This window comes from Aptenodytes patagonicus, chromosome Z, assembly GCF_965638725.1.
Source record: "Aptenodytes patagonicus chromosome Z, bAptPat1.pri.cur, whole genome shotgun sequence".
Taxonomy (NCBI): Eukaryota; Metazoa; Chordata; class Aves; order Sphenisciformes; family Spheniscidae; genus Aptenodytes; species Aptenodytes patagonicus.
In genome coordinates, this window is record NC_134982.1 from 17,546,108 (window position 1) to 17,690,286 (window position 144,179).

A 144,179-nucleotide genomic window follows, 5' to 3' on the forward strand; every position below is an offset into this window, starting at 1 on the left:
TTAACTATTTACATCTTTGTGGTTTGACAGACTGTCCATTGTAATTAAAGTAAGATAAAACCACAGCATTACAGTATCATTCCTACAAAGGAGGATACCATTCTTCCAGATGTCATAAGTGAATGCCAGACTGGCTAATATCAGTTCATATGGTAAGGATCAATTTTTGCATCCTGCTTTTCCAGTAGTGTGAAATTATGCTAACTGGTTATATTGCAATGGTTCTCCTAAATGGCTGAAGAAAAGTATATATGTGGTCTCAAATTGTAATTAATTTTTAGCAGAGTATAAAAAAAATAAAGAAACGATTTTAATGTGCCATAATCTACTAAACTGATGTCTGGAAAACGAGGATTCATCTTCTGGGCTGCCAGCCTAAATGCAAATTCTTTGTAAAATACCTGGCTCAGCATGTACTATTTACTTTATGAGGGCAGGGAATGCCCAGTGGCATAATTTTTTTTTTTTTCTTTTATTATGAAGGAGACTAAGAATGTAAGAGGGTGAGTTTTCCTCAACCCATATTCTTCTGGGAGTGCAGGTGCACACCAGGAGGTTCCTAGCAGGCTGAGACAGGGCAGAATTCCTTTCTTTTCCTCCAAGTTTTTAGTGCAAGGTTATCACAAAGAAACTTTCATTACTTCTTCTGGATGAAGGATCTAAATCTTTTAAAAGGTGTTTGGTTTATATAACTTTAAATCTATGCTGTCTTCATTTTCTGTGATTGCATTTTGACCTTTGAAAGCACCTCTTGTGTGCAAAAACAACAGCCATTTTTCTTTGAGTGAGGCTAGAAGACAAAACACATACCAGTTTCTCATATGGCGGTGTCTTTTTCATTACACTCATTTTGCAGCTTTCATTGTGCAGGAGAGCTCAGCATAGATTCAGATTCTGCCTTGGAGTTAACGCAGACATGCTGAAACAGATCCTAAGCAGGTATAAATTATCATAGATGCCACTAAAGTGAGTGGCACAGTATCTCATGTCAGAGAAGGGTCTGGTCAAAGGTTTCTCTGTTGTTTCTTTTAGAACTGAAACCAAATGTAAATTTACTAAAAAGCATCCAAAGCCAAAACAAAACCTAACACTTTTTATTCTGCTAGTCAAGGTGGATTCAGCAGGAGGGGCTTAACAGAACTGTAGACCCATGAACATGGCCTTGTGTCATGCACACTCCATATCTCCAGATGGCAGGAGAAGATGTTCTTCTGAATTGCCAACAGCAATTTTGTGGCTACGTGCAGTCCTGGTAGTAATAAGAAAATTAACAAGAGAATGGCAGGAATGGCTGTTTTTCTGAAGTTTTTGCAATAAGGCAAATGTCAGTATTTTTGAATCAAGCTGGCAAAACTAAAATGTTGTCAATAAAGTCAAACTATAGGGCTGGTAAGAAAAAATGTCGACCTCTTCCTCCACGTGTGACTCAAAAGTTAGCAGTATTGAGTCTAATAATAGCTCAATGGCACACTTCTCCCAGAGTAACAACAAAAATAGTTGTTTATCAAACACAATGTTTGACCTGTAATGCTCTCTGTAGAACTCAGTGAAAGTAAAGGCAGTATTTGTTAACAAGATACCTTCATACTATTGAAAGTACAGCATTATCAAGTTTTGCAGAATCCATGTGGGATTACCATATTACGGATTTACTTTCCTAATAAAATTCAAGCATAAAACTAAGAAAATTTTCAGCCTACAATCTACAAAAAAGTAAGTCAATTCCTCTACATGATTTTTTGTAGGCGGCGAACATTTTTAATGAATGAGAATAAGGTATTTTACAGCTATCCCTTTTTACCATTTTTACCTTTAGCTGAAAATTTCTGATCAAATATTTTGCAGAATTTCTTTTAGTACCTCCAGAGACCTTTAAATCAGACCCTGGACTAGTCTTTTTCAGACAGTGAGGGAGTACACTGTACACTGGCATGCTACAGTGTAGGTAGTAACAATTTTTAGAAGGTGTTTACTGTCCCAAATATTTTTCTTTATGTTGATATATAAAATTATTCTTGCACAAGCTACTAAAGCAGCAGATTACTGTCAGCTGGTGAGATTTTCTCTCATTGCATTTAGTTAGAGATATGACTGTGCTCAGCTAGTTTCATTTCTTGTTGGACCATTTTATCAGGACGTGAAATAAATGGGATATGGTTTCTGCACATGTTTGGTCAATATTAGCTAGATGGGCATGAATCACTGGAATATGAGTGCACCACTAAGTAGGAAATAGGAAGGTTTGACTGTCAGATCATATCTTAATTTCTTTTTCTGAAGAACTTTCAGCCCAGCATTTCCAGCAGTTTCATGTTAGGATGTAGTCTCAATGGGCCACAAACTTAAATGTCCTCCTGTTGGTTTCTCTACAGCCTGCCTTTCATTTTATAGGGTTCTTTCCATCACTGATCCTGTTTCCAGATCTAAGTATTGTAAGGATAGAAAGGAGCAGAAAATCCTCTACCTTTGGTGTTGTTTGAAACTTACAGACCCAGAGCCAACATGGTGAAAAAATTAGAATTAGATCTGTCTGGAGTTATTTCTCAGATGTCTCAAATGAAATCACTTTTGATATAATTATTAATTGGAAATTATTTAAAAGTAAACAAAGTATGCAAACAAGAAAGAATAATTGTATTAGCAAAATTAGAACATCTTGAAATTTTATTCTAAGATGCAAAGCCTGTACCTCTGAAAAGCCGTTCCTAAAAATAACTACAGTAAATAAGTGCTTTGTGCCTTTGTGTTCTTTGTGATATGTTGTAAGAATCCAGGGGTACCATAATTAAGTGCCACTTGTCAATATATTCCAGCACTATGTAAAGTTAACTGCACATATAAAACATATTGTCTCCTGCTGCTGACTTTTTATTGTCCTGTGTCTGTATTAAATGCTGGACTGGTATGCTTAAGGATATAATTTTGTGCAGGAAACCACAATAATGTCTGGGAATAATTGCAACACAAGATCAAGATTAAAAGATAGAATTTTGCAAAAGTCATTTGACATTTTTATCAAAAAGGTTTCTTTAAATACAGTAATTCTAATGATCAGTTCATGTATAAAGATAAATGTTAGTAAGAGTAGCTGACATTTAATGTTGCCACACACCAAACCAGTTATATAAGGCTTGATCAAGCCAAGACATTACCTTGTCATCTGGTTCAACACTCAGCTTGAAAACCATTTTGTTATAATATTTTACAATCCTTCTAGCCATGAACATTTTGGCTTTAAAGACTATGCGTTAGATATGGAGTTTGGCTCAGTCTTCCACTGATGCTGGTAAAGATGTTCTTGAGGAAAATTGACAGCCCTGGAGATCTGTACAAGACATGGTTGTATAGATGCATGCAGTCTGCCTGCCAGTATAGTTTGTTCCAATGAAGATTTTCTTTCTGATGTATGAGGTCAGGAGAAAAAGGTTGTTTATTCAGCTGGCTTCCTCTTCTTTGTTTTATTCAGAAGGCCTCCTCTCCTTGGTACAAAGTGGAAGGTTACCCTAGCCTCCCTGACCCCTGCCATTTTGCACAAAATTCCCTTTGAAATATTTTTTCTTTTCTTTGAGAGGGAGAAGAAGTGATTTATGGTTCCAATGTTTCGCAGACAATTCAAACCAAGTCCACAGCAACAGAACAAGCAACACTGTAATCCATACAGCATGTGCCATCTGTAGAGGATGTAATTGCAATAGTGTTATAATCTCTTCTCTGTGGGCCAAACATGTGGAACATTCTCTAGATGTTATGTTCGGCTGAAAAAGTTTAATGTCGTGGTATTTTGAATTGGGACAAACATCCAATAACAATGTACTGTTCCTAAGCATTGAACAACTGTATCAAATACAGCATTTGAAGAAGGGCTTGTAAAACACAAGAGTGTATAAACCCCATACAGACCTCCTTGGGGTCAGAATGGAGGAGCTGCACTTTAGAGCTTTGGTATGAGATTCATGAATTATGCTTAACTGTGTTTAGTTAAACTAATCTCATCTTGATCTGAGGACTTAATTCATACCAGTGGGTCCAGTTGGACCGCAGAAATAAAAGATGAGCAGCTACTTTCTTTCTGTAGTAGGTAAAGAGTAGAAAATGTCCGTTAGTGCTTTTTGTTATTAAAATGCATTGCTTAAAATAATGGATGAACTTAGAGAGGTCATAATTTTTAATAACAACACCTTAATTGCTATTTGTTGCCACAGAAGCTCCTATCAAGATTATGGACATTTTGTGGAAGGAAGTGGCACATAATAAAGACAGTACTTTTCCTGAAAAGATTCGTCTTAAGACGGTCCAGTCCACCTTTAGCCTTATGAAAGTTAGTATCTAGTCCAAGCTGGATACCTAGTCTTCTCTTGTAGCTAATGGGGAGACAGCTGACTTCTCAGGACACACAGGCTGCGAGAATTTTCTGCAGAGCTTAGTGTTAACCTGTATAGAGGTAACCTCCTGGCATTTTATTCTTGGGAGCTCTGAAAACACGCCTGCTGCACATGATTCTGTCTGTGGCAGGAAGAAGAGGCTGCAATATGGGAAGAACAAGTTAATGGGAAAGACTTAAACTTCTTAGGCAGAGCTGTGCCCAAGTCTGCAGTTTCAAGAGAAATCTTCACAATTCAGCATTTGATTCTATAAGAAATGTAAAATTTTTTGATGTGCAGGACACTAAAACAGAACAGACTTGAACATAGATTTTTCTACTGCCTTGGCAGATGATCTAACCTGTAGTTTGGTCAAAGCAGTAAGTTAATCACCAAATGGGCCATAGGTCGGTCAAGGGCATTATAGAATTTTTGTACTAGCCAGGGGCAACTAACTACTATGAAGTACCAGAAGCAAAAATTCATAACCAGTTGTTACTCTTTAGTTAAAAGTATTTAGTTGTTGCCTTAGTAATTGCAACTGTGATGTGATGGACAGAAAGAGGGTGTTTCTCCCACAAGGGTGGATGAATCCCTGAAAAGGTCATACTTACCAAAGTTCTGAGAACACCATTCTGAAGGATAGATAAGGAAAACAGCTCTGCCAGTCACTGTGTTGTGGAAGACAGCAGCCATATTTTTTTGCTGATTTTGTTTTGCTGATGTAAGATCAGCTGCCCAAATCCCCAGCTCCCATGAGTACCTCACGCAGAAGAAAAACATGCTTAGAAGGGAGCTTGAAACTGGGATGGTGGATCACAATAACAGGTACAACACATACAGTGTAAGGAATCTTGACCAAAAAGAGAAAAGTACCTATGGAATTTAAGCAGCAACCAAATGAAGGCTGTCAGATTACAAATTTTGATGCAGGCACCTATCATCTGCCACAGACGTACTTTTGAATCTTTATTTTAGGCATTTTTATTTATATCTGGCTCTGCATGGCTTGCCAAGGTCGTATATAGCCACTCTGGCAGCTGAGATTTGAGGTCAGAATTCCAGTCCAGTGCCTCACCCACAAGATTATCTTTATGCTTAGACACTAGAGACATCTTTTGAAAAGTTTGGTCTGTGGTTAAGATTGCAAACAGATTTCCTGTCTTCTACAGTAAACATTTCAAAGAGGGATAGCTTTTGGTTTGAGGTGACATGAGGATCTAACACTCAACAGTTGCTCTTCAGAAGTGCAGCATAAGGCTGTAATAATACATTTAATATGGGTTTTCTCATGTTCTCCCCAGCTTAGGCTGGAAAGAGAATTTCACTCTGTCAAAGCCAAATAAAATAGAAGTTTCATATTATTTAACCTGCTTTCCTCATCTGAAGTTCCTTAATGCTTCAGTGCTCATATGACTCTAAGAACACACTGAAAACCAGTTGAAAAACATGCTTGTTTGATGCCCTAAGTTCAGCATTAAATAATTGCAAAACTAACTAGTCATTTCGTAATTAAAGACACACATTTAAATCACATCAGGGCACCAGCCTCAGCATCTTGGTTTCAATATCAAGCAGGTTTCAGTAAGGCACTTTTTATATTCAGCAACCTGCTCTTAGCATGCACCATAATATCAGAGCCTCTGTAGATTTCTAGTCTCAAAGATAAACTAATCTTCATACTGCTTGTTTATCACCCAAACACAATCCAATGTGTTTTAAAGATCTGCCTCACTTCCAGTCCCTCCTGACCCCCTGTATCATGAGTATCTTAACCTTTTGTTTACTGGAACAGTGGAATAGAAAACATCCCAGATGGTGCGTAGTGGAAATGTTAGCAGATACATTTACAATATTTTCTAAAACATGTCTTGCAAAATTGGAGGCTGCCTTCTTTTTATCTATAAATTTTATAAAAAGTTAAAAAGCTTGCAGCTGATGGCTTGCTGCTTTTATGCGATAGGTTAACTGAATCTCCCAAGTATCTTTTTAGAGTAAAAAAGAATAGTCTATCACTAAACAACAGAAAATGAAGAAAAAAATCATTTTGTCAGAAATAGTAGCCGCTATAAATTGGCTAAAATTGGACATAACATCACAGGGAGAATGACAGAATAAGATTCAAACTTCTTGCCAACCTTCAAATCCCTTCTTCAAAGCACAGCGGTGCTCGAGTTGCTCAGGGTAAGCTGCTGTAATGTCTTTTAAAGACAGCATGTTTTTGATGAGGAAAGTTGTCTGAACAATGTTCTTTTTAATTTCTAATATTTGGCTTCTTGTTTACTAAGTCTAACGAAAGGTAAGTTGCATTTTGATTAAAAAAAATAGCAAAAAAAGATGTTCTCAAACAAAACTTGGGTGGCATGCAATGATGAAAACTCCTTGCATTTGTCTCAGTTGAGTTCAAGATAAATATCCCGAAATGTGACACTAATTTTCTATAAAAAGCTTCCAGAATCATAGAAACATAGAATCATTTAAGTTGGAAAAGTCCTTTAAGATTGAGTCCAACCATTAACCTAACACTGCCAAGTCCACCACTAAACCATGTCCCTAAGCACTCCGTCTACACATCTTTTAAATACCTCCAGAGATGGTGACTCAACCACTTCCCTGGGCAGCCTGTGCCAATGTTTCACCACTCTTTCTGTAAAGAAATTTTTCCTCATGTCCAATCTAAACCTCCCCTGCCGCAACTTGAGGCCATTTCCTCTCGTCCTATCGCTTGTTACTTGGGAGAAGAGACCGACACCCACCTCGCTACAACCTCCTTTCAGGTAGTTGTAGAGAGCGATGAGGTCTCCCCTCAGCCTCCTTTTCTCCAGGCTAAACAACCCCAGTTCCCTCAGCCGCTCCTCATAAGACTTGTTCTCCAGACCCCTCACCAGCCTCGTTGCCCTTCTCTGGACACGCTCCAGCACCTCAACGTCCTTCTTGTAGTGAGGGGCCCAAAACTGAACACAGTAGTCGAGGTGTGGCCTCACCAGTGCCCAGGACAGGGGGACAATCACTTCCCTGCTCCTGCTGGCCACACTATTTCTGATACAGGCCAGGATGCCATTGGCCTTCTTGGCCGCCTGGGCACACTGCCAGCTCATGTTCAGCTGGCTGTCGACCAGCACCCCCAGGTCCTTTCCGCCAGGCAGCTTTCCAGCCACTCTGCCCCAAGCTGGCAGCGTTGCATTGAGTTGTTGTGGCCGAAGTGCAGGACCCGGCACTTGGCCTTGTTGAACCTCATACAGTTGGTGTGGGCCCATCGATCCAGCCTGTCCAGGTCCCTCTGCAGAGCCTTCCTACCCTCAAGCAGATCAACACTCCCACCCAACTTGGTGTCGCCTGCAAACTTACTGAGGGTGCACTCAATCCCCTCATCCAGATCATTGATAAAGATATTGAACAGAACTGGCCCGAAAACTGAGCCCTGGGGAACACCGCTCGTGACCGGCCGCCAACTGGATTTGACTCTGTTCACCACCACTCTTTGGGCCCGGCCATCCAGCCAGTTTTTTACCCAGTGAAGAGTATGCCCATCCAAGCCATGAGCAGCTAGTTTCTCCACGGTGTCAAAGGCTTTACTAAAGTTCAGATAAACAATATCCACAGCTTTTCCCTCATCCACCAAGTGAGTCACCTTGTCATAGAAGGAGATCAGGTTTAGTCAAGTAGGACCTGCCTTTCATAAACCCATGCTGACCAGGCCTGATCACCTGGTTGTCCTGTATGTGACGTGTGAAAGAAGAACCATGCAAGGCAAATTGATACAACTATACTGGCAGGTAGGACTAGTAGCTACAAAGAAAATACAGTGAGAGTGGAGGAGAACAACATGGATACTGTAGAGGGAAAGTTGTGCCTTTATGAAAAACCCATGAATAATGTGATTTAACTGATGCGCAGTACCTGTGTGGTACAATGTACCTGTGTTTCCAAAAAGAAGGACTTTTTTGATCTGACCATGTACAGCAATTTCTTTGCTCTTGTGTTATTTTATTTCATCTTGAAATTTCTGTTTCTTTCATGAGATCAATATGGAATTATTGCTGGAGTTTTGAGTCCTGTGATTTGTATTTTCTTATTAAACATAAGAACAACCATGGGCACACTCACGAGCTGTATAAGTAGCATTTCATGGATGTACTGCATCCTGATCACTCCTGTCCTAAGGCAGAGAAGCAAAAACCTAAAAGGCTTTCTAGTGCTGACCTCAATTAATTAGCTGCTCATAACCATGACAGATGTTCCTGTTTTTTCTGTATTAAATAATACTGGGGGTAATGTTCAGAAAATGGCCTGTTACTACAGACAGGCTAACTAGTTATTTCCAGATATTTAAAACACAATACCTGGGATGTGTGGGATTGCTTTAGATAATTATAGATGCAGTTAGCTGTCTGTTAGACACTCAGGCTTGGCGAGTGTTAGAGTAAAGTAAACATGTTACACGTGTTACATGTTAGAGTAAACTAACTAAAGTAAACACTTGCCTATATGAGGTTTATATGAAAACTCAGCCAATTTAGCTTGACTCTCACTTTCTGGATCTCAAGAAGCAAACCTGTTAACTGAATTGTTAGAGCAGGAGTAGATAGGAGGTAGATAGGATTCTGTAGAGAGTAAGATTGGAGGGCAGAGAGAGGAGATTCTTAGTTTATATGAATTTTGGCTCTGGATGGGAATTATCAGAGTCTGCGTTAATATTTATCTGCACTGGTTGGATGCTTTCCATGTAGTCCTCTGTTCCATGATCAAGCAAGCTAGGGACATATGGTCTCAGTGAAACTAATATAAAGTGAGGTCACAGATGGTTGAAAACCATCTTACCTATTGTTCACTGACTACGTGAATAGGAAATGGGCAAGGTCTGGCATGGCAAATGCAGGAAGCAAGTTGGGGACACAGGTGCAAGTGAACATTCATTTATAAAAGAGGCAAACGTCATTCCAGAAAGTTATTAAAAGCATGTCACTTCTTAGATATAGGATGTGTTTATTTGATGCTACCTGGTACTGGTGAGCAGTTTTGGGCGAGGGGACAATTCTTCTGAAAGACACAGAAATTGGAGATAACTTATCATAAATAGTACAGATGATAAGCAGTTTAGAAAACATGACCTCCAAAGCAAGTATGAAAGAATTTCATTTGTTTAGTCTGGAAAAGAGAAGAATGAAGAAGCGATATGATAACAGGCTTCAAATGTATAAAAGGTTATTGTAAAGAAGATGGTGATCAAGTGTTTTCATCCTCGCAAAAGACAGAACATGAATTAGTTAGATTAATTTGTAGCAAGGACCACTTATATTAGATATTAAGAAAAACTTTCACATCAAAAGGCCAGTTCAACACCCAAGCAGGCTACTTGAAGAAGCAGCAGAATTTCCATAAATAGGTATGTTGAAACTGTGGGATGAACTTCTGTCAGGGATGATCTAGGTAATGAATTATATCTTAGACAAAAGGTCTGGAATAGAAAACTATCAGTTTTATATCTCCAGCTCACTGATAAAAATAATAAGTACTAGGCAAATAGAAAATTAACTGTAAATGTTCAGAGACATTCAGTAATTCATTGCTTGGTTGTTTTACTGGATAAGCTGCCAAATTTTGTATGTGACTCATTATTAATGATCCATAAGCATAGATTTTCTTATTTGTTATGTTCCTACAGCAAGCCATTGTCTTAATGATTAGACGAATAACTTTCAGCACATTTGCAGATTCAATGGAAATGGAGATGTGAACCTATGTTCAGAAAATTAGGCATATTGATGATAGGTTTGTTTTTCTTAATCCTTTGGATTCTTTGGGAACTACCTACACAGAGTACATTTAGAATTATTGAATTAAATCAGATTCCTTATACATAGCATACAAAATTGTAATTATCATCAGAAAGGTATGTGGGATAACTCAGGGGTATATAAGCCAGCCAGCATTATACAATTCCTGCTACAGGATTTCTGAAGCAGAGAATGAAAGCATAGTAATAGCTAATAGGCCTCAAAGGAAAGTTAGACCTTATGAAGTAAATTAGTTTTTCTTTAATAAGATAACAAGTTTGATAGATAAAAGTGACTGTGTAGATATACTACATTTTACAAACTTTCCATTTAGCATCATATCATATTGCAGTTATGAAAAGCAACATTGTGAAATAGCAGTAAAACACATGTTAAATGATATACCAACTGGCAAAAAGTAACAATCAGAGAAAAATAAATGAATAGCAGGTTTAGACATGAGTTCCAGAAGTGAGCATATTAGGCCTGATGCTATTCAGGATTTTAATCAATAACCTGGACATAAACATAAACTTCTTACATATCTGTACAAACTAAGTTCATAAAAAAACATGCTGTGGCAAAAGGTGAACTAATCTCATCCTCAGAGTTATAAGTAAGGATGATAAAGTAGAAAGTTTTGTTTTGCTTCTGCATGGTAGGATACTGTAGACACTATAGACACTGCCACACAAAAAAGAGACTTAAACATTATCAGAGAAGGAGCAACGTGCTTTATGCTGAGCAACTGAAAGAGTTCTGTCTATTCAGAAACATTGAGAGTGACTTGTTTCTGGTCCTTCACAGAGAGTAAAACACTGGCTATCACCGACTATTAGCTCCAGCGGAAAAGGTAGAATTGAAACCAAGATCCACATTAAAGCCAGACAAACACAAATTTAAAAAAATACATAACTGGGACAAAACTGGACTCACTGTCTTCAGATAATCCTGTCAAAATAAGACCATTTTCAAGAGGATACACTTTAGTCAAACACAAATTAGGCTGTAGTCAGTTACAAACTGATTGAGCTAAATATAGCTATGATAGATAAATTTGTGAAGATGAAGTGATATTCCCTTCTAGTTTCATGCTTTTGGGGTACATGAGAGAAAGATGAACAGGATAATTGTCTTGTTTGCAAGAGCAATTACTGAAAAATTCTATATCCCAATATGTGTATAAAACAATTGATCAAATAATTACCCATGATCGAAGGCACCACAGTTATAGGAGTGTGGAAGCAGTGGTTCATTAAACAATGTCAAGTGTTTGCAGTGACTGATTAGATAATTTCTTGTACTGATGAAGTTCTCTTGGTCACTGCAGACAGTATGTTAAAGTACAGATAATTGCACCAACCCAGGTCCGTCAGCCCACTGTGCAGCCAGCTTCCCGCATTTTCTACATCAGCCTTTTTCCTCTTGTGTCTTGACTTCATTTATTTTTTCTGATCTTTTCTCTCCTCTTGCTTATATTGGTCTTTGTAGGAAGCAATATTTAAAGCAGAGTGGAGTCCTTACCTGAATATATTATATAAACCACTGTCTACATCAGCTCTATTTGCCCTTTTTCCACGATGTAAACTACTTCCATTCTTGCTTTACGTTGCCATTCTTCCAAAGAGTGAAGTCTGATGTTGTGTGGCAACTGAGAACAGCTGCCAAAGAGAAGAACTTCTTCCCTCATGGATTTTCTAAAGCACGTTCAGTGATAGAGATCTGTTTTACCATGCATGCTAAACTGTCTCAAAGTCCCCTCTAGAAGCTCCTGGGTTGGTACAGGCTCCATATCATGTGCCTGGGTAAACAGAGTCTGCTGCTTAGTCCCACAGTCAATGCTGTGGCTCTGCACAGTACCGGCTATATGCATCTGCAGGAAAGAATAAGAGCTAGTGTGTCTTGTTCAGTTCTACCTAGGTGGCAAGAAATCTGTTGTGGATTTCATGCTCAATAAAAAAAGACAGGAAACGGCACAAGATTTCTATGTATTGCAATAGTACTGCCAGCTGTCCTCTGTTTAATTAGGGCTGTCCTTGTTACATGGTGGTTGTTTTAAATGTAATCTGGCTCAAGTTAAGAAAATTCTCCATATTTACATAGAACACAATAATGTTACCAGTAAAATGTTTACAACATGGACAATCTGGGAGGGAGTGAAACAAACAAAAATCGCATTTAATTTAATAATTAAAACCAAATAGTAACTTGCTTCTAGGACTGGATTTGAAGAAAATTTTAACTTCTCCCTAAGGCTCAGGCACTGCCCAAAACTTAAATTGAATCTTTTCTGTGAGGTTCTGCAAAGTTAATTTAACTCATTATTTCCAATACTCCTTATTTCCACTGCTGTGCTTCCCGATCCAGCCACATTTAAATTATTCTGTTGCTTTTGTGATATGATGCCTGTTCTTGCCCAGCAGTTTCTTGCAGTGATTCCCTATGCATAAAACTCCTTGTATCTTTATATCTTGCTGCACTTAGGGCATAGCTTCTAAGTAAAGATTAAAGCTCTAATTTTGCTCTACAATGCTGATATGATCCCTTTTATTCTCATGTAATATAGCTCTGAGCTAACTATTCGTTTAAAGAAGAAGTAGCTAAAGGTAAAACATTTTCAATAAAAGTTTCATGCGTGACTCTAGATCTACCCACTCTCCCCTTCCTGCAGCTCTTGGTCGACACGGCTGATCCTGCCACTTCTGAACTACACTGAGCATTTATGTTGGTCATTACAGTGCATGGGCAAGATTCAGCTTATACTCCTCTGAAATACATGTAGTATTTTCTTCCAATGCGCAACTGTATCTGCATGATTATTATGTTTTTCTCAGTAACTTTGTTTTCTAAATTAAAATAATGAAGTCCTGTTTAGAGACTATATTTCATACAGGTAAATATCAATTTACTTCTAATTCCTTCCTGAACCTACTAAGTGAGAAAGATGTGCCTAGTTCTGAGAAGACCATCATGATCACATACTTTAAAGATTATGTCCTATTGCTGTTTGGCTTGGATGCCAGCTGTGCTGAGTCCCCTCATTATGAGTATTAAGGACACAACTGCTAAAATCGTTCTTCTATCACAGGGCTTGGCACCATTTCATTGTCTTTCTATCTTTGACCACACTTAAAGAAGAGGGCTCCATTGAGACTTTCCCTGACGTGCCTTATATGATTTACTGGTCTCATGATACTAGCTGTGATTGTTGCCTCTGCCTTCAGTATGCCTGCAGGGGTTTGGTTCATGTTCCTTCCATTGGACTGAGGAAAAAAAATCCTCCAAATGAAAATCTGTATAGTTTTTACTTCATTTTCTCATAAATCACTCCTTGAATTCCACCTCTTCAGTAAGGACCATAAGCCCATCCTCCCTGATATGGATTAGAGGTGTGCATATTGATACTTTAGTAATAACACTCTCATCTATTTATTGTTCTCTGCCATATTCCACCATATCAGACAAGAGAGTTCTAATCATACTGGAGCGGTAACATGTCTTCTCTTACCTTTTATTGTTTGGTACCTAAACCAATGGAGTTTTGATGACAGCAGTAGCTGTAGCTAACAATTGTACTTTCACTATGAACAATAAACTGATAGCTGCCAATATACAAAGAAATAAGAACACCTGCCTTAATGACTTTGAGGTACAAGGCTTTGTTATATGGATTTGTAAGAGCTGTGAACTTTAGAGATGGGCACTATCTTTGAAGGGTGCTGATTAAGCTAACTTCCTACCTAAGTTGTAGAAGCAACAGCAGGGGATAACACTGGTGCTCCTATGGGGTGAGAAAAAAAGAAAAAAACATAATGAGTTTGGCAGGAAACTGCCAGTGGTATAAGTCTGTGTGCATGTGTGTGGTATTTATGACTACTGGGTATAAATATTGTTATATGTTACATACATTAACATAGAATTAATTTAAGAAAATGGAGTTTAGGATGTGTAGCATATTATATATTTTATGATATATCCATATCTTGTTAGTGCTACAATTAACTGGAAGAATAATTTTACCTTCTTCTCCCTGAATTTAGTTATGCTGAATCCTTGCCACGCTTGCAGAATCTAAGCAGTAACAGAACAGTCACAAAAGTCACAAACATTGTATATTTTCCCTCTTCTCTAGAACAGTCCTTCTTTTTAGGGCTTATATAAAATGGTGATACAGAGTGTGAGAAGAAGAAACTGTGAGTGGCTGAACTGTCCCTAGTATAAATAGAGGGCTCTATATAATGCAGGATCAGTCTGTCATTGGATCAACTAGCACACTTACTTTAAAAATTAACAAAAGAAAATAAACATAAAATGAGCACTACAAATTATTAAGCTGCCATCAGATCAAAAACTTGCATTAAATAGAACAAATTGATTTACTGGTTAATTTATAGTGTTGATACTGATAGCTGAAATAAGTAAAGGTTCTTGGACAGTATCCGTAAGTTAACCGATATTAGGACATAGCACATTTTGAGGAGCAGTGGGTTAATGGAGAGGTTTATTCACTATGGCATTATTCTTGCAAGGACCACTGAAAAATGTAGCAATTATCTATGAAAATTATCTGTTGCTTTTTGTGCAAGCTACTAAATGTCAAAAGGAGGTGGGTACTGAACTTTGTATATTGTAACTGCGCGGGTCAGTCTTGTTTCTTGCAATCAGTGCGCAATGGAAGCTTGAGTCAGACCCAGATTGCATCTCTCTATAATGGTTAGTAAAAAAGGACCAAATACCATCTTGCTGACGTTTCCTGGAAGAGTTTATGCTCCACTGAAAAAACTTACACTTGGGCTGCTTTTAGTCACTCTGATTTCTTTTACTTAGAAAGATTTTAGCTACTTATGTTTCTTTCCTATTCAGCATTGCAACACAGTTGTGTAAAGTAATTAGGACGCGGGGGGCGGGGGGGAGGAACTGGATGGCTCTGGGTATTTTTTTTATGGGATATCTACATGTTACTGGCTTGAGTTTGAGCCTGTAGGTGATAATTGAAAGTTATGACTGCAGCTGGCCGCCTAGTGTTTTATATAGATTCAGTTGATGGTTCACAGAAAATATTGCTATAAGGGACCTTGGAAGAGAGCTAGTCCATCCTCCTGTCTGTGGCAGAATCAACAAAGTAAACCATTCCTGATAGCTCTTACAAGTTTAAAACTTAGAAAGTTAGTTGTACAATTATCCTAATCAATTTGCTTCAGAGCCCTTAGTGTTAAGAAGGTTTTTCCAAATATTTAAACTTAAATTTCATTACTTCAGTTTGATAATATTGTTCTTAAACTATCTGTGGTGAAAATAGGGATATTTTATTTATCAACATAACAGAATAGCCCAACTGGACATGTATCAAAAATCAACACAACCAGTTTTGACTGGTCTCAACATATTTGAAAATCTAATCTAATCTAATCTAATTGTTCTGGAAATAGAACAGCTTCCTCAGCAGTAGTGGTTCTACCTCAAAGTCAGATGAGGCTAGATGTACAGGGTGATATTGAAATGCTGTCATATGATGGCCACAAGCATTGCAGCTTTTGAGAAGAGCTCAGTTTCTAGGATTATCAATCCAGGATTATTTTGCAGAATTTGTTACTGGATACCTCTTTCATTGCAGTTCAATTTAGTAATCTAATATAAACATCTTGGCAGAAATGTTGAAGTATTTCTTACTTAGTGCCATAGTATCTTGATTTGCTTGAACATAGATATTACATGTAGAGTAGAAGCTGAGGGTCTGGCTTTGTGGGATATGTTGTACGTACCGTGTCTATGCACAAGCAACTTAGGTACATGCAGTCTGTCTGAATGGAGCTGGGCATGTCCAGCTACTGCAGTACTGCTTATGTGTTTATCTGCGTAACAGTAGGGGCTAGGTGGGCATTTTTTTGAAGTCTGGAAGCCAAAATGGAATTATTGACATGCCAAATAAGGTATGAGAATGGCTGTATTCTGCCAGACTAAAAACTATCCTCTAAAATGTTCTGCCTCCAACAGTGAGCATAAAAGTGTGGCAAGAGGGATGAGCAGAAGAATGGAGCAATTTTATAGTATTTCCTTAAAGTACACTTCCAAAACCCAGCACTAAGAAGCTCAAGTACTTCCTGGGCCAAAACCTGGTGTCTTGTATTAATAGTCCTCAGTGGATAAGCTGAGACAACTGTCCAAAGCTAACTGAAGTCCTTTATGGCAAAATAAATGACAAATCTGGGAAAATATAATATATGTAAGCTTAACCCCACGCAGAATATCTGTCACATAAGTGCTGAGTAGTCGTCTGCTCTTGCATCTGGTCCTGTGTGTCACAGGCAGTTTTCAGCAATGGTTGTGTTTGCAAAGTGCCACCTGACAGTTTTCACTTGATTTTTTTTCACAAGTGAATTTTCATCCTTAGTACTTGGTATACATAGGACATGGTGTTAGAAACCTCATGCTGTATTGCATTTCAAGTGCAATGAGCAAAAACTGTATTTGTGTCAGGACTCAGACAAGAAGTCCAGGGAAAATGTTACAAGAGTGAAGGGGAAGAAACACGATTGCTGCAGGTGACTTAAACTTGGTCGCTGTCACTTTCTAACTCTGAATAGAATTTGCCTCCCATTCTACATCTGTACATGTGATCAGACTCAAGTTTGTTGTGACATTAGTGTGGAGAATGTTTAAGACACTAGAGCAGTCAGGGGAGCAAAAGGCCTACCATTGCTTCTGGATAACTGACTTCCTCAATCTGGAGGCCCAGGCATTCATTTACAACTTGATGGTGGCTTTCAGTATGAATATAGGCTGAACCTTGCTGCAGGACTTTGTATTGAAGTACTTTAAATGTCCTGACACTGCACCTTCCCACTGCATCTCCCAATTACCATAGAAATGTAATAATTATGGCTATCAGCAAGACTTTTCTCTCACACTATATCATTCAGCTCAGAGCATTTAAGAAACAATCAGTTAAATAAATGAATGAATTAAATCTTATCCGTCTCTGTCAGGCAAAGGATACAGTACTCATTTAATAGGATAAGCAGAGCCATATCTCTTCTTCCAAAGCTGGAATCTTTTAGCTTAATCTATATTTAAGTGAGCATAAACTGTATGCTATATCAGTAGCACTCAGTAAGTCAAGTTGGCTGACCATAAAGAAGAGAAAGAGGCTGACCCTTCTTTTACAAGATTGCTGATATCTCTATACTATTTCATCACTAAAATAAGATCCAGTCAAAGACCAGCATAGGTCATGTATTGGCTGCCAATTAAGAAAAGCAACGAAGACTGTAAGTTACAATAACAATATCATATCCTTTCCTTCTGTTTCCCTTTCCTTGAGTGAACCATGGAAAGGGAAAGAAGGAGAAAAATACGTTTTCATTTGCAACGTATTTTGTGCATGGTCGTTGTTATAATAGCCAAGCTATTCTCACAATGCATATTTAACTTTTGAACCTAATTTGCACATTTACTGGTAAGTATATGGATAGTTTCAGGGGAGCCAAGGGTTATCAAAACACTACAGTATCACTGGATCTCTGTCATGTTCTACATGGAACCAGAAATCAGTCTTATGTTTGTGGCATTAATGACAGTGTACTGCAGACATCAGTCGTGCAAGTTCCCTCAGTGAACCATTTATGAATCTTGTTGTTTGGGGGCATCACTACATGTAAAAGAAGAAAGAAATCACAGGAAATTACCATAACTGGACAAGAAATATTCTGCAGATAGTTAGCAGTATAAGAGTAAACTGAAAACTATATTTTTTCAAAAAGATTAAATGAAGAATGTGTTATTTGAGGTCACATTTTTAGCGCAAATTTTAAAATTTAAAATACCTCACATGAATATTTATGCTGTGATTTTTATTTACACCCAGTACCCTCATTTTTCTTGTGATTTGTTAAAAATATTGCCTGAAAGGTCCCAGCCTATTGACCCTAACACCTATAAGTTGTTTATTGAGGGTTTTTCCAAGATTCTGCTGTTCCTGGACTAGTCTTTGAGTATAAATAAAATAGTTCTTTCAAGTAGTTAATTGTGTCTGAAGGCTACTGATATGGGTACTAGAAGACCAAGCTCAAAACATTTTGATTGTCCTGAATGGATTATTTAAGCACAATTTGGAAAGAATGTTAAATTGTATGTACAGGGTCCTGATAAGGCAGTTCCTTTTCTGAGTGCTGTCTCAACTTGTTAGAAAATAAAAAGAGATAAAAGAGAAAGCTAAAGTGCTCATACAATTTTGTGATGCACATTTTGGAAATATGGGGAAGTGACACTTCAAGAGTATTTCTAATGCAAGAAAGTATACATATTAGTTGGGCATCATGAAAATAATGGATCGGAGAGATTAACTTTTCATCCCACTCAGACACACCTCACTGAATAAGGCAAGTTCCTGCATGTACAACATTGAATGTAACCTGTTTTTTCAGCTATTTATAGCTAGAAAAAAAGTGCAAATTCAGGTGTAGACCAGTGTTTGGCCTTTTCCCAGACTTCTGTGAAGACTGTTAGCAAATGAAGGGGTTAAAAGTTCATTGAGCAATTAGCAAAACAGTTTCATAATCAAAAAAATCATATAACATAATTTAAACCAAGCCACAGAATAGTTTGGATGGTGAACTGGTACATCTGGAGCTTGAATGAATGGCTGCACTGAAGGTATGCACACTTTACATTTCAGTAGTAATAAAGAACTTGTAATATCTTGATTCTTCATTTACCACATTATTGCAAGATAAATTTAGAGTCTGAGCTCTGACATAAATATAGATTATGTTTTTTCTGCTGTGGTACATTATCTATAAACTATCAGTGCCCTAAATATTTTGCACAGAACTATACAGTGGGGTAATTTCTGTGGGGTTTTTTTCAGATATTGCGATTCTCATAGCCTCATATTTGGACAACGGTCTAATAGGACATGTATTTCTGATGTCACCACCAGCATATCCATTTATTCAATTGCATGAGTTAGTATTTTGCATTAATGAAATAGTATACAGTGGCACCACTAAAGGTCCTGGTGAGGAATTTCAGGAGTGGAAATTCTCCTCATGTATACTGCAGTAACTTAGAGATCAGTGCTCCCGTATCAGTTACTTGGGGCTTAGTCATGCTTCCTTTATTTTGCCTTTCACAGCAGCATATTTTCTTTGTATTGTTGGGGTGGGCAAAGGACATACTACATTTTTTTTCTGGGATTAGTGAGTGGAAACACATCAATCGGGTATCTGAGATTATCATGCTTCATTAGAAATTCCCAAAACTTATTCTGAAAAAGCTCCCATATAACTAAACATGAGGTTCAAATATTTTGAGCAGGTAAGCATAACTGTAAATCATAATCTGATAGGTCCAAGACCAATTAATTTTTCATATTCTATTTCTTGCTTACAATGCGATGGGAAACAATGGTTTTTTTGCATGTTTGTTATTTGCAGTTGCACTGAAATTGTTTCAGTCAATGAGCTGTTTCTGAAAAATACCATCAGTAATCACACATTGACTAGCTGCAGCAGAAAATGTGTTTGTGTTATGTGTTGTACTTTTCTTTCTCTAATTTAATAGGAAATTAGGAGGATGAATTCTGCCCTACAATCGAACTTAATAGAGTAAATAATGATACTTGATACTTCAAAAGAGGGGCTGTCTTCATGCACTAATTTCAAGATCACTCCTTGAAGCAGTTACAACTGATTGTGTGAATAGAGACAATCAGTTTCAGCAGGGGCATGAATTACAAAGTTGTGCTTATACACTGGTATTTTTGTATTATTAAAGCTTACTAAACTTCAGTGAACTTTATAACCTGAAATGTCTTGAATGAAGTCTTACATAAAATGTAACTATTTTTCCATATCTAAAGTTTATTTTTAAAATGTGAGTACATGTTCTTCTTCCTAAACCCCTTCATTCTTTCATCAAATGTGCTTGCTTTAAATTCATTGCTTTTTCCACTGTATAAACTAGGTGGATTTGAATACTTACAGGAAGAATCTGAAGCATTTGGTTGTTATTAGTGTGGAGATAGCTGACTCACACATGCAAAAAATTAAAGAAACTTACAAATGTTCAAGTGATTTTTGTTTTGGGGCTATACAGCACCAAACCACATCCTGTAGTACAACGGATCTTTTCCCTTTTTATTTTTATTGTGCAGTATCATTTCAGATTAATAAAACAAACAAGGACAATACTCTTATTCTCTATTCCCCACATTTCATTGTTTTTATTTAAATATAACATACGTTATACATTGTTGCTCAGTGATTTTTATTTCCCTTTTCTTTTTTAAATCTCTCCCTGTTTTCCTTTTGCTCAGGAGTCTGTTATGTTGAGGGTGACAGAAAACAGAGCTTATGGTTGAGGATCTGTGATACTCTAGATAGTGTGTCTGCAGTTTGCTCCCACTACAGTGGGTATTACAGTATTCCAAACACACAGGAATCATTGATTCCTTCAAGGATTTTTTAATTCTGGTTAATTTTCAGAAACCACTATTCATGTCACAAATGGCTCCCGACTCACTTTGGAAAAGTGTTATTTCCTGATTTTGGCCTCTGAGCAGCATGGTATTTTGAGTACTATGATAATATTTATGCATAATCCCTCCCTTGACCAAGTCATCTAGGTAATTCTGCCAAAAGAGAATTTCGTTTGTACCCCAAATGTTCTTTAAATGGTCATCCAATACTGCATTCACCCAAGCCCACATTGAATGCTCACTGCGGGTGGTCCATTATGTCTTGTCAGTTTTAATTATCGATTACAAATTTTAAACAACAGAACCTTGCTTTTATCATTGTAGTTAAGTTTTGCAATTACATTTAAAATCTGAAATTCTTACTTCCTTTTCTAGAAAATTCTCATCTGTGAATAAGCAAGCTGGGATAAAATACCACGAAATACAATGTCAGCTATCTGCTAAATTGTTGTCTCTCAATGAATTCCTGGTTTTTAAACAGTTGACTTTATTTAAGGACAGGAAATACAATCTGGCCATTTTGTATTTTATGGGAAAGCTATTATTTTTGCTTTTTTTAAAAAAAACAGCTAATATTTAAATAACAGATTAAGATTGAAGTGCTGGTTAAACATTGACTTAAATAAGTTACAGAAGATTCCAACAACACCAGCCTTTACAGAGGTTAAACATTCTCAAAAAGACACATTAAGAAAGGCTCCCCTTTGTACCAAAATACAGTTTCCAAACAATAAAAATAAAACCAACTTTTTCACAACAAGAAATATTGAAGATAAAACTGCAGCATCAATATAATCTCATAGTTATCACTTAAAGTATTTAGAACAAAATAATATTATACTACTTTTGTTTCTTACTAAAGACACTGCAAAGGCTTATTTATTTATTTAGTGGAATACAATGTGAAGACAGTGGTACAAATTGTTTGATGTACTGTTTTCTATTTATCTGCTCTAACAAAATGAATCTCAATATGGTTACATTGGTGAGCTATCCAGAGCTCTCTAAAATTAGAGTAAAGCAAAACATAAAACAAACATTATGTAACTTTAATTGAACAGACTTCATATTATGCTTAACTTCGTTATACTGCAGTTGCTCAAGTTAAGCCATGGGACTAGTAACACTTCATAAAAATGTGCTGGATATTACGTATTTTGAGCCTTCAGTTACTATGATGGATATGAAAGGCATGCTAAAGCTGGATACCAGCACAGCTTTTTGGTTGGCTCTCATATATAATATACATGTGAGTAATAATCTCTGATAAATGCATGAGCATGATTTTGGATCTCCTGTCTCTCAGTCCATACTTAGGTATCGCTCCCACTATATGCCCATGATTCTCAAGCTGGTAACAAGGAAAAATGTGCTGAATGGGAGTATTAACTGAATAAGGAGTGCAGGATTGTGTTGCCTTCTTACTTACCTTTCAGAGGCCAAATTTTACACTTGGGAATTACACACAGTTTAATTTTAACATTTACAATCTTAGTGACTTTAACAGGGCTGTCCACATCTAGGTTCCAGCCCAATGCTTGCTGCAGAATATCATGCTGATTGCAATGCATTAGATCTTAGTTCCAAATTGAAATCAAAGTCAGATGAACATACACACAGCTGCATTGACACCCAAGTACGGATGTGTCCCCTTCTCTCAATTTCAAAATAGCAGAAAGACCCTTTGAACAAATTATTTCTTGAAGTTTGTTCTTGAGTGCTGATAAGTAAAAAAAAATTTCCAACATAGAGACACCCAATACCATAAATCCAAGCACTGCTTGTTTGGTCTTTTTGCTTAAGTGCAAGACAGTTTAGGAAAAAAATGGATTATACACATTAAATTCTGCCTTTAAAGCCTTGTCTAATACCTATTCTCAGAGTACTTCTGAGGTTTTGACACTTTAACCTATCAACCTCTGTGTGAAGTACTGAGAAAAAAGGAAAATAACAAAGAAGCAAATGAGGAAAACATTTCAAATCAAAAAGATATTTAACATCCTATTAAATAAATAACTTAGAGAGAAATAAAAAGAAATGAAGTTAGAACATACAAGCAAACCATACTATTCGTTTTGTTAGAACAGTTTTACACTACTTTGCTTATATTCCTTAATCCTATCCATTCTTCCACAAGGCTTCTCCAGAAATGTCATTATTTGTGCATATGACCCAAGTGCTTCCAGTAAATGCTTGCGCGTCTAACTGTTCATTGGATCATTAGGCTTGAATGAGCAATTAAGGTCTTTGATATGAGTTAGTATTCCATAAATAACTTTCCCCACGAAGATCATTCAACAGATTGTCTCATGTCCCTTAAGTTCTGTTGCAGAGATAAAAAAAAATTGTTCACACTGGCAGTAACTTCCATCCCATTTGATCCAGCTTGTTTCTTGAGTATAAGATATGACACCGAATTAAATAAAAGTATTTCATGTGCCAGCAATGAGTACAAAACCTTCAAAGGCTTCCCCTGCTCTCTTTTCAAACAAGCAGATGTCTGTACTATTTCTTTGCATTTACTCTTCAAGAGGATTACCAAATATTCTTGACATAAGAGCCTTTGGTTCAACTCCATCAATAAAATAGTTCCTTCATCTATGACATTACTACCATTGGAAGAAAGTGAGCTGAAGTGTTTTTCCTTCTTGTTTTCTGTCCTCTCTTTGTGGCTCCTCTTCCATTCAGGGCCACAAACATTTGCCTTCCATTGTGCTTCCAATTTAAGGATGCATATGTGTTATATCCATTTTCTTCTATTCTTTCCTTCAATTTGCAATCACTGTTAAACTCCTTCTGTTAAAAGAAGAAAACAAATACACAAATTCAGAATAAACATAATCTTTCAGAGTTGCAGCATACTGAAGGTAAATAGTTTCTAAAAATGTTTTGGAAGATTTCAGAGTTCTGTATGTGACACCCTTTTAGGATTCTACAGTGTATTTAAAGAAAAGTTTCACTGTGTCCATAGCATTTAAAGCAACATCAGTTAAACTGCAAAAAGTGAAACCAACAAAAGACATAATCAATTATTCAGTGCATAATTATAGCAGTGAAGTTATATAATTCACTCACAGCTGAAATTCAACTTCTCTGTGTTGGAATATAGCAACAATATTAAAGCAAATTCTCAGTCATAAACTCAAAGTATGAGGTAGCAATCTTGGAACCATTCATCATATTTCAGTTCTAATAAATACAACCCTTAAATATCTTGAACCAGATTATTGGACCTTTAGAGGTCTCTTCCAACCCAAACTATTCTATGATTCTATGATTCTATTGATACCATATGTTAAACAAATATGCATGGCATAGGCCTATTCCTTATTTAAAATAAGATCTTTTACACCACACTGGCCATGAAAAAGGGCTTTTTTTGGATGGGTGCAAATCACTGTTAGGCTATTGTTGCAATGGATATGAGGCCTGTTTACTTTGCTGACCTGAAGAGTGGCTTAGCCTAAAAAAGAATCATGTATGCTCCTGTATCTCATTGACTAAATAAACTTGAAAGCAATTTTGTGTATAGTACCAGGGATTAAGGTTTTATATTTTTAAAGGAGAACCAGTTGTCAGTTTGTTAGAAAGAATAAAAAATACAAGCATGTGGAAGCATGTAGGGGGAGATTATTTTTTTGCTATAATGTTAAATGCACTTTTATGCAGATCTGCTTCTCTATAATGAAGACAAGAATACTTTGTTTTCACAAACAAGTAATTCCTACATATAAAAAAATCCCAGTTTTATCAAGTTACTTATATTCCATTTAGAAGGCTTTTGAAAGTGGGACATTTACAACATACTTAAATTACAATAAGAAATTAGCATTTTGTTGTTCTGCATTTCAGAAAATAAGATGTTATTTCACAGCTCAGGCAGAAGCATGTCAGAATCTCAGAGTATGATATACTAACTACATGTGGTACTTTTAATGTGTCTATGAACAAGACAAGAAATATGTCTGAATAATAAAACAATTTTCATAGTATAGATAAGAATTTCAGGGATGTTTTATGTTTTATTACGATCAATATCATTAGATATCTAAGATATCTTTAGATATATCTAAAGATATAGAAAGTATCCACATTAATAAAAAAGGACATAAGAATGTTAAAAAAAATGTATTTTCCATTCCTATTACTTTAAATTAGAATTTTTAAACTAGTTAATGTTCAGTAATTTGATACAGTAAGAATTTTTGGGTCTATAATTAATGTTTTACTTAGTTGCTGCTAAGACCACAGAACACATGCTTATGTTTTCCTAACAGAATTGCGCATATTCAAACTCAATTTGGCTCCCAAAATGCTCTTTGACTTTGGGATTAGTAGTTAGTTGAACAGTGACTGTTGGGGAAGACACTATCAAGAGAAGACTCTCTACAAAACGACCCTTGATACTGCCTGTATTCACAAAGCTATATATAGATAGTTTAGTATTTGCTGTAATATGCCAACTCTGGCATCAAGAAGGCAGGTGACCATCAATCATTTCTAAACCGCAGTAGCTTCTCCTATCTGCCAGCAGCTTATTTTGTTAAAGAAACCAAACAGTGAGTCTTCTTTTGCTCCCTCATTCTAACCAAAGTCAGTCAAATGGAAACGTTTTTGATAAACATAGAAACAGTCTTACTTGAATTGTTTTCCCAGATGCAGATTTGTACTTGAATCCAAACTTTTATCTCTGTTCTTAGATAATACAGAGAGAACAGATGATGTTGTGATGTGGTTAAGAAGTCTTATTGGCTGGGGTCCTGAGTGTTAGCCCAGGACTGCTTTGCTCATTTCAAACAAATTTCAGTATAACCCTGCACCAATGTCTATTGTGCACATGCTTAAGAGTGTTTTTACAATTTTTATTGGTTCTGTTTTTCATATCCATCTGCAAGCTGCCACACTGTAGTAATATGAGTCTAACTGCAAGTCTTGGGAGGATGGGAAAAATAATAACAGAAGCATTCTTGAAATCTCTGAAGTATTATGGAATAGGTTTTGATAAGTCATTATGTTGTGATTTTATGATGTGAATATTGAAAAATTATCTCAGCTGGAATTAAAAGAAAGGCTTTCCACATTCGTATCCTCCTGTCAAGACTATTTCTAATACACTATGAATTACTGAATCTTATGGCAGCAGTTTCCACCTATGGTACATGAAAGCAGCTTTGACTTCTTTTGTGTGTACATAGGGTTGGGATGGACTCTTACCACACCAGCTGTGGCTAGCAACTTGGGTAGGAAAACTTATCTCAGGCTTTGGGATGGACCGTCAAAAATGACTAAATTAAATGCTGTAAACTGAGACATGTGAATTGAAGATGGTGATTTATGCTAACTCCTTCACATATGTCCAGAAGCACACCCATGATCAATGAGTGTAGCTTAACCGACAAATGGTAACTTTGTCAGCAACTCAGTATACCCTTATAGCTCTCAATGGTGCAGGACTGAGCACTGCTTATCCTGTATTCTGACCAGTGTAATTCTAGAAATTAAAATCCACATTTACAGGAGTTTAAGAAACATTTCTCTGTTCTGGTCTTTCCTTAATGTGATCCTTCAACACTGCCCAGGAGTTTAGAAAGTCAGAAGTAACCTTTTGGACCAGGAATGACTAGCCACAGTGCAGATGAAGGAGGACAGTTTATATAGTTTGTATGAACTAAACCCACACCGTAGAAATGCTTCCTTAAAAAAGAGGGCCAAATGACTTCAAGCCCCTTGAGTCTCAGTTGAGACTGTCATTACCTCATTATTTTCAGCAGAGGTAGGAGGCTTAGCTACATTACCCGAGGATAAACCCAGCCCCAGCACCTATCTGTGACCTGCTCTCTTTAAAGCCTATGGATGTTCTGAATACTGAGCAATCTGAAGATTGGCTCATAACCTTTGCAGATGACTTGAATAAGTTTACATTTATGTGGGCTCACTGGAACTGGCAAAAAGTTGCAAAATTACAAACCAAACCAGATGTAATACCAGAACAATCTGGTGTTTGTGTAATCATGTGGATGTGTGAGGGTACACTAGAGTTTAGTAGTCAGATTTATAGATCATATTGCTTCCTATGAAAAATATTTGGAGAGTTACTGGTTTTGTTGGGTTGAGGGTTTTTTTGTGGTTTGTTCCCCCCCCTGCTCCCCCCCCCAAAAAAAGTATCAGTAACCCCAAACTTACACAAATACGAATAGAGTATATATGGACAATTTTCAAATGACACCCAAATCCTGCTCAGCTTTTATCTATCTGCTGACATATAAGTCTATATCTCTCTGTACTGCCCATAATCTTGTGTATTAATTAATACAGTCAATGTAAAGCTGGCTACTCTAGAAATCTTCTTTTTGGAAGTCATAGTTTGATAATTTGCTCTGTCTGCTCCATCAGTTGAAGTTTCCAAGATTTCAGGTGCACTTTATCCCCCCTAGAATTACTGCTAAATGTGACTGTACTGCAGAAAAACAGAGAAAAACAGCCTTAAAGATTAGATTTTGCAGGACCCTCTCCCTTGGCCACTACTTAATAAGAAACCTGACTGAAGCAGTAAGCATGATAAATCCCTGCAGTTGCTTTGGTATGATAGGAGCTTAACAAACAACAGGGAGCTTGTAGAGAGGGCAGCTGCTCGTTTACCAGAGGATAGAATGTTGATGAACAGCTCATTTCAGCTCTAATCAGTAGTAATACAGGGAGGGAGGGTTTCAGTAGGTAAGAGAGGGAACTATGCCGACTACTGCAATCCATTTGGAAGGTAAAAAAAATACTTACAGAGCCGTAGACTTTTCCTTTCTTGTTCATGGCTAAATAATAGTTGCTCTTAATGGACTTAACTGCCACAACTCCAATTTCTACAGATGTTATCTCCAATATGCCTGAAAAATAAAAATTGAGCTATTTAATAACTTTATTAGAGGATTTTCTTACTATAGAAAAGACAATAAACCTGAAAAAGGCTAAACTTCTAATATTCGCACCAACAGACCAACAAACTTTAGCAAAATTCTTCTCTAAACCATTGCAAGAATATAAACAAACATTGTTTCAATTAATGTTTCCTTTGCTAACCCTGCATTTTAAACCCCATAAATACTGAAACAGCTCCATTCTTCTTAGCATAGATTTTACTAAAATTTATCAGAAGAGACATCTGAACCACAGCATTAAATTAAATCTATAGCATATGTCAATAGAATGTTAGACTTACCCCAATCTTCAAAACCAGTGGTAAACTATTTATTCCTTGTAGGACATTTAGATAAACTAAATCTCTTGGCTGCACTGAGCTGATAAATGCACTTTTGGCAAGTGTGTTGACATTTTGGGATATAGTAAGACTAACCCTAACAGCCACATTATCTTTGTCTTTCAGATATCAGAAACATTTTGCTCTGTTTGTAATAAATATGATTAATTTTTTTTTCTTTAAAACAAACTCTTTCTGCAATACTGGGTGGCTCAAGGGGCCAATAGTTGGAGACAGAGCTTTTCATCGCTATGTTTTCTGCCCAAGAGCATACTGATTTGGGAGTAGTAGAAGTTACTACAACTTATATAGCGACTTTAGAGATCCCTTTTCAGCTATTACTACAGTAACTGGATGGCCATGTTGTTTGGGCATTGTGTCTTAATACAGGATAAATATGGTTCCAACCAGATAATTTCGAAATGGTTTATGCAGGTAGTATGCCTGGCTCCAACATTTCTCCTGATATTAAAGTAGGTATTAAAGTAGTCAGAACAATAGCCCATCTAACTCAGTGGTCACTAAGGGTCTACCAATGGGGAAATTACAGGAAGGGCAGAAGTGTTGAGAAATTGTAAAGAACATCTTAGACCGAGCCAACAAATAATGTGATGAATAGATCAGCTGGAAAAAAACATTGATGAGTTGCTACCTGCTTAAAAAAAAAAGAATCTGCAATAGTTTCCTCTTAAATACATTCTATGCTTTTTGCCTGAGCAGGGTAGTACTGGAAAATCCCTATGTTTTTTCCTTTACTTAAAAATCCTTACGGTAATCACACAACAACTGAAGCCAACAGTGCAACTTGGTATTCAGTGCATTTTCTGGAAATGCTGATTTTCTGTCCCTGAAAACTGAATGCAGTCTGTTCAGACTGTGGAACCATGTGGACTTTATTGTGCACAGGAGATGAGGAGGAATTTCTTTCACTGTAAATTTTTTTTTAAAATGGCTGTTTTACATACAATGCAAAAGCTGTTCTGTATGGCCATTGAACTGGTCTGTGCAACTCGGGAGCAAGTTGTTGCTTGTTCTGTGACTATAAGTAGAGGCTTTGATGTTAGCTGGGCAGTGGCTGTGAATCAGGCATGAAAAAGCAATAGCTGATTTTTATTGAGAAGTATACTGATGACATAGTTTATACATGTGAAGAAGAGAAAGAACCTCAAACTAGGCAATTTAATGTGAAAGACCTCCTTTTATTGTCAAGAAAGGAGAGGTGGCCTTTCCTGGATGCATTTTTAAATATGTGTAAAATTCTATACTTCTATAAACTACATAAATTTTGATATGAAGATATATAAATTCCAGTGCAATTACCAGAGGTTTTGTGTTTACTTAGCAAGAAACATTAGGTTGGCCACAGCTACAAGGTCTGTAGTCCTTGCATATGAGAAAGACTTCAGTGAGAACTGCAAGATAAACAACAGTAAGTCACAGATCTACTAAAGCCCTTCAGAAAATGGACCATATTAAATTAGAAATAATATTAAAAATTTTTTTCTTGTCCAAACCTATAAAGAGATGAAAGTGGAGGATTATTTTGTTTACATATGGATATCAAAATGCAAATATAAATGTTGATAGACACAAACAATCAGTATTATTAAAAAACCCCAAACCTGATAAAGCCTTCAGATGTAAGATTTTCATGGTAAGATTCTTAATTGCAGCATGAAAAATCAGCAGTGCTAAGGATGGAGTTGCACATATAAACTAAGAAAACTTCACCTATGCTGTGAAAGATCTGAATATCCACTGAGCTTCTTACAGCTGTGTGAGAACAATACTGCACTAATCACCACTCAGGCTTGAAACCCAGACTTCAACAGAGTGAATGCACAGTTACATACGGCACTGCAAGCCTGCTACCTCTGAGGGGGTAAACACAACAGTTCCCAAAATCAGCTCACTCCATCATCATCAGTAGTATCCAACTCAGTAGCAGCAAAGGCCCCTCTGATATCTGGAGCTGCCTAACTACTGCCAAGCAGAAAAGATATAGACAGTTATTTAAATGAAAATTCTAAACACAACTTCCATTAGTTACTTATATGTAATGTTAGCCTGACAATTACCACAAGGTGCTTAGATGGAAATAAGAGGAGCTATAACTTAGGGGAACTCTGTAATCTAGGAAAACCCAGAAAATGTGAGGGAAGAGTCAGTTAAGACTCATGACTTTTAAGGCTAATTGTCTACTGTTGCAAAGGAGCCATACATCATTTTCCATATGTAAGATGAAGAGAATTATACTCCCTAATCTCAAGAAAAGTTGTGAGGGCTCCTTAATTAGGTCTTGATAGTCAGCTCATATATACCAGTGTCATGCCATTGATACAAGCAGATCAGTGAGTCCGTACCAGCCAAGGCGTATTATGCTTCTATTACTCTTAAAACATTGCTCCTTTTCACAGCAAAGAAAAGCCAAAGTTGCTTTCTTGATTTTCTGGGAGATCATTAATACAGAGCAGCGGTCTTTTACATGTCTCTCCCATGGGACATCTCCTGAAGTATTTGTGCTCAAAATCAAACAGAGTTAGGTGGAGTGTCTTAAGTCATGTGGATGACAAACTCTTAGAGGGTAAGAATGTGGTGCGAACACTGCTACAACTCCCACTTCTTTTTACACGAGTTACATGTTTTTTTCTGTTTTCCATGCCAAAAAGTGATGAGAAGAATTAAGTTAATTCTTTCTACAGAAATTAGTTGCTGTAACCCAAACTGTGGCACCAGTAAAACTAGGCTGGGTCCATTTCTAACAGCAACAGCAGTAACAAAAAAAAAAAAAAAAGAAAAAAAAAGACGATACTGACATAACGTGCCATTATTAATTTTTATGTTGAAATGGATTAAACTGAGATATATTTTGTCATATTATCCTTGTAACAGTAACACCATATTAGACCATTTCAATTGATTATTACACTTGCAGCTGCAGGAGAAGAGTGCTTAAATAAGAAACTTGCACTGAATTAACACATATTAAGTGTTTTGCACTTGAATGATGGAGATACACCGCTCTTCAGTACAATACCTAAGTTAAAGAAGTATTCATATAATTAATGAAAACATTAATTTTTTCTGGTAAAGTTTGTTTGCAATCTCACACTCCATTATAACCCCAGTGGGGCAGCTGAAAGGAGGTCATGAGGAGAAATGTTACTACATTTACATTATATCCACAGTAACTAGCTTGATTATACCTAGTTACGCTATTTAACTGGAGCCAAATGTAGCAGAATTCTTTGGAACTATTATCAGTTTGATCTCATCACCAATGATCCTGGATTTATTCTCACTAAGTGTGTTTTGTGTATTTGGAAGTTGAAAAATGTATATTTTTCAGTAACAATTCTGCATATTTTAACCTCTGCAGTATTTTGGGGGGAGAAGGGGACATTTTAATGTCTGTTTTTCTTTCAAATGAATTTAATACTCTTGTTCTATTACCCCTTGGGTAACAGGGACATAATTTGGTTCTTATCTACCCTGCTAATCTCTGTACACTCCGGAGACTTCACTGGAGTTACATGCTAGTTACAAGCACAGAACTAGCTTTTGTCTAGATTGCAAATTTTTCAGTATTATTTACAGATTTTCTCAGGAGGAGATTCTCTCATGAGTTTGATATACCTACTGAAGGTAATAGGAATCTTTTCATAGGTGTCAGTGATGTAGACACAAATTTCAAAGGTCAGCATGAGAGCATCAACTCATCTGACATGGATCTACAAGCAAAAGTCATAAGGACTTTTCAGAACTTTGAAATAGACTGGATTTAAATCAAATGCCTTTGATGTAAGGGCTAAAATATGTATTTGATTATTCTTGAGTCATTATTAAATTCAGCAGGAATGTATAAAAAAAAGAAATTGAGACATACAGTATGAAGCGTAAAACTGTAGTGTTTTCACCATCTAATGAAACTGATTTCTTTGAGGGCACAAAAAATTTTGTATTTTCATCAAGGTTTATTTAGTAGAGTTACAGGCCGTGATTGGACTTCTACACTACTGCAGTAAAAAATATAATTTCCATGGGGTCTCAAGATTAACTCTGTAAAATTTCATATTCTTCAAGTGCTGCAGGCTTGGAGGTAAGAGCTTATGTGTAGACATAGACAATACAGCTGAAAGGATGCCAGACCACTGTGGGTACTCCACTGGCCTTAGTTAGGAAAGCTATTCTTGGCAGATGATTGTTCTCAGACACCTTCAAAAAATGAGATTCTATGACCTCCCAGGTAACCTATTCCACTATCTACGTTAGAAAGTTATTCTAGTATCCAATTTAAATGTCCTTGTTGCAATTTGAGCCCATTAATTCTTGTTTAAACTGTAAACTAACATGAAAAAGAGATTTTTTTTTTCTTTGCAGAAAGCTTTTACATATTCAGAAATTATCATCACACCTACCTATCTACCTACCAACTGTTGCTCTCTAAACAAGCCCAGTTTTTCAATGCTTTCCTTAAAGCTTTCAGGTTTTCTAGACCTTTGAACACTCTTGCTTATGCCGACAGCATGGCCATAATACTCTTATTGAAATCTTACCAGTTTTGATACATGAAGGAACATTTCATATTTCCTGCAAAGGATATATGCATACTTACACATTTATGCATACTTCCTTTTTTTTTTACAGTAATATGATAATACTAATTCATGTTTGATTTGTGATCCACCACCCTCGGATACATGGAAGAAACGTAAGCAATCATTCCTCATTCTATAGTTGTGAATTTGATTACTCCTAATTAAATGTCGTACTTCACAGATGCCCCAGTTAAGTGGCCTCTTGTTTATTTTATAATTTCGCCAATTTGTCAGTGTTGTTTTGAGTTCTTATTCAGACCTCCAAAATACTTGCAACTATTCCAAGTTTCATATTGCCTGCAAATTTTATAACCATATTTTCAATTCCTTCATTCAAATTATTAATGAATTTTTGATTAGGAGATACCTTGAAGAGACTCTTGTGGAACGTGATGCCTCTGTTCAGATTGGCAGTGAAAAACTGCTAATTCCTGAGTATGGCTTTCCATACTGTAAGACTTTCACTTAGATTTTTCTTGCTAATCTTGGTGAAGAGAATATCATTAGAGACATTAGTTTCAAAAATCTTTCCCAAATGTATGGTATCTACTGCTTCTCTTCTATACATGAAGATTTTTATCTCATCACAGTTGAAAATTAGGTTGGTTTGGAATTACTTCTCTTTGATTAATTCTTTGATTAATTCTTTTTGGTTGATAATTTCTTAGATGTTTACAAACATATATTTAAAAATTACCTTTCCCATATTTTTTCTCAGGATATGCTGACTTGTCTCTAGGTCTTTGTTTTTTCCCTTTTTAAAGACAGGTATTATATTTACTACTTCCTCAGTTATCTGGGGAGTCATTTTTCTCCTCAAGTTTTCAGAATGAATCTCTAGAGGCTTGGCCAACCTACTCAGTAGAGCGAGTAAATTTTATCAAGTAAAAACCAGATAAATCATCCAACTCATTTTCATTTTGTTCTTTTTTTATTCCAACCAATGTTAGCTTCTCTTTGGAGTTCATGTTTCTTTTCTGTGAAGACTGAAACAAAAAGGCATTTCAATGTACTTCCTTCTATGTTTCTTGTATCTGATTTTATACCATTGCTAGGGCTCAGGCATTTCCATGCCTTAAAACTTTTCACTCCAAGAAAATGTGTAAAGTAAGTAATTTCCATGATATAATGTGACTTGTAACTAGGCTTGATAATAAGCACTACAAAAAATTAATATTCTTGGGGGAAAATTCTCATTAGTAGTTACTTATTTCTGGTTCTATGCTTTTTAGGAACTTGGCAAGGAAAATAAAATAATTAAAAAAAAATAAAATGCTGTGGCCTCTATTATGGTTTTAAAACAGATAAAACACTATTATTTTACAGCCATAACTCTGTAAACTTCAACAATTACAACTAATTCCTTTTGACCACATCCACTGTAAAAGCATAGTTTTCAATACCCAAACCATTTCCAACTCATTATAATTAGAAACATTTTAAATATCAACTTGAGATGTGCCCTGTAGCCATGCATGTGCTCTCTTTACAGGTCCCAAAGGCTAGAAACTTATTCCCAACAGAAACCAAATATATTTAACTTAAATAAACTGTATTTTTATAGTTTATAAAAGTGATCATTATATAAATGACAGAAAGCTGACTGGCTGTCTTGCTCTGCACAGAGGGACTGTAAAAAATACAAGTGAAAAATTGCGCTTACATAATTCTGTACGCTAATTCCAAATGTCCTATGTTTTTATAAAAATGCTGGTAATATGAAGCAAAAAATTTACAAAATATCCTGGAACTTGAGTGAAATTATGTCAAGCAATTTGTTAGGAAAGACAGCTTGACAGAGTATCAGATGTATTATCAAGTCAGTACTGCAATGGATCCAAACATACCCTGCAATGAGAACCACTTGATTCTGGGACCAAATTCAACTTCTTTGCAGTGTGAGGCAGCAACCATTTTTCTGCAGCTGCATCATTTGTGTAATAAGTTCTTAAAACACACTTTAAACTTCTGCAATCCTAGTTGCAGTCCTCTTAATGTAGAGGAACAGGATCACCTTGCATCTTCCTCCACCTTTCAGAGATTATCCCATACACGTGGCAATCCACAGGCAGTACCTCCCTCCCTCCCTTTTCTTCTGTCTGCAGAAATATCGCAGATGAAGAGTGAGTTCAGCTGGATGGAATGTGACAATGACTGAGAGCTCCAAAACTTTCCAGTTTCTCAAATGGTGACAAGAAGCTGCTGGGCCTGTGAAGGCAGCTGCTGCTCTTGGTGGGTAACTGGAGAGGGAAGAACTTGGTAACGTTCCTCTAAACTGACTTTTCAGAACTTTGGTTTGGGCACCCTCCAGGGAGCTTCCCTGAAGGGGTACCTTTGACTGGCATTAGCTTGGGTCAAACAAAGTTGGTGATAAGGCATAACGTTAAAGATTTGATAGTTCAAAAAGCTGCTTTTAGTAGGTGGCTTGAAAAAGAGTGGTTTGAGGAAATGAGAAGACTTACCTTTGGAAGCTTTTTCAATGAAGCAAAGTAGTTCCACTAAAATGTAATCTTACAGACTTTGCAGTTGTCTTTGGAAGGCAGCTTAAGATACAAATCTCACAACTCACGATGCCACAGTTATGGGCAGAAATCTCAAATAATAATCAACCTGAACCATAACCTGAGTTTTGACTAAAAACTAAAACTTTATTTGAAGTTAAAATCAGTTTGGTGCTTTTTATTATTATTTAATATTTTCTGAGACCTCCATCCTTCCTGCTTTAAATCAGAAGTGAAAGTACTGAAAGACCACAAAGCAAGTTGCTAATGTGTCATATTTAGATCAACTATAGCCAAAATGTGAATGTCCCATGAGCTTTCCAGTCCAATTCCCACATCTGATGCATTTGGATAAGCCTGAGATATGTATCCAAACTTCTGGAAGGCTGTGGGAACAGGACCTCTGAGCCTTCCTGCATTAGCACAATATCAGCATAAGATGTGAAGTCTCCACGGTGCATAAAGACCATGTAAAAGACTAATTATTAGAGGCCTTTCTCAGATCCACAAGGGGATTAAAGGAAAATAAACTGCTTCTCCTTTCCTTATCTACTGTTTTTAAGGCTTTAATTTCAGAGCAGAGCAAGGACTACTCAACCAATGGTCCTCTGTAGACCAAGTAAATGGAAGGGTGGCAGCAGTAGGGTACATGGGAAGAGAAAACTTCATTAGTGATGCAATAGTGAGAGCTGTTGGTTAACAAAGGAGGATTTTAAGTTTAGCTATGAGAATTGCATGAATCAATTTAGCTAGTATATATCCTGACATGTAACAGAAACAATTAATTTAGGAGCACAGTTAGTCTACATTTTTCCCTCTTGTCAGTGAAGGGAGGCAACTCCAAAGAAGAGTTCTAAACACCACCACTCCTTCTGTTGAATGTCCAAAGTTAGATTGGTTAAACTCAAGCAAAGGAAATGCAGGAAGTGACTTTGAGGACACATCTATGCTGTCAGTTAAGATGAGTTCAGATCTGCCCTCAAGGATACCTTGTCCATCACTTTCATCACTAACATCCAAGCATGTCATCAGATTTAGCCAAAGTGCTGGATCTGTCCTGCAGGAGGGAAGATAAACACGTTTGCTTCCTTCACATGGATTTAATTCATGCTGTGGAGATGGGGTGGCTACAGGTAGAGCCAACTGTACCTAGCTCTGTTAATCAGAGCTCAGATTTCTTGAGCTCCATGCTTTGAGCCAAGACAGGAAGCCAGCTACATGAATGTTGGTGGAAAATACCAGGGTCTGAACATCTCAGTGTGCTTGACCCCAACATTGCAAGATTTGATAACTTGTAGATTAGACACAGACAGTGTCAGAATTCATTATCTGATCTGTTTCTGGGATGGAGGAGTTATAACTGATGGCTAATACTGACCAAGGAAAGGTAGCAATTCATATGCCAAGAGAAAAAAAGGAAAACAAAACACCCCCACCCCCACCTAGTATATATGGTTAGATGCAGGGTTGTAGTTATCTGATTTGTTAGATCTCTTGACAAAGATGGCTTAAGGAGTTTCAGCCCTCCCTTCCCCCAGACACTTTTTCCTGCCTCTGTGCTGAAGTTCACCAACCCTTCAAATATAACTCTTTTTGGAGCAGCACTATAAACAAAATCATTGGAATGATCTGGCTTGGAAACAACTCTCAATAGCAAAAAAATCAACCTAAAACCCTAAGGACTAAACAATCCAAGTTTTTGCAGTCATTCCTAGTAGTATATGTTTTCTAGACCTCCTATTGCTCTCTTTCTGGTCTCTTTCCAATTGGCTAATTTTTTTGAAGTGAGGTGCCCAAGACTGGACCGATGTTCTAACTAAGGCCTGATGGGTACTGAATTGAGCAGAAAGATTACTTCATGTGTTTATAAGGAAACTTGGATCCCAATCCAAATCCTAATCGAAACTTGGCAGTCCATATATGTTTCCATTTAGTAGACAGGACCAGGCACTCAGGATTTCTGCCAAATCTTAAATTTCTAGGTCTCCACAGAAATACACAGGAGAATGGAAAGCTTATAAGAGACTAGTACAGCTCAGTAAATTTTCTCAGGGGTGTGCGGAGCTGCCTATTTCAACCTGGGTGGAATCCCGAGTTATCTTTCATATTCATGATCATTACGTTCACCTCCTGCATTTTACCATTTGTGTAAGTTTCAATGTGGATAATTGCAAATTGGAAGAAACTGGATGGAGTTAAAGCTGTTCTATTTATTTCCCATCCTAACACACAAGGCAGGGATAATACATAGGCAGTGGCACTGCAGAACAGTCAAAATGCATGGTGACTGCCAGGAGAAGTAGCTGTCCATCACCTGCAATCTCAGGTAAATGCAGGTCTTCACTGCTCAGGCAGTCAGCTGCTGCTCAGTAAGGAGCTTCTAGCAGATACAGTACATATATTCGCAAATGGGGCACAAATTATAATTAAATGGAGCCAATCGCTACTTAGGCACTGACAGGTATGAACTGATGGAAGTGAGCCTGGGTACTAAGTGGCCAGAGTATGTACAAACAGATGAAAAAAGGTATCCCTATGAGATGTTGTATGGAAGTTGTGAGACTTATGAAACTCAGTGTGCTGCAGATGGCCTCTGCTACTTGTCTGTCAACAATCTTTATCCAAATGACATGTTTGTTGCCTCCTACTGAGACTGTCAGACACATACTGTAGCTGTTGCTCTAGCTAAGGCTACTCAGCTGCACAAAATGAGACAACAGTTTCTTTCAACAGTTATGTTTAATTTTGGGCCTCATTTGTCTTATGATGGATCTCAACTTGACTCCCCATTGTGCAAGACAACAGGGCTGGAAAAATATGGTCTCTCGTTTGCTAGTCTCAACTACATATCTTCTTGTGGAAGGTATGAGAGAGAAGAAAACTCACTGCATAACTGCACCACAAAAATTGGCAATATGCATTGCACTGCCTGTGATAGGTAGGATCCTCTCCTAAATCTGTATGGGCATAATGACCTAGTAATGAGGTAAAATAGAAAAATCACAAAGTTCTACAGGCTCCTCTTTAAGGGACCATGACTAGATGCAGCTCCTAGCAGTATCCTGCTACTGCTATGTTTCTCTGAAAAAAAAGGATGTTTCAGCATTTTCCCTGCAAATCAGAAAGTTGCCAAACACACTAATCCACCACATCAGTTAGTTGTTGGTTCTAATGTTTTATGTCTGTCTTTGCCTCACACAGGAAAAAGGAATCCATGGTATTTTAAAATATGGGATCCACATGTTTATAATGCAAGACGACCCCTGGACAGCTATAATAATCACTCTTTTTCACATAATTATCTTTGGTGGCAGTTAGTCATCAACACTTTCAGCAGTTTTCTTCTACAATGCCACAAATATTCCTAATATTGCTTGGTCACAATAATCACTTTTTTAAAGGAAACTTTATAATGGCTGTGGGAATAGAATGAACATCTGAGAAGTGGAGATTAGGGCAGCTATATGGTATGGGTGATCAGTATTAAGAAAATGACTGCAAACAGTATTTCAGTATATCTTAAAATTCCTAACTGTTGTTTGTCCCTTGTAGCTTTTTTTCCTCCACAAATTCTTTTCTTAACTGACATGGATGTGATCAAATAAAAGGCGGGTCTCTGACCCTAATACTCATATTTACATAGTTTGGGTTAATGTTGTATATGACTTAAGATGACCAGTCATAGATTGTGAATAGCTCATAACGCAGTGGGTACTTTGCAAACAAACCACTGTCTAAACTTTTTCAGACAAAGTATTTATTGAAAGACACAATTACTATAACAATTGTTATTGGACAGTCTTGCAGTAAATAAAGAAAATTTAATTGCAAGTTGTTACTATATGAGAAGATGTTAAGGCCAACAGTTTAGCAGCTGAAAAGAACTCAGTGACCTCTGATCACCAGGTCATTGCTTTATACATTCATTTTATGTTTTCTCTGACATAAATAATTCTGTGTACTTAATTCACCCTAAATTACAACCAATCAAAAAGACACCACTCAATAACTGTATTATTCTTGTTATAATGCTATGTGATCAGCTTCTCATTTTTTAATGCTAGATTTGTACTTTGTCTTACATACTCTGTATACCTCTTTCATCATCAAAGGTATGATGAAACACTAAAGCAAGTAACAAGGTCTGTACTCTTGAACACAGATGTAAACTATTGCCTGCTATAGTGCAAGCACCTGATATATGTCTTTCACAGTGTTTTCATCTTTAATACTTGACTGTCTCCTAACCTGGCTGGACCTGGTATCTTCAGTCTTCTAGTACAAACATTTTTTTTTAAACTTTGATGAGCAGTGATAAGTGCTGTCTTCTTAAACATTCATTCAACACCTCATCAAAAAGCAGGATGACAAAATCATCAGTCTTGCACAGAAACTTAAAAGGCTGATCTGCAGAGCACAATCACTTCACACCCTTCTGCTTTCATTATCTTCAAGTCTCCTTCTATATTGTTTCCCATCTTCCCTGCTGACATCCTCAGATAGCAGCTAACAAGCATGTTTTGCACACGGGATTATGTGATCTAATTGCACGTGCTTGCGCCTCATGTCTTGTCCTTTTATACAAACTCTTGATTCCCTAGCCTGGGTTGCTGAAATTTTTTTGGTTTCCCTTTCCTTGAACTGTGCAAGTCTCTTGCACAAATACTCACAAAACTATGCTTGGCACAGTTAACGGACAATACGATTCAGAAGGTTTGATACATTCTTTCCAGCTTTTCTACTCAGCCTTCTGTATTTAAATTGGAGTTTCTGTTCACTGGAATGTAACAGCACAATATCCCACTCAGCCAACCACTCAACTGACAGTGAGTGCGATTTCTGCTGTGATCCCAGCAGAATCCTTTTCAGGGGACATGTAGAGGGTAGGCAAAGAACCTCTCATTTTCTCTATGTACTTTTATGTCAGGCTCAGAGATACCTTTGCTTACACTACTGTCTAACATTGCAAAGAGCATCTGGTCACTAGGCCATTTGGTGAAAACTGGCTGACAATCATATTCTCACCTTCTAGGGTGGTCTGGTGCATCCCTCAGAGTGCTTGGTTCAATTTTCCTCAGACTATTACCTCTAGAGACTTCACCCGTAGCCCTCAAACACATCTGTGTTTTTTCTGTTCTGAGTGTCTGACATATTGTAAAGACTATGTAGCAGCCTACCAGTTCACTGTACAGTCTGATGCCAAGCTCATGTAGACATCCTCTTGCAGGGCCTGGCAGGAGAGTGTATAAAACCAAAGGAACCAAGCCTGGCTTGTTCTTGTCCATTGAGTGTACATTCCTAACTTTTGGACCTACATACAGGTCCATCTTGACCACTCTTAGGAGTGGTCCCTGCAGTGAACCATCCTGAGAATTTTGTGGAGGTTCATCTCAGGAGGAAATAGTTCATGCCAAAAAAAGCTAAGTGTGAAATAACATGTGCAATGCGAAAGGTCAGGAGTGCTGAATCCAAAAGCCACACGGGGAGCTAAGTTATTTGGCAGTGTAGACCTAGCTTGGGATTTTGCATGTGGAGACAGACACTTCTGAGCAATGTCAGAGCAACGGTGCGTGTGCTGCTCGTACAGCCTGGGCACAGACAATAAATATAAAACTGTCTATGTACAATGTCTTATTGCTTGTGCATGAACCAATTCCACAATTATATTTCAGGAAGCATCAACTTTTCTATACACGTGTCATGTAGCTGATGTATAGATAACAATAAAGTAATGGGTCAAAAATAGGGAACAAAACTAATCAGTTTTCTCAGGAAAGTAATCAGCAAAGTCCTGGCATTGCTTGTGCTCAACATATTCATTAATGATCCACAGTAATGACATGAAAAACCCTGCTGATTATACTAAATTATTCAGGTAGTAAATCTGAAGGAACTGGAAGTAACTGCAGAATCATCTCAGGATCCAAGCTGACAAGGCAATAAAATACCAGATAAAATTCAATGTAGGTGAATGTTGTAGAAAGGGGTGCACACAGGGAAAGTAATGTTAGGTTTATAAACACGGAATGTGTTACAGAATGGCTTATAGACCAACTATCACTTCTTAGCCTTATAATAGATAGCAAAACAAAAATTAGGAATGTACAGGACAGGAGTAGGGAATGTTTAGGAAATGGAAAACATAGCAACAAAGTTTAAATCCATCTATGCTTGCATTTTGAACACGCACACTACCCTAGCCTCTCATCTTATAAAAGATGGAGCAGGACTGGAAAAGCTACAGCATGCATGATCAGAAATAAGAATTAATTATTGTTTGAGGAATAACTAAAACGTAGGGCTTTGCAGGGTGGAAAAGAAATGGCTTGAGGAAGGAGAATCTATAAAATTGTAGGCAACCTTGAGAAAGTGAAGGAGGAACAACTAAGCACTGAATCTCAAATGAAATTATTGGCCAGATGTTTAAAACAAAAGAAGGTATTTTTTCACAATTGCTAGATTACAGCAGTCATTGGTGGGATGTCAGTTCACATAAACTGAAAAGCAATCAGAACAATTAATTCCAAAAATATGTTCCAAGGACAAGTAAATAGATACCATCATTAGTCTCTGAACTGCATACTGATGGACACTAGGAGAGTATAATAGGCAGTTACCACTATATGCTTGTTCTTCTCTTCAGGCTTCTGCTACTGCTACTGTCAGAGACAGGAAACCAGACTGACCTTTAGTCTGAAGCAGTGGAGTTGCCCTATAATTCTTACATGCACATCCCCTCATATAGAGAAATGGAAGAAAGCAGAGAAACAGCCAACAAAGATTTGTCAAGAGCAAATTCTGTTAAATCTAATTTCATTTATGACAATGTAAGAGGTCGTATCATGAAAAGAGCTATGTAGTTAGGCTTTTGCCACTATCACATTACATTATTATAAATACACCAGTTTCATATAAAACTGTATTTTAAGTAGGATGAAAAACAGGCTAGAAAACCATATTTAGAGAATCATTCCTAATGATTCACTGCCAAAATGGAATGAAGTATTGAGGAAATGCAAATACAGGATGAAGAAGAATGAGATATCCATTTTGCAGAAAAGAGTCTGGGTGGCTAGTGGTCCACAACCTGGACTTGAGTGAACAATGTCAAAAGCAAACATCTTCCTAATATTCATGTCTAAACATGAATATAGTGTGTGAAATGCAAAAGAAAATCTTTCCACATCATCCAGCACTTGGAAGGCTTCATCTGGTCTCTATGGTCATTTCAAGATATGTCTAAGGAGGGCAACCAGCATGGCCATAGGTCTAGAAAATAGGATTTGCAATGGAAAATTAAATACATTCATCCTGTTTATCTTAAGAAGAGGAGATCTGGGAATAGAAAGCATATCAGTAACTTTCAAATACTTAAAAAATATCTGGAAAGAGGAGGGGAATATTCCATGCAAAAGGCAACAAAAATAATGGGCCCAACAACACAGAAGAGTAAGAGAGGATATTAAGAATAATAAGATTTTAATAAGGTTGATAAAAACTCTCTGTATTCATTAAAGATGCTTTGGAGTGTGTGCAGTCTTTAAGAGCAGGTGATAAAAGTGTCCAGCAGAGCTGATAATAGATATCATCCATATGTACATTGTGGGACAAGGGGATGCACCACAGGATCTCTTAAGATTTCTTCCAAGCCTACAAAGCTGTGTTTCCACACACAAGAAGTCAATCAAATGTTTCTGAAAATGTTGGACTTACTATGCTACAGAGCAGTATTCTGTACAGTGTTTGCATAGGGAGTCAAACACTTCCAGAAATGTACGGACTTACAGCATGCATGGTGTGCAGCTGATGTCCTGAAATATTCAGGATTTTTGGTTACACAGAAACCAGTCAGAACTACTGTATGATACTGCTGATCAATGCATTGGAATTCCAGAAGAAATGAAAAGAATCATTAAAAGGCCCAGGCAGCAGAAGAGGTCAGTTAAGATATGTGGTAGCTCTAGGCGACAGTAGGAGTGTGATCATTTAGAATTTGCTCACAAAAACTTCAAGACCATAAATTGCTTCAGAGTGCATCATCTTTACAGATCATGTATAAACTTTGGAGATCTTGCCTCTAAATTGTGAACTTGACGTCCCTCATCCTCATGTTCTTCATTTGAAGGTTTGTGCTTATTGATCCTAACTGATATCTGATCAAATGCAACACTAACCATAATTCCTTTTTGTTTTATTAGAAACCATTCAAACACTAGTCAGTGGTGTTTAGAAATGAGACAACTATTTATTTCTGTAATGAAAAGCATAATTATGACAACAGTACTAGGCCTGTTATACTGAAATTTGAAGGGACTTCTACCTAAAAAAAAACCCAAAACAATGAGCTTGCCTACTGGTACATCCTACAGAACTTGGGATTCAGTATCTGAAAGCTGGACTCTTAACTAACTGTAGTTCCTGCAAGACTTACAAATTTGTTGGACTCCTTTCACACATCAGGCTCATAGACAGCAAGTATTCTACAAAGCAAAGCATGAAGATAACAGAACCACTTCTGAAAATTTGATTCTTAATGTCCATTTTCCTCTGCCCACCTCTAGTGAATTATTCTTTCTATTCATCATTTTCCTGGTGCCTCTTTTTCCCCTCAAGCCCCCACTGTAATCTCCTCCTCTCTCCTTATGGTAGACACTAACAAAAGAACTTAATAGAAAAAGAGTAAGTTGAAACATACGACTAAGAATCACAGCGGCTGCTTTTAAACTGTCAGTCTATTTATTTACTTTATCTGTTTTGTTGTTTTGAAATATATGTGTGCCAAGACCACGCTCTGGGAGCTTCTTGCTGTGTATAAACTAACACCATAATCAACAGTTACAAGACACTGCTAAATCTATTGTCCTGCATCTACACAATCATAATTCACTTCCATACAACTACAAAGCAATTGGACTGCCTGACCCCACTCAGTCCCACCAGTTGCATTGTCAGCTGCCTATGAAAAAATGAAAGCCCTCAGAGAAAGCAGAAGATAATAAACCAGTCTCTGGTAGGAAAGATGGAAGAAATTTTTGTATCAGGATAGAAATTATATTGCAAATATTTCCTTTAGAATAGAGTAACATCAATATATTACTGACACTATTTGCAGGTGATTTTTAATTTCCATGTTCCATATATTTCATGTACATACTGAGCAACAGCTAGTGCTCTGTAAAATCTTTAATAACAGAGAGATGATGAAACCCCAGTTGGCAAACCACCTTCTCAATTCTCTAGTATCAAAGTGGAACAGTTCTGGTGCAAGGATTTCTAGCATGTTGCCTGAAGGCTGTCAAAGCTGTCAGTGCCACTGCTGCAAATGTCAACTGACAAGACTCAGTGCCCACTGACCTCAGCAATCTCTTCTAATTGATCTTAACTCTTTGAATATCAATCTCTGATTTCCAGTGTAATAATTTCAGTGCTGTGGGGCACATAAAAGGCAGACCTGTGGCCACATTCCCAAATCAAGGCAGACTACCCACAGTCAGGAAGACTGGAAGTTTCCAAAGGCTGACCTAAGTTTATGCCGGATCTATTCTTCCTCCTTAAATCCCATTTCAACAGGAGATGTCAGACAAATCGATGTGACCAGTCTGGCACAGTTCTCAGCTGGTTCACCATTATTTGCTAAAAAAAAAATCTTAAGTCCAGTGCTCAGAAATAGAAAGATTTTAATGAGCAGTATGCTCTAATTTATGAAGCCTTCTCTCTTCTTCTTATTTAATGTATAACATGTAGAGCCAGTGATCAGTATGTCCTGAAATGTACTGTAATCATCAGCTGATACTTCAGCAATTCCTTATTTCTGTGCTGCTTCTGACAAAATGTACATAGCTCTGAAAACTAACAAAAAAAATCCTTGCAGATCTGTGGCCTGTGGTTGATTAAATCTACCATTTTTCTTAGCATAGAACTAATAATTTTTCACTTCTCTGATTGCTTGCCTATTATCTCTTAAGAGCTATATCCTTGTTTACATTAAAACTCTGAGCTATTCATTAAAACACCTGAATGAAAATTTCCAGCAGATGCACAAGTTATTAGGAGAAGACAACTAGCATGAATACTTAAACCTTACTTCTTCAAGAAACCTGGCTTACCTCTTAGTAACAAGTAGGCTAAAGCCAATCACTGATGGATTTGTTATACGACCACTCTGTGATGTCTTCCCACTCTGCCCTCATAAAATATTTTTTATCATGTACATTAGAAACAGGCTATTACCTGTTTACTCTTAACAGACATGCCCCTGAATGCCATTTCCCCTTTATGTACATATTAGTATACATATTACAGTACCTGGAAAGACTGTGACCCTCATTCCAGGATTGTTAGGTATCAGAGCCAGGAAGATGAGTTTGAGAAGCCAGCAAACACCGTTCATTCAGGAGACTGATAGCTTTGCAGCAGTGACCTAACAGAATAATAGCAAAGCTTGAAATGGACTCTGGTATCTGAGTTCTATTCCAGTGTTTTATCCAGTGAGGCTACAATAGTTAATATGAGCTAATTTTTCTAATTATCTTAAATGATTTGAATATCAATCTCTGATTCCCAGCTTAACAATTCTACTGTTGTGGGACATAGAAAAGACTTCTAGATGCCTTTTCAATTCATACAATAATTTAGGTTGGAAAAGGCCTTTGGAGGTCATCTGGTCCAAACCCCAGGGGCCAAATTCAAAGTTTTGTTAAGTTGTTCTATTTCTTCTTTTTGGTATCTACGTTATCTCTGACATGGCTGTCCTGGGAAAAGAGTTAAGTGACTTCCATGACTAAGGATCTTTAGAATCCATCTCTATCAACGATCTCTTCCAAAACTGGATCTGCCATATGCAGACTGAAACCTCAGTGGAAGTCACTGGGGTAGAAATGGCATCAGATTCAGAATCTGGTCCTGATTCCACTGTAAATGAATTAGAAGCATTAAGCTCGGAGAAGATCACTGACTTGACAAGAAGGTGGCTAATGGGGCACTGTAAAACATATGCAGGAAGACAGTGACAGCTGATTCTGATTTCTCTTCCAACATGTGGGTTATGTTACATCCACCCAAGCGCTAAGCTTTCATCTCAAACAGTTGTGAAGGTGAAGGCTTCTGGGGGTCTCATTCTCTAATTATGCCTGACTTAGAATTCACTTAACTTAGACTAACATGGATAGGAAGTCAAGTTGTGTTAGCTGTTCCACCTTTCACCTTACCACACATCTGGGAAATATTCAGATCAAGATCATAACCTTGCATTTTGGCATTAGCTACCTAAAAAAACATTAAGATATCACCAACAATTTGGCTTTGACTGGGAAAATTAGAAGCATATTTGAGATGTAAACACTGTTGTGGCACTAATATTGCTGGTAATGATTAAAGGCTGCTACTTTAACTATAATGGAATAAACCAAAACTGACAGACTTAGTCCATGCCCATTTTCAGTTTAAGCAAGATAAGGCAATCCCAGTGGTATATCATATTCTGAATGAGGGGGAAAGCTGGGAATATTTAGAGATGAGTATTTTCAATGAGGTCTACAAATGGAAAGCAGTATGTGTAAAGTACTGTAACAAATTTGTGGTTACAAAGCAGAAGTGGGGATAGGACCCAGCTCTTGATTCTGTAACAGGCCCCTCTACCACTTGAACTTAGGAAGAATTGTCTTTAATTGTAAACAGGCTAGATCTATGCATAACCTAGAGTTGATGCAGTAGAGGGCAGCATTCATTAGCCAACTTATTTCATATTCATTAGCCAATTTATTAGATTATCATCACCGTCATTATTGTTTTACTTCAAGAATAAATATCAGAAATCAGAATCTGGTAATATAGGATTTCAAGCAGAAGAGCAGCTGGCGATATCCACATGTGGGAATGAGGAGATCCAAGCTCCCTTTCCCCTACTGTTTCCAACTCAAGCTTCAGAACTCAGGTCTAAAGTTGGGCCTATGTTATGGCAAGAGCCAAACCTTGCTTACCTCTAGGATTATTCTGTGCTGAGGTTTCTGCTAATTTTTAAAAACAACAACAATGACTGCATAATGTAAAATACTCAGAGACTCAGCAGAGATCAAACTGTAGAAGCTAAAGCCAGGAAAATTAATTAACAATGAAAGCACAACATTTTAATGAAAAATTTTGATCAGGCTTTGGTACCAGCTATCAAAGAAAAAATGAAGAATCTCTATATATTGATGTGTCTAAACCAAGACTAATGCCTGTCTGGGATATCAGTTAGCCAAATATTAGTTATGCTCAAAGTGGAAGTTACTATTCTCTTTGCAGTGTTAACTGTAGAAAACACAATAGGCTGGAATATGTAAGCAGTCAGACTAGATGCTATGGATCTTTCCATACAATTAAGAAGTCTAAGAAAGGCCGTATGTTAGCAATTTATTATCTCTTTATTTATTTTTTCTTTTTCTTCAAAGTTGTATCTTTAGGTTAGAATTGTTGTAAAAAATGAGATATCCCTCCAGAACAAGTGTTTCCTACTGTATCAAATTTTCACATCAGTAGGCAGCAAAATAGTAATTCTGTCAAATCATGAAGCTGTATATGCTGCTAAAGATGGTGAAATGAGATACAGCACACGTTAACAAAAGCATCTGTCTCACATGTTTAGTTTCTTAAGCCTTTGATGTGTTTCAAATATCAGTAGAGCCTTTTCCTCATCTTCCCCATTGCAGTGCAAGTTCAAAGAAAACATATTATAAAAAAGCTGAATTGTAACAAAAGCTTCCTAGCAGCTTTCAACTGCCACATACAGTTTTAGCATTTATAAGAAATGTTATAATATCTGAGCTAACATTTTTTGTTAGTTGATGACCTTTTATGTACCACGAAAAATAAATGAGGGTGGTGGAAATAAACTATAGATGTTTGGGGACATCAGGAATATATGGGCTGTATACCGGCTATAGGATTTGTTGTGAAAAATTCAGTTCTATAAATCAAATGTAACAAACAAGTTTAGCCAGAAGAAAGCAGAAAACCCTAAGCATGCAAAATTTTGGTTCAAGATAAAAATAGTTATTTTACCTACAACCAAATTTGAGTATCATTGCTCCTCACAAAAGGAGGAGCAATGCTGATACACATAGCTCATGTATGAAGGAACTACTAAATGTAGGTAACACTCTAGGAAAGGTAGAAATAGATGCAAAAATTTGAAGCCACTGTCGAATATCACCCCACAAAAGGAGGTGGAGTGGGATAGAGAGAACATAATCTGCAAAATCCAAAAGGCAAGGCATTCTCACAGTCTCCTTCCCCAAGTATACGTATTTTTCAGTTAATTAAGTTAATCAATAACTTATTAGATTTATCTAGTCAGTATATGCTTTAATTTTAATATCAAAATTTAATATGTTTGCTCCTTTGAGATAAATAGAAAGTGTGCCTAATTCTGCCATCTTTACTCCTTAAGATTCTCCTCCATTATCCCTCTTGCTTTGCCGAAACCACAGGATAAATCAGTATTGTAAACAAAGCAGAACATCTACAATTACTTCTAGGTACGCAAGGCTAAAATAGTAAATACTGACTTACACTTAAATTAAAGTAACTTTGGCATTCATTTCCTTCAAACAAACATTGGTTTCAAATACAGTTTTTTGAACATCTGTGACAATAAAATTCTAAGTAATATATATGTATGATGTACAGAAACAACATGTATCATCGCATGTCTAGGTGCTGGAGGTAGGAGTTTGCCTGCTAGAGAGAAATGAAAATACCACAGTGTAAACTGAAAACGTCTCTTCTGAAATCCTTGGAATTCATTAGTGTTTGTGACTAGAGAAACTTGGGCAACGTCACTTACCAGAACAATTAAAACAAAACTACAGAGCTTTTGCAACAGTTGAGGCAGTACAGAGAATTTTTTAAAAGGAAACATGATTTGTCTGCTTGTTAAGACATCTCAGCATCTGAGAGAGCAGCCCTGCCTGTGTGACAAACTCCCATGCAGGCTAGGAGCCTGCACTGATTTATTTAAATAATTTTATTTGAACGTAACGCCTTTAGAGGCGTTACACTGTATCTGACAAAAAATAAAACTCAAGTAAATAATATGTTTAATACCATCACATTGTTCAGAGGAACTGTCTCCTATTTTGTACTTGTACTGTGTTTAGCATAATGGGATTAGCACCATGGATTTCTAGGTGCTCAGCACCCAATGTGTTAGCTCTACAGAGTGACTCAGCCCAGTGGCTTGACTGCTGCTGATACTCAGGCTACCTAGTTTAAAGCTAGTTTGAACAGCTCTGTAATACTATGGTGAAGAAATACATTGTCTCTTCTCCAGAATAAACCTCACCCTTTCTGTATGACTCATGCTGATTCTCTGTGCTTAGCCATTCTCCTGCATTAGATGCTATCTTTTTGTGGGCCAATGGTCCAGTTGACCAGTGATGTTTCCACTTTTGTTCCTATTTTATCATGTCTTCAGATAGTATTTATAAACTGGCATCTGGTTGTAAAGGCTAAGATGCCGTGAACAGTTTTACATGTCCCTTTACTTAAAAGACACCAGAAAAACAAATTACTTTTAAGTTCAGCAATAAAACTGAACTGATAGAAGTCATATCTTCACCTATGCACCTGCAAGTATCTACATTCATCTTGTTTGCAACATTAAACTGCATGTAGGAAAAGCTTTTTTTCACATGTATATTTTTGCATGTGTACTAAACATATATATCATTGTATATATATGTACTTCACTATGTCTCTGATGTAAAAATATAGATCCAACCATATGAGTGTTAGCTACTGAAACACTGTTTATGAAGACTTCTTATATATATTGAACATTTCATATGTCATTTAGAAATGTACTCCTAAACTCTGAAGTACATCTAACTAGATGTGAAATCCCTGGTATATTTCCCATTAGAAGCCAAATGGCTCCATAGCTATCAAGTTGTTCATACTCTCAAATTATATTGAATATATATAAAGCACACTAGCTAGTAATGAACATTTCTGATAGAGAAAATGATGTGGAAAAGGAAAAGTTACAGGATTCTACATGCAGGCAAAATGATAGTGACCTCTTGTAAATACTTCATGTAATCCAAGGGCACAGGGTGAATTTGCTTTTCTTAAAATTTGATATATTTCAGCACAGTCATGGGACACCATTCATCTTCCCTTCTCATATTTCTACCCACAAGACAGATGTCAATGTTGTCTAATGGATAGATCTCATCTAAGCTATTTCCCATCTGGAGGCAGGCCAAACAAAAGAAATAACAGCTAGAACCAGAGAAGGACGTCTTTCAGAAAGTATTCCGAGCTTTTCACTAATTATGGGTATCTTTTCAGCTCATCTGTGTTTAGCCAACTTTTAGCAAACATCTATGAAAAACACGATTTGTTTTTGGTGACATCAGATAACATATGTTCCCATTGATATATCCCTAAAGATAATAGTATCTACTAATAATAATCTAGTTGATGAATATTAAGCTCATTAATGCAGGTGTTTGCATCTCTCTCCACAGCACAGAAATTGTCTGCCAGATGTCCCAATGCATGATTTTTCAATATATTATAAGTATATTACAAGTAAGCAGAAACATCATCAAGTGACATAAAAGAGAATAAATAATGAAAACTGAAATTGGTGGACTACATTGCAGTGTGCACTTCACCACAGGGTTGAAGTGTATTCACACAGCATGCTCACGGACTAACCACAAATACACCACAAATGCATCATCAAAAAATTTGTCTGTACAGGGACACTTCATTAATAAATAAGAGATCGCAATGAAACATTTGGCTGGCTTTGCTGAAAAGGAATTGTGAAATGTAATTATGAAATGCAGTGTCTGAAAAATGGGTGCACAAAATGGCTGGAGTTTATAGTTTTTCTTCCTGTGAGCCATGAGCGGGGCTGGCAAATACAGTGGTGACAGCAGTTTTAGTAGACATGTGTCAGCTATAGTTAAATCTCCAGTTTGCTCTCTGACTTCTCCACATAAAATACATTCACTTTACAGCCTGGAAGTCTTGCCAACACTGGAAACAATCTACTGCTTGAAAAAAGGCTCAGGTCCCTGAAAACATAATGAATAATAAAAATCAGTTTAGTGAATATTGCAGAATTAGTAGATAATATAGTACACAAGAACATTTATAGTTCATCATACAGCTTCCAAGCAACATTATTTCACCTTGTTTATTGCAGTAATATTTTATTTGTGCCGGTAGAGTGGGCAAAAAAGATAAACACACAGTAACATTTAAGATTGGCCTACTTCTAAAAAGTTCATTCTTGTGCTAAATCTCCTTCCACTAAAATCCATGTTGAATTTCTTTCAACCCTGCATCCCCCTTTCCCTTTATAATATTACGCCTCCTCAGTATCTACTGATTGAGCATTTGGCTCTTAGATACATAAACAGATATTGATTGTAGTGGGGTGTACAAAAGTCTGAATACAACATTGTTTTTTGGTTTTGGCTGGAATAGAGTTAATTTTCTTCATAGTAGCTGGTATGGGGCTATGTTTTGGATTTGTGCTGGAAACAGTGTTGATAATACCGGGATGTTTTCGTTACTGCTGAGCAGTGCTGACACAGAGTCAAGGCCTTTTCTGCTCCTCACCCCACCCCACCAGCGAGTAGGCTGGGGGTGCACAAGAAGTGGGGAGGGGACATGGCTGGGACAGCTGACCCCAACTGACCAAAGGGATATTCCATACCATATGGCATCGTGCTCAGCAATAACACTGTACTGGGTAGGGTGTTTGGCTGGGGCTGCCATTGCTTGGGGACTGGTTGGGCATCAGTTGGTTGGTGGTGAACAATTGGTTTTTTGGGGTTTTTCTCCCATCACTTGTTTTTCTTGGTTTTGTTTCTTTTCCCTTTTATTGTTTTCTTTTTTCTTTCTTTCTTTCTTTTTTTTTTTTAATTATTAAACAGTCTTTATCTCAACCCACGAGTTTTGTCACTTTTACCCTTCTGATTCTCTCCCCCATCCCAGTGGGTGGGGGAGTGAGCGAGCGGCTGTGTGGAGCCTACCGGGGTTAAACCATGACAGTTTTGAATCATGGAAGTTGCTTAAGTAATGATTACAGGCAATGTTACAGCACGCCCCATTATTAAACTGTCCACCATGTCTCTCTTTTGTATAATTGGAAAAATACGAATTTGTAGCATTAGATTTGTTTTAATTAAAAAAGAACCAATGTTAACATGTTATTTCCTTTTAACATGATATTTACTTATCTGGTTTATTTTTAATTTAATAAATATTATTTAATGAGAAAGTTCAGCTGTATGACAACATATTAAGACTGACACTGAAATCATGATATTAAATGAAGTAATAAACTTGCTAACGAAGTTAGGTGTCAAACACTTGAGTAGTAAAGGACATGGATGAAACACTGCATCAGAGTTTTAGCAGAGAAAAAAACTTTTTCAACTTATTCATGTCAGTAAGTCATCCACTCAAAGTTAAGAAGTGATTGGGATTTTGAAAGACGGTGAAATTTGTAACAGGGAAGAAATCAATGATTAAAAATAAGGTGTCAGAAGATGAGTTCTACTACTTTTAAAAACCCAAAGGAAACAGTAACCAGAAACAGCCAGTTTAGTACACTAACTGCATACGCTTCTTTTGCTTAATAAATTAGTTCATACTAAATGCAAAGCATGTTTTGACAAATTATTCTTTATGTTTCCAACATAATGTCTTTCAATGTAATTTAACTAACAAAACAATGTTAAATTGTTGGGTTTTAATTTTTTTCGTTACATGCTAATTTCTTTCCAAATGTGGCTTGACAAAAGCCATATGTAAATTATTATCTTGTAAATAACTAACTTAGCATCCACCATTTTCTAGCAAAACCAAAAAGGAAAAATTACGAATCTGAATAACTGTTTATTAAGCCATACAACTATACATATACAAATCTGCAGATACTTTGTGGTTAGCAAAGAGGAGTGTTAAACAGTACCAAGCAGTGAGAACCAACAAAATGACTAAAACCAACAACTGCAAAATGATTATTTTTAAATTAAATATTCCTGTTGGATGCTTTAAATCATGGTAGTATAAAGTGGGCTTGTAAAGCTGAGTTAAGTTACTTGTTATGTGAAGCAACTGCATCATACAGTCACTTCATAAACTGATAAACTTTAATTCCTGCTTAGGTTTTTGTTGAAGTGCATTTCAAAAATCTCCTCTATTGTACAGTTAAAAAATATAAATTCCAGCAAAATTTTTAAAGGGTCAGTTTTTACCCATTTTCTTCTGTATCACTAGTCTCTTTTAGTGTAAGCAGTCATCTTGTCTCTTTCCATATCTGTAGGGTTACTCCTTTTTATCTTCCTGCTTACATATATTAACAGAGAAGTCTTACATCCTCTTTCAGCCTTTCTTTTGCTTGGTTAAATAAGTAAGTTTTTTTCAGACTCCCTGGTAAAACTGTGCCTCTCCATTGCAGAGCTATCCACAGATTCATGCCTGCCTCAGCTCCCATTTTCATTTTTTTCTTGACTAGAATCATGAATTTTATTTCAGATGAGCTCTTAGCAGTGTTAGAACGGAACCACAATTATTCCACCTCTACAGGAACTCTCTAATACAGAACACTGGAGGCTTGTGTTTATATTTTTCATGGCTGCATCACATTAAAAATTCTTATTCATTCTGTGATGAAGCTGTATACTGAAATCCTGCCTTCAGATTAATCAATAGTTGCCTATAATATATATTCTTATTACTAGCCCATAATGGTATGTCTTGCTTTTTAAACTGTTAAATTTCCTCCCACCTCTCCGCTTGCCAGTCTCATCAAATACTTCCAATGTACTACTATTGCTTTATATTTTTGAGATTTCTCCATGTCACACCACCAAATTTAATTTGCTTTGTTGTCCAAGTTACTACTGAAAGCATTGAAAATGTATCAACTCTTCTGAAGTCCAGCCAGATCGATGAGATCTCATTTATTGTCCTTGTCCAGAAAAAACAATCATCAAAGAAAGATATATTACCCTGACATTATGTCCTTTTGGAAAATCCATGTTAAATTTTATCCCATTTTCTATTTATTTCCATGCATTTAAAGTGAATGTTGAAGAAGAGAACAATTATATCCTATGATTTTTAGACTACCTAATTTTTAGTTGTGTGGAAAAGTCAAAACGGAAAAATTTGAATGGAATGAGCAGAAGAATCTAAGAGCAGTCAGAATCACTATGAGCAGTCTTCTTTCTCCTGAATCAGCAGTAGATCCCAACACTGCTGAATTTTTTTGCCTGATAATGGTCAGTGCTAAACCATCCCATTTCTTTTTTTGATGCCACTCAGTAAAGAATAGGTAATGGTCTGGTGTGGCCAGCTACCACAGGACAGAAGTCTCGAGATACCACTTTTTTGCTAAAACCTGCCTTTATGACCCTATGTCCTTTGAAAAACAGCTCACCAAGTGGTGTTTTTCGGAAAAAAATGCTCGAATCCATCTTGTGGGGAAAAAAAAAAAGTTTAGGTCCTATACAAGCAGGAGGGCACTGTAAAGAATCATAGTCTGTCCTTGTTTATCAACAGATGGAAGTGAAATTACAACCTTGCTGTCTTCATGCAGTTGAAAGGGTGAATGCACATGCAAGTAGGGGATGAACGGAAAAACAAGACAAAACGATTCCTCTTATCTTGTAAATATGCTTAAGCTGAACTTAATATACACACTTATACAAGGCTTTGTGCATAAGAGTGAATTATACCAGATCTTTGTCCATAATCATATCTCTACATGGTCCTGCACAAACCACCTAAAGTATGTGCCTTGCTTCTTTACAATGACAAGAAGAGTTTTCCTAACATGGAAAGTTTGGGCTATGTATGTATAAGCATGCATAACAAGTATTTCTGTTTAGCTGCAATGGTGCTTGGAGATCTCACGCAGGATCTACTGCCCTATTTTGCAGACTTCTGTATTCACACTCATTCTTGAAATGACCCTGGTCCCAAGAGTTTCCACCCTAAAAAAATATTGACAAAAGGCCACAAATAGGATAAGTAAGCACAAGTTAACATTGTGACAGTGTGGTGAGGTCAATTAGCAACAGTTTTCTGGGTGTGTTGTGATACATGAATTGGAAGCAGAGACTGGAAAGGATGGTATAATGGTTTTTACAGACCTTTTGAAAGCGTGAGAAAGTTGAGAAGGAACAGACAAGAAATAGCAATGGCATTTGCAAAAGCTAGAGTAAATGGTCAATAAAGACTAACATGGCTAGCAGAAGCCAAACAAAGCTTTCTGAAGGTAAGTTTTCAGAATTCATACTAACAGACTTTGCTCAATGAGTCATAGCTTTGTCCTGTTACCATTTCTTTGTGCAGATAAAAATACTCCAAAGATTTGGAGTATTCTGGGCATAATAATGCCTGCGTGAGAAAAATGAGTTGGAAATTGTTTGAGTGAACATTGGTGGGAGATGAGAGAGAGCGATCACAGTGAGATCATCTCCAGATGTCAGAGACCTGAATCTTTGAGGGCAGCCATGTGTCCAGTAGGGCCCTTTGAGACAAAACTGTGTTCAGAATAAGATGCTGTCAAGGATGAGTTCAAAGTCATGTTGAAATTGCTATCCAGGATCATTTTTCAGGAGGATGCATGCTTGTCTCTAAGGCAAAGCAAGAAATTTGATACTTTGTCATCCATCCCAAGCATACAATAATTTTTATGGATCATTAAAGCTTGGAAACATAGAATGGGAATCTTCTGGGGTACTCTGAGAAACAATGATATAACAATCTCTGGGCTTTTCAACCTTTTTATCTAAGCTAAAACACATTTTAATTCTTAGCTCTACTTAAAACAAATATTCTGCCAAGACAGCCATGTTAGAAGCTGATTTATCTGGAACTGCATTTAAACCTGATTTAAAAACTCCCATTTAAAAGTTAAGGTAAAGAGTAGCTCTTGAAGACATGAGGCTTAAAAATAAAACAAAATAAAAGTCAACTGTATGCTTGAAAGATTTTCCTTCTCTTCACCTCACAAAGAAGTATCTGCTTTTTAACACCACATTTTAACAACATAGGGACCAATCTCTCTCATATACAATAATGATTTACACAGGAGAACGGAAATTGTGTTGAAACTAATTGTTATTCTCCAGTTGTGAACCAAAAGTGTAGCACAGTAGGGGTTTGAGTAATCTAAGAAAATAAGGCATCTTTAGTTTGACATTCATTAGGGACCAGATTTAAAGTTCACTGGAGTCAGTGGAAACATTTCCATGAACTTCAGTCTGGACCCTTTAATGGCACATATCTCAGTGAAGTCCATTTCCTCGCAACTCAAACTCAACTCTCAATCAGAATAAATTTTACTTTATCACAATCTGAAAATATACACACAACACAGAAAATGTCTGTAAAATAAAACATACCAAAATTACATATTAATGTATGCTGATGATCAGCTATGTCTGTGCCAGCTACAGTCAACAGTTGTTTTTTATCAATCTACAATGAAGGACATTTTTCTTCAAAAAACAATAATTATAATCACTCTGTCAACAACTCTCAGCCAACATATGCAAGGGGGCATTCCTATTTGACCTCTTAAAGGGAAATATTTGAATACCAAAAACAAAATAGCAAAAATACTATCAAGCCTTTCCCACTCACAAAGACAAACAAAAATTTGTATAACTCAGTAAAATAAAAGGATCAAACCCTCATCTACTTGATATCAAAGCTACTCCCCTGGAATCAATAGAGTATCCTCTTTTACACCTCAATGAGGTCTTACTCTGTTTATTGGTATTATTCTGGTAGTATAAAAAAACCTTTTAATTAGTTTCTTGGATATGAGGCACTGGTGGTACATAACAGCCTAACGAAGTTTTTGGTTTCTGGAATTTCAGTGATTTAGTGACTTTCAAATGGGGATGCCTAGAGCTTTTGTCACCCGCTGAACACTGCTAGTAGTCCACAAAGAACTAATGCCCAGAAAATGTTTTTCTTCTTTATTTCTATCTGTGACACCAAATTAAGAAGCTACTCAAAAACACAAAAAAGACCTCAGCAATTTCAACAGAGATAAATAAGCCTGGAGCTAAGACACCCAAGAATCTGTCTCAAATTGTCAGTTTGCACACTGCTATGCTATTGCTATAACTGCATAAAATAAAATGCCACTGTAAGACAAAAAAGGGAAGGTTTTCCTAGCTGCTAATGAAGTAGTGTCTCTACTAAGATCTGCTATGCACCAAGACCACCCTTGGGAATGCCTCTGTCAGTGACTTCTATGTAGGGTAGTATTTTTTCAATGGATTATTTTGTATGAGATAAAATCTGCATGACACTCTTAACACTTGAAGATTGTGAAAGGGTTGCTTTAGAAGTGCCATTCTTCTTCAGAAATCAGTGGTTTACACTAGTGAAATGTAAACCGGCCCTACTCCCAGTGAAGTCAATGGGAAAACTACTGCTGGTTTGAAGGAGAACGACATCAGGTCCTGCAATTGCAGCTGCTACTTTCTTACTATGGTGTAATACAATGAACAGATGCGTAAAATCTGCTGAGGATGTGATACTGACTTTGTCAGAAAACTAACTTTTGCCAACTTAGGAAAGAAAATGAAAGCAGTATATTTTGGTACTCTGTATCTATCACTGATAAGAGACTGCACCACAGTGTCATGGGAAGATAACTTTGATTTACATTATAAAGAAAACATTTGCCTTGGATTTAAGCAAGAGTTCTTTAGTGCCTTCCACCAAAGAAACAAGAGGGTAAATCATAACTATGCAAATTGTTTGAAGTAAAAAAAAGTTGTTCTCCTTTAAGGTTTAGTCTGAGAGTTTTCCTTCTAAAGAAGAGGCACTAACATGCGTTAACTGCTGAACTTTCTGTTTCCCTCATAGTCAAACTTGCGGTTTGTAATATACTGCCAGTGAGTTACTCAAGCAAATGGAGGAGCAAGGGCCATTTCTAGTGTCTTTCAGTGCTCAGTTCCCTTAGTTCAGTCTAATTCTCTGAATTTGCACCAAGAACCAGTCTCTCCTTATCCCTTTCACCCAACTCAGCAAATGTGCCTGGGGCACAGCTTACTCCAGAGCATGTTGCAGTTATTCTACTCAATCTTCTCTTACACTAAGCTTGAAACTAGAGAAGGAAACCTTTTGTTGTTCCTAAACCAGGAGCAAATGTCTCATTTTGTAAGGTTAAGGTCCGACAATTATTACAACAAATCCTGAAATCCCCAGTTTGATGACAGTTCCTGACATGTCCTCTTCCTGCTCCTCTTTTCCTTGCCACGTCCAAAGACACAAGTGAAAGGCTTCACTTGTGCTGAGACTATGCTTTCTTAAGTGCTCGTACAGCATCTCACAAAGCTGCCCTTGTGGTGCCAGAATCCAACTTCATCATAAAAAGAAAATTCCCTCCACACCACCAAACAACTAGAAACAATGAAAGAACAGCCTGACATTTTAAAAGTGTACTTTCAAAAATATTCAGTACTGCTTTTCATGAGAGGAATAAATCAGGATAATGTTACTATAGAGGAGAACCTATCTCATGTCTTTAGCTTGTAAACAACATACACAATTTAGGGCAATCTTTCAATTGCAGCAGCAGAAAATAAATTTTTTTAACTGTCTGTTTTATTAGGAAAAAGGAAGTTGCATTCACAAGGTGCTTACATGTACACTTGCACTTAAGTTTTAATTCACAACTTTGGTTTTCTAATGGTTGGAAATACAGGGATAACTTACTGATATGAACAAAATGAAATGAATTATGAATTGCAACTGACCGATTTGCTTTGGTGTACCTTATTAACTAGTCCTATTTACTTCTTTTTGCTTAAGCAGTATCCATTAGAGGCAGCTGAATGGCAACATCGGAACAGCAGTATTTAGCACTTCCATAGAGTTTAGACTCAACCAATCTTTCCTCCTGTATTGTTTGTACTTTTATTATGCTAGGCAGTAGCACTTATGAAATAACAAAACATGGTGAGATGATGATGATCATGTAATTTTAAGCAGTTAAAGGAGAGCAAGCACTTACTTTGAAAGCAATCTTAAAATTAAAAACAAAAATTCAGACTTGAGCTAGATGATACATGTTGGCATGCCATTGTGAGGTTTCTGCATGGACACCCACACCTCTAACAGCTTTTACCTTTTAAATGAGATCATCATACAATGTTGTTAAAAACTACTGTTCTAAAAATAATTTTGGCCTGTGGGTATGAAACCTCCAATGACCTCCATGAATGAAGAAAACCTCTTAACACAGTGATGCCTACAGTCCACTTAGGCCCCATGAGTATGATGGGAGTGGGATAGTGGTACTCCACACACCCTACAAGAGAAGGAGAGGTGGTTGCCTGCTGTCTCCAGCCACAACATTTGCCTTTGGACCAGGCTGCAATGGAAGCCCACAGTGTGCATTAAATGCCTCTTGCACCCTCGGTCTCAAGTGAGGACAGGATATATGAACCATGCCTTATTCTTCCCCCCCCCCCAATATAATAACAGTAGTTCGTCAAAGCAATAGAATAAGCGATGTTTGCCTGAAAGGAACCTTCTAACTGAGCTAAGATCTGTATCTACTGGACTGGAACCAAAAGACTTCTCAGCCCTTTGGAGCATATTAATAACAAAAGACAGGTACACATCTCAAATTCCTGGATTCAGCTCACAAGTCAACAGGGCAAGATATGTGACGCTCAGTCTGGTTCCAGCCAATCTTTATATGATGGAAGACATTTTCAAACTGGTATTTACCAATTTTAGGGTGACCCTGTTGCTCTCATACTCTTGTGCCATGAATTTCTGAGGACTGCTGACTTCAGAGCTGACAAAGATGCCAAAAATTGACTGCTGTTTGCCCCCTGCTATGTACACAGAGCACTGCAAGCGCTCTCATCTACAGGAGTCAGCCAGAGGACTCTGCTTTTGTTGGTTCTTCTCTGCCTTCTGCATGGCTGAGGTTTTCAACTCTCAGAGTCACCAGTTTGCCTCCAGGCTGGAGTTTGTAATGAAAGTCTTGGTGCCAGGATTTTGTACATTCTATTCTGCCTCTAGTCAGGATGAGGAAACTTTCAAAATAATTATCCAATTTTAAAGACAAAAAGTAACAAATGGGTATCCAAGGAGCTGTAAGGTTCAATATATGCTATTTCCTCATACAGTTAATATTGGCCTACAAACACCACGCCTAAGTTTAGCAGTGATTAAGACTGAAAACTCTGCAGAGCAAAAGAGAAATAAATCTGTATTGAGGAAAACTGCTGTGGTGGAAATCTGCCCTCTACACATTACCACCCACAAAGCCATATGGGGATTCCATGGATAAATATGTGACTGCTAGCAAGAGCTGGGTGGCAAACCATGTCTCTAGCCCAGGAAACATTTCAAGGTTTCGAAAGTGTTCCCATTCTGCACCAAGGAGGCTGACCAAACCACTGCTACCACTGGAATCAGATAGGTGGGTATTTGTGTCCAAAGTAAAATATGTTACAAAGCAAAACAGATAGTGACAAGACAGGTTTCAAAATCTACAGAGTTGGGGGGGGGGGGGGTAATCAGACTTTCTCACCACTAGAGTCTGAGAGCAAAATTAGAATAGGAAAAACCTAATCAGAGTCCTGGTAGCTTGGCAAAAATAATGTACAGGAGAATGGACAAAGCCCAGAAGAGCTACAGCACACTTCCCCCTTCTCTTTTCAAATCTATCATTGGATAGTTTAAGACTGGGGTGAGAAAATCCTGAATATCAAAGGGCAGATCCAGAGCACCATAATCAAGCTGGTGGCTTGTGCCCTGCTGCCTTTGTTCTTGATGGTCCTGTGGCAGGGACCACAACAAAATGTGACTGTACCTGACGTATGCTCTTGATCAAATCATAAACGCAATTCCATGCCCAGGTGAAAGGGATGGTGATGTAAGGTCCTTCCTTGTCTCTCTACTTTTCACTAACTCTAACCAAAAGTTTTCATCATGGATTGACAACTACATTAGCAGACTGTCCATGAAGTACTGGATACCACATCCTACAAATGCCCTGGATAGACAAATTCCATTTTGTATTACTTCTGAACAATTAAAATCTTTCCCTAACATGAAGACAACATTCAGACTGACATGAGAAATAAAAGTTTTCCATGAGAGCTTCACAAGGCTACTAGGTGTGAGAGGCAAATTCCCTTGACATATGTCATAATGCTATGATTTTTCATTGATATCAGATAGCCCAAGGAAGTCTGGGAGCAGAATAGGACATAAACTGAGAATGATGTAAACAGCAGTGATGGTAACAGGTGATTTTTCTGCATTTTAAACAGATATTGATGGCAAAAGCCTGAAATTTGGAAGACTTCATAGAGAAAAATGATGGCTTCACTTACCACACTATTACTTCAGCTAATATTCAAGACTATTCCTCGTGCAGATATGTAAACTGATTATGTTATTCTGCAATATCACATTCAAAGCACTACAGGACTTTTATTGCTTCCTGTGCTTCCAGAACATTAATTAGCTTATGTCACTATAACTCTGAAAATTTGAAGTACAAATGCTAAATATTAATCTGTTCAATGGGTTACAGTATTACATTAAAAATATTACATTTAATTTCATAGCTTTGATACTTCGATAATAAACATGTAAAATTCAGGATGAAGAGCGGTTTTTGGCTGGTGAAATGTGCCTTCTCTGTATTTCTTTGGCGCACCTTGTACAGAAAAGAAAACAATACTTTCTCCAAAGCCTCCTGATCTATAAAAAGGAAGAACAGACTGAAGAACAGTCTTCACTAAGGATAAAAGACACCTTAGAATGCTGTGTTTGAAGGCAATGCTGCAGCATCATCTCAACTAAATGTTCCTCCTGTATATATAGGAAAGAAGCCATCAAAGCACATCCATGAACTTGAGTGTCTGATGTATACAAATGCAAATATTTTAGTAGCAGTGAAACATTGTCCAGCTGTCTCTTCTAAGCTTTCAATCCAGTTTACCAGGAAGCCAAATGGTCCTAGGCTGTTACATAAATTTGGTGACATCTGAAAGAAGTGGTGTGCTCAGTTGGACAGAGAGGTTTTGCATGGGAATATGTCGTATTAGGAAAGTTATAAAGCAGCTGGAGATTTAATACAGAATCTGTGATGGATAAAGTCCAGGGCTACTGGCTGTGCTACTGCCTGCCCTTAGTCACACCATCTCTACTCAACCAACACATGCGACATATTAACAATGCAATAATTAGTACACATTCCTGTCTGCTACTTAAAACTTCACTCCCAGATGCTGCTTTGGTCTGATCTCAATTTTATTACCTTTGATGATTCCCTGCACTTTGTAATACCAGGGTCCATTGCTATTCATTAGACTTAACAGTGGTTTAGGCAGACACTAGCTGAAGCCAGGTTTCTAACAGGAATGCCCTTGCTTTTATTTCATGTGATTAACTTCTGTAAATTTAAATCCTTCCTCCAAATTCCCTGCAATATACATTCATGCATGTGTGTATCTAGGCAAAACAACTGCAGCCGTGAGAACAAAACCAGGCATCTAGATAACAAGCCAAATGATTAATTAATTAAAAAAAAAACAACAAAAAAGCTATTTTGCAGTAAACCACCTTGAGTAAGATAACATCTGTTATTTAATCTGTTCTTTGTACATACACACACACTCACACATACACACACCTACTCTTTTCAATTCTCATGGTTTCTCTACACCCGCTACAAGACACCTAATACTCTCCTACAGCTGGGCAGTCAGACCTGGTCATCTTTTATAAATATTTCTGCTAAGAAAATGCTCATGAGATGTATGTCAATGATGACATTTTTGTTTATAATCTTAAATAACCAGATCTCTCATCCTTTATCTTATTGTTCTGGGCCTTGTCACGTCTTTCTTATCTACTTCTAACTTTTTTGTTGCAATGTATGTGAGCAGAGTGAAATTATTTGGCATATTTTTCTGGACAGCAGCTATAATTCTTGAATGTGCAAAAAAGTATGCACATTTGGACACTATCAGTGGATACCCAATGGCTTAGCTTCCAGCATCAAAGATTTTAATGTTCTTTTAATTTAAAATAAATATGAAGGGAAAGATTTCATACAAATACAAGCTGTCAAGGTTTGGCTTGAATTGATCCAAACAAAATAATACATTAAAACATCTTTACCTGCCTCTTTGCTTATTGCTACAGCAAAATATGCTAATTAAAAGGGAAAAAAAAAACCAATTACCTACTTTGCAACAACTGGAAATATTCATAGTAAAGCCAGAAATTGTGAAGCTTAGTAGACGTTGACTTTAATTAACATTTTGGGATTGCGTTGTTGCAACTGTTTATACAAATCATTCAAAAAGGAACAGGGTTGGTATTTTTCTCTAAGTGGAAATCTTTCTAGAACTTGAATTTTCTTTTAACATATTTATTCAGTGAAACCCAAACTCGAAAGCTAATGCTCGGAAGAAATAGTACACATCTAGACAGACAGCACAAGCCCTTTACAACTGCTGTTGTTGATTTTCAGACAGCTTTATTTCAAACTGGCTTAAATACACTGTATTTTCAAATTTTGACTTTCTTTCTTTTTTCCTAGAAAAACGTTTAATTTCACCTTAAAACTTTAGAAATATTCCTGGCTACAATTTCAATCCATTCCTCTCTTTTTCTCATATGTAATTTTAAGGAGTGCCATCTCTCATTGCACAATCAACATGAATTTAAGAATGGTGCAATGGTTTAACTTCTGTTACCCATAATGAGCAATTTTTCAACATGGACATTTCACATCATGTTCTGTTTCAAGATACATCTTACACTACTCTACTTACTAATGGGATGGAATAAACAAACAAAACCAACAAGCTACTCAAATTCCTCAGATCGGACAAGGACTAATTAAGTGTTAGTGTCCAGGAAGGGTGTCAAACCAAACAAGGGACGAATGGAGCTTGTTTGCCACACTCTTAATCAAAAAACTACTTATGAAACATATAACTGGTCATTTTGATAATGGAAAAATAAACAATAAACATAACTCATAAAAGCTGGGGTGTGCAGATTTTGTCCAACTGAAAGTGCCTGGGCAACTTGCAAGCAGATGAAAGCTGATCCTGCAACCCCCTCCATCCAAGTGATATTTAACCTCAAGAAAATTATCCACGTGACTGCAATAGGGTTTTGATAGAAAGAATGAGACGCTTTAAATTGTACATGTACTCTAATTTACAAGAAATGGAAAAGGCCGCACTCATTTTGAGAACCAAGGTCTAATTTGACAGACGATAATAAGGTGTGCTAATTCCCATGGGCCAGCTTCTACCACTGAATATTCAACTCTCATTTTTTGACTTGCACTATGAGTTGAAAGACCTTTTCCCCAGTACATGGTTCTCCTGGGACCAGTAACATTTCACCTGTCCAAAAGGGAAGTTGGCTATACAGACTCTTGCTTACAGGGAATAAAAGCTCCACTTTAGACTATCCTGTTCTAAAGCAAACTCTCTCCAAGTTGTCTTCTTAGAAAAACCTACCATCACATAGCAGTTAATTGCTATTTACAGGCATTATTATATCAACAGCTTAGTCTGTTCAATTAATATGAAGTAGAACTCAACTCTCATTCCACCCACTCTCCCCAAAACCAATATTAAATATAAACTCAATTTAACACCACTCTGCCAAAATTTAGTAATTTCATTAACTGGACTACCTAACACTCTTTTATTACACAACATACTAGATGATATAAACATAATTTTTGGCATATGTGTATTTTAATTCAAAACCCGAGTGGGACAGCACAATGCAACATTTGGCAAATCACAATCTTATCTTAGCTTTTGTAGTAATAATGTCTAAACAAAAGTAGACATTTACTGGCAACAGCAAACAGCAGAACTTGTGTCTTTTCCTTTTCACAATTCACAGAATCATGCTGGCATTTGTTATACATTTCTAAGCACATTTTGACAACTAAAAATGTCCCACATCATATCTCAATATAATGGCTGTTTTACATTATATTTTTGTATCTAATCCACTTAAAAAAATGATGATCCAATTATTTTTTGTACAGAAGAATTCCTTAGAAATTCTGGTAATTAAATCTAGCAACCTGGAGAATTCCTTGAGTGTCCTATGATTTTTTTTTTCACTGTGATCTCATATAGGCAAATTCAAGACAGCTCCTATGAAAGCAGTGTCCAAGTTGCTTCAAGCATACAAGCCATATCAAACAGATTTAAAAGATTATCGTGCTGCTGCTCTGAAGAAGCAGGAATGAGGTGAGACAGAAGTGAATTGCCATGCTTTAAGCTCACTGGCTGACCTTCCAACCCTTCCTCAACTTGTTCCTGCACACTCCAAAGCATAAAGCTGCCTCTTCCCTTCAAAAAGAGTAAAGAAAATGGTGTTGGAATGTAAGAAAACATCATAACAAGAAATAGATGGAAGCAGGTACTTGCACTTTCATTTCTTTGTTTTGCATAGGAGATAACCTATTTCACTGGAGTTTGGTTTGAAATAAAATAATCTTAAATGAGACATGATTGTCCTGAGGACTGCTTTTTGTTTGAAAACCTTTAACCTAACACCTACAAGGATCCTATTAAAAAGAGAGCAATGATTTATCGGTATGCTTACACTGCAGTCTTGACAACACTTCTGTTTAATCAGTTTTACTATGTTCCCAATGAAAGTTAGCTTCCGGCTCAATATGGAATTTTCACGGGACAACAGAGAAAAAATGTTTTTTAAACTAGCAAAATGTGATCACAGAACCTCAGAAGTTCTTGAAAAGTGCAATATATGCAGGTGTTCTACCAAAATTACTTCAAGCTATTATTAAAAAAAGACTAGGTACTTTAAATAAAAAGAAAGCTTTTAGAAAGGACTATTTAGGTGTTACATTTTTGGAGGACAGGTAGGAATCTTTTTCCTTGTATATATGAAAGAAATACCACACACAGGATGTGCAGCTGACCAACAAACTTATCTGAATGCATAAATGACTCATCCAAAATGCACAACCATGTGTGAAGGCTTCGAAATGCAAGCAGATAGTGCAGGAGCTGGGCAAGCGCAGCTCTCCTGCTTTGCTAAATGATAGCTTCTCCCAGGTTGTTTATGTAGTGTGCTGACAGTGTCAGCTGCTGTGGATAGTACTGGAAAATTTCAGGCATAATTAACCTCTGTAGCCTCTTAATGCAGTTTCACCTATAATCCACAGGTCCATATCAGAGAAGAGCAAAGAGTTTGTTCAGGCCCAATTGCAACATTTCACAGAGAAGTCACTGATTAAAGCCAGACATACAGATAGTAAAAGAAAAGGAAAACAGAAAAAAAAATTGTCATATGGTGCCCATTATCTCCATATATCAGCTGCAACGGTCCACACTTCTATGACATCTTGATGCATCAGGGGAGTGCTAAGAATAGCTTTGGTTGATATATCTATCTTAGAATGGCAGAAGCAAGTGAAATTATACCTAAAGGCTTCAGGAATTACTATATTGAAAAGATCTGTCACAATATGAAAAAAAAAAATTGTCAACACATTCTTTTCACCCCTCCTCAACACAGAAGCAAGAGACCTGTATGGATTATATAAAATACAAATACACAGCCACATAAAACACACTAAAGTTTCCTAAAGTGCTTTTCTAAATACAAATGTGTGTTTAGCATAAAAAAGATATAACTTCCTGAAAAAAAGTCCTGGTTGCTCAGCTTTCACTGTGTCCAGAACAAATGGCAGTTGTCTTGCTACTCCTGAAAAAAGTCAGGGGAAGCAATGCTTTGCTTGGGGAGCAGAAAACAAACATATTTCCTAATGTTTACCCTAAACCCATTGATAACAAGGGGGAAGGAAGCCAAGGAAGTAAAGTTAGAGCTCTGCCTGTTCCCTTCTACATGTGGGACAGAGAGATAATGACCCACAGGCAGGTTTCTGCATGGAAAGCAACAGTTCTGTGCACAGTGTTAAGCCATTATGGGTATGCTCCCTAATTCTCTAGTATTTCAAATTCAATAATTCATTAGCTCTTAGGGACTGAAGCTACCTAAGGACTAGCTGGAACTGTCTATTCCTTCAGTTGTACAGACATCAGTGCCTTGAGCCTCAGGTATTAACTTAAACATTTTACAGACAGTCAAACTGCTTGGCTGGACCAAGTGCTTGGACACGGGCCTGTGCGAAACACAACAGTCATTCTCTGTGTTTAGCATCATGGCAGTGAAGAGCCTGATTATTTTGGCAAAGAATACTACAACTCTCTTCTGCGCATTTATTTGCTCACTCTCCAATTCTTTTCCTATTTAGAAATTAGTAAGCTATGTATGGAACTTTTATGACCAAACATTATTTCATTTGAAATTATCACTAAATTAATTTCACTTTCCCATAGAAATAATGGGCTTCAACCAAATTTTCCATTCAACTTTCTAAAAATTATGATACAATTCATTTTTATACTTTTTAAAAGAAAAAGAGAAACATCTTGTTAAGCTTACTATAGTAAAAAAAAAAAAAAATTGGACAGTTTTCATGATATATTTCTAATTCCCACAAAATGTCATGCTTCATCTAAACTGACATTATTTTGGACTTTGATTTTGTAAGAAAGTCTTTTTCAATATTTCGTATTCACTCTAATTGGAAAATGCTTTGGCATTTCAACATCTTCAAGAAAGTGGGGAAAATAAGTTCCTTCCCCAAAACACCCATAAACCAATATTCTCCTTTCAAACTTCAAGCGAAGTCTTATATGCAAATCAATAAGAGTAAAACATTATGTGATAAATTGTTTCAATTCACCTTTGTCTACATCAGCTGTATTCTGACTATCACTCTTAACAGAGTACTTCAACCTTTCCAACACTCTGCCCTGTCAAATACACTGTAAACCAGGCCCATTTCTATAGTCCACATTTCTTTTACTAATTGCACAGCGGGCAGCCTTTGCCAAGTGGCAGATGTGAGGTCTGTTTGGGGGGTTTGTTAGTTTTGGCAATCTTGGAATTCTTCTTTTAGCTCTGGGACATGGTGTGCAGTTCTGGTTTAAGACCAGACACCTAGAAGCAGTTCTAGAAAGGCAGGAGAATGAAAACATTATCTTACAAGAAAAGGGCGTCTCTACACAGAACCAACGAGAAGAACCACAAGAAATACTTCAAATTAAACTGCCCCAGAAAATTTATTAAACTTGGGTTTGGAAAGCAAGACAGCTACGTCTCCAGGATGCCACACAGGAATTAATATGCTCCACCAAGATGCATAGCTTATTAGCTTATGTGGATGTAGCTACGTTGCTTCACATCTAGAACCAGCAGGAAGATAGTGGGCTATGTCTCAGCACACTGTTTAGCAATGAAATTGGCCTATTAAGTTTAGCAGAGGGAAAAAAGAGAGACTGTAACTGCCTCCTACATGCACGTTGCGGTGGTGAACTCTAAAGAAGAAAAGCCGTGGGGCAGTAAAGGACGCTACTGGGGCAAAAGAGCAGGAAGAGTAGTGCTGATTATGTAGCTATTTTGATTGAAAATAAGAATTATTTGTAGCCCCTAAAGGAGTGAGACTGTGGAACAGCCTTCAGCTAAGGAGTATGGTAAGCAAACCTACATGGTGTTAGTTGAACTTGACAAACTTTTAAACAAATCTATGTGACAAGCAGTGGTGATAACAGGGGTTATATTAGGGTTCCCTGGGGTTTTTCCTCGGTCCTTCTTTCCTGTGACTGGACACATTTTTAATTAACAAACACAAACCAACCAAGTGTAACAAACGGCCACGGCGAGGCTGTGCATGCAGCAGAGCTCCCCAGTCGTTGTAAGCCACACAGCACTACTGGCTGCTTCCTGATCCTGGGACACAAGGCCTGCCTGACCACTTTGAAGTGATCCACCAAAAGCTGATGTAAAAAGAAGCCAGAGAAAGATGAGTAGAGATTTTTTTTTTTTTGTACCGTAAGTTCACTGGTTACACATTACACGGCTTTGCAGAACTTCCCTGCTCTAGGTCAAGAGCCACAAACCACTCCCCACCTACCTACAGCTCTCAAACTGCCACAGACAGGATGTTTGTAGGTGGGAGAGGCCACCTGGAAGTGCCCATCTTGTGGATGAGGGAGTGTTCTGGAAGTGTAGTAAAGATGCCGTTGATACCGTGCATAGACTGCTGTTCCACAGAAACTGTCTTCTGAAGCTATCCAGTAGGAATGGTTTCAATATTAGAGTTTTACCTTTGAAATTTATGCAGATAAGGAGAAGACAGAGTTTCTAAGGTAGGTGCGGGGCACAAAACATGAGGAGCTTATTGTGCGAATTCAGAGTGCTCCTGCCTCCCCACAGCAGCTTGCAGCACAAAGAATTCTTTTTTAATTTCCTTTTCCTCTTTATCCCACAACTGACCTTTTCCTTTGGCTGTTTCAGCCTTCTGTAAAGTTGATATCTGCAACTTTTTCCAGGATTGGCACAACCCATAAAACCAACTGGTATTTTCTCCTGGACTAGGTTCTAAGGTGGTATTGTTACTTTTATAAGGTGCTGAAATGATACTCTTGATAGAAATTGAAATCACAGTGTGAATAAATTGGCTACTTTACATTGTCAATTTCAGAGAAACATGAGGAATGCAAAACTGAGATCCTGGACTGCTATACTTAGGTACAGGGTCAAAACTCCATCTTCTCTGTTCAAAGTCTAAATTTTTTTGGTGATTTTATATCAAATGTCACTCCTTTTAACACTCCCTCTACTTTTCTTCCGTCTAAAACATCCTGCATCCCTGTTATGAATAATGACTGAAGGAAAAAAATAATCTATACCAGCCAGTCTTTTTGTGATTTCCCCAGATGGAGCTTAGCTGCTCTCCAAACACTCCAGCGTACACTTGCTTTAGATAAGTTCAGCCAGGATGGCTGAAATCTTGTATTTAAGCCAGTAGAGCTAAGATGTGTGATTTTGCATGGGGGAAATAATGGAATTTTAACATGAGTTGGTGAGATTTAGTAACCTCCAGCAGAGGAGTTAGAACAAGTTGCTGGAGGGCTTCTCCTCTACTCACTCACTTCTGCTAGTGATTCCCTGATTGCAATAGTCTCTTCATTTTTTGTGTCAGACCTGTTTCTCCTGCCTTTCTGTAGGCAATTTTCTTTTGTTCCTGGGTAAGGAACTTTTCTTCAGTTAAATCTCTCCCAAACACTAACTCACCCATAAAAACTTAACAATATGAGAAGGAAGCAATTAAAATTATGAATTTAGAATCCATATGCAAAATCTGCTGGTTTTCAGACTGTGCACTTCCAAAAGGACAGACTCTCTCCAGCTGGTATCTGTAGTGAATACATTAACAGCACTTAAAACATTTATCTTTCGTGATAAAACAAACTCAGTTCCCAAACTCTTCCGAAGGATAGCTTATGGGTTACCAGCAGCTCCTAGCTTTGCTCATTAAGAACAATAATTTTCAAACATTGCCAATTTTCTTGACTCCACTGGCTGACAGGCATATTTACCAAGAGAAGACACTTTCCAATACCTCTGTCTTTAGACAGAATTGTCTATTGTCTCTTTTCAATCACTTCTGTAGACTTTTCTTCTACTTTCTGTATCTTTAACTAATGTTAAAGTTGTCATTCAATCTGTCATACATGTACATCTATGTTGGAGACATACTCTGCTATACAAAATAAACAGTATTACACTTCACCCTTCAATTCCTATTCCTATTAAGGACATGAGTATCATCCTTTGTATTGTGAACACAAAATAAGGAACAGAGTATAATCATCAGTCCAGGGATTTATGGTGGAATAAGCTTGAACAAAGATAAAAGAGAGAAAATCCTGGTCTTTAGAGTCTCTGCCTCGGTCCCTGCCTCTGAAGAAGGGGAAAATAACACAGCCATATTTCAAGATTTGGTTAGCTAATGTCTGTAGAGATGAAAAAGTCTAACACTGAATAGCAAACCTAAGATCTGTAGCATGATATTTCTAGATTTTCTTTAGCACATGAGAATTTTAACTACTTGTTACTTGCTGCAAGTCAACAAACTTTCTGCCACTACTTATCGAAAGTAAACATGGAGTTACTGTTCCAAGTATAGATGTATGACTACAGTATAACAGTCTGTTGGCCTAATGCAGCACTCTGTAATACTGTCTTTTTCTGAAGAGCTCTTATCCAGTTGAAAAGTTCACCTTACCATATCAGTTATTTTTGTTTAGAGATATTTAGCTTTTTGTTCCTAATGGAAGCCAATTAGAAAAATGAGGGCAAGAGGTTAAACATACATCTGCTCTCCCTATTTAACATAGAAGTTTATCTTTTGCATGTTGCTGATGATAATTTAGAAGGGGGGGCACAAAGGAAAAGAAAAACTTCCCTGCCCTAACACTTGTATGTTTTTCTGTTATGAAAATGGCAGCCTCCATTTCTCATTTGACATATGAAATAGCTCTGCCATAAAAACCTTTATTTTTCAGCTTTGTGTTTAATTGTTGGAGCCAAGAAAAGGAGGTGAAGAAATAAGACAGATCTTACTTGGGCTGACACTGTTTAAAAAGTAGGCTATGGCAAGCATGGCTTTCATTATATTTAAGTGAATTAGTCTGTTTCCTTTAAAAAAAGGAGGGGAAAAAAAGGAGATTAACAAGCTACCAAGGGCCTGCTGTAAGATTTTGACACTTTTAGTGGCTTGTGACATATGACTTGTGAGTATCAGCTCTCCTTCACAATCAGAAAACAAATCTACCATTTGGATAAAGAATGCAAAAAAAAACCCACCCAAAAGCAACAGCAAAAACCTCTGCTACAAGGTCATGTTAACTAGGATTCATTAGCAAGGTATTTATTGGAACAGGAGAATGAGATAAGTTCTTTAACTAACTAAACTCTGAAATTATTATTAGATTATCTAGAAGTCTCTAACATTTGTCATCCTTTGCTAGGTAAAGCATATGCTATGGTCCTCCTGAAGACATTAATCTAATGTGTCCAAATACTGCAATAATGACACAGATTTCTACTTATTCTCAAGATGTTTCACATCGTGAGAGCTTTTACATCATAAACTTGATAGAGCAAGCTCTCAGAGGTGCTCACAGCAATAGCTGCACAAGGATTACACCTGAAAATGTAAGCGTGCTCTTCAGTTAGAGCCCTTACAGATTCTTTGGAAACTTCATCTTATGCGGCACATTAATTGCATCATCATGCAATCTACTCTTGCATGATCAGTATGTCTGTGGGTGTGTAACAGGAGTTTTGCAGGTAGAACTTCCATAGCTTGGCGCGCAAAACACATCTATAAATGAAGAGCCTATATATATATATATATTTTTTTTATGACTGGCTACTGTGAAAAGCAGAAAGATTCTGAAACTACCATGAAAAAATATTTCATTGAGAAACCAACAATACGAATATTAGAAAATGCCAGACTGACATTTACTCAAACACCAAAATTATGTTCCCATCCCTATTATGGACTTAATGAGAAGTGTCTGGTAACCTCAGCTGTAAGTTCTTGTATTAAGCACAAGGTAACAGAAAGCAGTTAGATGTTTTCACATACTGGTTTTCCTGCTCATCATTACAGATAGTTCTTGAGTCTGCATTGGTGTGTGAGCACAGGTACTCATACTCCTCACATCTGTGGCTGCCTTTTTAAGGATTTTAAACTGTGATTAATGTTTGGAGGTCCCTGGATAAGAGAGCTGACTAACAGTTCCTCGATCCAGACAGTGGCAATTTTTTTGTAGCATTATTGAATTTAACAGTTCAGACAGCACTAAAGATCTTCCTGAATATAAGCACTGCAGTTTGCTTTTTATTTATTTCATTTTGGACACAGGAGTTACCATAATTCAGTCTGTACTGAAAAGCTACATCAGTCTTTGTTATGCCCTCAGTACAGCTGAAAACAAAAAGGTTACATCTTGCTGACCTTTATGGTCTACGTGTACATTTATAAAAGCAGCAAAACCAAAAAGGGAAGAGTTCCACAGAAAAATTATTATAGATATTTTACAATAGTGTTTGTCTCCAAATCCTCATCTTTGCAAAATGTTTCCTGTTTCATAAGCAGAATCAGCTGCAAGCAGAGTCCACAAATGCATGTGTGGCAGAACTGAAGGAATAAAGCAAGCATGGTGAACTTTGAGCAAATCTGGATAATGCTTTGAGGAATTATTTGGTGTGTGGTCTGAGGCAAGAAGCCACAGAGAGGCGGAAGTTAATCTTATGTACTCCCCAGCTGCAGATATGTCTTTTTGAGAGCAGACTGCAGCAGGAGACACAGAAGAAATGACCAAGAGACCAGATTAATACCGCATGAGCCAAGTGTCAGCCTCATTATATGTGTTTTCACCAAAGTTGAAAAGACTTTAACTTGGATGGCTGTCATTTCAAAGAGAAGTTGTGACATGTAAAAGTAACTGTAATAAACTAAACGGAAAGAATAATGTCTGTGACACTAAAGTGGAAGTATCAATAATAAAAAAAAAGGTAGGAAAAGAAATAAAAACCAAACAAATAATTTCAGTAACTTAACTCCAACACACAGACAGCATTTCAGGGAAATTAAGGCAGTCCCCAAAATATATATTAGGGCCAAATACAATAAATATTAGGTGGAGATCATGCTTAAATTTCTTTGACTGATAGGTCTGACAGTAAAGAGAAGAGAGTGAAATCACAATTATATTTTAACTGTTTAATCATTGAAATATGTAGGTCCTTGAGCTGAAACATCCTAACGTGCATACCTTTAAAGCAAAATAAATTTTGACATCGCTCATGACTATAATGTTCATGCAGCACAACCAGATCTAGAGCTCAGCTTGACAAAAGGACAGATCCAATTTGTGCCTATGCCCATGCTGTTTGGTTAGGAGCTATTTTGCCATTAACTTTTGTATTATCTATGCAACAAATTTGTTGAGTAATCTTGGCAGGCTGCTTGCAAGAGAGGTTATAGAATATTTTTTTTTCTGGGGAATCTCAAGTCTTTTTCTAGTCAAAAGACAAACACCTAAGTATGCTAGAGTTAAGAAGTAGCCTACTCTTTCCTGTTCTACAAGAGGACAAAACTGTCCTTGCTATTCCTTATATCCAAACCTCTCTGTAGAAAGAGAATGATTACCATCCGGGTGGGTTTCTTTTTCCTGGCACTCATCACAGTGTTACTGGTGTGTTTCACAAATAATTTATTTTCATAACACCCTTGTTCATGTAGAAAGTATTACTATTCTCATTTTGTAGGCAGCAAAGAGCCAAAGAGAGGTTAGAGCCAAACACATTTATAAATTTGGGGGTACAATGGATAACAAACATATATAGGACCTGATATTTCATAATACCTAACACTTTATGGCACTCCCTATACTCAAAGTTTAGTTCCTGCAGACTATCCTTATGCCAAATTGTTCAGTCTTCTTCCTTCTCCCTTTAAGTAGATTCCTCCTCTATGTTGCTTGACCATCAGCAGGAGGAGCACAGGAAACTCAGAAGAGTCCCACAGCTCCCTTTATGCCCAGGGTATCTTCACAGCACATGGTGAAGGGCATGAGCCTTTTGTTTCCCAAAATCCCACATCATTATTCCAGCCCTTATGCGTTTCAGTCTTGTTTTGGTAAAAAAAATCCATTGTGGTCATTAGGAATCTTTCTAAATTTCAAAAAAACCACAAACTCTTCTACAAAGAAAGCTGATGTTGAACCTTTTCTTTCCCAACTGATTTAGTTGCAAACTTGACGGAGTAGCTGTTCTGTGAGGTATACCATCCAGCTAAATGCATTTCCTCATCCAAAGCCCTATAGCAAGGTATTTTACACACTGCATTTACTAATAGTAATCTTTCTGTGTCTTCCATACAGTGATCTTAAAATGTTTTTAGCAATGTCAGTGGGTTCAGTCTTGTAGCTCCTTAATACACAATTATCATCAGCTTTGAAGCAATTGGCAGTCACTGCTCTTGACTGGTTTATGCCACACGAGAAAAGGAAGTACCAAGGAATAACTAAGTAATATATAGCTGTTGCATAGTCTAAATGCCATGGGATGTACAGGCTGGGTTCCAGTTACCACTCTTCAGGTTATTCAGGCAAAACTACTTGAACTGAATCCACTTCTGGGCCTCAGAAAGGGCATAATTTGCACCTCGCGCTGCTAACCTTAGTAAATTTTGTTTTAACTGCGTAAGTGGTTTAAACTATGCATTGCCCTAAGTGAGTCATTGCTTGTGTGTGCTCATGGGTGTTTGGAAGCAGAGGTGACGGTGGTCTGTGAATAAAAGCTAACAGACATGGCAGTAAATGTTACTGTTCGTAATAATTGGTGTACTTGCACAACATGTGCCTTCACCCAGCATCTTCACCTGTAAGAAGCTGAAACAATCATAATTTCCTTCCATTTCTTGCATGCTACTCACTTTCCAAGCTATTTCTGTCAGAACCATGTAAAGTCATGATTTAAAGAGCTGGCAATCATTTGGATGTCTGGTTGTACCTCAGAACACCCAGTGAAACTCAGCTCATACTAAATTTCTGCTCCAGTTTACACACGACGGTGCCTTAGCCCAGCCCTTTAGCCAAATTACCTACTGCTGACCCAGCTACCTGGTAAGGGTAACACCAAAACCACACATATCTTTTACGGGAGGAGGTTACCTTTTCAGCATCTGAAAAGCCAGCTGAGCAACCAGGCCTAGATCTTGAAGCAGACTAACAATAAGCAGCCACAGCTGGGCTCATGTGGTTAGCTCTAGAATCTTTCTGCTGCTTCTTTTCATGTTACCATTAGTTTTGCAGTTACAGATCCTCAGTGAGCACACAATTTCTGTATTGCTGCTATTAGCACTAGTGTTTTGACAAAGGAAAGGTGTCCTGTCACCAGAATGTGGGCCACATGCACTGCTCTGCTTCCCCTGAGACAGGGGAGAAGGAGATAGTAAAGCCAGCTAAGGTTACAGTTCAGGGGAAGGTTTTCATTAGCTTCCTTGCCTCCAAGTGACAGGTGCCACAGATATTGAGATACTTCACGTGGATGGGAAAGGTACCTCCAGATCGACATGATTACACTTCTAATGTTTACCTCCAGGAAAACCATAGGGAAAAAATAAGTATCTGGGACATACAGGAGAACAAACGTTGTTCTGTTGAAGTCAAAAGACTGTTTCAGTGAACATCACAAGCTTTAGCATCTCCTAAAATGTCATAAATATGTATGAAAAGAAGGCACCAAAACTGCAGTCTTATAAAATCCACTTCATGTTAAATACAGTCATCCCGTATCCCAGTGAGCATATATTCCCTTGCTCACTGTAGTAACAAACAGTTACTGAATATATGAACCTGTAACTATGTAACTACTTCAAATCTTAAAGATAAGCTTACAAAATATGACATACTTGATAACACTAAACATATCAGTCATAAAAATACCCTATTCCACCCTCAAAAGATTAAAACACTTGAAGTTTAGGATATCTTGATGTCCTTCAGATGTATGTTTCTCACAACAAATACAGTAGATAGCACTAGCATAGTGAAAAATTGAAGAAAAACCAATCACACAAAACTCCAACTTTTTTCTTCTTTAACACAGGTTTGCTTGTGGCTGCTTTAAGCTTATTACTTCCAAGGGCAAGTTTGCCCACCTTTCTGCTTGCAAGTAGTCCATACTGATTTTGACATTAGGAATAAAGCAGGTTACTAATCCTCTTGAAGAGGATAATGTGAAGAAGAGAATCCCAGAGCATGTACCAAACAGTATCTAGTATCTATAGAATAGGGTCAGAGAAGACACAGTGAAATTGGAAGTGAGAAGAGTTTATATCCCAACACCGATTACACACTTTTAGACAAATTCAGCAGGCACCTTAAATGGCTTCTTAGGTTCAGTCTGTGAGCAAATTGATGATGGAGTGAGATGAGACAGGACAATTCAACATCACTGACAGTTCACAGCTGCCAAAATGGGTAAGCCACGCTCCCCCTCCCCCACTTCTCTCCCACTCATGACACATGCTGCCCCTATGTCTTTCTTGTCATCCCTTCTAGTGTTGCTCTGGCACTCATCACACTTCCCATCCCCTTCCTCTATTGCGGGCACAATATCATTGATTTATACCCAGCCTCCACTTAGCACCATGCCTTAATTCCAATTAAACAACATCCTGAATGCTTCCAAAATGCTTCAGTGTTTCCCCCCCAACTCCCACACAGACTGACTACAGCTGCACAGATGTGCATCAGGAACCTGAAAGAAAACATGTATTTCCTTTATGTCTATGCAATGTTTGAACCTCTAATGTCAGTGGCAGAAGAAGGAAGAGCAACTAGACGTCTCAGGCCCCCCATTTTCACCTCTGTTCCCCATGTAGGAAGAGGAGTCAGGAACTGCAAAAACCAGCTAAGTTTATTGTCTTTCACATATGTTTTCCACAATGAAAGGAGTAGGCATCATCATATTGCTTTACTAAATCAAGGCTTATGAAAGATCTGATCTTTGTTTTTATATAAAATTCATGAGCGTTCATGTTTCTAGTATCCATAGCCTTTTCCTCTCTTGCACAACACTAGAAATTATGGAAGGGGGGAGGGAGAAAAGGAATGAAACTTTTTGGTGTAGTTTCAACATTTCCTTTTTCTTGAAAGTCAGCTTCGATGCATGTGAAAATTCCTCTTTAACTGTAGAAGATATACACTACTGACAGATTATTTAGAAGTAAATGTGAAAGGGGACAGGATAATAATTCTTTAGACTAACTATAAAATAGGGGAATGCTTTACAGTTGACACTGTGAGTATATCAACCCAGTAATTGGATGCACGTGTTAGTAGCAGTAAAAAGGCACTGTCCAGTTGTCCACCTTACATGGGAATCTACTTTGAGTGTATTCTTTGATTTACTGTTGCAATTAGAACTGAATGTTCAAAGAAAGAACACAAGTGACCTAATTTAAAAGCAGAGTGCCTTTAAAGCCATTATTTAGCGTGTGACCTGGCTCACTTGTAACCATTTCTTTCCCCTGCACCTTCCATTTGTTGCACTGTACTAATGAAGTAGCATAATCAGTTTTAATAATCCACTCAACTAATTAATTCAGCTTTAATATCCATTCAGTGATTAAAGATTAAGCCACTTCCTCCTCACTCCTACCCTTGAAGAGTTTAATTTTCTTCATAAACACAGAGTTTTCCCAGGCTGACTTTTCAAAACTTCATGTAACAGTGTTTCCTGTCTCCTTTTTACCATGTTGTAGCTAACAGAGATGTTTTACAACAAATTGGCACTAGAAACAGAAGCAATTAATACAGCTAGGAGAGGATCTTTCTAGTTAACAGAACTAATGGTTGCAAGTACCATTGACTACTTTTCTGTGTTCAAAGCACCTGAGCAACGAAAGGCTGCAAGATATAAAAATATTGCATCAAAATGAGTTGTTGAAGCAAAAGAAGGAGAATTTGTTTCGTAAGTACATACAGTTAGACTAGCAGTGCTAGTATACCTACTGACCAAGAAACATACGTGTGCTAACGTTAACTAAGTGCATCCTCCATTTCTGATCTGACAATTTGGTTTTCATAGCGCAAAGCAAACAAAGGTTACTTTTCCATGCAGTCTCATCAAGCTGACGGTGGTTGCTAATGCTGATAAACACTCAAACTCTTTGTGCTGTTCAAAGTGGCAAAGAGGTCATTAGATGATAAACCCCAGAATATTAGGATAAGGTAGTTCAGTGTCTTATGGTGACTGCAAGCAATGGTAGCAAGCGTTCAAAATGTGCAAACTGAAATTTCAACTCAGTGTTATTTTGGGGAAGAAGGGACTGTAAGAGCTTGATTCAGAAAGATCTTCAGAAAACTAAGAAAAACAAACAAACAAAAACAGGCCATGAAAAGAGCATTATAACAAATCCCAAGCTGACCAAATAATTTCTTTGCTTTGCTGACACTATTTCTATCATCCCAAATATTAAGCTTAAGAATAGAAATACCATATTGTTTACAAAGATATTTTTTTTCCTATTTAGAACCTTCCTTGTGCAAATATTACTTGCTCAGAGGAAAAGTCAGGAATCCAGCGTGACAGGACATATTGCCTTATGTTCATACAGGTACTGCTATTTTTAACTTAAGACACATAGGTTAACAAGATTTGCTCATAGAAGGGTTTTCCTTTTCCAAAATGAAAGGCTCTATGGAATAAATGAAAACTCCCCTATTGCAGGATCTGATCTGACTCCCATTTGAAGTGAAAAGGCCCCTATTCACACACACAGCTCAAAGACATCTGAAAGTCATCTTAAAATGCCTTATTTCAAAACAGAGGATCTTATCCTATGAGTGAATGCATCCAAGATGTTTCAGAAGTGTAAGCACATTCTATAATGCTCACTCAGCTAACGCCATCTTCAAGGCAAGCTTTGACCAAGCCACTACCTGAGAACCCTCCCATTAAAACAGCAGCATGACATCTATAAGCCTGCATGCCTCTTGGTTTCTTTCTTCTGAGGTTTTAAGAAGAACAAACTTCCAATTGCCCCTAACTCACTCTTTTTTTTTGCAAGTGGCTATAAGTTAGATTTATGAAGACAAAAAGACTTCTTACAACTGTATATTTTGAACAGATTTATGACAGGGCTACAGTATCAGCATGGAGGGTCCACAAGGCAGGAATGCAGTAAGGGTAACAGGAGAGTGTCATGTAGACGTTAAATAGCACAATTTTTTCCACATTCATAAATCCTAAGTGCCTAAGGTTGTATACTGGTGGTTATAAATTATGTAACTGAGTTCTGCAGAGGGAGTAAAAAAAAAAAAAGACTTAAAGTGAGAAATCATCTCCATAAGGACTTACACATTTCATATTAAAGAACCTAAGATTCAACTTACTTCACTAAAACAGTATTATTTCCTATTTTAAGTCTTTCTGATTGGTAAAAAAATAAATCAGATCTCTACAGAGAGTAAAACAACAAAACATATATGCCTACTAATCAGTCTTCAGAAAAACAGAGAAAAGTTCTTACATTAATTTACAAACACCAGCTCATGAGGAGTCGCTAACCCCAAAGAGCTAGCTTAAAAAATGTTCAGTAGCAAAAGAACATATTTTACCAAGTATTCTAATCTGGTTTGAGTTTTACTGCTGAGGTTAAGGTACCTAGCAAGCTTTCTGATTTTATTACACCTGAGGTATAATCAAAAAACTGAGTATCAAACTGAGTATACTTAATTGAAACAGTTTTAATGCTATTTTTATGTATGTAACCCGATATATAGTATAAGTCTGTATTTATATGTCATGTATATATGCACACACTTAAACCCCTCAGCAGTAATGTTAAGCATTTCTAGTAATTAGAGTGGTTGTTTACAATCTTTTGGGCTACAGAGTGAGGCTCAAAACTTTCTTGCTATTAGTCACTATGTTGCTAATCTGATCCCACACTAACTAAAGCAAGACCAAAGACTATCAGGGACTTCAGCAGATCCTAAAGCTATGTATAAAAGGTAATTGCATACTCAAGAGAAAAGCCTGGAATAGGTGAGCTTGTGAGAAGTAGCTAATTATTTCATGTTAGCTCCCCCAGTGACCACTCTTACTCTGCAATTGCAGTGCCTTTCCACTGTTTGGATTAATCCACTTTGGACGCTCAGAAGGCCAATTAATAGGCTCTCAGTTGGTATAAGCCCTTTTAGCTTTGCTTGAGCTAAATTAGCTCATACAGCTGAGGATCCAGCCCCTTCTTATCCACCGACTTCGAGCAGAGGTGACACCAGACAGTGGCTGTGCCGCCATCTACCGTAGGTTTTGCGTAGCACTGCTTGGTCCAAAGCCCGCAGGAATCGGTCCAGCAATTCTTCCTGCTAGCGTCCAGGCTCAATGACACAGACGCCACTCCCTAAACACGTACCTAAACAATGGCCTGATCCTGCAATCCTTGCTCAGGCAGAGCTCCCTCCACAGACTGCAGGTTAGCTGCTGCTAATTAAGCATCACATTTTGTGTTACTGTTCTTCAGCTACTAAGATCTGTCCTGTAAATTTGAAGTCTGTGTGCTTCATAGCTCTATTAACAGTTGCCTTAAAAGTCAATTGAAAATAGTGTAACACTCAAAAATATGTCCAAGTTTTCCTGAACCAGCTTATCATATATCACATAGCCCAATGAACGCCATCCATGAAACCCAAAGAGTTTCACTATCTTCAAGAAAGCTTTCTGGGTGCAAGTAAAGGCAGAATCTGCATCCATGCAGTTCTCTCTCCATTTTAATATATGGCTTAAGCTTCTCTTGGTCATCCCAGATGTCAAGTTATAGTGAAAGCTTTTGTAATTGCTCTTGGGAGGCTTTTTGGTTTTGTTTTTCCCCCAACAAGTACTTAAGTCACCAGAAAGCAGTACAGCTTTCCTTACTCATGCATACAAATGGCTCTATCAAGAACAGGGGCAAGGGATTTCATAGCTGTGGTGCTGTGGGACGAGCTTTAGTTGCATTTTGAGAACAAACTTCCAGCTGTAAGGAATAAGGGGGTGCTGGTTGACAGCCAGCTGAACATGTGCCAGCAGTGTGCCCAGGCAGCCAAGAAGGCCAATGGCATCCTGGCCTGTATCAGAAATAGTGTGGCCAGCAGGAGCAGGGAAGTGATCGTGCCCCTGTACTCGGCACTGGTGAGGCCGCACCTCGACTACTGTGTTCAGTTTTGGGCCCCTCACTACAAGAAGGACGTTGAGGTGCTGGAGTGTGCCCAGAGAAGGGCAACGAGGCTGGTGAGGGGTCTGGAGAACAAGTCTTATGAGGAGCAGCTGAGAGAACTGGGGTTGTTTAGCCTGGAGAAGAGGAGGCTGAGGGAAGACCTTATTGCTCTCTACAACTCCCTGAAAGGAGGTTGTAGCGAGGTGGGTGTCGGTCTCTTCTCCCAAGTAACTAGCGATAGGACAAGAGGAAATGGCCTCAAGTTGCACCAGGGGAGGTTTAGATTGGATATTAGGGAAAATTTCTTTACGGAAAGAGTGGTTAAACATTGGCACAGGCTGCCCAGGGAAGTGGTTGAGTCACCATCCCTGGAAGTCTTTAAAAGACGTGTAGATGATGTGCTTAGGGACATGGTTTAGTGGGCATGGTGGTGTTGGGTTGACGGTTGGACTCAATGATCTTAGAGGTCTTTTCCAACTTTAATGATTCTATGATTCTATAAAACAAAACGTAAAAAGTGTCCTACTTCTATCTAGTGACAGACATCCTCCAGCTATGCCAAATTCTGCAAGTTCTCCCAGCCTCCTGACAGAGAAGTCAGAAGCCACCTCTCTTCCCATCACCCTATAGGTAGAGAAAGGCTGATGGAAGTTTCAAGCAATCAAGGTGGAAAACATCTGCCAGAGTAAACTTTAATTTAGCACACTCTACACAATATTTATAGAGCAAACCTATGAATGCTGCTTGAGCCATTTAAAGGCTGGAGACTAAATTCTGTTTTCTGAATGTTTATTCTGACTTTCTCCAACTGTTCTTCTTACTTGACAGTGCTTAACTGGCAGCCAGCCATGAAAGCTGTTGTCTAATTACACAACATATCATGATCTTACAGCCCTACAGATAAGGCTTTACTGCAAGCATAAATGGATTTTAAACATTAGCATATGAGAAAAAGAAAATTAGCCTCCAAATTAGAATATTTCAAAGTCTTGTGCGTGAATAGTCACTATTATTTGTTTAGGAAAGCATGGTTTCGAAAGAGGAACTTCTATTAGAGATTAAATAGCCTTTAATGTTAAACAGGCTACAATTTAGTGGGCTGGCTGGCTAACCCTTTATGCATGGCAGAAATCTATTCACATCTAATTACATATTTTAGCCTATCTTAAAGATACCATATATTTGCATGGAATCAGTCCAGCTGGGGATTATGGCAGCATTATGATGGCATAGCTACATGTGAGGTTATGAAAAACACAGATTTTGTGAATCACTTGCAATGTTTTGCTACACAGGCACCCTTGAAATAAAGGCACAGTAAATATATTCTTAAATGATCTCAGACTACGTACTTTTGCAGAAAACACAATTTCACACTGCAAATTACAATGACTATTAAAGAGGAACATACAACCGTTTGACTTATCTTCTGCTAACAAGATCCTAATTGTTTTGTATTTAAAGATGTTGTACACTAGGTCTGACTTAGTGATGTAAGTGTGGTTAGCAAGTTGCAAGTTTTAAGATCATGGGAGTCCTTTCTTCACTGCACATAAACTTGAGGGACAGGATACAACTATGTATAATAATGTCATTGTTTTGCTTTTATATGAAACAAATTACATTCTTCTCTCTTTCAGTAGATACTCTGCAGATGTGACAATAACCATGACATCACCTAGAATGCCAATTCTCTTTCTGGTGCACTGACTGGAAAACTAGGAAAAAAGAATCACACCCTATAGGTGCAGGGGGTTGTTCTTGCATGTAGGCTGAAAGAGTAGAAAGATGTATATGCGCATTTCAGTGTATTCTTCCTCTTCTTGGCATGATCTTGCAGAAGTTCATGCATGTGTGCAACTTTACTTACTGAGCAGTTCTGCTGGCTAAGTGGGACTGCTCAGGTGAGTAGTCACTTCTCCGAGTACACTGTTGTCAGATTGGGCCCCTTGTAGCCTTTTCGGCAGCAATGCTCTACGCAGAATGGCTGTGTGCATTCTCAGCAATGCACACAAAGCTTTCAGAGTCCCATTTTAGGGGAACGACACTGTCCTCCTCCACAAACAAAAGTAATCGAAGAAATGCAGTGCTAGGACCTCATTCCACACAAATTCAGCAAAGTGAAGCCTTCATCATAGCTCTGTTTTTCAATGATTTGTCTTTCTATAAAATATAGAAAGGGAGGAGGCAAGATTCAGCTGCTTTGACATCTAAAGCTTTTACAAACATTAAGTGCATGATAAAGTATGAAGTTGCAAGGTGGAGCAAGTGAAGTAGTGACATATGATACAGCAGCCCTCTCCTCCCCATTTGTAAGCCTGTATTGTGGATATCTAGTAGAAATACAGCTGAATTAACAGTAATGTCTATCACACAGCATGGCAACCTGCTGAAGTACTCCATACTTTACACATTAGCTAAGAAGGGATCTACTTAAGTCACTTTAAGTTGTTTTAATTTAACAGAAGATTTATCCCCAGGTTTATCTGGATTTATTTAAAACAACCCAAGAACCAAAATGTGGTTCTCCACCAGAGAGGCAAGTCCGAGTTTCCTCCAACACTTGCATAACAGAGCTTACTTTCTCAGCATGCTACCATAGTGGGACGCAGTCACTTAAGAGTTACAATGCAATACATTGTGATTTACTACAGTTACTCCGATTTGAGATTGCACAGGCAGGAAAACCGAATAAAGGTTACATTTCTAGCACTGACAGCCGAAAACACATTACCAGAAGCATGCTATTACTAAAAACCTAATTAGTACTACAGAAAAGCTCGAAACTTCAGCCATGGAAACGGCCACATGACTTTTACTTTGAAATAATTTCTTTAAAAAAAAAAAAATATGACAATGAAATGCGTGTGAGGTCTGTGCGAACCCAGCCCCAGATGTTTACAATGCAGCGAGTAGCGGTATAGCGGCGCTGCAGCCCGGCAGCGGCGGGGCGCAGCGCGCACGCCAGGGACGCGGCAGGCACCGGCATAGCCTCACCGCGGGCGGCTGCGCGGCCGCGCACCGGCTCCCAGCGCCCGGCGGGCACCCCCACGGCAGAGAGCAAACCCAAGCAAAATCCCAGCCCGAAGGAAAAGCCCCCTGTCCCGGGCTCGGGGAGGAGAGAGCGAGGAGCAGACAGCTCTTGTGCGGCTCGGGGAGAAGAGTGTGTGTGCGCGCGCGCGGGGGAAATCGATGCATTGTTTCAACACAGCGTTCTCGTCAAGGAACTTTAATGACAGGGGATAATGACTTGCAGATTCGGGAGACAATGCCCCCCCCACACACACACTCCGCGCCACATCCTTACAAGTCTTTCTAATTTGCTCTTCTGCCAGGCAAAGAAACAAACTGTGCTCGGCGAAGCCATTTGCAAAACAAATGTAACCGGAGAGATTTGCAGACACGGGCTGGCGGGCAGCGGCGTCCCGGAGGAGCCCACCCCACCTCTGCCCCGCGCCCCCTCCCCGCCGAGGCGTCACCTTCCCCTTCCCTCCCCAGCGAGAGGGCTCGGGCGCTGCGGGGCCGGGGCTTCCGCGGCGCTCGGGGGGAGCAGCAGCCGCTGCCCGGCAGCGCGGCGGCAGAACCGTACTTACTGAAGGGGCAGTTCTCCTTCTTGGTGCCGCTGACCTTGCCGTTCTTCTCGATCTTGAGAAAGTACTTGTTGTAAGAGTAGAGCTTCCTCTTGCGCACGTCTCCTTGGAGGTGATTGTAGCTCCGCACGTGTCTCCCCGCACTGGAAGGAGAGGAGAAGGACGAGGGGAAGGAGGATGATGATGAAGAAGAGTTGGTGGCCTCCGGGGACAGCATGTCCTGGCCGAGGTCATGGCAGGTGACAGGCACAGAAGACACCAAGAAGAGCAGCAGCAAGCAGCAACAAGGCAGGTGGGAAAAGGCTGAGGCACCATTTGTCAGTATCCATTTGCACATTGTACTGAAACTCTGGGCGCTGGAAAATGTCTTATCAAATGAAACATACTGGAAGGGTAAAACCTGGTAAAAGGCAAGTGGAGAGCCGGTGGTTGCTGCTTCTGGTTAGATCCCTCTGAGCTCTGATCTGGCCTGAAGTAAGTGCACCAACATCCATAACTCAGGGGACAAATCGCCTCAGAAGTTGCTGCCTTTTAATCCTTCGAGTCCTCCCTCAGAAAAAAGAGCTGTAGGTTTTTTTTGGGGGGTTGCTGTGGTTAATCCTCTTCCCCACCCCACCCCCCCACATACACACACACTCCCCAACCTGGTTTGAGACTTCCCAGTAGTTATTTTGTTCTCTTCCTCACTCCTTTCTTCACCATCTTAGATGCAGAAAGGTCTGAAAAATAGATGACAGCAAAGTGAACAACAACAACAACAACAACAATCAATAATAACCAGCGGAAAGGGGTGCTGGAAGGGATTTTTCACACATACCCCTTTACACACACATGCACGCACGCACACTTTGTGGCTTTGCACCTTCTTCTGATCCCCACCCCCTTGCCTTTTTGCAAATCCCAAACCAGTTGCACAACTCGTCCTTTCTCACTGACAACCCCAGAGGAGGCAGTTTCTTTGTTTTGCTTTGAATTCTCCAGAACAGTATTAAAAAAAAAAAGTCCAGAGAGAGAGAGAGAGAAAGAAAGGGGGGGGGTGGGTTGGGGGGGGTGGGAAATCTCAACTTGTCTCCCCCCCTTCCCTTCCTTTCCCTCCCCCTTTGGTTGTAAACAGGTTGGAAGCTGTAGCCTAAATGTCAGCGATTACAAGTCAGAGGTGGGATGTGCCTCTGGTCGTCAACCCTTATTTGCAGGGGGTCAAGCAGCGGTGGGACATCTGAAACCCGTCTGCAGTTGGAGCGAGCGGTGCCTGCTGCGGAGGGAGCCTCGGGAGCTGCCCTCGCTTCCTCCCGGGCGGCAGCGGCAGCGGCAGCCGCCGCCTTCGCTCGCTGCTAATTGCTCCTAAAGCGTTCTTCTCGGAGCGCCGGCCACCAGCATGGCTTGGAGACTCATGCTTTACTAATTTCCCTGTCTTCCAGGCTGAACCAATCCCCTCTAGGGAGGCTTCCCTCTCCTCCCCCCCCCCAAAAAAAAAAAAAAAACAAACCAAAAACTTGTTTTCTAGCAGAGGATTTTATTTTATTTTTTTGGCAGTGAAGTGCTGAGAAAGCCACCTGGACCTTGTTGCCTGCTAGATCTCCCCCTCCCCCCGCTGGAGGAGGGGTTGGGTGGAGAGGTTGGAAAGAAGTATATACTACAGGCAGACCCTGGAAAAGCAGATTATATGCTGGTCAGAGAGGGTAAAAAGGGAAGAGACATAATTAGCTCCTTTTCCTTCTTCTTTGCCAGCTTCCACGGAGGTCTTTCTCCCTCCTTTAATGAATCACTGATTTCTCGCTTCCGTTGCTGAAATAAAAAGTTCACACTTTAGCCTGCTCTTCCTTTTAAGCCTCTCAAGATTTATTGTGTCTCTTTCCCCACCCTCGCCCTCCTTGTCTCACAAGAAATCAGGGCCCTAAATGACCATTTTCTAATTGCTAACATGACTCATTTACTGAATCACGCATCTGACTTCAAAGCAAAAGGGGCTTTATTGGGATTGCAAAGGCTTCCCCATAAAATTCGTCTGAATATTTTGCTTTTTTTTTAACTAATGCAGTTTCCTTTGCCAGAAAGAAACACATTTTCCATTTTCAAGACTATTTTAGAGCGATTTTTCAAGCTATTATTTTCCTAGAGGGGCATATGTTGTTGGTTTTTCCTTTGATCCCATCTCCCCTATTGGATTTATCATTTCACATACTGAATATTATGACAGATTCATATTTCTAGTCCATCACTGAACTATCAACTTTCCCAGTAATTAACAGGTATCTTCCATATGATGTACTATCTTTTAACACCAGGGTAAGGGATCAAGGACTAACAGGATGTGGGCAGCATGCAAGACATTAAATTTTGGTTCAGTATTTAGTATTGTAAAATAACTGTTTTGGAATGCGAGTAGGTGCAACATTCGCTAAGTGAATGGAGTAGCAGAGAAGTGAAGCGGTACAGAAACACAGTGAGTAGCTCACAGATATATGTAAACCCAGAACTTTTTTGAAATAGAGGCAGTATAATAATGCAGATCAGTGAAATGCAATGGAAAACTGCCTATGCAGCTACATTTGGCACTTGGAGTAGATCTTAATTTAAACAACAGAAAATGCAGAAAAGAACAAATAGTTCTAAAATTAGACTGATTCATTAGATTAGGATGTTAAATATATTGTTAACTTCACAACAGAAATTAGAAATTATTTTCTCCAATTATGGTGTTTATTCTGGAGAGAGTCGGCTCCTAAATTTATGTGTTCAGCTTCTGGGGGTGACATTTAAACAGCCTTAAAAATGAAACCATTTAATGTTAGAATCAATATGTTTTATGATGTTGTTTATGGTACTTCAGAGTATTTATTCTGCTTGTATTTGCACTGAGTGCAAAGCATTTCAGATTTTTTTTTGTGAATCTGATTTAGGCTTTCCTTTTGTGGCAACTAATAAAAAAAAAGAAATAAAACCAAAATGAAAAGCAAAAGCCTACGTTTCGGTGAATGCCTGACAACTTACATGTGTGTCTACAAAGCTGATGTCAATGTTTGCTTGTTGTCTAGGTCATAAAGTGTACAACACGTTATTTCTAAAATTGAAGTTCTTTTGATTCCAGCAGCTTAAATCATAAATAATTACTATAATGTCTTAAAATTATACATTCGAATTATACATTTTTTCTCCTTTTCCTGTCAAATGCTGGAAAATACAATGAATTGGCCTTTTAGGATCTCTGGTGGCAGGAGAAAATAGTAGTTTGAGGGTCAAACATATATTTAACCCCTACTCATTAAAAAAATAGGTATTGTCTTGAATTTACTCAAGAATAGTTCTGCTTAGACCTGTTTCTAGCTTGTGATTGGCTGTATGCTGGTTGTAAGATCTTGTGGTTAAGAACAAAAGCCACATATCCGGAATTTCATATTAAATCTGCTTCTGGCAGGTGCAATATTCAGTGCAGTACTTAAAACTACTACAACGCATAGAATCCTTTTCTATCCCATGTGATGACAGGGAGGGCATTTACAAAACAGTCCAAATGAAAAGCTGACATAGCTTTTTAGATTATATCTCATTCTTTTTTCTACTTTCTGTATAGCCTTTCTTTTATAGCACAGTTGAATCCCTAAATACCCCAGTACTTTGTATTGTCAGGTCACCTCTTAGGTTAGCCTGAGAAAGCCTGAGAAAAGTTCCACAGGAAAGATGCACTATTTAACGGAATTCAATCTGTCCCAATAGATTTGAATCACTAACATAAATGTATGAATGTAGATTATATCTCTGTAATGAGGCCTGAATCATTCTCAGTTACTTCAAAGGACTGAAATTCAACCTTGCTTTTTAGCAGCAACAATCAGACCTTAATGGGTTCCTTTATTAATTGTTCCATTGCTAAGCTTGAAAAGCAGCTACCTTCAGTACAGGTCTCAGACTAGGTACCTACTGCTTCTAAAACAGTGTTTCTGTTTTGCCTTTTACCGCTCTAAGATTCTGTGAAAAGTTTCCTGCACTGCAGTTTTAGAAATGCTGGATTACATTGACCCATCCAGAATGAAATAAAGAAAAAACTTTCTAAAAAATGTGCAAAAAGTAGAAAATATATTTTAAGAACTTTCTTTTTGGGCTGTTTTCTTTCCAAAGAATGTTCAGGGAAATGAACTGCACAGGTGAATTTTAATGAAAAATTGTCTAAACAAAATATTTTTTTGATATTTGTAGCAATAGCTGATGTCATGTTTTTGTCTTTTGATCAGCAAGGAGGGATGTTTTGAGTTTTTTTGGTTTTTTTGTTTTTTTTTTTTCCTTGTTAAGTAGATGACTTGAATCAGAGAAGGAGTATTTTAAGGTAGTTGGAATAGATTTTGCCTTGTATGATTTCCCTTAGGCAAGGCGTTTTCTTTTCTGATGTTGTAAATAAGTTCTGTCTATGCCTTTGGATGTTAATATAATCAACTCACTCTCAGATATCACCAGCCCCTCAGTTTGGATTGCTAGATAGCAATCATGAACATTTGCTGCTTAGAGTATGATGAGAGATGCACATGCATATTCTGTTCATGGGACTCAATTCTGTTCTTACTCAAGGTGTTGGGAAATTTGCCAGTGATTTCATTGAGAGAGATTTGGGCCAGGAACATCACTGCCAGAGAGACAGCTCTGCCAGAAATGAGGCGAGGAATGCCAAATGCTAGTGACGGCTCAGATGCCTCTGTCTATATGTCAGCTCCGAACTGCAGAACTTGCCAGTGTTGTAAAACACTAATCTTGGTTATAAAGAAAAGGCAGTGGCGCGTAGTGTCCACAATCACCAACCAGCAATGAGACAAGCTGTTTGATTTAAGATGCAGTGCTAGTTGCTGAAATCTTTACACTGTGGAGTTCATGACCACCAACAACAGGGACTGAAGGCCATTGCATTTTATCTGAATAAGGTATGTCTTAAAGCTTGAGAAAAAAATCATTACTGCAGTTGTTTTCTTCTGAGAAATCTGCAAAATCTCTATCATTGTATTTATCTCTATTTTTCACCATTTCATGTACCTCCATGTCATCTAAAAAGTGTCAAAATACTAATATTATTCTAATTGTATGTAAAGATTGAGGTATAAGATAAGCCCTTAAGTTGTCAAAGATCAAGACTGAAGGTGGTGTAACTCATCTGTGTGTATGAAGCTGGAACAAGACATATAAAATCAGAATACTGTTTTGGCTGCCTGTAGTGGGATTTGGTTGTGTGTGGCGCATACTTCTTGGCTCCTCTGTATACACTCCTTTCCAACTAAGTATCCAAAACTAGAGAAGAACTTGAGCAGAGTTTAGCAGAGGTTAATAAAATGCTTGTTTCAGCATTTCTTTTTTATTTCAAAACTACTTGCATTTCTAGGTCAGACATAACAACTGACATGCGCAAAATGAGCATGAGATAACTGAAATGTAGTTCAGCCAGAGCTGGTTCCACCCAGCTTACAGAGTCACTAGTGAGAATGGCCAAGTGCCCTGCCCAGGCTGAGGCTAGTCCTCAGGAGGAGTAAGATGGTACTCACTCTGTGAGATCTGTTGGAAGAATGAAAGGTTGGCTGGGCTAGCACTGCCACTGGTTCTAAGTAATGATTAGCTGGAATATACCCTGGTTTATGTTTTTCTTTTAAGAAACAGAATCAAAATATGGCAGCTCTTAGGACTGCACAGGTCATCTTCTTGTGGACATACATGTAAATTGTGGGACCAGACAGGATTTACCCCATTACTTAAATTAGTAGTATGTGTTTCTCTCTCATGGATGTATTGGCAAAACTTTGTCTGAATGCTGTGCTTCAAGCAGACAATTAAGGAAATTGTTTATTCTTCTTAAAATGCTAATTATGGCTATTCTCTTAGAATATGTTTATAGTTGTGCTATGTCTGACAAAGAAATTACAAAGAGATGTATGACATTTGAAAATATCTGTATGATTTTTGTTTGGTAAATACAGCTATTAAAAAAGAAGAAATAAGTAAAAAAATGTATTCTATGGAGGTCAGCTAGAGGAGACTATAGACCCCCAGACACTGAGCTGCAGTGCCATAAATAGCTATGTGCGTGGGTTGGACACTGACTGTGTTTAGTAATGGTCTGCTGGCAGCCAGTTTTGCATACTCTGCGGCACAAACATAATTAAAAAGGCAATATTTTCAAGGAGTTACTTTAATCTTAGAGGATTTGTTTTTCTTTCTCATTTCATACAGAACTACCATGAATGCAGGCCACTTAAATACTCCTATAAATATGAGTGATTGAGAACAAAACTCTCAGAAACTGCCAGGAAGAGGCAAATGTCAGTCAGGTCTTTGGAGATTCTTTCTTTTTTTTCCCCACTCAATCTCATCTAAGCCTACATTTTCCATGGGGAAGCCTACCAGGACTCTGAGGAAATACTTTGTGCATTCTGATATACCCTCCCTCCACATAAACCTATACACCTGTGAGTTTTCCTTGTAATAGATAATGCTGATGGTAGTGATTTTTTTTTTTCCCTCCTCATACTGGTTATTCTAACTGTTTATACAACTTCTTCTGAAGATACACTATAAACATTTTCACTAATCATTCCCAGGTTCCAAACCTTCAGCTGAAACAAGGTGTTGGCTTATTGGTGACATTGAAGATCCTGTTCCCTGGGGGAAACTTTCCAGAAATAAAGATAATTTGGTACTTAAATGTCATCTTTGTATCTTTGAAGTGTATCTATTAATTCACTGGAAAAGGTCTTTGAGTGGCATGTAACTGAGACAAAACCAAAAAAGTTATACAAGCTTTTTTATGAACAGGGGTGTGTACCCTGAAAGGTGCTAACTATCCAGTACTCTTCCTGGCTCCAACCAAGATCCCTTTTAGAAAGGCAGCAAAGCCAAACCAAAACTCCGCAGTTCTGCTAGGCTCCACCCTTCTTGAGTGCTACTGGAAGGGAGAGAAGAAGTCACTTCTAGGCGTTGCCTGTGGTGCTACTTGAAACAGAGCTGACAGCTAGGAACATCAGCCCAACAGCTGAACATGCTTGCCTCACCACAGGCAATGAGGGTAGCCAGCTGGGCTCCCTCCGAGCTAGTTAATAGCTCACACATTGCAGGGGGAGCTCACACACTGCCTCTCCTTTGTCAGTTAATTCGTAGCAGTCACTGGAATTACTTCTGTGAGTAAGCACCTCTCCGCGTGAGGAAGGGTGATGGATGCCAGCCCTTTGCTAGCTGAGAAGTGTGGGGCAGGGCTGGGAAGCAAGGGACAGCTCCCCATGCCTCCCGTGCCAAGGCTGCTGCAAGCCAGGCTGGGCACCTGTCAGCCTTCTTAAGTATGGCATCATCTGGGACATATGTAGGACGGTGTCTTGTATAGGGTACATTCCACCCATGTTTCCACAGAAGTGCTGTGCAAGGTTGCATACCACCTTTCCTAAGACCATACCTTTTCACATACATGTAACAAACATGTCTCATCGAAGATACCATGAAGACAAAAACCAAATGTGGAGTCAGCTCAAATATATGGGATTTTTTCTGAAGCACTTCATAGCTTAGGGCATACTAGTACCCTTAATGTTATTAGTAAGAACACTATGACTCAGATATAATTGCCCAGATAGATACACCCTTCTTATTATTTGGTCCTGGATTTCGGAAAGAACCATCAGGCTCTACTGCTGTGCTAGGCTCTATATCAAAGAACGAGTCTCTCAAAGTCAACTTATTGCTGAGTTGTGATCTTTTAAAAGATGATTTTCTTCTGTTATAGGGTACTCTCCAGCTGCTGATTATGGTTTTGGAAATGCAGCTTAATTAGTTCTATATTTATTAGCAGATTGTTTAGATTTTTATTAAGATCAAAACACAGAGACAAAGGATAACAATATGGTATCTTCTTTCTAGCATTATTTGAAATGTTTACAGCATGTTAAAGATTTAAGCAACTCTCTGAAGAGCAGTCATCCATTCTGTGAGGCTTAAAGAGATTATTTTTCTTTACAGCATATGGGTAACAACTGGCCACACAAATCCAAATTGTTGCAGATTTTAACCATGTTGCCAGTTACTGATGATAATGATTAGCTCCTAAATGCCAGATTCAGTAAACTTGACATCACGTTTCATGTATCCTACATGCAGTTAAAAGCAAGGAACTTTGAAAATGACACACATTGTTTTTTGCATGTCAATAATTGGTAAAATACCTTCCTTGGATATTTCTAAATACTAAAAAAACTGCTGCAGTTTTTTTTCAGTGCAGCTCAGGGATATGTACCCCTAAACCAGGCTGGAATTTGCCAAATCAAGAGACATTACTGATCATAACAAGCAGTAGAAGCCTGTGTATGGTGTAGGCTCATTCTAGGCAGTTTTCAAAAGCATACAAGAGCTTCCTGCACCCAAAGAATGGAGGGAGGAAGCCGAAGAAGGAGAGACACCTCCATTTCTTTCTCTTCTACTCTGCTTGTGATGCTGCCTTGCCTCTGGTATTCCTTCCAGCCCTGAATCACCAAGTTATCCTATTCACATGATTACTGGGAAAAGAATATCATCTTGGGCCCTTTTTGGGTATCTGAATGGTAGAAATATAAACAACAAAGAGCAAGTTACTTGGTTGTGGCAAATGTTGACTGTTGTCTGTGGAAAAGCACTACTTAATACAAAATGCTGCCTAAGCAGAGAAGAGCATATAGAAGGACTAATAGATAGGCCAACCTACAATATCCACAGATGATGTAGGGGTAAAAATATTTGCTTAATTTCTGAGGCATTCAACACTAGTGCTTTTAATGTCTTCTGAACTTCTGTGAGTCTGTTGTACAAACGTTTTAACAAAACAGTGGTGACCCTTGCTTCAGCCTGGCCCAGGTCAGCTTCGCTTGTTGGTGCTTGTGGCAGGCATACACCAAAAGGCAGAAAACTCTTCAATTAATTAACAATTCTATTATTTAGTTAGTTAGTTAGTTAGCTAGTTAGTAAAGGTAAATGCTGCCTACAAAAACCTCTAGGCATGAGAGACAGCTAGTTAGATTCATGGTTACTGAATGGTGATTAATCAAAAAAAATTTAAAAACCATTTACAAATAATGTATTAACTCAGACCATACAATGTAATTACCAGTTTTTCTGGTCCTGATTCCCTATGGACATGCATTCAAATTTGTCAACAAATCACATCATCAGATAAGCCACCACAAGTCAGATCTCTGAGAAGAGGGGGTGGTGAGGGAAATAAAGCTCTTTTTTCTCTACAGTTTTCAGTAAAAGGTGCTCCTGCAGAAGTCTAAGACTGGGAGCGTATGCACAGCTCCACTGGACAAGTTGCTCCCTGGTGGCCTTCAGAAGAAATAACCTTCCATTCTCTTGCAATTGCTTTGTATCCTCAAATGGGAGCTAGGGAGAAGCCACACATCCCCCAAAATGGAAACTTGTTCTTGAAGATCTGTTCAGAAATGCACAGTATTGTGGACCCTGAAAACAGCCTATCCTGTTCCCCAGATGGAGCATCTGCAGAGAAGTGATGACTGGGATGTCATCTCCCCAGCTTTTTGACTGATGGCTGACACATGTAGATCTCCTTTCTGAACACTGAATAGAACTGGGAGTAGGGAGCGGCCTGGCACCAAGAATGATTATGTCCAGCCTGGATTTCTGACAAAAGCAAATCAATCAACATCAGCTAATGTGTAAAAACTATTGTCCTCTACAACAGGAGCAAATGTGCAAGTAATATCTATGAGGAGATGATTACTGAGGTTAATGTTAGGGGAATAAACGCAAGTCAGCTCATCAAATCATGACATAGAAAACACTATCCATAAATAAGACCCTCTAATCTATTAGCAATCTTCAAGCAAAACTGTGCTTGGCCCTACAGAACTTTGAGCCCTTTGCCAGTCATCTAGACAATTTCTTATGCCTGTGCTTAAGCATCTGCATATTCCAATAAATTTCAATATGACAGCACACATATTCAAAGCTATGTGTATGTTTAAGTACTTTTAGGGCAGGTTTATTCAGCTTTTCCTACTCAGACTTTCAGCTGGTTTATAAAAAGTTCCTCAGGTGTGGAATTCTTCTCGTAGAAATCTGTGTGAGTGAGAAATCTATCAGGAGTGAGATTATCAAGATTTTTAAGGGATTAAAAACTACTCAAAATGTGAGAATAAAAAACTATTTTTGCATCGCACTTTTTCAAGTCTGAAAGATACTAACATTTTCATAACTGGGAAGAATGGTACCAAAGTAGCCATTATGTATCCTCTCAGGAGAAGGTCATTATTATGGACACAATGTTCGGTGCTTTTGATGAGCATTACAAGGAACCAGTAGGTTGTATGAATTTTTTTCATGGGAAGTTGCAAAAGTAAGTTAGAAAGAAATTTGTTGGGTTGTTCTAGGTGGACCTGACCTGGTGCAGGGATCAGTTTAGATGGTTGCTGGATTCTTTTCCTATCATTTTCGTGATTTTGAAGAAACAAATAGATCTTGATCAAAAGCTTAACACAATGCTTGCATTACTAAGTGACATCTCCTGAGAAACTACAGCATAAGCAAGAACAGAGCAAGCTTTCTCATCCTTTCACAATAATTTATTTTCCTTTTCTTTTTATGAGGATCCTCTCTCTCTAAAACTCTAATTCTGCAGAACTTAGAGAATAAACAGGGCTCAAATTTCAGTTGATTCTGGGCAGCTGACTTCAACAGATTCTATGTGGTTTTCCTGTGCTGACCAAACTGCAGAAAATACATCAGGGCATGGCAATTCTAGAAATTCCCTGGAAATTCCCAGTTTAGACTAAGGAAGACAGTAATTAATGCTCATTCAGTGTATGCTGATTTTTTTCATTCTTCCTATATTTTTCTAGCGTAGTATATTTGTGTCATGTGTGCACATCCACTGGGAGTTTGATTTAGCAGTTTGTTTTACACAGTGCACTGAATACCTGTCAGACAGTATGACTATTTGATCACATCTGAGTGAAAAAATCAATAGCATAGCAGCAAAAGGCTTCTACTTTTATTTCTAATCCTTGGGGGTTTTAAGCTATGTTATGCATTCATATAGAGGGTTTGGTCTCTGGTAAAAAAAAAAAAGAAAAAAAAAGAAAAGAAAGTTAACAATCCATTAAATTCTGGGATACAAATTTCCCCTAGATTAAAAATGACATTTGCTCTAAGTACTGGGGGTTTTTTCCATAATAATTGCTGGGTGATTTTGATTTAGAAAGACAAGTGAACAACATTTAAAGTCTGCAAGACTCACTATTGCATTACTGTAACATATGAATAACTTTGCTTGTTAAGTGAACATTTGTAACCAATTAGTCTGAAGAATGCATCCTTACAGCTGTGAAAAAGAGGATCTCTTCAGCTACCCTTGTTCTGCTGTCTTGGACATTGGTCTGCTATAGTAGCGGTAAGTAGGAGCTATGTGCGCATGTGCTTGGTGCACCAAGGTATTTAGCTGGGGATGGTGGTAGCAGAGAATAGGTAGAAAGGAATAGAAAGGAATCTTTTGCTGGTGATATTATCAGCCTTCATGGAAGGGGGGGAAAAAGGTACAAGAGGCTATCTATCTGACTCAGAAGGGTTTCTTCTGTCATGATGCTGCTTATTTGTCACTCTTACTCAAGTCTACGTTAACAATCCAGGTCCTGTAAATGGTCCTAGACCAATTCTGCAGCCTATTTACTTGTAGAGCTCCTGCCAGTTTTAAATTGTGTCAAAAATTTAACCATGTTGTGTCAAAAATTTAACTGTGTAAATATTCCATCAGTTTGAAGTAGTCTTGTCTTTGTCATTTATTGAGACATATTTTGTGGTATTTTCTGTACAGATAAAAGATATGAAAAGCAGGGAACTATGCTAAGAATCATATCCTCAGATAGTCAGCATTCAAACAAATAATTCAATAATAAAACCTCAGGAAGTTGTGATTTATACTGTCACAAATCCTGACCCAATCAACCTCTTCAGAAATGTGTGTGCATACACACACCCTTACTCCCCACCCCTTCCACTGACAGCTTTTTGCAATATTCTTGAAATTAGCTGTAATAAATATGTCAGCGGGTTAAGGTCCTAAGGACCTGAACTAGACATGGACAGTGTTTGACTCATATCAGATTAGTTACTGATTATGCTTTTATGTGACTGTCAGAATGTCATTTCTTACTGGTAAGTACAAGAGTTCTAAAACATTCTTCCTACATATTTTTATGAGAAAATGTATGAGTTACAAAGTTGGAATCTGAACTGAAACACTGTAAGAACTGCCAAAAATTGCTGGGTGTCTGGAGACATCATCATGTCTACAAGTGAGCTCCTGTTTCTTTGCAATATAACTACCATGAGAATCTGTTCATAATAAAGGATTTCGGCACTGTGATGTTCATCACAGTCTCTATCAGATGCTTGGCTCCTCTAGAAGAAGCTACAGCTTGTTGCATCTAGATGGTTGTCTGTATACCTAAGAGAAAACATTATGACTTGGTTAACACTCTGATGGAGGCCTACGTGCCATTTCTGTACTAGAGGAAGATGCCTTCTTCTCCTTTGAATTTGATTTACCTTTGACACTTCAGGTAAATCTTTGTTCAAATGAAGTAGGAATCAGTATTTTGAAACAGAGGTGAAAGCACAAGTGGTGATAGCTTTTCATCCACAGGTTCTTACTAATGTGATGGGACTTTTCACTTTAGATCCCTCTGCCTGAAGAGGACTTAGGTCTGCATTTCCAGTCCAACAAAATGCTTGAGCCATGTTAGGTGAAATAATCTCTCTTCTTCTTCTTACTCAATTCTAATATAGTTTTTCCGCTTTGCATGCACTCGTGTACAGAAAAACACCAACTGTGGCCTAGGGTTAAAGCTTTCCTCTTAAAATAAAGATCTAGGTTCCAATCATTGCTCTATGGTATGCTTATGCATTTTATGACTGCCTAATGCAAAATAAATAAGCAGCAGTTCAAACAGGCACTGAAATGCAAGCCTCTCTTCTCACAGGTATGATTGTTAACACCCACAGGATTGAATCCCTCATGGAAATAAGCAGATTTATTTTCAGGATTCCAGCAGGACATGTGCTTACACCATGCTATAAGGTATGCACTAGTGTGCAGAGTTGCTTAGTCCTGTCCAGTTTTAGGTGCTTAGGTGCTTTTTTACACACTAGAAGTTGATCTGTAGGTGCCAATGCACCTTTGGTGAAGCCTGAGGCCCCTATGAACTTTAAACAATCTCTGAGCAAAGGTTTTCAAAAGTTCAGTTGATTAGATGCATGTCTTCCTTAAATCCCATTTTGGATACTGCAAATAGCCCTGGGTTGACATTTTTTGCCCAAGGGTAGTGCTGTGGAATAAATTATATCCCACATGCCCAAACTATATTTTGCCTTCAAAAAGGATAAGATCACAGTAAAATATGGAAACAGTACAATTTAACTATGAGAGCATTACCAAGAGATCTCAAAATGCTTTTCAGAGGAAATCCACATTACATACTATGAAATTGAGGTACAAGCTATGGAAGCAATTTGCTGAAGGCAACCCAGAAGGCCAGTAGCAGAGTTAAGAGGCAAATCTCCAGAATCTGAGTCTGCTACTCCATCCACGCAGCAAATTCTTTCTTCCCATGTAGTGTCCACTTACTTTGGATGGTAAATAGCTGACAAAATGAGATTTTCCTCATCTGCTTATTAGTTCATTTGCTATTTTTCTTACCTGGTGTACTTTAAAATTTTAAGAAATGAACCATTGAATTTGCTTCTCTATTTCTCAACTACGCCTTGCCTTTCTTTTTAAATTACTACCAGCTTTGTAGCTCTGTAGCTTTGTACATGGTAGGCTTTCTTTAAAATACGGAATAAAATTTACATCCATTATTGATAAAGATTCTATTTTTTTCATAAACACTACAGCCAGGAATAACTATTATGGCTATGAGATCCATCCTGTGTTCTAATGTATGCTACAGAAAGCTCCTCTTTCCCATATCTATCTTCCACACAATTCCTGCGGCTGGTACAATAACTTGTGGCTAAAAGTAACTCTCCAGAAGCCTCCAACAGTGGATTCTAGTCAACACTGTGAGGAGGAACAAGCTCTCCATTGGCTTATGGGCTAGAAATTCACAAATCTGTACAATAACCTTACCCCAAAAAAATCAAAACTGAAACAATGAAAACACGTTCCAGTTATATAAAAGTGAAGCAATTGGTGTCTAAGTTCAGGACATCTATTTTCAGATGAATTTTTGAAATGCCTATATTTTATTTTCTACTCTCACTGTATTTTTGAGATTTTAAACTTTTCCATCAGATAAAAAGAACAAAAACTCAGCTTAATTAGTATTCATAACTAACAGATGGATTCAGAAACAGATTTTTTCTCACTTTCCTGTTTGTGCCATGGCAAATTAGCTTTTAGATTTGGTGAAAGAAAAATTAGTTTTGTGAATCTTATAGAATGCTGTAGTTTTTCTTCATTGAAGCTAAAGATAGCAGAACTGATTCTGTTGTAATTTTTGTCTTAGAGTATCAAAGCTGTGGAAAATATTAATGTCATATAAAATGAGGGATGACATTTCTACATCACTGGTCTTTTTGTTAGTCAGAATGGAATGGAAGAAGATGTTGCAGTGAATCAGATTTTACAGTGCCAAATTTTTCATATGTCATTTCCTTTAGAAAAATTTACTTGCTTCATTTTCATGGGAAAAAAAAAAAGAAAGAAAAGAAATGGACATGTCTAGGCTTATGGGTTGTTCTGGAAGTTTGAGATGTTAGACTTGGTTTTTATTTTCTTTCCATGAAAACCTTCAGAAATTTCTAAATAGTGAAGACAAGACCAAACAGCCAGTTTGTCTTTATTTAAAGTTTCTCATTGATGTAAGATTAAATGTCAGCAAACATTAGAAATAAACCAAATATTTCAAGAAAAAAAGCACCCTGTATTAATTCCTTTCTAATGCTTTTGGCTGCCATATTCCAAATGTCCCAGGTAGGTGCTGCTGTGATAAACTTCATGGTTTAAGTTCACACACTGAAAGAAGCCCTACTCACACAAACAAGGCTGTTTACAATTCCTGAGCCAAAGGTCTGTCACATCAGCTGGAAAAAGGTCTCTGTTACTATCAGTGTTTTCTGGATTAGGCTTACAGTATGTTAAATTGAGGTTGTGTACAAGTCTTTGCAAGAGTAGCGACCAGATTGTGGTATCCCAGCCTATTGTTAGTCGTTGCAGTAATGTAACTGTTGGCGAGTTTTGACATCTTTCTGTGCCAATCTCAAGAATTCAGAGAGTTTCCACTGGCTGGCCTGCCATCCTGTTGGCCAAGGTCCCCTGTAGCTGCAAGAACAGTAGCCACAGAAAAGGTATTGACAGGGAGTCTGAAAGATTTGGAAAGGAATTAATTGTGAAGAATGGCTACTTTTACCCTCCTTCTCTCTTATGGGTAGTTGATGACAGATCAACTTTAGTACTTTAGTAGAGGGGAAGAATCTCTTTCTTGCTTGAAGATTGTCCGAGACATTACAATATGCTAAAAGTTGCATATCCATATAATAAATGATAGGTCTTGTCCCACAGAGGGACCTACATTTCCTGGGTGGATGACACAAGCAATTGTTATTTAAGTACTATATTTTACGTCCATTAAAAAAAAAATTGACTTAAAATGTTAACAGTCAGATTTATCCTTGAACCAATATCATGGCCGAAGGGTCTACTGTGCACATCTTCAATGCAGGACTGTTTTAAAGAAACCTGAGACCGTGCTAATGGGCAGCACTTTTAGGACAGCACCTATAAATCTTTGGACAGATTCAAGATACCAGAGGTTGGGAACACCACAGCATATTCTCTTTCTGTCACTATTGGTTCTGTGCTGACAGCCTGAGACACATTTTTTTTTTTGCTTCTTTGAAATACTGCCCAACTTTCTTTGCCATACTGGCACAGTTTGGGCCAGAAGAGCCATGCAAGCTTGACTTTTTCATTCTAGGAAGGTCACAGACATAATTTTGCAACTTTGGCTGTGACATTGGTGTCATTGTTGCCCAGGAGAGTCCCTTAAAGCACCTGTTGTAATTGATGGATATATGTTTTCTTTTATACATGCCTGTAGATAACAAGCAGAATTGTTCTAGCTTCTGAAGCCTGTTACTGATTTAAATATACTAAATCAATCTCTTTATTAAGTTTGTTTATAACAATATACCTTAAGTCACAAAGTATTCAATAAAAGTGGATTCATCTAGAAAGGATTGGCTATATCAGTTTTACTAAGAATACCCCTTTAACTGAATGGCTGCTGTTCACTGTACAGGCACAGATTTCCTTTCTAGTTTCTTTTACTTTAAAATCCAACTTTAACATAAAGGGGCAATTTGCCTTGTTGTAGCCCAAGTGGGATTTCCTACTTAAAGCATCCAAACAAACAAATAACTAGACAGTACCAACACAAAAGCCAGTTGAAAATCATCACATTCATGAAGCTTACTGAGTGACTATAAGTCTTTTTTGATCTTTCAGCATGGACCTCTGAACCCAACAAAATAAACAACCCAGATTATGTCCTAATTGCTCCTAGTGAGCAGAGCTGCAACACCTGGGTGTGTGGTTTCCCTTTATAAATTAAAAGGTCAAGCTAGCCCCTCCTCTCTTTAGGAAAACATCCTGTGCCTATGCTCTCAGCGGCCTTAGGTGGCTAATCAGTTTTGTGCCAGTGGGTTAGTTGTGTGTGTGGGTGTCTAGTTTGAATGTATTCCTCCCCCTCCCATCCTCACCCACCCCCCGGTATTTTATTCTCTGCTGCTGGTTTGCTTTGGAAACATTCTTACTATTTAAGCATTAAAGGGATGATGCTTAACAAATGGGAGCACTTGCATATCAAGCCCTGAGCTCTGCAGGAATATGATGAGTCTTCTGAATAAACTGATGTGATCTGCATAAATAGCGTATATAAGGTACCTTGCCTCCCTAGGTCTATAAGCAGAGGCTTACCCAGTGGGGATGAATTCCCAATCACACCAGCCTGCCATAACAGAAATAAAATAAGAAGTGAAAATAAGTGTTTCTTAATTAGAACACAGCAAAAAGGTAAGATACTAACTTGCATTTAAACACAAAGTTGAAAAGGGTGTGAGAAGAAAACATTCTCTGGGTTACGACCTCATAGCATCTCCTTTCTAGCAAGCTTGAAATAAGCAACTGAGGGCAGAAGGGAGTTCTGTAAAACGTCTGCCATGTCTCTATTCCCACATTTTCTTTAGAGTCTATTTCAAACCTTTCTGTTGGTAGGTCTAAAGTTAGGGTGATTGTACTGGAAAACACACAGCATGCTGCCACCATTTGTATATTTTTTTTACAAAGGTAAAAACATTTTATCAGACTATAGTGTTGACAGTTTGCTTTTCCACTTCTCTATGTAAAACCTGCTGGTCTTTTTGAAAGTACTGCAGACGTTATATTTTAAAAATAATTCTTCTTACAAAGTAGCATTTCTCTCTAGGAAAAAGTGTGTTTTGGAAAAATAAGCAATCAAACAGTCCGAGTCCTGACATGGAAAATGAGAATATCATAGATATGTATTTATTGTTTGTATCTAACGCAGCTGAACGCTGTGCTATAGTTGAAGCTCAGAAAACCTTATGTAATACCAGTTGAAGTAAATTAGGTAATAATAAAGTGAGGCTTTTGACTGACAAAAGGCACTTGTTCCTTGCAAGAAAATCACCTAAGTAAATATCTGGATATAACACTTTTACTGGGGCTGCTAACAGAACAATGATTTTGAGATAGTTATGGGTGACTTTACAGTGACTGCCGAACAGTTACATTGGCATAACTTAGTTTATTTTTAATATGTAAGCCAGATGCAGAATGTTATATTAAACTATCTCTTGATTGGTTTGTTTTGTATGTGTTTCTGTGGAAACAGCTTGCTGGTGTTGTGTCATAGACTGGACACATTGGTTATCTGAGCTGGGTGACTGGGCATCTAGAGTCAGTGGGGTGAGTTTTGCTCCAGAGGTATTTGTTTAAATCTTTGCACTCTATTTTTGTTTCTATACCAAGAAAACTTAGCTGGGGTGGGGGAAGAATTTTGCTTCATGAACAGCATAATCTACGGTATTGCAAGCTGTATCTTAAATTTACAGTTCTAGATCAATAAAACTTTTCTCAGGGAACGTCCACACAAAAATGCACAGGAACAGGGGAAAACAGTGGCAGATGAAATCTGTTCGAAAATCACCAAGGCATTAACAATCTTTCACAATGTAACAGTTCTTCAGGGGCTTTCAACTGAAAGATTCATAATGTAATTATCATCACTGTGATATAATTAATTCCTCTGTTTTATGCAATTTAGAAATGATTCTTAGCTATGGGGAAAAGGTGTGTGTCTATATCTGTATCTGTACGCTGTGTCATGCCAAGGGGTTGCTGTGGCTGAGCTTGTAATAATAACTCATGTCACTTCTCTTTCTCTGAGCTCCTTATGCTAGTGTCTTCCCATCCTTGTTTGCACCCACGTTCTTTCTAAAGGCTTGCTCCTAACAATGACTATAATTAATGACTGTGTTTCAAGGCTTCCCAGTACATCCTGTCATTTCAGAGCCTGTCTTGTATACTGTAGGCTCTGAGAGGCAGTATTTGTTTTCATGTTTTGTCTTATGCAATGCCAAGCAATTCATTCTGTTCAACAGACAATAAAAGTGGGTGAAATTCTGCGCACTGTTATACTTCTGCAAATCTTAAGCCTTTTAACTCCATATAGAGAGGAGCGAATGAATACATTTCATATTCATTGTTACATGCCAATATATACCTGTGCAAAGCAGAAGTCTATTCGATTTCAGAGTGGGGAATTAATTTATTAAGCCATGCAAAGCAGATATTTCTCTTTACTGGCATAAGCAAATATTTTCTTTGGTCATCTAAAGCATTCTACATATTTTATATTGCTTAAGGAAGAAAACCTCTTGCTGTTCCTTCTTCCCATCTTTATCACAGCTTCACACTATCCATGTATTATAATCCAACGTTGCATAAGTAAATGCAGCCCTCTTCTCCCCAGTCTCAGTTCAGCTCTTTCAAAGGCTAAAGAGTTTTCTCTGACACTTTTATTGTCCAGATGGTTTGTGACGTGTACACATGTCATATTTGGTAATACACTGATTATCAAAACATGTCCTGTTGCTCACTTGAGGGTTACGACTTGATGCATAGATCTATTACAAAGATTGATAGTCTTAATAAATGCTAACCTACCAATTCTGTAAGTGCACAGAGATTTTGTTGTTGTTGGGGTTTTTTTTAAAGATGCTAGATGGCACTGCTAGTCCAGGCTTTATTTTGAACAGCTGGGTTTCATAAAGCTAATTCTGCAAGTTACGAAAAGGGCATGTAAGGTATTACTTAAACTTGACAGCTAATGCATTCTGAGAAATATACGCCATGATGCATACAATAATGTTTCCACCGTAAGAGTATTCAGGTTTAGGTTGATAAACTCTAGTTAACTGCACTCAAAATCGTTCTACAAATATCTTTGTGTTTACATTTTTTCCTCCGTGTTTCTTCTTCACATGCCATCTCATTTCATAGTTGTTGAGTTATCATAGCATGGAACTTGTTACATTTTTAATTTTTTTATGCAAAATGTTGGTCATGGTATTTTAAATGTTTTTTTGAATTTAAGACTTAGAGATCCAACAATGGAAAAAAAAAACATTTTTTTTTACTGGAATAATTTATTTCATAAACATTATGCCACCCATGTTGAAAGTCATAAAATAATTATTTTGCAGTTCTGCAGAATATTTAAATATCTCTGTAACCATAGTGTTTCTTTATTCACTTTAACTTCTATTTAATCTATGGTTTACCTTTCTTTTATAGAAGTTAGGGATTCGATGCCATTATCTGCCAACAGGTGAGGGTTTCATTTTAGAAAAATACATTTTACACCTAAAAAATGAGGGGAGGGAACAAAAAAAGCAATCTTAGCAGTAAAAGACTCCAGTAACATGCAAAGTCGCTCCTGCTGCATGAAGATTTGTGACTCAAAAAAGTTTATACAATGTTATTGACTATTCATTCTCTGTTTGGTTAGTATCAAATTCCTTTCTTTTGTTTATTGTGCAGTAAGCTTACAAAGAAACTGCAAATTCTCAGCCTTTTGGGCAGACAGTTGGATACCGTGTCTAAGCGTTCAGAGCAACCAAACGGAACCTGCACTGTTCTGACCACTGGCTGGGTCACTGGCTGGGGCGTAAAGACTCACCTGAGTAACTCGAGAAATCCCTTCAACCTCCCCTTTTGATTTGCCTTTCACAGGCCAGTACTTTTTATTTCTTCTCATCTGTCTGCTATCATGTTAACAAGCAAAGGAGAATCTCGGCAGTTCATTGACAGCATAATAAAATGGGATTTAGATTTCAGTATTTGAAGAATGGCTTGCTTTTAGGGTTTTAAGCTTTCGTCTCGTACTTGTATTGCCCCAGTGATCAAAAAAGCCCCAAATCCCACAATGTACGTCATTGGCCCTATGAATTGTTCACCTAAGCTGTCCAGTCATAACGGGCAGAACATACAGTGTATAAAGAACTTCATGCAAAATTTTGCATATTTCTCTGTAATACTGTAGTATTAAACGATGAATATTTTCTAGGGCTTTTCTCAGGTAATTACTTCCATCTAAATAAAGCTGAAGATGCAAAGTCTAATTCAACACAGTTGAATAGAGAATAGCCCAAATTCATTCCAGACGTGAATTAAGTGAACTGATGAGGTGAATTTGGCCTTGTGTATCTGCATAGGAAAACTCATACTTCCTTTTGGAAACCCAATGCAAATGTAACCTAAGATTATTGCTTTGAAAATCTGTGCTAAGTGATGCTCTCAGGTGAATATCGTGCTAAATACTTCATGACTGTTGAGAGATGGTGCTTGACAATGTTATGTTTAGTTCCTAGATGAAAATAAGGACTGCTTTGTAAAACCAAGGCAGGAGTGAGAATTGGTAGAAGGTTATTTATTGTTGATGGAACAACTATAGTGCAATGCAGTACTGAAACATTTGCAAGTTAATATACTCTAAAATACTGCAAAACTTTTTATTTTTATAAGGCTGCATTATTGCTTTCAAATGATGCTTCTTAATATATTTAAGTTAATTCTAATATATTTTATCTGAGCAAAAGAGTAATGAGAGTGGTATAGATCTGAATGCCAAACTTTATGGCATCTATGGAAAAACTCCATCTATATATAAAACTTCAGGTTTTACTCAAAACTGCAGTTTGCCAAGTATGCTGGCAACAAATACGGTGGTGTCTACTAGGATAAACAGTTATGTGTGTTAGTTTGTCAGCTGTTCCTAATTCTGCATAGATTAGATGCTGTGAACTGGAGAGGTGTGCATTATTTATCAATAATGTATGTGTGGATTAGTTGCATGTGGGAGAAAGCTGAGTAAATAAAACCACTCTAACGTACTCTATCTATTATTAATCACTGCCACAGAATAACTCTTAAAATATCCCAGTACACAATAGGCATCAGTAACAATTTTAAAGACTCGTGACCTATTCTGTACTAAGTTTTTGAGATCCTTGTTTAAATCATGGTGATACTATGTCTAAAAATACTCTGATGTAGAAATTTTGCATATTCTAATTTTAATGCATGTCAGCAAGGGAGAATTTCAAATTAGGGCCTCCATTCTTCAGAAACTTCCATAACATTAAGGCATTTGCTGAGAATTTCATTGGCTTCCCATATAGATATAGGGTCTAGCCAGGAAGCTTTCAGTGCAAGGTCAGGACTGAAGTTGGCAGAGGCTGAGCACACCTTAAGGAAGCTGCATTCTTCTTATCAAACTGGTGCCTGGAAAATAACCCAGAATTAATATCAATTTCATACAGAGGAAACCCTCAAGATGGAATCCAAACCAGCCGATTAGAGTCACCCAAGCTAGTCTGGGTGAAATACGGTGAACAAAGGTGGGTTTTGTTCTGCTCTTAGATGTTTTATATATTTTGTTCAGGATTTCAGTGAGGGATCTCAATCTGGAAACCTTGTGGGATGCCAAGTGGGTGGGACACTCAAGCAATGGCCATCTCATGAGAGGTGGGAATGTGGGCTAGTGCTGACAGGTAGGTTTCCTGCAGAAGAGAAAGGATGCATTTGCTTGCTTCTGGAGTCTGTTTAGGAGACTGAGGTTTTGCACACCATGCTGCAAAAAGCCTTGCTACTTCTTGCTGTCTTCTTCCACCCTGATACATTTTTGGTTTTTTGTTTGTTTGTTCAGAGGAACAGCTTCATGAAGAGGGTCTGAAACCATCAGTTCCTTATCTGACATAGTCACCACGACTAGCCAATACCTGGAGGGCTTGGCACATCTGGGGACATGAATTCAAATGTCCTCAGATAGAAAATTATTCTTGCATAATCTGCATGTGTGCTCCAATCTCTTGGTGTAAAAGGGAAGGCAGTTCTTCCAGGCATCTTCTAAATGAAAGGAATTGCTACTGCATTTTATGCAGATCCTGCTTCAGCTGGTGTTCAGTAGATATGCTCAGAGAATAAGTGCTTGATAAGAGAAATAGGAAGAGTGATCCCAAATGCAGAGCTCTTCTTACCTACCTCTAAGTATCAATGTCTGAGGTACTTGTCCTGTTGACGATAGTGAGTGGAACATATACCATAATTCTTCTGAGCAAATCCTGGGAGAAAGTGAGTTATGTCCCAAACTCCATTAACTACAGCGACTTGATCTCCCTTGAGCATGGAAAGATTCTTGCTGACAATGTCAGAATGGGGCACCAACATTGTAGAGCCCCGCAGTTTGATGGAAGGGTCTTGGCCCCAGAGCGCTGGGTCTACATCTGGTCATGGGTAAGTGGTAAGTTAAGTAGGGAGCAGTATAACACTTAAGAAAGAAGCTGCTTAGTCTCTGCAAAACTAGAAATAGATATTCACAATAATAGAGGCACTGCAAAATTTAGGAAGTTGTTGAAGAAGGATTTTCAGGGCTATTATTTTGGAATTAAGTGCCTAAATTGCTCTTAAACTAATATCAGGCACCTAAAGCCTATTTTTTAAAAACCTGAGCCACTATATAGCTATCCTATTTATTTCAAGATATAAGTCTAATGCTAAAGGCCTGATCTGCCTGCACTGGAGATGGACTTTTGTCATTACCTTCAACAGAAGCAAAATTGGCTTTCATTTGTGTGCACACATAGTAAATCTGAGGTATCAACAAGCCCTTCCTGACACTACAGTACTTTTTAAAAAACTGTTTCATTTTTAACCAAGTTAATTAGTTTCCAAGTGAGTAGGATGCTTTTATACCCTCTTAATATTCTCTTTGCAGTGTGTTGGTTGCCTGGGGTTGAAGTGTTTTTGATTAACTATATGCGATAATGAAAACCATGAGAACAACCTTATGGAGAAGTTCTCTCTTTCTGATGTTACCTATAAAACGGCGGAAGTCTTACAATATTTAACACACAGCTTTTTCTCTCGTCCTGCTCCTTCTCCAACCCCCTCCAAGCCAGAGCTCAAGCTAATTATGGAAGTGTTAGAAATGGTTGTATACCAAGAATTTAGTGTTTTGTAAGGTGTGCCCAAGTGGAGAATTTGACTGTTTTTACTGGGAAGAAGGGACAGCACAGTCTGATAAGGACACAAAGCAACTGCAGTGAGAGCTGCTTTGGTTACTATGATGTCCTACAGTGTGATTGAGTGTGACACTCAGCTGAGCAGATGTATGCTTAGGGCTTGTTAATGAAGCAAGCGGGATGCCCTGCTCCACTTGCACATTTGTTATTTTTTCAGCTAAATGTTGTTGACTGTTGGATCTTTCCTACATCCTGAAGCCTATGAAATGGATTATAACTAGCCTATTGGGACTAAATAAAATGGCCAAATGCTAGGGGTTGAGAAAATAGTACTGACTGTCTACTCTGGATTCTGTGTTCAGGGCCTCATTTTTCGTGTTAATTCCCATTGCTTTTGGATATGGATGAATCTCATGTAAAAACATGCATAGCAGGGTGTAGTCCCTGGTAAAGATCTGAAAGGATCTGATTCTTCTCCCAGTGAAATGGGCAGGAGTTTTGCAATTTCCTTTAATTAGGCAAGGACTGAAATCCTTGAAAGAAGGACATGACCTTAATAGGCAGGCATATTTTGCTGTCTCACATGGATTTAAATTTGTATTAAATAGGTGAATTACAATGGCATTCAAATTCACCTTTACAAATATTTTAAGGCTATTAAGTTTGTATCAGACTGAAAATCTCAGCCTCTTTCTGCATGTTACTAGCGGGAGGAACTCTGTTGGAGTTGATGGCAATCTCCCAGTCTGCTCTGTAGCGAGTTCTAAGCTCTTGACAGATATTATTCCAGCTTACTTTGGGGGGGTGGGGCAGGGGGCAAATGTAATGGCCAAAGTTCCTTACAATAACACAGAAAAGCTTGGAGAATTAGATGTCTAAAAATAATTGTGGCTCTGATGTTGAAATATATTATATAGAGTATTAAGCTTGTTGGATATTGTCATATATTGTGTCAAGAGGATACGACGCAATGTGGTTTTGTACCCATGGGAATTTTGCTGCAGACTATCACTGAAGCAGGAACTGGAACCCATATATTACTATTTGGCATATTCTACAGAAAAAGGTTTGGGCATATGTTGTATTTCCTTGTCATTTTAATTTTTTCAGGAGAAGAGCTATGCTCAGAATGGAAAAGAGGAACCAAGTACAACTGAGAATTCATTGATTCTGTTTTATACTAACAAAATGACCTCCAAACTGAAGCCATTTCATATCAAAACAAAACCTGTTGTAGGTTGTAAATTTGAGCATTGCAAACTAAAACTGAACATACTCTAGGCATAAACTGTTTCAAAGTGAAAATAATTCTATAGCAATTGAAACTGGTGTGTATAATCCTGCCAGGGCCATGCTACTAGGGCTTTGTAAAATGCTGCTGTATCGGGTTAAGAACTTCTTATAGCTTGTTGACTTGTTATAGTTAGGGGAACATTTTTGTTGGTATATATTTGTTAATTAATTTCACATCATTTGGCAAATGCACAAACATTTTAGTGCAGGACTTATGTAATAACCCTTTCTGTAGCAAAAATCAAGAAGGTATTAAATAAAGCTGAAACAGCCTTTGTCAGCAAACAGCAGAAGAATAGCAGGTACTAAAACGATTAGATACAACTGGTGCCATCCTTTTTAAAAAAAAGACTTCTCCCTGTCTCATTAAAATCCTTCCTCTGAAAGCACTTAGTTACCTGTTCCTTTACAAATGCTGTACTACAAAGGTGCTAAATTGCAGTGATCAAATTAACGCTCCATACATTCAGATTAGTGTTTCTCTGAAGTAAACACTGCCTAAATGTTCAAAGTAAGAGCAGTGGCTTTGAAAAGGTGTTTGGGATAACTGTAATATTAGTTTTTACCACGGCAGTATCCTGATGGCAAACAGACACATCACAGCATGTCACCTTTTGGCAGATAGCTGCTGGGCCATAGTTTGCATCCCTACCGGCTCTGCTTGGGATTCCAGAGTGTAAATCTGGGTAGAATTTGTCCAGTTGTGTCCAAAGAATATTGCTGTGAAAGTCAAAGGGAAATTCAGCAATAGTTTTTACCATTGGGAGGAAAAGTAGGAGATCATGCCAAATATGACTCAAAGCCAATTCTCAATTCCCATTTAAATATTAGTAGCCTGATACAGCTTAAAACCTTTTATTGCTTTAAAAATCAAAAGTAACACTTTGTCAGATGTGAGAAGTATGAGTCAACTTTCTACTGGCTAATTGTAAATGGCACAAACCAATATTTTAAGAACATTTGTGACTAATTTAATGTTACTTATTTGTTTAATTAGATGACCTTTAAATACAAGCCCAAATTATTTCATAAATATTTAGCTTTCCAATAAAGCTATATCCAGATATCAGTCTTTTGATAGGAACCATCTGCAACATTTGAACTTTCTGCATGTTCAAATTCTTATTTATTCTTTTGCTTTCATTCTGAAAGCAATGCTTTTTTTACCAGTGTTAACAATGCAGCGCTTAAATGAGATCCCAACTCTATGGCATGATACAGGCACACAACTCAGATAATTAAAGTCAAGGTGAACTTTGAATTAGACAATTGCTAAAATTCCTTGTAGGTCATGCACATTTTGGAAATGCAAGTACTGTAGAAGGGAGACAAAAAGCACACAGACAATATACTGATTTAGAGATAATGAACTTAAATTTTATACAGTAAAATCTGTGTATTCCATGAAAGTTATTTTTAAACCAGATAATTAATCACATTTATAAGGATAGTAAAACAACCCATGAAAGGTTCTAGTGATAATAGTTTTTCATCTGTCAATAACCAAAGAAACATTTTGCTGGAAGCTACTGGTCTAAAGCAGTAACAAATGTATTTTTCAGTCTCTTACGACTTTGTTCATTTTATCTTTTGCGCCTTCTGTTGATATTCCCTTTAACTACAGCAATGTCATCTGAATTTAAAAGATAAGCTATTAACTGAGCTATTTCTTACTGTTTCACCTGTTCAAGTTAGATTTAATAAACGAAAATATTCCATTACATGAGATGAAAGGTATATATTTCCTGACAATAATAAATACAGTTCAAAAGGGCTCTTGTGTTTTCTCTGATGTGGTTTGTGTATGTCACTGTTAAACTTTAGGATAAACATCTGTTGTCTGTGTGGATTTTCCTTGGTGGTTTGATGTCAGGTGCACAGATTAGGACTTAATCCTGCTAACCTCTGCTCAAAGAAATACCACCAGTGATCAGTGGCTACCCACAAGCCATGATTTTCAGAATAGGGCCCTCTCTCTTTTCTGAATAGAGAATGTAAATTGTTTAGTCTGAATAGCTTGTGGCATGCAGTCACTTCATATATAACTCATATGTAAATGATACTTGACACTAAGCAAACTGTTGGCCTTAATGTAATTGGTCACATTAGAAATGGAAGAATTCTTTGAAAAGAGAAAGCTAAAAAGTCTAAAGAGGCACATTGCTTTTTTTCTCTCAGATACTTTTGTTATATTTTTCAGCTGTGATGCTGGTATTATGTAAAATTACAAAGGCATTTCATTAAACATTGTGGTAATATCTGTGTCTATTCATGAAAAACATTTTTAGTGTAATACACAATGTAGACGTAGAAATCACTTTTATGAAGTATGTTCGGAGCTTAATGCATCCTCAGCTTTTTTGCTGTGGTTTTTATTTCCAGAATCTTGACTTTATCAAAGAAACACCGGTGTCAGCCTCCTTATGCGTATGTTTATCTTCTCCTGGTTTTGCTATTTGTAAAAAGCTTCTGTTTCTCTGGTCTTAATAAGCGTATCTGTTTAAAAAGTTGGTGAGGCTGGAGTATCTTTACAGCAGTCTCTCTAAGCTTTATCTGCTCAGTGGAGGTTTACAAATTCTTACTAATGCAAAATTAGGGCACTAATTTTTCCTGTTTTCCTCTCACCCTGAGCACTTGAGTGGTGAGAGGGAACATTATAAAGGGGATGAAAAGCTTTAGCATACTCACCCTGCAGGGCAGAGGATACGGAAGATCACAGCTGTCTCTACCTCTTGGATCTGGATCTTATTAATGTCATCAAGCAGTGAATCCTCTGTAGCTGTAGGCTGGACTTTTCCTGCTGTTAACAGGCCTCAGAATGAACTGAAGTTCACCAAACGTTCTGCAGCTAAGTAAACTCAGCATTACTCAAAAGTTTTCTCCAGTGCCTAAGATGACAACAAATGGGACAGTGTTAGTACAACAACCCCATGGAGCTGTTTGATGTCTGCAAATTGGCTGGAGTGCGAAAGTGTACCTCTTGGGGGCTGCCCCTCCTCCTGGCCATAACCTGCCCCTCTAAAAGGGAGGCGAAGTTGTGCAGGCTGCAGTGCTATGGAGGGGAGGCATGGCTCTGTTCCTGCTAATTCCCAGCTAATTAGCTGCCCGCTAATTCTTCTGCTGTATTAACCATAGCAAGCTCTGCCTTTGCTACCTGGCCTGTTCTTGTTATCTTTCATGTGAGACGGACAAATTGGAGACCAGGAAAGAGGAATGCAAAATGCCTTTCTGCAGAATAAAATATGTAAGAAAACAGCCAAGCTAGAAAGAGGGGGGCAGAAGTGTGTGGGAAAAGGACAAACCAAAACTCACTCTGCCCCCCACCCCGGACTTTGAACTATTTCTTTGTTTCATTTGGCGGTTAATAAAGAGGGAGGTCCTTTCCATGAAATGTGTTCATGATAAATCTGATACCTTTCTATTGTAGTGTATTATACTATTTATAAAGACAGTCTAAACCTGGGAATGCAGCTTCAACAGATATCCTATTATAATAAGCTGAACCTGAAATGGTTGGGAAAATATAGCTTTAATATCTACAGAGTTCTATGTCTTTCCTGTCATGAAAACTGGTTGCCTGTTATTAGAGGATTTTTTCAATAATGTGCAGTATTTAAGAACATCATTGTTAATTAGGCCAATCACATTGCTTGCCTAATGCCAAATATTTTCAGAATGTCATCAAATTGCCAGTAAGAATGGATGGCAAGAAATAAATGTAAAATAGCTTCTGTTTTATTAGAGGTCCCCAGCTTTGCTATTTTTAAAAATCTTGGACTACAGTAAAAAGTTGAGCTAAATAGAAGAGATTGGTAACCCCAAAGGTGTTCTGGGGAGACACAGGAATTACAAGTGACTACAGATGAAAGCATCATCTGAAAGTGATACTACATTAAGCAACTGCAACACCAAGACACAAAAGAAATTTTTGAAGATTACATGATAAGGAAGTGGGATTTTTTTTCCCCTCATTGCTGCTTTACGTTTTTTGGAAAGCAAATCTGCTTGCCTATATACACTCTGTTTATCTGTGAAATATGAAAGGGATAATAAGAGACACTTGGATGCCACAGTTTAGTTGTGCCAAGACATGTCATAAGCATGGAAAAATATTGCCAACTATTTTCTTCTAGGTGAAACTGAGGCACACAGATTAAAACTATCACAGGATGTTAATGGTACATTTGGTAATGCAGTCCAAGTTTCTGGGTTTCAGTCCCCTAAAGAAATAGGTATCCTGTCTCAGTGAATTCTTGTTCATGGATCCTTGTACAGCAGTGATGCCCACAAAAAAAGAGGGAGAAGGAAGGTGTGAAGGGTACACTGCAAAGAAAGAATCATACATATATTCTTACAGCAATCAGCAGACTAGGAAGTAGGGCAGCATGAGTCTGAATTACCTACAGCACAGGGAAAAGATTTTAAATTTTGTCTCATTAAAAAATTATTCATACAGATCTGGAGGCTTTCTTCTAAAGGATCTCACAGAGTTTTTACAAATGAATATTCTATTGAATATTTTCAAAGGTTTCCTTAACTTTAATGGGACCCTACTTAGAAAGCAAAAGCATCTTTAAAATATACATGAAGACCTATATCCTCTCTAACAGCAGCAGTAAATGAAGTTTGATGTATGAACGGAACCAAAACACGCTGGTTGAAATGGCTGTGGGACTAAAGTAGCTCATGCCCTGGATTTGCCAAAGAATCGGTTAATGCCACACTTCTGTCAAACAGTACAGTGGTATTTAGTGTTGAAGGGTTACATTTTATTCGGAAAAGAGGCTCTTCACAGAATAGTGCCACCTAGCACCATATTAGGACATCAGTTTGTATGGCTGGAGGAAAGAATGTGACCTATCCACCAGCCCTACGTGCTGCAGAGTCCTGGGTTGGAAGTCTTCCACCCAAGAGTTGGCTAGACTTAGCTCTAACATCCTTATGAAATGTCAAAGTCAATCTAAAATGGGGCTAGTTTGTGAGTGTTTTTTAATTCCTCCCAGAAAAGCTCTCTATTTGAAGTCTGATTTAGCAAAAAGATGGTGAAGAGGAAAAAAAGAAGTTTGGCCTTTGTAAAGCAAAAGCCTGTTCAAGGTTTCAGTGGTGGGTTTTGTGGGATGTAGTATTTTGGTACAGACTGGGTTTTGAGACAGAATTTCTATAAGAAAATTAAATAGGGTTTGGAAGTCTGAGTTAAGTTCTGATTTGATATCCCTGAAATCGACATCAGATACTTCAGTACTTTAGTTTTACTTAGCTAATTTATGATGTTGTTGATTTTTAAGTGCTCTTGGCCTGTTCTGGATCATGAACTTGGAAGTCTTTTAGCCACTAAGTAAAAATTTTCTCCTGGAACTGAAAGCTGCTTTCCTAGGGGGGCTTACTGGAATTGGAAGACAGTTTACTACAGTTTTCCAGACATCCCAGCTGTAAGAAAAGATAAGTTAGAGAAAAAAAAAGGAGGTTGTAAAGTACGTTTTTAAAAGAACTATGTTGCACATCTTTTTATTTTAAAAGTCTATTTTTTGTCTCATAGAGAAATATATTGCTTGTTTTCCATGATGTTTTCTATACCTGTTTTCTGATACCTGTTTGAGTGAAAAGGGCAAGATTTATCTTCTGCCACCTATCAGAAGATAAATCTAAAATGTTTATTCAGCAGCAGTTTGAAAGTTCTTGTGGAGAATCTAATTCTGATGTCATTGCAAGCAGATGAAGTAAGTTTATGTAGATATAACAACACTACATGCTGTTGGTTGAGTAGATTCTTTGAAAGATGTGTAAATGAACTGTGAGATCTGAACCTTTGTCTTCTAGAATATCTTGGAAAATTTGATGGCATGTACTGAATACATGTACAAGTACATTGTATGGCATGTACTCCTAATTAAAATTAAAAATCCCAAATCAGAAGCCTGAAGAGCAGTAAGTGAAGATGGTCAAAACTGGGTTAATGAATTTAGACTTAATTTCACTTGCTTTTGGGAAAGTTCCTGATAAATCCTCAGCTTCCATTTGTGTTTTTCATAATTGCTCCTTAATAGTCTAGCTAGATGACCAAAGAGTTGCTTCTGCTCACTTCACATTGTTATTGCCTGCTTTAGGTTTACTTTAGTTTTTTAGGTTGCTTTCTAGATTTGGTCTGCAGGTTGGGGTAGTATGGGATCCACACAGCTGCAAAATGAACACTGATATATTATCTCATTTGGACAGATCAGAGAATGCTGGAAGGAAAAAAACTGCTGAGAGGGTGGAGGAGAAGGTTGTGAGGAACAAATTATCTTTCACATTTTCTATGTGACAAGAGAACAAGTACTACTGCAGATTATTTCTTCAGCTATTCTGTGGCCCTGGGGCGTTATCCTTGTGATTTCTTTCAGGGAAGTTTCTTTGGTGACAGTACAGTTTGGAAGAGTACAAATGAGATGAACAAAGAGCAGAACAAAAGTTGTTCTTATGAAATACCAGCAAAAACAGAAGGCTTGCATTTTCTTCCTGTATTGAATATTGAACTTGTTAGACACTAATCTCCCCCCCCATATTCAAAATGAGGAAATTTTCCCCAGACATGATATTTTTGTGCCTTTTTTTTCTTTTTCTATGGAAAGCTTTCTGCTTTTTCTTATGACCCTCAAGACAGAAAAGGTAAATAGGAAAAGCAGCAGTCAGGGGATGTTGGTGCTAAATTTACTCAACACCCTCATAAAGTGGTGAGAAGGCACAAGTTTAAGTCAGAATTTTGAGCCCTCCTTGACTACATTCCTATTAACTAGTTGCTGAATTTAACGATCAAGACAGCCTTTTTGCAGGCTATCTGGATTTTTTTTTTTTCCCAATTGTTACTTGTCTTGCGCTTATTTGTGCTAATTAAAGACGTTGCTACTGACTTGAAGGATAACTTAAAAGGCCTGGATTTATATCCTGAATGAGGTCCCTGGAGGCATAGGGTGAATATAGTTCTCAAGGAAGCTAATAAAATTTCCTTATGCTTACTAATTCTGGAAGCCAAAGTCTAAATATGAAAATATGAATGGATAACAATTACATGTATTATAATGTACCCATTTATTAAGGTCCCATTTATCACTGCCTTCTATAAATTTGCCTTCAGAAAGACCCTTGACATCTTTGAAGGTAAGACATTACACAGGCCAAGTGTTAACAGCCACATTGAGACAAATTCAGCTTGTAGTTCTATCAGCATAAATGCAAAGTTATAGAGTTGTCTTTCAGCAGGCCCTGGGGAGGAACAATGCACATCCACTGAGACTTCAGAATAATTCAAATTGCTCTTGTTGTTTTTGAAACATTGAAGTGAATGATGAAAATGAGGAAACGAGTGCTGGCAAGAGATTAGCAAGAGGCAAACAGTGTGCAGCCATGTCCGTGCAGCTATCCTGCTTCGCCTCCTTCGCTCATGACCTGCAACGCCCTGAACACTCTAGTCCTGGATCTTTGCGGAAAAGCAGTTACAAGCTGTGCCAAACTGTGTGATGCTTTTGTGCTCTGAATACATGTCCTCCAGAGGCTAGGATGAAACCACCACATTCATTTGCACTTGAGTAAAAACTACATTGTTTTTGCAGTCATTTGGCAACATTTTCAAAAAATATAAGGTCAAATTCAGCTCTAGTGTTGCAACTCAAATGATTTCAATGGCATTTTGCCCACCTACATCAGAGCTGGATTTGGCCCATCATCTGGATCTACTTTGTGAATACTGTGCTAAATGTTCAATGCCTTGCACAGGGTTTTAGTTATGTGCTTGCTATTGAATTAAATGGGAATTGTATTCTTAGGATCTTATCCAAATTATGAAACCATAGGACTGTGAAGGGAACTGTATTTTTGTTAAAGTTTATGCAGCACCAAGCACACTAGAACTTAAATTGCAGTTGTGGTGCTGGGTGCACCTATAATACAGCTAATAAGCATGATAAAATACCTTGCTAGTGCCTCAATGAAGAGAACACAACAATAGCAAATAATGAAGAGATTAAACTTTCTGACGTGGGATTACTTTGCTTCTGTTTATGAATAAGTGATGACTTCATACATTGAACAGAGTGAGTGTATAGTTTTCTTAAGTATGATCCTTCTAATTGCTTCAGAGAATATTTGAGGTTTTTCCTCCTGCAGGGCAATGCCCAGAAAAAAGTCTTGCTTTCTTCATGCTTGAGAATTCAATATTGTCCTGTTTATATTTCTACATCTTTTTAAATTTTTTTTAAAAAGGAATGTATTTTTAAATTTTGCCAAGATTAGTTAAGGGATATAGTTTTGATGATCAAGGGAGCAACACAGTAGGTCAGAAGCCTTCAGAAATAGATTCGCTACATGTCACCATGTGTCCGGCCAAAAGTGATCAAGTGGTTTTGGTCATATTTGTTTTTCATAGAAAATTAAGTTTTCAAATACAGGATGTTTTTGCAAAAGCATTTCATTTTCTAGGGAAAAACCCCTTTAATTCCTGCAAATCTCTCTGATGGTCAGTGTGTCTTCCTTTGACAGCGAACACCCTCACTAGCTCTAGCCTACCTAATCCAAGCGCTTGACATACACCTCCAGGATCTTTTTGAAAACAGTATGCCAGTGGAGTCTTGGAACAAGATTTTTCTTTCCATTTCTAAGAATCTGATTTCTCTAAGCATGAAAGCTTTGTAGAAGAGAAATTAGCAAAAAATTTCAGTTTTAAGAAAGGAATCTAAATTTCTTACTGTCATCCCACTCTTGGCTGATATTATTTCAGATTTGATTAAATCAAATAAAAGCAATGATGTAAAATTACCTAGTTAAGGCACTTAGTTTTAGATTTATCTGGTGGTTGCTTTCATGTAGTTGCAATTTGTCTGTCCTGTCTTGTTCAAAATTAATCAATGGTGTCCATAAATCTTACAATTTGGGATACTGTTTCATGATGTTATAGCCTTTTTGAAGCTGTAAGTATATGTGAAATACTTGTGCTGACTCTTTTTTCTCCCCTGGCTAGCAGCTCAGTAGCTTATAGGGTGTGTGAGGAATAAAAGAAAACACGGGGCGGGGGAAGAAGGATGTGGTGAACATGTCAGGGGTGAATTCTGCAGCAATTACACATACAGAATACCGGTTAATCATGGCAAAATTATCCTCTAAGGTCAGTGGGACAACATATGGAAAGGTCCAATTCTACATGAGAGGGTTTCTCAAACCAAAGTAAATGAAGTAGAAATGCAAGTGCATAAAACTAGCATTGGATTGTGGCAGTGAATGCATTGGCATTTGAAATGAAAATCGTTGCTCTGTAGAGGAGAGCTGTACTCCTGAGGGACGTATGGTTGAGAATACTGAGGCTGACCAAGAATCAGTCAGGCAGAAACCAGACCAAGGGTACTGGGTTCATTGCAGCTTAATGCTGCAAAATTAATCACAGGAGAACAAGAGCTGTGAAGCTGCCAGAGATCTAGAGGATGCCTTGGAAGAGAGAACCGAAAAAGCAGGAAGCAGCAATTGTAACTACAGTTCTTAACATACGCTATTATATTCTCCAAAATAACAGAAAACTTGGGAGATTTGATCTGGTACATTACTAGGACAAGCTTAAACCAGTGCGTGTTATTGACAGAAGGTCACTTTGTAGGATTTTATGGTGTATCACCTAAAGATAAAAGACACTAAATAACGAGCTGATAAGATATCCTTTACAGTAATAATTTTAAAAGTATGAGTGAAAGTGGAGGACATGCTGACCGTGATCCCTAATGCACAGGTAGTTCAAGTTAACAGCTTTCTCCTGTAGCAGGTAATGTGAAACATTGGGAACAAAATATGTAATATATTTTTTTTCTGGCTATAATCAAAGTGAGGAAAAACTCAATGTGGAACGCTCTTTGAACTTGCTGGTGGGCAGTAAGTGATCTAACCCACATTTTTGGGAATGGAAGATGCTCTCAAGTACTTAGATTATTTCAATTTTTTATATGGAATAGAGGAGAGCTATTTGGTAGGAACTGGAAGGATCCTAAAGCTGTTGAAATGCATGTTCCTAATTTAGAGTTCACACCTTAACACACAGGAAGAGAAAGCAAGTTTAAAGTTACTCATCCGTGCTCCTGCACCTCCAATTACAGAACTGACCATTGGAAAGGGCTAGGAAATTTCTTCAAGACTGGAAGAAATTCATCAGTTTGAAAGTACAGAAGACTTGTATACAGTTTAGATGAGTGGGCAATGCCATTGTAGTACCAAATAATTGAGTGACTATTGACAGGGGACCAGCAAAAAGGATTTGGATTAGTGAAGAAAGGATTTTTATGAACTAGATTGTATTTAAATTTCTAAATTGATCCTAGTCACTTGCAGCTTCTGCATGGGAAATTACTTTTATGCAATGCTAAAAGTTGCTGTGGGATTTGCACTTGAATAAATTGAGCTTGATTGGTGTGGAGTTTGGAGGCTGCAAATTAAACGCTTAAAGTCTTGGTGAAGACTATAAATGCTAGAATATAAAAATAACATTTGTTGTCTTTGCTAGTGTTCTATTATCCATTACTTTCCCAGAGCTTATTTTTGCACTTTTGATTTCCTGTGCCTTAACAAAAAGGCATTGATAATTATCAGACTCCTCTCTAGGTAGCTGTTGTCGCAGTGTTGTTATAGCTCTGCCTTCAGCTCAGTATTCCTGAATATAAGGCAGTTCTGAGCTGCAAGTAAAGACAGCAGAAGCCCAAAAGAAATGAAAATAATTATATGCCCATCCAGGGAGCAGAAAATGCTTGGCTCTTGATTAGAAAAAGTAGCCAGGAAAAGAATTCCAACCTTAGTCCCTTTTGGAGAGACCCTAGCCCTGTAATTAAGAGACTAAACAGTTTATTCTTGTTGATTCCAAAACCAAGAGCTCATTCCTTTGTTGAGGACCTGGTGCAGAGATTTAAGAAACATCCCAGAGGGATGAAGAGGAAGTTTGGAATTATCCCAGCAAGTTTTATGCCTAATAGGAGATGACTTGTGGAGGAGAAATTGCTCAGGACTTGAGAGATCTCCTTGCAGCTGATAGATCTGGCTAAAAGTTGCTGATAATCTGGAAGAACAAGCAATGCTCTCTGGCAGAAATTTAGCCGAAAACTAACAAAACCTAGTCAGGAGACATGCTATTTGGATTTCAGGGGTTTGGACAAAAATAAAACTTCTGTAGATAATTTTCTTTAAATGAAACGGAAGGGTGGTAGAAAATGGACTGTAATCAGAAGTCCGGGTATCAAAATCTACCAGTTTTTACACTGTCATCTTTCATAGTATTCAGATTGGGTAGAAGGAGATTAAAATCTGCTTGTGCTAGTGGGATGCTTACTTGTAATGTCCTAATGAATAATTTCATTTCAATAAGCAAGCACTATAGTATGGGGCTGCAATAGTAGAGCAGTTAGAGGTTTCAGGTGTGATTATGTAGATGTATTAATCATCAGGACTCATAAAGCTACTAGGAGATAACTTCTGAGGTTTTATATATATATATATACATATATATATATATACTGCTAGAGCAGTATAATGCTCTAGCTCTATCATAACTGATTTGCTCTCAACAGCTGTTTAAATTGAACACCAATACTGTTTTGAGCACTGGGTTAAGGGAGGCCCATCTATATATTTTTCAGATAAGTTATTAATCTACAAAGCATGACTGGCTGTTTTATATTGCCCCCAAAAAATGCATCTAAGAAGGATCGAAAGAACAATGAACAATACCAGTGATAACTGGAAGGGAGTATAAACCCACAGGAACTTTTCCACTAAGTAGACAGTGGAATCATACACATTAGGGCCCATAGAGTTGCATTTTCAAAATCACTTTCAACTTCTGGGCAAAATTTGTTACTGAATTTTTTAGATAGTTAATTCGCTATACAAGTACCTGCACTTACATAGCCTGTAATGACAAACTTAAAATAAAAATTTCTTTGCCAGTTTTGTGGAAATAAGATTACAGGTTTTCTAGGGCTCTTACCTTTCAGCAGTTACCCACTTGATCAGCACACTATAGGACTGGTTTACGACTTGTTTTGAACAAATAACATTTTATATATATTCCCAAACTGGCCTTCTGTTTTTTCTTTTACTTGATGGTTTTTTAAAAATCTTGTGTGTGTGAAATCGGTCTAACATCTCTCTCCCCCTCTTGCCATCTTTCTCCTGCAAACTCTTAAACCCAGGACCTCACCACAAAGGTCCTGCCTTCTCATCGTGCATTCCCATTCAGACTCAACTGCCTTGCCAAGGCTATTGTACCCTTAAGTTTATATAGAGCATCTCGACACCCTCCTCCAAGCCTTGCCTTGGCCCTGCTCCCATGTGCTGAGCCTGAAGAGCAGGTTCTAGTGCCAGTTGTATTCTTGCAGGAAAAGCTGCAAATCACAAAGGCTGCCAAGAGGTGACCTCTGCAGCACACAGCAGTGACATAATAGTGATCAGCTGGAACTGCTTGTGTAGAAGTGCTTCAACTCCAGTAACCCATCACCATTGTTTGGGGAACCCTTCAAGCTCTGCTCAGCAAACCAGTTTGGAAACCTCTGCTCCAAAATCTTTGCTTGTGGTAAGGTTTTAATAGTTACCAGCCCAGACAGAAGAATACCTTTCAGGTCTATCTAGAGTGAAATGGTTGGATGGTTCAGTGTGTGAAAGGCATATTAAAAGCAAGAATAGCTCGTATCATTAACAGACCCATTCATATCAGTACTGTAATATATGTGCTTTCTTGAATAATTATTTAATTACTTAGTTTTATTAAGATAGTTCCAAAAACACTGTGGGGTGTAACTAGTAGTACAAGCTTGTAAGTGATTATTTTAGGTAAAGTAGTAGTTAAAGCATATATTCTAATAAGTACTACAATAATTAATTCATAACTTTAAAAATTTGGAGTGTACTGCTAATACTTATGCTAACAACTAAGTTTTGTGGTCATAAGCACAATTCTTTTCCTAAGTGTCTCTTCTACCTACTGGTATGTGTTATAATGTAAACACATAGTTAGTTTCCTTTTTTCTGGCCTGAAATTGAATTAGCCATTTTGCCTCCCATTGTGGCAGGAACATAGGGAAAGTCCTGTTCCTTCCCATGGAGAGTGATTTCAAAGCTAGATATATCACTTGACGTTTCGTAAAATTGCTTTCTCTGTTCTAAAGCAACTTAATTTACAGCTTTCTATATTTACAGTGTTTCATAAAAAGAAATTGTGTTTGGCTTGTTGAATAAAAGCTGAACAGCTTGAAGTGAGGTATCTTCAAAGTAACAAGAATATTGTGCAAATACTTCAGAAAATCAAATAATCATAATCAAATGTTGTTCAAATGTGTTTGGATCCTACAAGCTAAACTCTGATCAGACTCTACAAGCAAAATGCTGCAAAAGCTAGCATAGGTTTACTGGTGTTATCTCTTCTGGGCCAAAAGCTTAGAGATTTGGATTCCAGCTAGAATCATTCCAAGAGCTTTGTGAACAAATTTAATCAAGTCTGCTTTTGATGCTACATTAGTTTTTTGTTTTGTTTTGTTTTTTTAAATAAGGCTTTCATATCTTAGCTTTGGAATGGTTGAACAGCTTCGTGAGCATTCACGCCTATGATTGCTCAGCTTTGTGCTGCTACTTTATTTTAGGCAGACTTCTTCAGTTAGTTTTATTTTTCATAATGCACTGCTTCTTATCACTAAGAACCTCTGTCTCTTAAGAAAAAATACAGGGGAAAGGGAAGACCAGTATGCCTACTGAAAACTTATAGGTAGCAAAATATTTTGGTATTGGTATTTCTGCTGCAAGCTCTATATTGTCAGAAAAAGACTCACTTTTGATGTGTGTTTCTTTGGGAAAACTATGTGTTTGTTACTTCTGTATTCCCTTTCTGATGTGAGTGTGTTATCTTTCTTTTTTCATCTTTGCTTTGTCGTTGGACTATGATGGTTTTGTGTGTGGAGGACACATGATACAGGGAGAGACATTTTTTTCACATCAGTGTTCTTTTTCTTCTTTCTATTCTTTCTGCTTAGGCCATTGTGGAGGTTTCTCTGTGTGCCTGAAGCTTCACCCAAGAAGAGCAGGGTATGCCATTTTTGTCGGTATCCTGGACTAGACTAAGGGATAATACAGTCCTATATCTCCTCTGTGTTGCAATAGATGCTCTTGTTAAAGAGGAGCTCTCAAGTATGAATGTGCTGCAAGGGGTGGTCAGAGATCTGCAGCCAAGGAGCAAGTGCTGTAAGGGTGGCCTTGGTCCTTCCCCTAACACTTCAAAATCTGTAGGACTGAGAGATGGACTCTGATGTCTGTTCATGAGGATAACCACTTGCACCCTGTCCCCCACCCCGAGTGCCCCAGTGCTTCCTTCTCTCTGAAGAACAGGTCAGGTTATATTAATGAATATAACATAAAGAGAGGACAGTAGGTTATTTTGATAGCTCCTCTTCTAGTCTTTATTATTCTGTAAAGGAGTTTCAACATGGAGAGTGTTATTTTGTTTTGGAGGCATTCTGTATTATTGGTGTTTATTGGCACTTGTGTCTTGTATACTTAATATGATAAATTTTAATAAGGACTTAATTTCAATAATTACTTTAACTTTTTGATAAAGGATAAGGTAAAGAGGATAATTTCTTTTAAATGATCTTGCTAGACTCAGAATTTATACTAATTTTTAATCTTACAAATGGTTCTTTGTGGTACAAGCTGGAAAAGCCATAGAGTTATAGGATGTATTTAAAATTGCATGTTCTTATCTGGTGTTATAGCGGAAGGAAAACTTGCAAAATGATACAGTTTTAAAAAATGTCCACAAGCTGCTACTAGTTAGAATTCTGTATAATATGAAAGCCCCTTAAAGTTATGGGAATGGAGCATAAAGTAACCTTAATTACTAATTTTGTTCTTTTCAAATTCCATAGTTTACGACCAAAGTTGGGGTTCACATCTGATTCTTACAATGGCTTCCTCTCCAGTGGGCCACACTAGCCATGGGTGGAGACCTCACATTAAGTGAAGTTTAGACACAGTTAAACCCACTGGAGCCCTGATCCTCTCCTGGGTGTAGCGGTACCTGTAAGCCAGCAATGTGTTGTATCTTTTTCAGTCTTGACTTTGCATGCAGTAGAGTGCAGAGCTGCAGAAAACTATCAGGATTTTATGACAATGTGGTGACATTGCCTTTGGGACTGGTCTTTGTACAAAGTTCTCTGCTTTGGAGGTGCTCTGTCTCCTGGGATGAAGCTGCTTTAGTTTCCTAATCCTACACTTCCGTTTGGTACAACTGATAGTCCTTTCCATTCAATTTTCATTCTTGGCCCCTCCTACTGCAAATCAGTCAGCTCAAGAAGGAGGCAGGTTAAGATGGGATTCTAAATAATTGCTGTTGGAAGTATAGCTTTCATGTCTGTCCTAAGAAGAAAGAGCATGGAATATGCAGATAGGAGATGTTTCTCTTCTCTGTAAGCCCTGCATAAACAAAATTACTCCTCTCTTGGTTTGCTGACTCCTGTGGGGCTACTCATTTGAGTTAGAAAAGTAGAGTTTTGCCCATATGAAATTTGGGTCTTAGTGATCTCCTCCTGATTCAAAATTATTACAGTCCATCTGAGTGTGTTTACAGTTCCAGTTAATTCTTTGCAGGTTCTTTAAACTACATTATGTAATGTGTGTTTTTACTTTTATTGTTCTTCCTGAAACTCTACTGTTCCTGTTAATGCTGTTCTGAAAATGAAACATCTATGTAACAAGACTATCATATTTTACATTTTTGGGACAGTTTCAAATATAAAAAGCATGTCAAGGTGAATTGCATAATGGAATGAGGAATGCAGACCTTCCTCATTGTCCTCATGAGAAAATAATAATCATGACGCCTAATCCGAAGCCAACTGAAGTGACCTTGAAAAGGGAAGGGGAAGCCTTTCCCCTGGCTACAGATCCATTGTGTTCTATACTTGAACAGTTTGAAAGCTGATTGCTTTCATCAGCATCACTTTGCATTGCTTATTGAAATCTCGGGATCATCTATGCTATAAATGCACGTGTGGGGATGTAAAGTTTCTTTTGGTATGCCACTAAAGTAATTTCTGAGAAAACAAATACTGGTTTTGGAACAGTGTGCCCTGGAGAAAGAGATCTGGAATCCTTGGAGTTGCTTAGGGCATTGATTGAGTAAATTTGGGCTAGGACCCCAGGAAATGCATCAGTAATGACATACAGTCAAACTCCAGGAACCAATTGAATTTTACATAAGGTTATTGTGAACTGCCAAAATTAATCAAGGCAGTGACCATCCAGCCTTCTATATTTATCTTTGTTATTGAACATTTCGTCGCAGAAAAGGAGAATAAATTTTCAGAGGTCAGTGCTGAGGGTACCACGGAAAAAGAAAATAAAAAGGAAGAGAATAAGCCAACAACAGCTTGCAGGCATACACACAAGTTTTATCCATGGTCAGGAGGACTTACGATCTCCTAGTTAATTTTTTGGCCACAGCAGGAAGATAGAACATGTTTTGATATTCAAAGAAATACACAATTTCTATTAAAAACATTGCAATAATCAGAGAATATGAAAATGTCTAGGACTGTCCTTTTTTTGTTGACAAAATGATCATTACATTAGATTACAGATTATTAAAATTAAATTACAATTTTTTTTTAATTCCTGTTGTCAATAATAAATCTGTCCATGTATAACTAAGATAGAGCTATTTTAACACAGACTCTATTCAAAACCTCCTGGTGAGTATTTTGTGTAGGTTTGTCCTTTTATTTATCCACAGAGGATGAGCTGTTGCAGACCCTGACCACAAAATTTTGGCTCTCCACATCCAGCTGCTGCAGTCTGTAGTTCAGGATCTCAAGGTCATGTCTTTGGGGTTTTTTTGTTGTTTTTTTCCTTACTTCTTTTTATTCAGAGACTATAGCTGAACATAATAAAGAACAATCAAATACTCTAGTTTAATTATGTGTAGAACTAAAACTTATGTGACTGAGTCTTTGCAAGTGCAAAGAAAACCTGATTGTCACCAAAATGTGACTTCTCAGGCTTCACTGGGTTCCTTCTCACAGAGTCAATCAAATCCAGAGTCCTCTGTAATCATTATACAGTGCCTCTGAGCTCAGCCTACTAGCTAGGTCCTACTGATTACTGAAGTACTGGGAAGAATATTCTCCATCCAAAGTAGAAGACGACACATTCTTCTCTCAAAAATCATCTGTCTCTGCTAGGTCTTTTCAGTGTCCTCATCCACCCTCTTCCCCATCACCTACCAATTTGGAGTGATAGGCCCAAAGGAATGTCCATAGGAATCTAGAGCCTAGGATAAATTCAAGGTCCCTTTGAATTCTATCTTATTTCCAGACCCAGCAGAAAAACTGATCATTCTATTTTCCCAAAATCTCTGTACCTCCTTACAGATAATCTTTTCTTTAGACTTTTTTCTTCCTGAACTTACTGTATTCTGGTTGTGTACGTGGATGACAAAGTGAAGGTAAGAAAATAGCATACACTTGACTCTCTGGTTTAATTTTAATAATTTTAATTTTAATAATCCTAGCTGGACCCAGTGACAATGAAGCCATGGGGATGCTGAAACAGTTGAAGTATAGACTGTCGAGAGAATCTGAGTACATGCTTTGGTTAGCATATGCTGAAGTTTACACCATTGTTTCTGCTGTCTGAATATACATAAATTCATATACCAAAGTCTATTAAAATTCTTGAATCCATTTCACTTTATCAGCATGAATATTTGGATAGCCCTTTTTATTGCTTACAGCAAAAATACTAATTGTCTTAAAGCCAATTAAAAAGTATAGCAGTTCTTTTTTTATAAGTAAAAACAGACTGTAACACCAGAGTGGCCAGCTCCTGCCTTTCTCCTCCAGGTAAAAGACTTATCAACTTTAGCAGTGCTTTGTCTGAATAAAGTTAAGCAAGGTTTGCTGGAAGCACTGCCAAGTAAATTATGTGCGATTTTTGTTTTCTCCTACATAGTATAGTTTGAGTATAGCTTTCTCCTCCATGCCTCTAGAAAACAAAAAAGTTCTAAGAAGAAAGACATAGATCTCAATCTTTATTAAAAATAAAGGACTGTGATTAAATAATTTCTCAGAAATATTCTGGACTGAAAAATTTCAAATTACATTAAAAACTTCAATTATAAGTCAGTCTTTACACAGCGAAGGAGTCACTATAGTGACACTACAGCAGGGAGTTCCTATTTATCCTCTGAATGCAGAGGTACGTGTCTGGATACACCTGCTTGAGAAGCCTGCACAAGAAGACCACAAACAAGTGAATAAATTTGAGATGCCTCATGCAACACATGCTAGTGCTTTTTGTTGTAAAACTAAAGGAAATCTGAGTCATTGCAATCTTAGAATGTAATGCCAGATAAATGAGAACCAGACCGCAAACAATGAAGCCAAGTACATCGTTATAGGTTGAGTAATGTGAATGACTTACATAAACTATGGCTGAAACTCAGGATTTAGCAAAAGACCATCACCCTTAATTGCATCAAGGACAATTAAAAGCTTGTTAGTCTGCAAGTTGTCCATCAGGAAGAAGAATCTCATCAATCTAAGTCATAAATATTTAAGGAAGGCAATTTTTCCTTTTGATATAACTATTTTCCTTTATCTTACCTTTCTTCCTATGTTATGAATTGCCTTTCACTTATGGACTCTTTTCCCCAAAATGGGGAAATAATTGCACTGTGTCTTCACCTAGTCTCCATTTCCAGCAAGATTTTTCAGCCCAGGATCTTTAATGAAATCCTCTGTCTCTCTGAAGATCTTTCTTGTTTTACTAACAATGCTCTCTCATGAGCTCAGTGTTAGGTTCCTCCTTTTCTGATCCATTGGTTCCACATAACAATAATCCAGGTGATCCTAACACTCTCTTGAAAAAAAATGTGTTATTGGTAGCTGTAAGATCCATAGGACTTATGAGAACTTTGTTTCTACTCTTCAATTAAAAAAGATAAAAAACACTTATCAACCAGCTCCTGTTAATGCTAGCTAACATCACCATTAGGCGTTTGCTGTCTGCACTGGATGAAGTCATTCACTAAGAAGCACCATTTGTAGGATGCACGCCCACATGATGAAATAAACCACAGATTATTAAAGGCTTTAAGGGTTTTAGAAGACTCTGGATGAGACTGTGAAGAAAGGAGGCATCAAACTGGGAACAAAACTGAAGTCCTGCAAGACAATGTTGTAACATCTCCAGTGTGTTGTCACATAGCCACATTCAGAAACTCTCACTTCTCCTTAAGTTGCCTCAAAGACCACGGAAATCCTCTGGTGGCAGGAGGTAGCAGACGCTGAAGTCCTACTAAGAAAAAATGCATCAGGGAGTTCTTAATGTACATTTGAAGTGGTTAGCCATGTGATCTAAATGTGTGGAAGCAGACTATCCCATAAGACATTTAGATGTGGTAAACACTCTTGTGGGAGTCCGTTTAAGGGTTATAAAGATTTTTTTAGAGATAATCCTAAAAATGTGAAAAGTCCACTGATTTATGAACTCATGATGCTCCTAAAAACAACAACAACAAAAAATGGCAGATGATTTACGGGGGTGTAAGTACATTTGAAACAACTAGTGTCCAGCTAGCCGAAGAAAAGAGAGCCCTTTCTTTTTTTAAGAAAGAGCCACACTAAATTAAGCCTGACAATTGTGTGGTGAAAACATTCCTTGGATTTCATAATCATAGGAGAACTCATCATCTGAATTAATGTAGAGAGGAATTTGTTTGCTGCCATCATGGATAATAAGCAGAACAGAACAAACAGTCTCTAAGCAGTAGCTAGTTCAACTTTTTACAGCTCAAGTTTTCCAGTTACCATTTTAAGTACCTTAAGAAGCAGCAACAAATCTAATCTCACTTCTGAATTGTCTTCCTAACAGAGTTTCTCATAACAGGCACCACAGCATTCGAGTGGGAGACAAGAGATAGGGATTTGTTGGCATCTGCTGAAGAGATATTTGGTGGAAGTGACATATTTTTACAGACTCCTTGCAGCAGCTATTTTTCTCTACTGTCCTTGACACCTGCTTTATCGTTGTCTAACTACTTTATTTCAGGTCTGAGAAGAGAGTTCAGAACCTGGCTTATTCTTTGACGTAAAGCAGAAACTCTTACCTAGGTCAGGGAAACTGGAGTCCAACTGGAAGAAAAAGCTGGAGGCTTAAAACCATTTTGTTCTAATTGACAGACAGACTGATGATGAACTTAGAAGCTAAAAGTGTATGATTGCCACTGAGATATTTGTGAAGCCATCTTATCCAGTGGCAGCAGTGCTTCTCCACATTAAATCATCAGATGGATGTTAATACTAACTTGGCTGAAGAATACTAGAATGAACAACTTGTGCTACTCATAAGTAGCTCTTGCTGAAGCATGTCTTGGTAAGTCCTGCTAGATTAAATAAGCTGCTGAAAGCTTCTGCTCCAGTGAATTTTGACAAACTAGGCATTTGTTCTGCTTCTGCAGCTGGTTCTTAATAACATCTGGTACAGTATGTTCTCTCTGGGTTCCCACAGAGAGAAGATTTGATACTATTGATTCATCTCCCTGGGTTCCAGACATAACACAAACTGAAATATTAGAAAGTAGAAAACTAAATATACCAATTTTTTTAAGTTGAGGTAGCAAAGCATTTTATTTTCTACAATGAGTGTTCCTTGAACTACTTGAGGAGCCAGATGTTCTTTTAAATCTGACAAAAATAAACTTTGAGTTTAAATTAAAATTCCAACAAGGATTTCATTATGTCAATTCTGATTTCACTTGTTTTCCAAAAATTACAGACCTATAAAATTTTCTGGTTTAATTGCCAGTTGCTGTTCCAGAAATGGATAACACTGAACTGCTTTTCCAATTCAACTGTAAATGCAATACTGGAAACTAATAACTATGGCAACTTTGTTATCCAGTGTTATGAATTTGTCTGGATAGTTAACAACCAGCACTTCTGATCCCTCCAAGTGTTCCTTGGCAGTGGAGTGCTGCAAAGAGCTAATGAGAATCAAAACACCTACCAGGGTACCTCTGTTTCCTGAATAGACACCAAAGGTTTCTGAATGAGATAAAATGAAAAAAATGAGGTTTGGCTGTGCTATCTTAGAGTTGACAATCATATATATCAAGATTTTTTTTCTCAGAGTTTTGCTCTGGTTTGGGTTTGGGTTTTTTTATTTTTTATATTGGCTTACATCATATCTTGTTCTGATCATTGTGTATGTGTCTTTTTGGCATACTAGGCCTTTACAGTCCAATTCCTAGAAATATAGATAGGTTCTAGATCAGGCATGGGCACAGAATCTTGCTGACAAATCAGACAAAGCACAGAGCCAGAATGTATGCTGGCCTTGTGTTTTTATGCTAGTTATGGAAAGATAGAGTATTTAGCATGAAACCCATAGGTAACAAGTTAATTAAGCAATATTTTTTGAATGCCCCTGAGCTACTGTGTGATTTTATAATGCAACACTTTGTGACTCATGGCTGCAGGATCTTTGATCTAGAACTAGGAGCCTTCAAATTGAGTTTCATTGTATCCTTCAACACCAATCGAAACTGTGCCTTCAGATGCCCATTGCCATGTAAAAATTACATATTTGTAGATTTACAAGTGGGTAAACCTCATCTAACCTAAAGGATTCACAGAGATTTCCAATATTAATCCCAACTTTATAAGTACAACATAAACATCAAAACATGGTCACAACTATGCAGACAGTGTCAAGTGACAGTGGAAAGCATTCAGGACTAGGTTTTTTAACGCTTACCACCACTTACTGTTCAAAATATTTGCCACTCAGCAAATTCCACTAAGTGTCCCAAAATGGGAACTAAATTCATCCCAAAGCCACTTACTGACTCTGAAGGAGGATATGAGGGACTGGGACTATCCTTTATCACCAAGCCAAAATACCTCATAATTCAGTGATCAGGGAACCCCTTCTAATGAACTCACATAATCAACTTCAAATTTGCTCATACAAAACAGGGACATAAGTCAAAGTATTGCATATTTTGGAAAGAGCTTTAATGCCTGGAGGACTGGGTATACATCGTGCCTCAGCAACTTTTTGAATCAAAATGTTTTAGAATTCTGCGATGTGGATTACTCTGTTCCCATTAAATGAGATATTAAACTCAATGAATTTTTTGAGTCTACCTGGGTTGTGATCCTTTTCATTCTCATTCCCCCATTTTGGTTGTGCATTTTTTCTGGTATTCAGCATCAAAACTTTTACTGGAAACTGAGGGAAAATATCTGTTTAGTTTTGGAGCTCTTATGTAGGCTTATTTTAATTTATTTTAATTTATTTTTTATTTTATTTTATTTTAATTTTCTATCTTGTGTCATAGTAGTTCTACCCCTCTGTTTTTGTTTCCTTTTCATTTATGTGGCTAGAGAACTTCCTATCATTTGTATTAGTCTTCTATAAAGTAGCTTGTAGACTTCTGATATTTCTTGCCTTATCCCTATAATTTCTGAATTTTGAGCTTATTTTAGCCAGTTTTTTTCCTGACTCCTCCCCATAAGCAGATATCCTTTTTCAGCTCTTTATTCACTGATTTACATCTGAATACCACTTCCTTTAAGTTTATTGTTCTAACTATTTATAACGCAAACCATGAATATTGTTGGCATTTTTGTTTTAAAAACATTTCAGGTGTCCTATATAGTTCCGTATCTTTTAAGTCCCTTTGACTTCATTAACTAGCTCCCAGAGTTTCTTAGTTCACCCGTCTGAAATTGAGAGCCTGCATTGCTAATCTGCTTTTGTTTGTCCTTCCATTTAAAGTAAAGCAATTTATGGCTGGAATCATGGTTGGACTAGATGACCTTTAGAGGTCTCTTCCAACCCAAACTATTCTATGATTCTATGATCATTCGTTCTTTTTTCATGGAAAACTGTTTTATGATGGCTTTTTACTATTTGCCCAAACAAAGTCTAAAAGACCCTCACCTCTCATGGATTCAGGTGACTGTCAGGTGAGAGCTACCCCATCCAGGGCTAACTAGCCCTATAGAATCATAGAATCATAGAATCATTGAGGTTGGAAAAGACCTCTAAGATCATCGAGTCCAACCGTCAACCCAACACCACCATGCCCACTAAACCATGTCCCTAAGCGCCTCATCTACACGTCTTTTAAAAACCTCCAGGGATGGGGACTCCACCACTTCCCTGGGCAGCCTCTTCCAATGTTTCACCACTCTTTCTGTAAAGAAATTTTTCCTTACATCCAATCTAAACCTCCCCTGCCGCAACTTGAGGCCATTTCCTCTCGTCCTATCGCTTGTTACTTCGGAGAAAAGACCAACACCCACCTCGCTACAACCTCCTTTCAGGGAGTTGTAGAGAGCGATGAGGTCTCCCCTCAGCCTCCTTTTCTGCAGGCTGAACAGTCCCAGTTCCCTCAGCCGCTCCTCATAAGACTTGTTCTCCAGACCCCTCACCAGCCTCGTTGCCCTTCTCTGGACACGCTCCAGCACCTCAACGTCCTTCTTGTAGTGAGGGGCCCAAAACTGAACACAGTAGTCGAGGTGCGGCCTCACCAGTGCCCAGGACAGGGGGACAATCACTTCCCTGCTCCTGCTGGCCACACTATTTCTGATACAGGCCAGGATGCCATTGGCCTTCTTGGCCGCCTGGGCACACTGCCAGCTCATGTTCAGCCGACTGTCGACCAACACCCCCAGGTCCTTTTCCAACAGGCAGCTTTCCAGCCACTCTTCCCCAAGCCTGTAGCGCTGCATGGGGTTGTTGTGGCCGAAGTGCAGGACCCGGCACTTGGCCTTGTTGAACCTCATACAGTTGGCCTGGGCCCATCGATCCAGCCTGTCCAGGTCCCTCTGCAGAGCCTTCCTACCCTCGAGCAGATCAACACTCCCACCCAACTTGGTGTCGTCTGCAAACTTACTGAGGGTGCACTCAATCCCCTCATCCAGATCATCAATAAAGATATTAAACAAGACCGGCCCCAGTACTGAGCCCTGGGGAACACCGCTCGTGACCGGCCGCCAACTGGATGTAACTCCATTCACCACAACTCTCTGGGCCCGGCCATCCAGCCAGTTTTTGACCCAGCGCAGAGTCCACCTGTCTAAGCCGTGAGCCGCCAGCTTCTCGAGGAGAATGCTGTGGGAGACAGTGTCAAAGGCCTTGCTGAAGTCCAGGTAGACCACATCCACAGCCTTTCCCTCATCCACTAGGCGGGTCACCTGGTCATAGAAGGAGATCAGGTTGGTCAAGCAGGACCTGCCTCTCATGAATCCATGCTGGCTAGGCCAGATCCCCTGGTTGTCCCGCTCATGCCTTGTGAGCGCCCTCAAGATGAGCCGCTCCATAATCTTCCCCGGCACCGAGGTCAGGCTGACAGGCCTGTAGTTCCCCGGATCCTCCTTCCGGCCCTTCTTGTGGATGGGCGTCACATTGGCAAGCCTCCAGTCGTCCGGGACCTCCCCCGTTAACCAGGACTGCTGATAAATGATGGAGAGCGGCTTGGCGAGCACCTCCGCCAGCTCCCTCAGCACTCTCGGGTGGATCCCATCCGGCCCCATAGACTTGTGAGCGTCCAGGTGGCATAGCAGGTCATTGACTGCTTCCTCCTGGATTACGGGGGGTTCATCCTGCTCGCCGTCCCCGTCTTCCAGCTCGGGGGGCCGAGTACCCTGAGGATAACTGGTCTGCCTGTTAAAGACTGAGGCAAACAAGGCATTGAGTACCTCAGCCTTTTCCTCATCCTCAGTGACAATGTTCCCCCTTGCATCCAATAAAGGATGGAGATTCTCCTTGGCTCTCTTCTTGTCATTAATATATTTGTAAAAACTTTTTTTGTTGTCTTTAACGACAGCGGCCAGATTGCGTTCTAGCTGGGCTTTTGCCTTTCTCATTTCCTCTCTGCACGACCTAACAAGATCCCTGTACTCTTCTTGAGTCGCCTGCCCCTTCTTCCACAAGCGGTAAACTCTCCTTTTTTTCCTGAGTCCCAGCAAGAGCTCCCTGTTCAGCCAGGCCGGTCGTCTTCCCCGCCCATTCTTCTTACGGCGTACAGGGACAGCCTGCTCCTGCACCTTTAAGACTTCCTTCTTGAAGATCGTCCAGCCTTCCTGGACCCCTTTGCCCTTCAGGACCGTCTCCCACGGGACTCTCTCAACCAGCGTCCTGAACAGGCCAAAGTCCACCCTCCGGAAGTCCATGGTTGTGGTTTTGCTGCCCCCCCTCCTTACTTCACCAAGAAGCGAGAATTCTATCATTTCATGGTCGCTAAGCCCAAGACGGCCTCTGACCACCACATCTCCCACCAGTCCTTCTCTGTTTGTAAACAGCAGGTCGAGCGAGGCACCTCCCCTGGTAGGCTCACTTACCAGCTGTGTCAGGAAGTTGTCTTCCACACACTCCAGGAACCTCCTAGACTGCTTCCTCTCTGCCGTGTTGTATTTCCAGCAGACGTCCGGGAAGTTGAAGTCCCCCACGAGAACAAGGGCTAGCGATTGAGAAACTTCTGCCAGCCGCTTATAGAACGCTTCATCCGCCCCTTCATCCTGGTTGGGTGGTCTATAACAGACTCCCAGCAGGATATCTGCCTCGTTGGCCTTCCCCCTCATCCTTACCCATAGACACTCAACCGTACCATCATCACAATCGTTGAGCTCTATACAATCAAAACACTCCCTAACATACAGGGCCTATGTTATTCATAGATTGGATATCCAATGTTATAATCTCCCATAATGACATAAATTTGCAGTAGTATTTGTCTCAAATAAAATTACCAAGATCTTTGTTTATATGCAAATCTAATCTAAAGGATTCACAGAGATTTCCAACATTAATCCCAATAAACTTGCACCATCATTCTTCATCAGAGACTGATTTTTTGACTCAATTAGATTTACTTTTATTTATATTAGTTCTTATTCACAGTGTTTGTCATCACTAGTGTTCAGTTTGGCACCTTCATCCTTATGTTTGTCAGTTCTTCTAAATCCTACACCTATGCTTCAGTTACAGTAGCTGTTTGTTACTTCTGCCGTCTCTGATTTCATATCCTGGACTAGCAGCTCTTCATCCATGTTTCTCCCAGGTTCCTTGTGTTCATACAATAAAGGTTTCAGTTGTGTTTTAAGAATCATGCCTAAAATTTCCTGAGAGCAAGTATCCCACACACATTTGTTGTACACAGACTTGGCTTCTAGTTTCATTTTAACAAAAATAGGTCTTTGTCCCTTTCTCTAAATACCAGCAGAGCATAAGCTTATATTTTTTGCTCAGCAAGCATAGCACAAAATCAAATAGCGTTCTTAGGAGTATAGTCAGGCCTGTCACAATGATTGCAGTAGGAATAAAATTCAAGTGTTACTCAACATTTTTATTGAAATAAGACAAGATTATTCCTTGTAGTGCTGATTAAAATTAAAGCGGGATTGAGAAATAGTCAAGTGTTTGTCCCAAGTCACAAAAAAACTCCAAAATTCTTATCTCTGAAACAGATTCCCCCCCCCCCCCCCCCCCAAATTAAATATAAGTACTGGTCTGTATCTTCTGTCTTAGTGCTTTACAGCAGAATCAGGAAGCCTGGAAATGTCAGCTCAGCAGCAGCAGGCAAGGCCAGGAAGCTCTGCCGTAAAGGGGCTGAATGTGGGACTTTGCCTTGCTCTGAGGCTGGCAGCCTCCAAGGCTCTCCAGACTCACAGTGCTGGAAGTCTTTATTTCCTGGCACTTTCCACATCCTCCCCAAAACAATTTGCAAAGTCAGAATCGACCATTTTCATTTTAAGAACTGTGATTTTTAAAAATGAAAATATAAATTTCTGCTTGAAAAAAAAAAATTCTGAAAGAAAATTCCAAAACAGTCCTAATAAAAATGCCCTTCAGAAATGTCCCTCTTCTATTGGAAGCCTTAAACCTACGTTATGTTTGGAAGCAGTTCAAACCCATCACTTTGGGTCACAGCTTGGGAAACAAGGACTATTTAACTTGCATCAGTTGAAGGTTTTAATTCTGATATGGGCTGAAAGCGTTTCCCCTTCCTGGAATGTCTTCCTCTGAGCCATTGACTTATAGAGGCAACTGCCTGCAGCTGGTGAAAGCTCAGCTCATCCACCCTAAATAACACAGTACAATTAGACTTTATTTATTCTAATAATTTCCAAGGAGCAATATCTGAAATAGACTTCTAGATCCATAGGAAAAGGAATAGATCTGAATGTTCAGCAGGAGTTTCAGCACAGGAAAGAGTTAATTATAATTTTGTTGCTGGAATAACATATATGAAAGCCTGGCTCCAAACTGTGGTACAGTGCTCAAAAGCAACAGTGCTATGACCTGAGTCAGCATTATCTAGCTGTGCAAGAAATTATTAGATATTTAACATTGATTTTGAAATCCTGACCGCTGGTAATATCTGTCTGAAAGATTTAAAGGCCACATAAATGGTTTAATAGCTGCAGTTTTATAATTAAAATAATATCAATAATTAAAATATTCATTGTAATAAATACAATTACAGTTGTTTAAAATATTACCATGATATTTACCTAGATACTAAGTTACCATTCACTCCTTAGTTGCCAAATAATAGTGTGCTGAAAAACAATTCACTGAATATTTTCAATATTTTCAAAAAAGTTAGACAGATTTTTGGTTAGAAAAGGTGAAAAACCACTTCTGCTCTTAATTACAATGAACATAATTAATTCATATTTTAATGTATGTGTATTTTTAACAGATTGTATTTTCATATATTAAATAACACATATTTGAACATATGTGTTTTTAGTGACACTGAATAAATGTAGCAAAGAATAAAAAAAGAGGTTCTACCTAGTACAAACTTTTCCAGGAAGGATCATATTGTAAGTAGGAATTCCTAGTGGTGTGTGCTGGTTTTGGCTGGGATAAAGTTAATTTTCTTCATAGTTCCTAGTATGGGGCTATGGTTTGGATTTGTGCTGGAAACAGTGTTGATAATACAGGGATGTTTTCGTTACTGCTGAGCAGTGCTGACACAGAGTCAAGGCCTTTGCTGCTTCTCACCCCACCCCACCAGCGAGTAGGCTGGGGGTGCACAAGAAGTTGGGAGGGGACATGGCTGGGACAGCTGACCCCACCTGACCAAAGGGATATTCCATACCATATGACGTCATGCTCAGCATGTAAAGCTGGGGAAGAAGAAGGAATGGGGGGAGGTTCGGAGTGATGGCGTTTGTCTTCCCAAGTCACCGTTACAGGTGATGGAGCCCTGCTTTCCTGGAGATGGCTGAACACCTGCCTGCCGATGGGAAGTAGGGAATGAATTCCTTGTTTTGCTTTGCTTGCGTGTGTGGCTTTTGCTTTACCTATTAAACTGTCTTTATCCCACAAGTTTTCTCACTTTTGCTCTTCTGATTCCCTCCCCCATCCCACCCAGGGGGGATTGACCGAGCGGCTCTGTGGCGCTGAGTTGTTGGCTGGGGTTAAACGACAACATGGTGTTGGAAGGACATCCTGTAAATACCTACCTGTGAAATAGCACACATTTGTTCACCCTCAAAATAAATAAGTACGAGAGGAACAATTTTATATTATATATAATTTTCATAATGGTAATTATAGAATTTTGATATGCTTTTGTAAAATGCATATAACATTATATTTTATAACATAAATCAGTAAGATATTTATAAACATGACTGTTTAGTTTTTTAAAATTATATTTTTTAACGTAACATTATGGAACCATGACATTAAAATATATTCATTTCCCATAATTCTGTTAATATGCAGTTCTTGTAGACACATACAGAAAAGACACAAAATATATCAGACAACAGACCAGATGCAAAAGATTTGCCTAAACCATTATCTATTCCTTTTCAATTCCTCAAAAACTTCTCATGGATAGCCTAGTATCAGTAGAGCTTGCCACTCCTAGCAGTCAGCAATAATAGCATCCGCCTTATGAAAAACACCATACTGCCACTTGCATCTACTTGAATTTGTCTTTGAGACACATGGATCACAGATTTGGCAAGACTTATTAGAAAAGAAGGGCTGCAATTGCTCACCTGATGCTTGCTCATGGAAGAAATAGGTAGAGTGACTCCTCTTCAGCAGGTGACCACTGAAGTTGATGACTGGCAATGATCTGTAGCTCAGAAAGAAAGCTGAGGAGATGGCATTGATGTCCTTCTCCCCACTTCCTGAGGGCGACGGGGCGCGCTGAAGCCTTCTCTGAGGAACAGCTTATGCTGCAAGTATAGCTCATCCACCTGGGATAGTTCCTGTCTTTTTTCTTCTGTCTGGGCATTCAGCCCCTGAGGAGCTGTAGCTCATGAATTACAGGAAAAAGCCTTTCCAGAAACAAATGTGTGCTCCTGCAACCACATCTAAAATGAATTTGTTAAAATCTACTCTGAAAAAGCTAAATGATACCCTTCCTATTTGTTGTTGGTCCTGCTTCTGCTCTTTAGGGACTCCTAATCTAACTTCATATTGCTCATCTACCAAGGCCAGCCAACAGAGCAACACGTCTTTGTCTTTTAAGCCAAACATAATGTGAGAATATGGACTGAAAACTCTAACTTTATTAAGGGGTTGGACAAATGAGTGATTATTTTGCTGACAGCCACTCTGTGTCACTGGCCAGGAATGATGTACCCTGTGGTGAATCTGATATTGGTTTGGGCAGTTTTATTTGCCTTCACAGTCATAACAGGTTAGGACAATGTATTAAGCAGGAGTTAAAAAGGATTAATCTGTTCCTCGACAGGCATTCCTATGTGTTTAGTTAGATTCAGATTCAGGGCTTTGGCATAAACAAATGAAAAAGCGAGCACAGAAAAATTCAGGTTAATGACCAAGTTCTCTTGGGTAATCATCCAGCAGTTACAAGATACGCCAGGTTTAGCAATAGGCCATACTTCTGCAAATGAGATACTTTAATATAAGCTTTGTTATATCAGTTTTTCCTGTTTACTAAAGTTCTGGTCTTCAGATAACTCAAATAATTGTTCTTGAGACAACTGCTTATGATGAGCCAACTCTTGAAATAAAGAGCTTTTGAAATTTCCTCTTGCTTTCTTTTGGGATTTCTGTAGTAAAAATAGGTTATGACATGACTCTAAGAGAACTAGGTATAGGAGGAGCTTTAAAGGCAAAACATTATTTTTTTTTGTCAGCGTAACAGTTTGAGAAGGAATTCTGGCAGAGGCAGTAATATTATGAACATTCACAGTATGTCCAGGATAACCAATTGCATTATTTTACATTATACATTTTGCTCAGTGAGAAAAGCTATGTTTTTTGGGATGCAAACTTGGAACTGCCCTAATTCTTTGTTTTCACGTGTTCATTGCTTAAAATGTGATGAAACGTCCCATGTTAGCATCTCAGCCAAAGGAAACCTAAAGGAGATTTATCACTTTTCCCTTCAGATATAAAAGGGAGGGGACAAATGCTCCCATTAAAAAATTGTGCTTTTAGTCGAGTTACCAACCCTTTGCTAGATAAACTAAAATACTAAATGCCTAAAGATTATGAACCTGTTTGAGTATCTGATCCCAGCTCCTTTGTGATTACAGGAATGGAAAATTTCCACTTCATCTCACCCTGCTTGGCACAGCTTGGTGTCTCTGAATTTTCTGGGTTGCTGTAAGAGAGTGATTGAAATAAAGTTGAGAAATCACCCTGAATGTCATGAACACCCAAGACAGATAAAAGCTGATAATGGAAAACACTATCCCCCCTAGCCTCAGTAAGGGGCTCTTACTAACCTGTCTTTTTCTAACTGTGAAGTGTATCTATGACAGTGTCAGTGAGGGTTTGTTGGACTGAGCCTAGAGAAAGGACTTTGTCATGTTCTAAACCCTACTCGCTCCCCTGACCCCTGAAATTCAGAGCCTTACTCTAACACTGTGGCCGAAAAAATTTAACAATTTCCTCCTCCTATCCCCAGCTGCATGTTCATTCTTCCATTCTGTGTGCTTACATATATGGACCAACTCCAAAACCATCAATAAGTCTCTATCTGCAGCACAGATTAATTTACTGCAGGAAGCATAATTTTAATTTCCTGACTTAACATTGTCCTGTATTTCATGTTTGGTATTCTAGTTACGCTATGTATGTTATTTGTGTCCTATCTGGAGCCCACCAAAAATTGATCATTGGAATTGACAGGTTCTCTGCCAGAACCCATTCCTGTAATGTTTTTCTGTTTCTATTGTTATTTTTATTCCTGGGGTAGATGCAAAAAACCGCTGATGGAAAACTGAGAGTGAAACTGGGGACTTAAGATCCCCTGTGTCTGTGGGGAAAAAAAAAAAAAGAGACACTTCTTTATTAATAAATGTTTAAGCTTTTTATTACATAAAATCGTCTAACAAGGGCATACTTTTCAAAAACAAAAGACTGGAGTTTTGGACTCTCACCAGTTTTTATTGGAGAGAGAGACTAATGCAGAATATATTTCCAAAACACTGGCATTACGGAGCCCTGAAGCAACCATATATTTAAAATACTCCCTTTTCTTCTGCCTTCCACTTGCTGTTTTGCTGAACAAGACAGTTTTAATTTGTCAAGACTTTTTAGAAAACATTACAAAGAATGCAACCTCATTAGGACTGTACAGAAAGCCATGATAAATAGGTGTTAATGGTTCCAAATCAGTTTTCAAAGGGGAATAAAATACAGATTCTTCCTATATGTCTGTTCTGAATAGACTTAACCCACCGGAAAAGCAAGGTAAATCAGACTATACTGAGTAGCTAGACAATGACTCATACCACAGCTAACTAGTTGAAAGAATGGAATTGGGCATGTCTATTTTACACTGATTACTCCCTCTGCTGTGGTAATACTGCAGAGAACATTGTAAGTATATATTAAAAATAATAGGAAAAAACCCCCATAAAAATAGAATTTGTAATCCAGTAGATAACCTGGCAAACAAGATTGGACAGCAGTAGGTCTGCTGGACACTCTTTGTAGAGACTCCCCTGCTGCCAGAGAAAGCAGTGCTGGCAGGAGTGGAGAGACCTTGGCTCACCACCCCAGGCAGGATGTGTGTCCTTCCTAGAGGTGTCTGTCCCATCTGCTCTTGCAAGCTGGTGCTGGAGGCACCAGGTGGTTGTTAGTTAACAGGTTCTGCTAGTGCCCATACTCTGAGAAAGCGCTTACTAACAGATAATCTGAAATTCCTTGATGTAGTTTTACTGTGTTGCTCATTTTGGCTACCAGAAACTGTGTTTTCTTTCTCCATCACATTTTACGTAAATCTTATGTTCCTATACACTAGCATACTCATTGCTTTTTAATTGCAACTAAAGCTATTATTTACTGACAGCAAGTGAAACCTGTAATGCAGCTCAGAGGTTACTTGAATATTGCCCAATTAGCTAAATGATTGGTTTGAAATGGATCATAATGAAGTTGACAGTTTAATTTTTTTTATGGAGGGGGGAAGCTGCAGTGAACTTTAAGAACTTTAGGCAGCTGCCCCATGTGCAACTGTGGAGAAAACTCTGGGCTTCCTGGTGCAGTCTCACCTCTGGACTCCTCAGCCGCCTCTTCCCAGCCCCATCTTCTGGGCACCACCCTGCAAGGCACATGCCCAGGGCATATATCCAGGTAGGGTGGGAACCCCCCCTTCAGACCAATACCACCTAACACACACCGCGCATCACTGGTTTCGATGAGCTTTTGCAAAAACCTCTTCAAGGTGTAAAGGTCTGCATAGTCTGTGTCTCTTCCCTGACGATTCTCCCCCTTCTTTGGATCAAAGTCACACAGTATCAGCTATTAACAGTGGGAAACTCTAAATGGAAATTACCCTATGCTTTCATTTTGAGTATTGTGCTTTAAAAAAGTAATGAAAAAGAAATATTTGCACATTTAGAAGTATTTTAGTTTTTCTTATGAGTTTGTTTAATATTTTGGGAACCTTGCCAGAACATAGAGGAAAATAAAAATATATGCAAGAAGTGTATAGTGTAGTAAATCCACCAGACAAGTATTTTCTTCACCAGAACACTATGAAATGTTTAAAATCTCAGCACTTCTGATGTGCCAAAGCCACGCTTAGGAAACTTTAGTGTGTGTAACCAGTGCTTATCCACTGAGTTACAAGGACTCTGGCAGGCATGACCACAGATGTATTTTATATGGCTCAATAATTTAGGAATAGAACCACCTGAAAACATCTGCAGAGAGAATTTACGTGAAATGATAATGAAGTTTTGATTTGTATCAGAATTATGTGTTGGTCTGAACAATGCAAAAGGACAACAAGCTGACAGGTTGTCCAAGGGCCTTTCGATTTTTGTGGTGATCAGAGAAGGAAGCAATTACTGAGAATATGGGTTAGAACAGAAACGAGTAAAGAGAGAAAAAGAATACAACGTGTTCCTGATTTTTACATAAAATGTAGCAGTTCCCCAGAGGTCTTTGGGGTCCTTTTCCTGCAGCGGGGCAAGATTTTTGCATTTTATGTGACTCTGTACACAGCTGCATTGCTGTGGTCTTTTGCAGGAAAATTTTTGCAGGGATTTTTGCTTGTAGCAGCTGGACAAATGTGCATCAATGCTGAGCACTCTGGTGTGCGTAAGTCCTGTTTTCAGCAGACCATGTCTTCAGATCACATGTAGAGGTATAATAAGACATCCTGGTATTTGGGAACTTGTTTGTGGGCTTTTGGCCTGGAGGGGCTGTGAGCACTCGGGACTCCTTTCAGAAAAGCACCTCTGGGCATGTCTCACCCTTGTTCTAGACATATCCCTAGGCGCTCTGAACTCCAACAGAGTGAGAGGTGATAAAATATGTTTTATTATAAAAATAAAGATAAAAAGAAATAACTAATTTTACTGAAACACTTGCAATTGTTTTTTTCCAGAACCAGTTAAAGCTCCAAGTGAACTTTAGTGGTGAATATTTCATAGCTTTGTACAATATCTGATGTTCATAACTACCTCAAACAAATTCCTTTTAG

General features: G+C 38.1%; 1 protein-coding gene across 1 annotated transcript; it reads right to left on the minus strand.

The window, feature by feature from the left end:
• Positions 1–21,078: 21,078 nt before the first annotated feature.
• Positions 21,079–85,820, minus strand: FGF10 (fibroblast growth factor 10). Its single transcript, XM_076362896.1, has 3 exons — positions 85,289–85,820; positions 27,390–27,493; positions 21,079–23,411 (listed from the first exon to the last, which is right to left on the minus strand). The coding sequence occupies exons 1-3, from the start codon at positions 85,620–85,622 to the stop codon at positions 23,214–23,216; spliced, it is 636 nt and encodes a 211-aa protein (XP_076219011.1). The 5' UTR covers positions 85,623–85,820; the 3' UTR covers positions 21,079–23,213.
• Between the last annotated feature and the right edge of the window lie 58,359 nt (positions 85,821–144,179).

Bases quoted from the DNA above. Each gene is read 5' to 3' on its own strand.
- FGF10 (XM_076362896.1), bottom strand. From the start codon at position 85,622: ATGTGCAAATGGATACTGACAAATGGTGCCTCAGCCTTTTCCCACCTG. The intron at 27,494-85,288 runs GTAAGTACGGTT...TTTATTTTTCAG, and splicing joins GAAGGAGAACTGCCCCTTCA to GCATATTGGAGATAACATCT. The intron at 23,412-27,389 runs GTAAGTATTTTT...TTCTTTTAACAG, and splicing joins AAGGAAAAGTCTACGGCTCT to AAGGAGTTTAACAGTGATTG.